The sequence below is a fragment of the Paroedura picta genome, chromosome 3, assembly GCF_049243985.1.
Source record: "Paroedura picta isolate Pp20150507F chromosome 3, Ppicta_v3.0, whole genome shotgun sequence".
Taxonomy (NCBI): Eukaryota; Metazoa; Chordata; class Lepidosauria; order Squamata; family Gekkonidae; genus Paroedura; species Paroedura picta.
This window is the reverse complement of record NC_135371.1, coordinates 169142094-169283636: the sequence shown is the minus strand read 5'-3', so window position 1 is coordinate 169283636 and position 141543 is coordinate 169142094. Positions and strand designations below refer to the sequence as shown.

General features: G+C 50.4%; 4 protein-coding genes across 10 annotated transcripts in view; all 4 read right to left on the bottom strand.

The window, feature by feature from the left end:
* Positions 1-4044: 4044 nt before the first annotated feature.
* LOC143833507 (transforming protein RhoA-like) lies at positions 4045-16261 on the bottom strand. Of its 5 annotated transcripts, none has more exons than XM_077329403.1 (5): positions 16088-16261; positions 9202-9359; positions 6840-6960; positions 5992-6122; positions 4045-5428 (listed from the first exon to the last, which is right to left on the bottom strand). In XM_077329403.1, exons 2-5 carry the CDS (start codon positions 9355-9357, stop codon positions 5255-5257), a joined length of 582 nt encoding a protein of 193 aa, XP_077185518.1. In that variant the 5' UTR covers positions 9358-9359; positions 16088-16261; the 3' UTR covers positions 4045-5254. The 5 variants fall into 5 exon arrangements, with proteins under 5 accessions (XP_077185518.1, XP_077185519.1, XP_077185520.1 ...); XM_077329404.1 differs by having other exon boundaries at positions 9202-9362; positions 16088-16247; XM_077329405.1 differs by lacking the exon at positions 16088-16261 and adding an exon at positions 15966-15986.
* Positions 16262-22657: 6396 nt separating this feature from the next.
* On the bottom strand, positions 22658-77643 carry UBA1 (ubiquitin like modifier activating enzyme 1). 3 transcript variants are annotated; one of them, XM_077329396.1, is made up of 27 exons: positions 68346-68448; positions 65722-65860; positions 45937-46053; positions 43950-44008; positions 43588-43756; positions 43205-43339; positions 41956-42062; positions 40958-41048; positions 40568-40700; positions 38845-38942; positions 38093-38239; positions 36064-36240; positions 35389-35499; positions 34240-34320; positions 33995-34150; positions 32941-33106; positions 32466-32662; positions 31333-31397; positions 30854-31049; positions 28857-28931; positions 28431-28620; positions 28050-28138; positions 27485-27577; positions 26621-26812; positions 23703-23804; positions 23498-23598; positions 22658-23406 (listed from the first exon to the last, which is right to left on the bottom strand). In XM_077329396.1, the coding sequence occupies exons 2-27, from the start codon at positions 65770-65772 to the stop codon at positions 23271-23273; spliced, it is 3234 nt and encodes a 1077-aa protein (XP_077185511.1). In that variant the 5' UTR covers positions 65773-65860; positions 68346-68448; the 3' UTR covers positions 22658-23270. The 3 variants fall into 3 exon arrangements, with proteins under 3 accessions (XP_077185511.1, XP_077185510.1, XP_077185513.1); XM_077329395.1 differs by lacking the exons at positions 65722-65860; positions 68346-68448 and adding an exon at positions 77512-77643; XM_077329398.1 differs by lacking the exons at positions 65722-65860; positions 68346-68448 and adding an exon at positions 63267-63472.
* A 3162-nt stretch (positions 77644-80805) lies between these two features.
* LOC143833505 (caM kinase-like vesicle-associated protein) lies at positions 80806-122604 on the bottom strand. Its single transcript, XM_077329399.1, has 11 exons — positions 122414-122604; positions 98040-98135; positions 97432-97563; positions 95785-95859; positions 93480-93618; positions 91319-91439; positions 89042-89117; positions 87631-87767; positions 85463-85541; positions 84443-84530; positions 80806-82810 (listed from the first exon to the last, which is right to left on the bottom strand). The coding sequence occupies exons 2-11, from the start codon at positions 98132-98134 to the stop codon at positions 82607-82609; spliced, it is 1146 nt and encodes a 381-aa protein (XP_077185514.1). The 5' UTR covers position 98135; positions 122414-122604; the 3' UTR covers positions 80806-82606.
* A 13547-nt stretch (positions 122605-136151) lies between these two features.
* NDUFB11 (NADH:ubiquinone oxidoreductase subunit B11) overlaps positions 136152-141543 on the bottom strand; it is a 55960-nt gene continuing 50568 nt past the window's right edge. Inside the window, exon 3 of the mRNA XM_077329400.1 lies at positions 136152-136331. Coding sequence (XP_077185515.1) covers positions 136199-136331 — 133 coding nt within the window. The 3' untranslated portion in view covers positions 136152-136198. The remainder of the gene's footprint in view (positions 136332-141543) is intronic.

Here is a 141543-nt window from a genome sequence, read left to right as displayed (position 1 = left end):
TCTTCAAGCAGGTCTGTTCACATGGGTGGTGACGTCACTTCCGGTGACATGCCACTTCCGGGGGCGTGGTAGGGAGGTGTGTCCACCTGACATCACTTTCAGGACTCTTCAAAACCTGAACAAATATTTCAGGGGCTCCTCCATGGTCAAAAGATTGGGAAAGGCTGGGTTAGAGCGACAGACTTAGATGCTCTCTTTGCCCCAAAAGTTTGCTGGGTGACCTTGGACTGCTTAACGCACCTGTGGGCAAACTGTGGCCCTCCAGATATCCATGGATCACAATTCCCATGAGCCCCTGGCCAGCTGGACTTCTGGAGGGCCACAGTTTGCCCACCCCTGGCTTAACGCATGCTCAGCTTTAACCTAAAAGGTTGCCGTGGGGACAAAACGGGGAAGTGGGGAAAAACTGGAAACTGTTTTGGATCCCCTTCAGGGAGAAAAGCTGGCTTTGAATGTAATTACCCAAAAAGGAAGATATGTGAATGAGGAAGGTTGCGTGTCAGCACATAGCACAGCATTCTCGACTTAGGGAGAAGAGAGCATGGTGAACAGTAAGACACATAACAGCTGAGAACCAGGGCTGGTGCTTCACCCGCTCTTCCGATCCACCTGGCGTGGATGGAATGGCAGCTGCAGCGTCCTTGTTAGAAGCCCCAGAGTCGCCTTGTTAGAAGCCCCAGAGTCGCCGTAATGTCCACATGGGTCTCCGGTGCTCGGCTTTTGACCCCATCTACTGCTGGCTCTGCTAATGAGTCCTGCTTAATTAGGCGAGGGAATAAGCTGTCTGGATGAAAGCCTGGGTGTGGGGGGAGGATGGGGCAGCCAGAGGAGCCCGCAGGAGCTGGAAATGATAAAGCTCTCGGTCTGCGGGAAATGTCATTGATCTATGCGCAACGGCACATTTTTGTTTACAGCGCAGCTGCGGTCCCTGCATTTCCTGCATCCAAATAGCCTGACGGGGAATTTCTAAATATCAATGACCTAGAAAATAACAAGGAAAGGCTGTCGCCCTGGCGAGCCCACTTGTTCCGCTCGGGGAACGGAGCTTGTCCCTGCCGGCGTTAATAAGCTGCTGAAAATTGCAAGATGTTCTGTTTGGGGATGAATTATGACTCTGCCACTGGAACAGGGCAAGCCAGGAGCCTCTAAATAGCCAGAGCCGGGGGTTAATTGGGGGGGGGGGGTGATAGAAAAGTGGTGAAAAAAGGCAATGGAAGGGATTCAAAAGCAAAATGCTCTGTGTTTAAGGAAGCTTAACTTCGGCAAACTCTTTATGTAGTGCCGGAGTCCCCAACATGGCGCCCCCAACAACTTTTCCGACACCCAGAAAGTGTTTCTGGGAAGCGTGTGAGGCCAAGGTAGAGCTTTCACCATATAAGGCTTCTGATTGGCTGAGTAAATTTTTTAAAGGGATTTACACTGCATTATTGAAGTTGTTAAAAGAGTTAAGCTGCAGCCTTCTCATGATGTTTTATATGCCATTAAAGGTTTTTTGAATTTGAATCTGAACCTGCAGCCATCTCCTTGGGGCTTGCTCCGCCTCCTGTGGCCGCCATTTTGCTGCAGCACCACCATCGTGCTGTGGAGGAATTCCAAAGGTGCCAGCAGGCTCGAAAAGCTCAGGGACCCCTGATGCAGCGGCATCCATGTGAACGGATGTTGAGATGACAAGGCTGGTCCCTGCCATACGGAATGTACAGCCCAAAAGTTCCCATCGGACACGGGGTTAAGCCAGACAAGGAACGTAGTCCAAGAACAGAGTTCCAGTGAAGTCTGAAAGTCTGTGAGGGTGTCAAACTAGGATCTGGGAGACCCAGGTTCAAATTCCCTGAGCAGGAAGCAGCCCAATGAGTAGACCGGAAGTTGACTCCCTTTACTAAATTAGGGAGGAATCGCCCTTCTAAGATGCCCTTCCAGCGTGCAGTGTGAATGGGTAGTTTCAGCAGGGTGGGAGCTGTCAGTGCAATCCTAAGCAGGCCTACTTTGCATCCTATGGACATCTGCTCAATGCTCAGTGGGGCTCATGCCCAGGAAAAGTGCTTTATGGATTGCATGGGACGACTACCAATAACTGCACGTTCTGAGGAACACCGCAGGATGTCCAGATGGGAAAATACAGACAAGGTAGAATAGAAACAGGAAAGGGCCGAGCTGTGTTACAACCCATTACGACTCCTTCATCGACACGGTGTGGTTTTGCATACAAGACTCTTACAGGTCATTTAAAAAAAAAGGATGACAGTCCCTCATGGTAGAAAGACGTGTTTCACCCAGCCGTGCTGCAGGAAGAAAAGAAGTTACTGAACCACACCGAAGCTTCTTGTTTGGAGCAGCTCTCAGGAGCAGGGCAAAATAATGTCTGACCCCAGCAATGTTTGCAAACTTGCATGCGTTGGGTTGGATTCTGAGATCCATTAGCAGAAGGTCCGGCTGGTCGCAGGTGTCCGCTGGCCTGCCTCTTCCAGTAGCAGAGCTCTGCACAGCGAAGAGGAAGGGAATGATTTTGCCCTTCTCTGCTGCAGCCGCCAAACCTGTCGGTCAATTAAGAGAGGAGCTGGGATTTTTGTACCCTGTTTTTCACTGTCTGAAGAAGTCCCAAAGGCGGCTTGCAAATGTCTTTCCGTTCCGCTCCTCACAGCAGACGCCCTGTGAAGTAGGTGAGCCTGGGAGAGCTCTGAGAGAACTGAGTCTGGCCCAAGTTCCCCACCACCAGCTGCATGCAGAGGAGAAATGGGAACCCAAAACCGGTTCTCCAGATTAGATTCTGCTGCTTTTAACTGCTTCCCTGCGCTGGTTCTTAGACATCACTCGCCATACTGTTCTAGGAATAAACTTTCTCACAGTGAGACCATGGTAGAGAGGGTCAGGGAAATGGGGGAGGAGATCTGCCCCTAACTCTTTAGAGAATTATACCGGGGGGAGGGTGGGAGGAGATGATCACACAAAAGGCTGGTTGATGGAATCTGCACTGCCTTGATACAGACTACTTTACTGCAGAGTATACACAGACCTGCTGCCGCGGTGAGGAATAATCAGCATCAGGAATACTGTGGTTTATGCCCCCTTCTCAACAGGACAAGGATCTGGCTCTCCCTGAGCTGCTGACTGATTGCTACCGATAAGAATTGGTAGTGTCAGGATCCCAAGAACCTAGTCATTTGAAATGCCTGGCGTCTGTCCCTACAACTCAGTGACTTCCCCCCTACGCTCGTGTCTTGTCCTGTAATTTTCGGGATGGCCAACGGAACTTTCTCCTCTCTAACAGAACAAGGTTGAAGAAATGCCATCATTAGCCGTGCCAGATTCCAGAGTTTTTTGTCCCTCCACGGTTTGTCCTCGAAATCACCCCGTTAAGTAGGTTAGGGCCGAGATCTTGAGCGCTGGCCAAAGTTACTCAAGCGAGCTCGGCGCGGATTTGAATTGAACCCGATAGACTGCCAATCCAACCACGACAGGTCCTGACAGCTGAAGAATGCAGAGGGGGTCTCGTAACCGAGGGTTTTAAAGCAAGGTAAATAAACGGCCTGCCTCTTTGTTGGTCCATCATTTCCCCCCATCCCTCCTTGCCTTGTGCTTCGCAGGATCTTACGAAAGACAGCGCAATATCTACACAGCCTTCGGAAGGGGAGCATTTCCTGTTGGCAGAGGACAAGACTTGCAATAATTGGTTTAATTATGGGCAGAAAAACACCAGCTGGAGAGTAGGGATTTTTCCAGCTTTCTAGGGAGGTGGTGAGCTCCCCCTCACTCGCAATTCCTCAAGCAGCGGCTGGATGAACACTTTTCAGGGATGCTTAAGGCTGATCCTGCACCGAGTTAAGAGTGGGGCTAGATGGCCCTTCCTACTCTATGATTCTCTGAGATGAGGCAGTGGTTTCAAGGCACATGGGTCATTCCCTGGTTCAGCAGTTGGTTTTCTTGCAGAGTGTACCTGATACGCTAATCTCTACTCGCCTTTCCTCAGGGCTTGCAAAAGTAACAGGTTCCCTCTCAGCCCCAGATCCTTTTCCTCTCCCGAAAAGGCAAGAAGCAAATCCTGCCGTGTACTAAACATCGCTACAAATTTATTACAGATTTGTTTTTTCAAGTACACTTTGAAAAGTTAACAACCACTTTTGCTTCTTGTTTTTTTAAATGTGAATACAAATTAAACACACACAAAAAAACCCATACACCCCCCCAAGGTGGCAATGCGGTGAGTACAAAGGGTCTGGGGAAGGGGGAAGAAAAGCAGGAGTGATGGGGAAGCAGCAAGAAGAGAGGAAGAGAAGCGGAGTCGGTCCTTTGCACTTGGGAACTGTGGCAGTGGTTATTCCAGCCACAGGAGGTTCATAGAGATGTCCGACAGTGACAAACTGGCCCCGTAGCACCTCTGCTTACAAATATAGTTATTTTGCTTGAAAAGGGGCCAGGCTTTACGGCCCAGTCTCCTGGGCCAGTTTGATGGAAAGGTAGCTCCCGGCTCTGCTGTCAGGAGATAAATATTGAGGGGGAGAAAATTTGGCTTGGGAGGAGAGAACTTGATGCTGTTTCACTAACAGCCCCACCCCCCACCCCTCGGAGGAAAAGCTCATCTGAGCCAGCCTTCGGGCCGGGCTGCCTGCTCTAAAACGGCTCCCAGTGGTTCTGCTACCTCCCGGAGGTCAGGGAGCCGACCAGTAGAGAAAGCCAGCTAAGGGACTCAAGGTAAGAGACGTTTACTTGCCCACTGTGCTGGAGGACTAGATTTCCCTCCTGCCCTTAAGGAGTGATGTTTGTCAAAGAATTGGCAGCCCTTTCGGAGGGCAAGGGGATCGGATGCTCCAATCTGAGGCTCTCACCATTACGTGAAACAAAGGGTTTCCACGCTTTGGCAGGGTGAGCCTTTGACGAAAGACCGCGGAGGGCCACGAGCTGCCAGTGAGAGCGCTGAGACGGCCGCGAACGAACAAACAGGCAGAAGGCCTCGGAACATCCCCCTGACCCATCGGGGGCCAGCACCTTCTCACCTTTTGTGGGAGGGCCAAAGGGAAAATGCCACCCCCCTGCACAGTGATGGGAGAAGCCCAGGGCAGACTTGGGAACCCCACCCCCATAGTTAGTTGCCATGCTCCAGAAGACCCCCCCTCCCCAAGCCCAGTTCTAGCAGGCTTGCCCTCTGAGAGGCTGTGCCAGTCCTGCCCCCAGCAGTGTATTAGATAGGAGGCAAGCCCGAAAGCTGACCGCTCACGGGCTTGGCTGGCAGGCAGGCAGGGAAGGCAGGCTGGGGGAATGATTACAGCAGCTGGCACGAGGTCTTCTTACGCCCACGTTTGGCCTGCAAGGCAGCCCGGGTGGCCATCTCAAACACTTCCCGCACGCCGTCCTTCGTCTTGGCAGAGCATTCCAGGTATCCGAAAGCACTAATCCGGTTGGCCATGTCGCGGCCCTCCTCGGGCTTCACTGGCTCCTGAGAGGGAAAAGAGGCAGGGTGAGGTCGAGTGGCTTTCGCCTGGTTGGGGGAAAGTGTCCTGAAGACAAAAGCAGCAAGTTAAAAAACAGGTCTGCATCAGTCATACCAGATCCATGTTCTCTGTAAACCACCTTGAGCCGTAAAGGAGAGTGGCATAAAGATGTAATAAATAAATAAATAAACAAATAAACAAATAAACAAATAAAAATTGTGCATCAGCTGTTACTTGACAGCACTTTCCAGCAACATGGAAGCCCCCGCCTCATCAGAGACCCCCATCAACCACCCACCACCTACAAAAAAAAGAGGAGACCAGCTCCATTAAATTCACACCATTCTGAATGAATATAAACAGATTCCTCCCCAACTAACACATGATCTGCAGAGCTGCAAAGAATGGGCAGTATTAAAAATCCAGAATGAATGAATGAATGAATGAATGAATGAATGAATGAATGAATGGTCATGTTCTCCCTAGCAATGCTCACTATTAACCACCCTCCAAACAGTATTCCCCCCCCCCACAACCCTAGTATAGACTATAAAGCATCTAGCCTCACCTGCTTCATCTTAGCCAGCTCCCGGCGTGTGTGTTCGTCATTACGAAGATCTTTCTTGTTCCCCACCAGAATTATAGGCACGTTGGGACAGAAGTGCTTCACCTCCGGAGTCCACTTTTCCGGGATGTTCTCTGCAAGGGCATAAACACTAAGTCCCATAACTGTAAATGTATAAAGGTCCTCTTGCAAGAAGAAGAGGAAGGGTTGGTTCTTATATGCCACTTTTCTCTACCTGAAGGAGTCTCAAAGCGGCTTACAGTCACCTTCCCTTTCCTCTCCCCACAACAGACACCCTGTGAGGTGGGTGAGGCTGAGAGAGCCCTTATATTCCTGCTTGGTCAGAACAGATTTATCAGGGCCGTGGAGAGCCCAAGGTCACTCCTCTGGCTGCATGGGGGGAGCGCAGAATTGAACCCAGCTCGCCAGATTAGAAGTCCACACTCCTAACCACTACACCAAACTGGAATTCAACCATCAGTATCAGATGGCATGCTACATCCCTCTGAAGACAGTTGGGAAATATTCCCAGGGCTAGTTCAGCGACCTTCAGACACTTGCTGGAGGGGATTTTCGGAACCCAGCCTCAGTATCAAAGTGGTGGTCTCAGAACGCTGACCAAGGGAAGGTATAAGTGATAAAACAGTGGGTGTAAGCATGGAGGTGGTGAAGGGTAATACACTACAGCTCTCCCTTAGGAAGTCAGCTTGGGAATAGGTCAAAGAACTCTGCTGGGATATCATACTCCAGAAGACAGAGCCAAGAAAGGAAATTCATTCTATCTGGGCTTGTTGCTCAGGCCCTGGAGGCACAGCCCTCCCAGGCATCCAGGGAAGGGATTAAGGACTCACCTAAACTGTCGGGACTGTCAATGGAGAAGCACATGAGGATGACATCTGTGTCAGGGTAGGAGAGGGGTCTCAGGCGGTCATAATCCTCTTGGCCAGCAGTATCCCAGAGGGCAAGTTCTACCTGCGCAAACAGAAACACAGCAACTCAATCTGAAGGTGTCCTTGGAGCGTCACTGCCTCCGTTGGTTCAAGATCAATTGGATGCCAACGGTTTACCCCACAATATCCCGAGAATGTTTCAATGAAGGCGATTAGAGCAGTTGCTGCAGGAAGTTGGCAGAATTTGAATGCAGCCACAGAGGGGTGCTTCAAACCCCACTTCAGGCTTTCTCCACCAGGTTTCGTGAAGCGGTTGGGGTTTCCTGACTGCCCTGGAAGGGTTTCTCAAATGGGTGGGAATTATTTGTATATTTTTAAAAGTTGTTAAACGTTTATGGGGCGACCATGTATGGTCATATTGGCCCACCCACCCGTCCCAAAATGGCCAGTGAGAGACCTGGAGGAGGTGGGAAGGGGAGGGGCCCAAGTTGGGCGTGTCCACAGCTCTGCTTCCCAACCATATTCTGCATGATCGCTTTACTTCTGGAGATTCTCAAACTTGAAGAATGTTTCAGGAGGATCTCAAGGGTTAGAGAGTTGAGAAGGGCTGCTCTACTCCATGACGGGCACCAAAAGAAAGCAGTCCCAAAGGAACCTTTAGTTTCTCCACTACTGGTTCCTCCTTCACGCCCATGCAGATGGCTTTGATATTTGGAGATATGTGCAGTTTCATTGTATTTTTAATAACTATTTATTTTTATTTATTCCTTAGATATTTAGCCCACTACTCTCCTGGTGAGCAGCCTTGACTCACAGGGAGAGAGGTGGATTTAAAACTTAATTGAGACAAAAGATGGGAAGAAAACCATGCTCAGCATCAGTGAAGATTTGGGACAAGCAAAAACTTAAAACTGCAACTAGAATCATAGAGTTGGAAGGGACCTCCTGTGTCATCTAGTCCAAATCCCTGTGCAGGATGCTCACAACCCTATCGCTCCTCCACTGTCACCTGCCACCCCATTGAGCCTTCACAGAATCAGCCTCTCTGTCAGATGGCTCTCCAGCCTCTGTTTAAAAATCTCCAAATATGGAGAACCCACCACCTCCTGGGGAAGCCTGTTCCATTGGGAAACCGCTCTGACTGTCAGGAACTTCTTCCGGATGTTGAGGCGGAATTTCTTTAGAATTAATTTCATCCCCTTGGTTCTGGTCCATCTCTCCGGGGCAAGAGAGAACTACTCTGCTCCATCCTCTATATGGCAGCTTTATCTATCCCCACACAAATGCCAGTTATCCTCAATAGGCAAACTGGGCATTTCAGCAATTGGTTAAAGCATGGATTTGCTACAATTTATAAAAAAGCAAACAAATGTTGCATATGGCACTGGACAAGAGAAAATGCCACCAAATGATAATAATGCTGAAACAATCTATCCAAAAGAGTCTCAAAGAGGCTTACATTCGCCTTCCCTTCCTCTCCCCACAACAGACACGCTGTGAGGGAGGTGAGGCTGAGAGGGTCCTAAAGTTACTGAAGACGAAGAAGAAGAGTTGGTTCTCATATGCCGCTTTTCTCTGCCCAAAGGAGTCTCAAAGCAACTTACGTCATCTTCTCTTCCTCTCCCCACAACACTCACCCTGTGAAGGAGGTGAGGCTGAGAGAGCCCTGATATAATTGCTCAGTCAAAACAGCTTTATCAGTGCTGTGGCAAGCCCAAGGTCACCCAGCTGGATGCATGTAGAGGAGGAGCAGGGAATCGAACCCGGCTTTCCAGATTAGAAGTCGGCACTCCTAATCACTACACCAAGCTGGCTCTCTTGGAGAGGACGATGCCTAACAGCACAGACAGTCAAGATGGTCCAGGCAACTAGCCTGTGTCAAATAAAAGCCTGAAAGGTTGATAAGAAGATACTTAGATTTCTAATTAATACTCACAGCATCCCACCATGAGTCTGACAGAGCTGCACGGCAGGCTTTCTGTGAGTCTGAGGTGCTAACTTCCATCAAGAAGTCAGTTTGATTAATTTTATTATCAGTTATATCCTATTAAATACTCGCGATAGCTCTGTCAGCCGGGCAAGAAAAAATGTAGCAGGCTGAACCCGAGAGCCATTACGAAAAAGCAACAGGTTAAAGAAATGAATTTATCTGTCAGCACTGAGTGGTGCAAACATTATTTACATTTCAACAAGCAATAACAAGAACATTTTTCATGTTTCTCATGCAACAGAACAATTGTAAGAGGCTGCAGAGTCCTGCCATGCACAGGATCCCCCCCCCCCCGATTAGAAGCACTCAGCCGGCTTCAAAGTTCAGCATTACCTGTTTTCCATCCACCTCAATGTCAGCCACGTAGTTCTCGAAGACGGTGGGGACATACACCTCCGGGAACTGGTCCTTGCTGAAGACAATAAGGAGGCAGGTCTTCCCACATGCTCCATCTCCCACAATGACAAGTTTCTTGCGTATGGCAGCCATCTCTACTGAAAGAGAAAGAGCTTCCTTTACCGAGACGGACACAACATAGCGACTGGCTCCGCAGGAGGGTTACTTTGACATGTATAGCATCATAGAATTGGAAGGGACCTCATGGGTCAACTAGTCCAACCCCCTGCACTGTGCAGGACACTCATATCCCAATCCCTGGTGGACAAGGACTGTTCAAAGGTTATCTCCCCACCATGGAGTCCACAAGTTCCATTACCAGAGACTGCACTCCCCACATTTCCCTCCCTGATTCTAAGATGGCAACTGAGAGGCTCAGCTGGTACTCCTTCCAGAAGCTGCATTTGGCTCCTGGAGCTTCCAGTTGCTGATTCTTGCAGGATTCATCAGATTCAAGAAAATGTGTGAATTTTAAAAAGTAATAAAAGAACGGGGATGACCACAGAGCAGACTGAAGTTCGTAGTAGTACCAAAGATTAAAGTACCTTATAAAAACTGAACATAGATTGGGATGTGGCCAATACTTAGCCATGAACTAGACCACAAATTTCTACTGCTGCAGTAAAACACCTTCCCCGTAACAACACAATGAAGCACAGAATTAAAGCATAAGGTTAGGCTACTCTGAAAAGCAAGGATTGCCAAGACTATGCATCTCCTACCCTCAAAGAACAAGTGAGGCAACAATAACTGTTTATTGTGCCACAGGCACACCCCAAAAAAGTCCCTAACACAAAAAAGTCCCTAACAGTGCTGCTGAACTCTGTGTGCGTAGTGGCAGAGTTCTGTGTAACGGTCAGGCTGCTGAACTTGACATGTACCAGCTTGGTACAGAGGTTAAGAGAGCCGGGTTCTAATCTGGAGCTGGGTTTGATTCTCTGCTCTTCTATATGCAGCCGGCTGGGTGACCTAGGGCTAGTCACACTCCTGTTAGAGCTCTTCTCACAGAGTTGTGTCACTCAACCTCACCTTCTTCAGAGGGTGTCTGCTGTGGGGAGAGTAAGAGAAGGTGATTGTAAACCACTTTGAGATTCCTTTGGGTAATGAAAAGTGGGCTATAAAAGCCTTCTCCTAGTTTTATTACTCATTTGCTGCCTACCATTTAACTACGGTTTCCAAGATACTTTACTCTTTAAGAATTCAAAACTGCATTGGTGGAAAGACACTGCCCACTACACTGAAACTGCTGCTTGCTCAAGTATTCAGGTTACTTGTCCTCCTTGTCAGTATATCTCTGCAAAAGAAAGCACAAGGGCATCTGTGGGTACCCACAAAAGTCTTCTTTTGTGGCATTTATTGTAGCTTTGCTAGTTGTGGGAAAGAGACAATAATGTCCACAGAGCACCTGCATCTTACTGCTGAAATTCTTAAGAGGGGGGGGGGGAAATCAGATCCTCCAAAAGCTGAAATCAGTACTTGGTAGCACACGTCGCTGCCCTGCAGAACACCACAGCATGCTTCTGTGCATAAGTGGGCATGCTTCGCTTTTCACACTACCCCGCCTCCCTTTCATTTCCACAGAGAACCTCTACACAGAGCTGACTCTTATTAGCTAGGAGAATCCTTGACGACAACTCCTTGAAGGAACAGTGTCTGCTGGCCTCCCGCATCTGCACATATTTCTTCATTCACAAACCCTACCTATGAAGGAGAACACTCCTTGAGATAAACTATTCTGGAGGAAAAAAGATACACAGGCAAAACCAAGCTGCAGAGGAGGTTAGTTATTACTGAGCTTGATTCACAAATTACCAGGGTGGCGGTGGCTGCTTTGCGGTTGGACCCCATACCACCCAGGCGGCATTGGGTTGCCATAATCAGAAACAGGGAAACAATGTGGGGAGCAATCATGTCAGCACCACTGATCCCAAAGTGCACAACATGTCCTTGGAACTACCGAGCTTATAGGGTACATCGCTCATTGTGGCTAGCCCACACACTGTTATTGTGTAATTGTTGCCTTGTTTTCTACCACAAGGAGCAGGGCCCAGCCCCTCTTAGCAGAAGGATCAGGTAGCCAAAGCATCAAGGCAGACGGCGGGGGACAGGAGTTCTAGCAGCAGTTGTATCAGTATGCTTGTTCCTGTATTTTGTACTCTATCCCTATCCTTGACTTGGACCTCTTATGATGGGCAGCCAAACCTGTAGGTGAGGCCACTGACACTTCCTCCTGTGACAGACAGAAGTGCACAGCCAAAACTTTCCATCACACCTTCGTCTTAAGCAGCCACCCTACGTTTACAATTAGGATAAATCAGCACAGGAGAAGCAGTTCTTCCCAAAGCCGTCTTTTCATCCCAAAGTTTCCAGCATAGAAGGGGGATGCGTTTTTTACTTCCAGACACACAAATGAATATTTGTCCGTAACGTCATTCCTTTTCCAAGCAGAGAACAAAAATGAACTTTATTCATTCCGGGGATTTATACACCGCCGCTCGAGGCCTGCTGTGTGTGGGCTTAAAAGATGTGCATGATCCAAACATTAGATCTATCCATGTCAGTTTTTAAGAACAGTAAAGGTATGGCTCAGGCTGGAGATTTGAGATGTGTAACTCCTTTAAAAAAATGTAATGGTGACTGCACATGATCCTATTCAATACCAGGCCCTACAAGGAGCCACTGACTATAAGCCGTAACTTTCAGCCCACTGTATTGGCAAGTGCCACGCTGAGACAGCTTATGAAATGGGACCAAATGAACTCCAGTTGGCATCTCCTCCAGTCTGACTCACCAGATGCAGAACAGAAGTGTTTTTCTCTAGGAAAAAAAAAATTAACTGCTCAGTTCTGAAACTTGGTACTGGGGATTTGCAGCCAAGCCTAACTGAGCTGGAAGTCTGCATGAGGCCAAAAGGTTTTTAATGCCAAGTTTTGGAGTTAGGATGGGAGGAGCAGAACCGCCTGGTGACTAACTGCCTTGGATGTGCAGTGAAAAGATATTTAAAGCTAGGCAAAGTTACACCCATATCTGGCGCTCTAAACAACTGTCTCTCACCCTTCAAAAGCAAAGAAGTTTCAATCTGTTCAGGCCAAGATTTATATTGTCTGCTTTCTTTAGCAGGGTTTAAAGGCCAAGAATTAAGTTTCCAAATTAAACCTCAGATCAATTCTCTGCAGAGATTTCCCCCCTCATTGCTACGGAATCCTCTAGTACAGCTTCAGAGAGTCAAATCAAGAGACTTTTTACCTTCTGTAGCCAGGAGGACTTCCTATGGGGAAGGGCCACCAATTATAACATTAGGAACAGGTTCTATAATTCCAGAAATGTACCCAGCTTCAGGGTAATCTCCCCTAAGCTCATGTTTGTAATTTGCCACACAATTATGGAATGGAAAACATAACTATAAAACAAAAACACACATACACACACGAACAACCTTGCCAGACACTTAAAATGTATTAAATAAGTTATTTTAATCTAACAACATTCTCAAGTGAGTCAATAAACTAGGAAACAATCTTCCTGTTATTGAGGACAGAGGCAGATGTACAGCAAGAATCTAAATGAAATGTTATCTCCCTAGTAACAAAAGTAGTTAAAATTCTGGCACAGAAAACCCTTTCATGCTAGCCCAGAATTGGCTGCTGTGTGTGGACTTGGCTTAAAAGATGTGCGCAGCTCAAACCCATGTTAAATTTCAAGAACAGCAAAGATACTGCTCAGGCCTGAGATGCGTAGGCAGTCTTGTATTGTTCTCGAAAACAGTACCTTCCCCACCGCTAAAAAAAAATAAATGAGAACGCACTCTTTGTCGTGTTGTCTCTACTTATTGTGCTGTATGGATCATCTTTCCCTTTAGTTAAACGGAAGGGAGGAGGCCACCACTTCCCAAACACCCAAGAAAGTAAACTATCAGTTTTTTTTGTCTGCTGATAGACCGGATTTCCTGGTTACTTTTCCTCCATTGCTCTCTCTGGTGAGGAAAGCCAGAGTGACAGCTATGCAAAAGAGGCCATGAAGAAATCCAGAGCATTGCTGTCGCCTCCCAGCCAGCTACCAAAGACTAAAGTCATGCTCCTTCACACAAGGGTCAATTGCCTTGCAAACACTTCCTGAACTAAAGAACAAATCACTGAATATTGATATCCTCCTCACAGGAAACAGAACTTAGAGACGTTTCACAAAGAAAAAGCGTGAGGTAGTTAAGTGGTTTAAAGCTGCCTTGCCCCACAGGTTCCATAACACACTATCAGGGGAGATGTGAATCTTTTGACAGCCCTCTATCAGTAGCTTGATACTGAGGACTGGAAAAGGGCAGTTATGTTTGAGGTAAGAGCAGGGCTTTTTGTGATACCAGCCTTGTGTGTGTGTGTAAGGGGGGGGGGAGACGCTTTCCTAAATCTTGATCCTTATATGCTGGGCTGCCCCACTTTGCCTGAGTGAGCCGTCAGGAACAGCCCAGTGGGGATCTGCAGAGGAAGGAGGGGGGGAATGGTGGAAATTGGTGCAGCATTATATATGAGCATAGGCTCCTCTTGTAAACTGATGAACCACAGCTTACAGTAACACCTTAATTAAGACTGTAGGAACAGTCTACTATACAGTATTTATCAGCAAGATCAACTATCTGAATAAGTTCTCTACTGATCTCTCTCTCTTTCACGCACACACAAAATAGAACTGCACAGGACATAGAGGAGGTTCATATGAACTGATTTAGTCAACTGTATCTGGGAATCCCAGTGGCCTGTTCATGTCACAGAATGATGCCGAAATCAGGCAGGAGAGCAAAAGTCAGCCCACAGCAAGGTACCACACGATGCAGCAGAGGTTGACCTACTTTAAACTGCCACCCCAACACCTGCGTCCTAAGCCAGCACCCAACAATGCAGATGTGTTCTGCTTTCACAACTCCTAACAGTCTAAAACAAATCCGCAAATCCAATGGACAGGCACCCTTCTTTCCATCACCGTCACCAGAGACTCAAGGAAATGTTATACTGTTTATCTTCAGTTATGGATACCACTGTTAGTGTTGTTTTCCTGATGTTATGAATTGTACTGCATTATCCCTACGTTTTGTGCAAACTGCCCTGAGGTACAAGAGAGTGGCATAAAAATGTAGTTAATTAAGAAAGCTGCTATGCATAACCACTTCTGCTCTAACAAGACTGAAGCTCTTCTACAAGGAGAGGGGTCTTCAAGGCTAAACAGATGCTATCTAGCTTTCTATTTAATAAAGCGATTAAATGCACACAGCCTAAATCAAAGAATCCATCAACCTGTATCGTACTGAAGTACATATACACAATATCTGAGATTTTCTTCAGTTTTACTGATTCCAGTATGAAATAAATGGCTGCTTCCAAAGAATTATGTTTCAAGAATATTGTTAATTTTTTGTTGTTTCTGTAGGATGATCAATGTCAATGGAATAATAAACAAAACATTTTGAGCTATCCCCCTTAAAAGCTAAAGGATCCCCAAATTCGCCATGCATCAATGAACCAGAACTCTTTACTGAGATTGAAGCAGGATTTCAGCAAGTTTTAATACTAACAGAGTTCTCCCCGAACACCCTCTTTCCAATAGCCACATGCACAAATAGCCCATGCCTCAGATCTGGACTGAAACCCTCACTCAGCCAAGTCACTACTACCAATCAGGTCCTCACCTAGATGACGCTGGCTGGCTTGATTTCCTCATATCTCAGAAGCAAATCAGGGTCAGCCCTGGTTAGTACTTGGATGAGAGACCACCGAGGAAGGGTTGTTATGCATAAGCAGGTAATGGCAAACCAATTTTATTCAGCTCTTGCCGTGAAACCTGCATGTGGTTGCCATAAGTTGGTTGCAACTTGACATCACTTCCCACCACCATGAGGGAAGCAACCAACTTATACCAGACCCATGACTTCCACCTTGTGGGGATTTCCAGGCTGCAGATGAGCAGAGGGGATGTACCCCTGCCTTTCTTGCCAGTCTCCCATTCTACTATTGCTGCTGCATAGCTTTCAAACCGACGAGATCGGGCTTATTAGTTAGGGCTGCTACAGGCCAAGCACTGCCCTGTTGCTAGGAATTTGCCCCAGTCAAAAGAGGGTTCTTTAATATTATATTTTTACTGATGACAATGATTGTTGATTCATGATGCTACCCGCCCTGAGCTTTCAGGAAGGGCGGGATACGGAAAGGAGGCCTTATTTGTATTTATTTAACAGAGAGCCACCTGTTATCAAGGTAAGCGAATTCGGGATGTTGCATCTTCGCCAAACCTCCTCATTACCTCCTGCCTCTCCTCTCCCCCGCCCATAAAACAGCTCCCAGCCGTAGGCCGCTTCCCCTTACGCATCTGAAGGGCACTTCCTCTTCTTATGTGGCATCTGCCTGTTTTTCCTAGGGCTGCGCTCAAGGCTCGCCGCGCATGCGCAAGGCTGCGCCGGCTCCCCCACCCCATCCCATCCCATCCCTCACCCCCGAGTCGGAAGGTTCCATCCAATCAACGGCGCCTCAACGCTCCCCCCTCCCCCCCCGTTCCCCCTTTTATCTTCAGCCGCGAGGGTGCGCGCGACCCACCCTGGCGCCAACTGCCCCTCTCGCGCATGCGCTCCGCAACTGGCGTCGCGCGCTCTCCTTTCCCCTTCCCCCTCCCCACCGGCCAACTTTTCACTAACGGCCTTTTTTAAAAAAAAGCAAACCGACCCAACCCTTAACTGTCGCCTCCACAACAAGTTCGTTCGTCTCGGTCTCTCTCACGCTCAGGACTAAAGCGCCTGCTTCCGACCCAACGGAACACCCCGGCCCCACAAGCGCCTGCGCCTCACCGGGTTCAGTTGGCAGCCTCCCCTGCCGGCTCGCCCGCCGTCGCCGCTGTTGCTGCCGCCCGGACTCTCCACGGCTGCCCCCCTCGAAGCCCCACCCACCTCATGATTGGCAGGAGCCACCGCCCTATTGTATAATTGCATGCAAACGCCTCAGCGAGCCGCCGTCGTATAACAGGGGGACGTTCGCCAGTTTGAGACCGCCTCCCGTCAGACTGACGGCAAGCGGTAGCCAATGGGAAAGCGCCATTCGGCCCCGGATTTGAGACTGGGCGCGTCATCGGGCGCTGCCTGATTCCGGGAAGCTGGCCCAATCGCCAGCCGCTCGCCCCAGAGGCGGATAGCGCCGACCAATCACGCTCGCGTTCTGTGTACTTGTAGCCAATTGCAGACGGAAGGCGGGAATCCGCTTTTATTGGAGTTGCCTGGGATTGGCAGCCGGCGGTACCCAATAGATTATAAGACCGCCCCCTGGTTTAACTCTTTCTGCTACATCACAACAGCTGAGTCTTCCAGACCTTTGGCGCCTGTTAAGTTTCAATGGCAAACTTGACTTGTCAGTCTTGGCTGACTGTTGCCATCCTCCAGGTGGAGCCTGGAGATCTCCCGGAATTGCAGCTTCTCTCCAGACTAGAGGCAGCCTGAAATGCTTGGAAATATTGAAAACCACCCTTAACCACAACCGGCAGTGGAAGCAGAAAGGCCGCTCTCCTTTTCTGTCCACCTGGATGAGTGGATAGAAAGACAGTGCCAATGCAGTGCAGCCACTAAGACTTGGGCTAGGATCTGGAAGACCTGGGTTCAGAGCCCCACTGGACAGTCACAGCCTTTCAGAGAATCTACCTTGCATGGTTGCTGTGAGGATAAAATAGAATGATGTAAGCAGCTTTGGGGCCCCACTGGGGACAAAGGCAAGCTGCAAGTGAAATGAAAACATATATGACTGTTGCTGTAACCCAGCCCTGGTAAATCATTGTCCCTACTCATCCCCACTGAAGACTGAGAGTCATGATTTACAGCTGACTTAGAGACTCAAAGCCAGGGTGCAATTGGGCATAACTAGGCTGCTCTCCAGGTATGCCCGAAATACTGAAGTGTTTCTCATTCCCCGGTACCAATTTCACACACCGCACAGAGGAAGTTCATCTATGAACTGTTTCTTGCTGGCAGAGCTGCTGCATACAGAAGGTCACCAGGCCAATCCCAGCTTGTTCCCCATCAGGTAGAAAACTGGGAGGAAAAGGAAATAAATATCTTACACACTGCTAAATTGGCGAAAATACCAGCTGTCTGTGACAAATAGAATAGCAGCAAGAATCGAAAAGTTGTAAAACCGTAGCACAGCACAGAACTATGGGTGACGATTTTACATTCGGGGTATTAGTAAAAGCGCACTGGGACCTCAGTCACAGGCATCATAATAGTAAAAAAATTACAGGAAACCACACTGCAGTTTCCGTTTGTTCTATGGAGAATAGGGGCACATAGGTTGCAAAATAGATAATCTTAGTAGCAATAAGATTCCAGCATAGCCAAGAGCGGTGGCTTCTAATCTGGCAAGCTGGGTTTGATTCCCTGCTCCTCCACATGCAGCCAGCTGGGTGACCTTGGGCTAGTCACAGCCCTGATGCGTTCTGGCTGAGCAGACCTGTCAGCGCTCTTAGCCCCACGAATATCACAGGATGTCTGTTGCAGGGAGAGGAACGGAAGGTGATGGCAAGCAGCTTTGAGACTCCTTCAGACAGTGAAAAGTGGGGATAGAGAATAATACTATAAGGATGTCATCCTTACCACTTTTAGCCAATAGCCTCTGTTGACCTTGCACACGCACCCAGAGTACCCTGAGGGCACAGCAAACATTCTCAAGCAGAATCAAGCTGGCAAGATGCAAAAGCCTGAAGCCACTCATAAAGGATATCGGTCTGCTTAAGAGTTTAAAGCTTGCCTTAAACTGCCGCACATTCCCATCAACCACTCCTGAAGTGTCTGAATCACTTATTTCCCTTTAGTAATAAAAAGCGAAGGGAAAGGTCACCACAAACCTCAGTTTCCCCCAACTGTGCGAGAACTCTGACACCCTAGCCTCACCACCAAGAAACAAAGAACTGCAGAAAAGCAGTATCTTATAAAAATACTATAAGACTCCTTCAAGTAGAGAAAAGCAGCATATAAGAACCAATTCTTATTCAGCAATCTCAGGGCTCTCTCAGCCTCCCCTCCCTCACAGGGTGTCTGTTGTGGGGAGAGGAAAGGGAAGGCAAATGTAAGCTGCTTTGTGACTCCTTCATGGAGAGAAAAGCAGCATATAAGAACCAACTCTTCTTTTTATGGATTCATCCCACCCCAAAACACTGTACACTTCAAACACAGGGATTGCAAGAGGCGACTACATGTGTAAATGCAACATACCCTTTTCTTTTTTTTTCTGCAATTGTTTTGATTATATCTAGCTGCCTTACACCCAATGAGACCATCAGGGTCAATGTTCTACTCAGACTGGCTGTAGTTCTCAAAGAGACGGATGTCTTTCCTGCCACCTGTTGCTCGGTCCATTTCCCTGGCGATGCTGGGGGATTGAACCTGGGGCTTTCTGCATGCAAACCAGAGGCTCTTCTGATGAGCCATTGCTGCTCCCCCAACAAAGCCCAGGTATGCGTAAACCGCCTACATACGCAAACTGCAATTTCTCAAAAGGCAACCTTCAAAACAAAAGGATGCCAGCAGCTCAGACCTAAATCCACCCAGCGTCTTTGGAGATGGGATGTGGATTTCATTATAGTTGGCTGATCTAGCCCTGCTTCTGACCCATTGCCAAGAACTGCAGCCTCAAAGGAATGTGATAGACCTGCACTGTGAAAGCGCTTCCCTCCTATAAAACTCTGAAAGCCATGCGAAAATAAAAAGAAATGTAGTAGCCATGCTGGCGGAGGGAATGGGCTGTTATTCCTCCAGGGGCTCATTCATGGGAATTGTATTCCTACTGAACTATCATAGAGTTGGAAGGGGCCATACAGGCCATCTAGTCCAACCCCCTGCTCAACGCAGGATCAGCCCAGAGAATCCTAAAGCATCCAAGAAAAGTGTGTATCCAACCTTTGCTTGAAGACTGCCAGTGAGGGGGAGCTCACCACCTCCTTAGGCAGCCTATTCCACTGCTGAACTACTCTGTGAAATGTTTTTTCCTGGTATCTAGCCTATATTGTTGTACTTGTAGTTTAAACCAGTGGTCCCCAACCTTTCCGAGGCTGGGGACCGGCAGCGCCCATGCCGCGCCCGCGGATCGGGCCGCACCCGAGCCGCGCCCACAGATCGGGCCGCGCCCACGGATCGGGCCGAGCGGGCGTGGCCCGCACAGGCGCGGCCCGGCCCTGATTCCCTCTCCCCGCCTCCCGCAGTAAGAAGCTTCCCGGGCCGCAAGCTTGCGGCCTGGGAAGTTTTTTACTGCGGGGGCGGGGCGGGGAGAGGGAGCTGCGGCCCGGTGCCATGGCCTTTGCGGCCCGGCACCGGGCCGCGGCCCGCAGGTTGGGGACCACCGGTTTAAACCCATTACTGCGTGTCCTCTCCTCTGCAGCCAACGGGAACAGCATCCTGCCCTCCTCCAAGTGACAACCTTTCAAACACTTAAAGAGGGCTATCATGTCCCCTCTCAGCCTCCTTTTCTCCAGGCTGAACATTCCCAAGTCCCTCAACCTATCTTCATAGGGCTTGGTCCCTTGGCCCCAGATCATCTTCGTCGCTCTCCTCTGTACCCTTTCAATTTTATCGACGTCCTTCTTGAAGTGAGGCCTCCAGAACTGCACACAGTACTCCAGGTTTGGTCTGACCAGTGCCGTATACAATGGGACTATGACATCTTGTGATTTTGATGTGATGCCCCTGTTGATACAGCCCAAAAAGCCATTCGCCTTTTTTACCGCTGCATCACACTGCCTGCTCATGTTTAGTTTACAATCCACAAGTACTCCAAGGTACTTTGCTCAAGTGAGACACGTACCTGACACTGTCAATGGTTCTAAGCAACTTCCGAACTGGGCCCTCCTGCCTCAAGGGTACAAGAGTTGCTAGAGAAATCAGCGCTCTCACCAAGCGCGTCCGGTAATTGAGACCGCGTGATTTCCCCTGCCGGGAGAAAGGATCGCATCGCCTGGCCCCTGTGGAGTATCTTTGAGAACAGACGCTGCCGTCTTCCGTGTTGTTATTCTAGACATCAGAGACGCTCCGGGCAGTAGAAGCAAGCAGATACAGCTCTTTAACAGATTTGGAAGGGGGAGGGAAAGTGTGTTAGGACAAAAAATAATAATCTTTAATTCTGTGAATTTAGGCATATTGTAATTAGGTGGACAGAAAGGATTCTGTCGGTGCTTGGACCTTTCTTGCATGTCTAGGAAAATGCCGATTGCCACTTTGGGGTCGGGAAGCGCATTTCCTCCAGGCCAGAGGTTCTGGCTTCACATGGGAAGCAACTTCCAAGCATGGAATTTGGATCACTGTTGTGGGCAGGTAGTTGGGAATTTCCTACATTCCGCAGGGGGTTGGGACCAGAGGACCCTGGGGTACCCCTTCCAACTGTATGTTTCTATGACAACGGCACTACACTCAAACCAGGCTAGGAGAGTTGGAGAGGCAGTGTGGTGTAGTGGTTAAGAGCCATGGTCTCTAATCTGGAAAACCGGGTTTAGAATCCCTACTCCTCCAGATAACAGCTGGCTGGGTGACCCAAAGCCAAGCACAGCTCTCTTAGAATTCTCTCAACCTACCCCCGCCCCCTTTGAGGTGCCTGTTGTGGGGGGGGGGGAATGAAGGTGATTGTAAGCCCCTTTGAGACTCCTTAAGGTGGTGGAAAACAGGGTGTAAAAACCAACACTACCACCTCTAGTATCAGGCTACAGGCAGGTCAGGACAGTGAAGGCCAAAGATGGAGGGAAAAAAAGATGAGTGGATGAAGTTCTTAAAGCTCCCACCAGTTTTGGTAGGGAGAGATGAGGAGGTAAGGAAATGCACACTGCACCAGGGGGCAAGCTGGGTTTAGGCACCACCAGGGAAGGGCTTGTGTCCAGGCCTCACTCAAGCTGCAGTGCCAGAACCTTGACTGCTGCGGCTGTGCCGGTGATCTCCGGGGTCAATCGGTACAATCTCACAACATCCTGTCTCCTTGCACTGAACTGGGAAACAGAGATACCCCACCTGCCAGAGTAGAAAAATGACTCTGCCTGCATCCAGGTCTGGGATTTGCATACCCACCTCTCTGAATATGTCCATCGGAGAGCTCTCTGCTCAGCAAAACTCATTTTTTTGGTGTATTCATTATTAATTCGCAATCTCAATAGATATGCTTCGAATAAAATTTCCTCCTAAATATCTCTTGTACAATATTTTTTCCATAAACATCCAAGAAATATCAAATGCCTTCTCAGCATCACCAAATATTATTGCTGCTTCTGTGTCCGGGTTTTTATCATAATATTCTTGTTTAACGCATATCTAGTATTAATTCTTAAGTTGTCGATCAGGTATAAAACCTGTCTTGGTTTCCATGAATTAGCTCCTTAAGGGCATTCTTAAGTCTATTTGCAAGTAGGGTAGCAAATATTTTATAATCGCAATTCAAAATTGAGAGAGAGGTCTATAATTCCCTATTTCCATTGGATCTTTATCTGGTTTGGGGATAAGGACTGTATTTGACCCTTTCCATGAATCTGGAATCCTTCCCAGGTCGTTCATTGTTTTTAACAGTATATCCTCTAGTCCAGGGGTAGTCAACCTGTGGTCCTCCAGATGTCCATGGACTACAATTCCCATGAGCCCCTGCTGGCAAGGGCTGATGGGAATTGTAGTCCATGTACATCTGGAGGACCACAGGTTGACTACCCCTGCTCTAGTCTTCTTTAAAAGTTAAATAATATATCACAGAAAACCCACTGGGCCCTGGTGCCTTCTTGGTCTTTACTCGTTTAAAAACTGCTTGGCAAACTCCAACCTGCCGGCAGTCTCCATCCCCAGAGATCTGCACTTGGCCTCAACCATATGCTGGGCCCTTTCAACCTGCCTCCATCCTCATGGAATGAGCTGCCGCCTGCAATGCAAGCCCTCACGGAGCTCCCAACCTTCCAGAAGGCTAGCAAGATGGCGCTTTTCCATTTGGTTGAGGCACAGGACCAACACTACCATCAGGCTGTCCCATCCCCCTTGGACTCCCACCACCCTGCACCTGGACAACAACCTGTAACCCTCGAGCTTCCAGGCACAACTTCCTGGAGCAATGACCAGTTGGGGCAGGATGTTAATGTAATTATGAATTTTTAACTCCATGGGTTTCCGACCAATTGTCGTGAGCCGCCCAGAGACCGTTTGGAGAGGGGCGGCCTCTGAATCAGAAAAAAAATAAATGAACGAGGAGGAGCTTTTCCCAGTGGCGGCCCACGAACCACTGGAGCACCTTTCTCATCGAAGCGGTCCTTGATCGCAGCCTGGGAAGTGGCAGCCTTTGGACGCCAGCAAATGTTCTGGGTTCGGTCCCTGCCGGCTCTTCCCCGTGCCGCCGGGTCCCTGGGCTGAACAAGAAAGGAACTCGGGCTTTTGCAAACGTTTATTGACTCATTTTACTTCTCTTACCAGTTCCGACCTACGCTCTGCACCCACTCGCGTCTCTCCTCACCCCCCCCCACCCAAAAGCTTGACAAGGCAAGGCCTCTGGGTGCGTTGCAGGGGAGTTTCTGGTGACAACTCACCTTCCCCAGCGCTGGGTGAGGCAGCAAACAGCCTCTCCCTGCCAAGGAGGAAAGGAAGGGAGAGAGGGGGGGGAGGGAGGTGGTGGGACAGGAGCCAAAAACACAACACGACTAACATTAACGGGGGAAGGACAGAGCGGGAGAAAGGTGTGTGTGTGTGTGTGTGTGTCTGGGAAGGGGGGGTTAAGGCGCCTCAATAACATGACATAACTGCAAGGGCGGCGGGCGAGTGGGAGGGGCCGTGGGAGGGGCGGGCTTCCCGAGGCCCCGATGAGACGAAAACCAGAACAGAACCAAATAAAATAATAAAATCCTAGAAGGGTACAAAAGTTATTTCATGTTTTGAGTCACTTTAACCGTGAAGAAGGGTGGGGGAGGGAGGCGGGCCCTCCCCCGCACTAACAGTCCGTGGCAGGCGGGCGGGTGGCGCTCAGCGGAGGAGGGGGGGGAGCGCCCCGCTAGCGGATGGTGTAGCGCACGTAGGGCACCTCCGTGTCGTCCCCGCTGTCGTCGTTGCAGCACAGCTCGAAGACCAAGGCCTTCACGTGGCGACCGATCTTCTTCTTCGAGACTCTGGTGACAATCTCGGTCATCCTGGAGGGAGGGAGGGAGGAGGGGGAGTCAGGACAAGGCCGGCCAAGAGGCCGCGCCGCCTCCTTCCCATGCGCCCCGAAGGAATACGTACGGCTGGTCGTGGCGCTCCTTCAGCTTTGCCGGCTGCATGAAGAACGAGTACAGCATGGAGACACCCTGGGACAACATCGTGATCTCCAACTTGTGCTCCTTCTGCAACAGGAGAGAAGGCAGGGTACTCAGACGTGCTGTTGCTGCCCCTCCTTCCCCCCACCCCACCCATCGGATCCCCCGCGGGTGACCTTCCCAGCCTTTACCTTGAAGTAGGCCAGGAACTCGCGCAGCGTCATCTCCTGCCCGTCGGCCTGGATGCCCTGCACTTCGAAGCGGTCCCACAGAGTCCATTCAGTGGTGTAATACTGTAAGGGGGGGGGGGAGAGATGTTCAGCGTCGAGTTCAGGGTGCAGGTTCCCTAGGGATCTGGCTTCTGCCACTAAATTCCAACTTACAGCCGTATCACCAGGACCCTCTTTGTGCATGCAGGGAGAGGAGAACAAGCAAACAGGAGGGCCTGATCCAGATTTCTGCACCCCCCTCTTCACTCATGAAACACCAACAGGTTGGTGGTCCCCAGCCCGCCTCAACCAGGGCCAGGACCTTCTCGGTCCTACCTGGCGGAATGAGCTACCAGAAGAGCTAAGGGCCATGGCGGAACACTCTCAGTTCCGCAGGGCCTCTTCCGCTGGGCGATCGGGCAAGGCCGGGATGCGGTTACCATTCAATGGCCCCTCCTCTATATAACAGCAACTCCCCATTACAAAGAACCTTATATGATGCTAGAAGCCTGTGTCATATATTTATTAGCATAAGCAACTGATGCCATATTGGTTACTGTAATGGATGTTTTACTGGAATGGTTTTTATTGATTGTCCTGGTTTTTACAGCTGTGAGCTGTGCAGGAAGTGACGGGATAAAAGTCTAATAAATAAGTAAATAAATAAACCCTTCCTCTAAGACTCCAGAGAAAATTACAGTCTTGTTCTGCCCTCCATTGTATGATGTTAAGCAGTGGTCCCCAACCTTTCCGAGGCTGGGGACCGGCAGGGCATCGGGCCACGCCCGCACGGACCGGCCGCGCCCGCGATGCGCGGCCCGGCCCTCCTTCCCTCTCCCCGCCCTCCCGCAGTAAGAAGCTTCCCGGGCCGCAAGCTTGCGGCCTGGGAAGTTTTTTACTGCGGGGGGGGGGGGGGGGCGGGGAGAGGGAGCTGCGGCCCGGCGCCATGGACGCCGCGGCCCGGCACGGGGCCGAGGCCCGCAGGTTGGGGACCACTGATGTTAAGGACAGGATTGTGATTTGTCTTCTGAACGGAACAGAGAAAAAGGTGAATGCCATGCCGTATTTTCTCCGGAAGCAAGGACTTCCACTGTCGAGTACAACTTCCCTGTCTTTTGCCGCAGCCTAATGTTGCTGTCCCACTCCAGCCCAAAAAATCTCGTTGCTGGGAGTCCTGGGACAGAATTGGGGGGGGGGGGCATTTAGGGCTATTTTGGAAAGGGGCAAGCCACCACAGCCTTGTTATGCCCAGCAGAAGGCCTTGCTTCTGTGGAACTGCTGTGTTGGATGCAGCCCAGGGAAGTTTGAAATGAAAATCAAGACGAGAACCGAAAAAAGAGACCAGGTGCCGGAGATAAACCTAGGAGGTTCCTGTCCTTTAAAAAAAATCCTTGCAGTCACTGCCCTTCGTTTCCCCCCTCCCACCACTTGGTGGAATGAGATCTCGGAAGAGATCCGAGCCCTGCTGGAACTAGGACAACGGAGCTGGTCAAATGGAACTCTTCCGCTAAGCTTTCAGATAGGGCCAGTCAGCTGATAACTTCCACCGGGCCCTCCAGAACCCCCTTCCGTCAGCAATGCCCACCGGGTACATCATGAGGCAATGTTCGTTAAGTTATAGCTAAATGTTTAAGTGGTTCGAATCATAGAATCATAGAGTTGGAACGGGCTATACAGGCCATCTAGTCCAACCCCCTGCTCAACGCAGGATCAGCCCTAAGCATCCTAAAGCATCCAAGAAAAGTGTGCATCCAACCTTTGCTTGAAGACTGCCAGTGAGGGGGAGCTCACCACCTCCTTAGGCAGCCTATTCCACTGCTGAACTACTCTGACTGTGAAAATTTTTTTCCTGATATCTAGCCTATATCGTTGTACTTGAAGTTTAAACCCATTACTGCGTGTCCTCTCCTCTGCAGCCAACAGAAAGAGCATCCTGCCTTCCTCCAAGTGACAACCTTTCAAATACTTAAAGAGGGCTATCATGTCCCCTCTCAACCTCCTTTTCTCCAGGCTGAATATTCCCAAGTCCCTCAACCTATCTCCATAGGGCTTGGTCCCTTGGCCCCAGATCATCTTCGTCGCTCTCCTCTATACCCTTTAATTTTATCTATGTCCTTCTTGAAGTGAGGCCTCCAGAACTGCACACAGTACTCCAGGTGTGGTCTGACCAGTGCCGTATACAATGGGACTATGACATCTTGTGATTTTGATGTGATGCCTCTGTTGATACAGCCCAAAATGGCATTTGCCTTTTTTACCGCTGCATCACACTGCCTGCTCATGTTTAGTTTACAATCCACAAGTACCCCAAGGTCTCGTTCACACACAGTGTTACCTAGAAGCGTATCCCCCATCCAGTAGGCATGTTTTTCATTTTTCTGACCCAGATGCAGAACTTTACATTTATCTTTATTAAATGTTCAATAATATTGATGTAATTTACTGTGACTAATTTTGGGGGCGTATTGCGTTTTGTGTTGTAATCCGAACACGTATACCGGACTGTGTTGTGAACTGCCCTGAGCTGCAAGGGAGGGCGGCATCAACATGTAGCAGATAAATAAATCAATGCTAGCCACCCAGGTTGTTGCCGGGGGGTGCGTGACGTCGGCTGACCCCCAACGCATCTACCACAGCAAAAGAAGAAAACCATTTCAAGTCCTCCGTAACAATAAAGAATTATCGCTTGGGCAGAGAACTGTGGAGATTCAAAGGACTCAGAGGGGGCATTATCCCTTGCCCTGGGGATGTCCCGTCCATTCGCTATGTGTCCTGCATAATGCAGGGGGTTGGGCTAGATGACCCATGAGGTCCCTTTCCAACTCTATGGTTCTATGCTTGCCTCACGATCCTAAGGCAAACAGGAAGCAAGCATGGAGAGCCCCCCCCCCCAAACTCACCTTGTTCTTGGGGCAAGAAACGGGCTCGGAGAAACCAAAGAAGGGCAGCGCCAAGTTGAGGAAGCCGTTCTTGAAGGAATCCAGTCGCTGATGGCCCTGAATCACCTTGTAGAGTTCCAGGCACACCAAGCCTACTACAGCTGCTGTCGTCGTGGCGATGGCGGGGATTATCTTCCCGGCAATCAACTTGCTCTGAAGAGGCAAAGCACAGGAATCTCAGCGTATAGGTTTCTGTTTGTTCCGATGTAGAGCAGAGCTCTTTCAGTGGATATTAGCCACAAGGTATAGAGCCAGCCTTTCTTGTTACCGTCGAGAAACCCCTAACACATCCTTCAGGCTTCGAGAAACCCCAGAAGTGGCACGATCGTGCAGAATAGGGTTGGGATGCCCAGCTGTGGACACGCCCACTTAGGGCCCCTTCCCTTCATGCCCCCTCCAGGCCTATCAGTGGCCATTTTGGAAGGGGAGGCTGGATCAAAATGGTCATAACACTGAAAAACATTTAAAAAAATACATTAAGATTAACCATTTGGGAAACCCTTCCAGGGCCATAAGAAACCCCGGTGTTTCATGTAACCCTGGTTGAAAAAGCTTGGTGTAGATCAGGGGTAGTCAAACTGCGGCCCTCCAGATGTCCATGGACTACAATTCCCAGAAGCCCCTGCCAGCATTCGCTGTGAGGGAGGTGAGGCCGAAAGAGCTCACAGGACTGGCCCAAGGTCCCCCAGCTGGCTGCACATGGAGGAGCGGCAAACCAAACCCGGATCGCTAGATTAGAAGCCACTGCACCAATGAGCCACTACACCCTGCTGCTCTCTGAAGGCTTGTAAGCAGTGATGGGAGGAGGATCCAGGACGGGCCTACCTTATGCCGGTCAGCAGGAGGAATATCGTAGTTCTCCGCCCGCAGGTTGGACGCGGCCACAATGAAATCCATGTGGAAGTTCGTGTCATCATCCTGAAATGGAAGAGGAGTGAAATAATGATTGGGTCTCGTGCTAATGCCACAGCTGCCTCTTTTCTCCCCAGGGAACCGCTTACGGAGCACAGAGGTCTCTGAAGTGGCACAGAAGAGTGTAGAAGAGGTTGTCAACAAAGGCACAACAGGAATTTGGCTACCTGGCTAGAGGCGAGACTGAGCTCCCCAAGAATACTTGAGAGCCGATTGGGTTAAACCAGAGATCTGCACCATGGAGTCAACAAGTGTTTTAGAAAGTCACCATGGCCAGCTGGGGCTTTCACCCAGCTAAGGTTCTTATAGGCCACTGGAAATTGGACCTGCCTTGCCCGATTTGGCGGCACCGGGGCTTAGCCGTGTGTCGGCCGAGGCAGCCATTTTGTGGCGGCCCCCGGTACGCTATGCGAGAACTACAAAGGCGACGTCAGACTCCAACAGGTTTGGCATCCCCCTGGACCGCTCCCGTCCTTACCTTTTCAAAATCAACTGGGAACATTCTGAACTCTTGCAGTTGCTGGGGACTTGGGAGTGAAGATTTCAGCTCCTCCAGCCGGCTGTCATCTGGGGAAGGAGAGCAGATGAACCACGGAAAGGTCACGTGAGGCCCTAAGGGCTCTCAGCTAGTCAATGCAGCTCATTCCAGATCTGTTATCTGCAAAGAGCTGCATTGAGCAGTCAGCAATTTTGGCAGGATCTGTCCAGTCCCCCTTTCAGTGGGGAAACCTGCCTCTGCACAAAACGAAGCCACAAGGAGACACCCCCGGTAGAGACACGCAACGCTCCCTGCGGCCCTAGGAAAGCAGAGGAGCTCTTGCCCCTGCAGCCGCCGTCCTGTTCCCGTAGGTCTTCTTACCGACTGAAGCGTTCGCGTTCTGCAGCTCTTGGTCGGAGATGTGGATGCGCACTCCTGACTTGGGAGTGAATTCGGGGACCTGGACTTGGCGCACTAGTTCCGCGATGGCTGACGTGTCTCGGGTGCCTGTGATGCCGTAGGTTTGTGCAAACAGGTTCGCGGCTGCTACCACGTAATCCATGTGCAAGGGCTGTGGGAGACAGGAGAGTAAGGATGGCCGGCGGGTTTTCTCCCCTTCGTACGGTTTGGCGCAAGGACGCATGGGCTAAGAGCTCCGCTACCTCGAAGGACCACCCTGCTGTTTAAAGCACCCCGCAGGCGTTTTGTTGGACCCGCGCTTGTATTTTCAGTGCGGTCCTAACGCTGCTAGCTTTGCCAGCCCCTGAGCCCCTTTCGTTTTCTGCCAGCCTGCTGCAAAGTCCTTACATTGTTGGTATCGAAGGTGAGGGGGTGAGGGCATCGCTTGGGTCCCGACCAGAAGAGGGTTCCCGAGTTGGTTTTCTGGAAAAGAACCGGGGGAGAGGTCTCAATGACAACTGCAACAAGCGCCAGGACTGTGGCCTCTACAAGCACACAGCTGCCTATCGCTGTTCATATGGCCCACATCAGGAAGTTCTGGTGATCTTTAACATGTGTTCATAGAGTTGGAAGGAACATCCTGGATCTTTTGGTCCAACCCCCTGCACTATATGCAGGACACTCACAACCCTATCGCTCTTCCACTGTAACTTGCCACCCCCTTGAACCTTCACAGAATCAGCCTCTCCAGCAGATAGCTATCCAGCCTCTGGTTAAGAAATTTCCAAAGATGGAGAACCCACCACCTCCCGAGGAAGCCTGGTCCACTGAGAAACCGCTCTGACTGTCAGGAACTTTTTCCACATGTTTAGATGGAATTTCTTTTGAATTAATTCCATCCCATCGGTTCTGGTCTGTCCCTCCAGGGCAAGAGAGAACAACTCTGCTCCATCCTCTACATGGCAGCCTTTTAAATACTTGAAGATGGCTATTGGATCCCCTCTCAGTCGTCTCCTCTCCAGGCTACACAGACTGAGCTCCCCCAACCTCATATGTTTTCTTCTCCGAACCCCTCACTATCTTTGTTGCCCTCCTCTGGCCTTGCTCCAGTTTGTCTACATCCTTCTTCAACTGGAGTGCCAAAAATCCTGAACACAGGATTGCCAAGTGAGGCCGAACCAGAGCGGTGGTACCATCACCTCCCGTGATCTGGACACGATACTCAGTTTGATACAGCCCCAAATCCCATTTGCCTTTTTAGCCACCGAATCTCATGTTCAGTGTATGGTCTACCAAAACTCCTAGATCCTTGTCTCACATACTACTGCTTTCATTCTGTTTTCTGTTTTCATTTTCTGGGTTTCTGAGGCCCTGTCTGTGGTAAAAGGTTCTGTTTTCATTTTCAGAAGGATCCTCCATTCCAGTCTTTTCCAGCTGACTCATGTTCAATGTGTGGCCTACTTCAAATGCTCATTTCCCCCCCCCCCCGCTGTTTTAGATCTCTGTAGTCCAGATCACCTCTTGTGGCGCAAAGTGGTAAGGCAGCGACATGCTGTCTGAAGCTCTGCCCATGAGGCTGGGAGTTCAATCCCAGCAGCCGGATCAAGGTTGACTCAGCCTTCCATCCTTCCGAGGTCGGTAAAATGAGTACCCAGCTTGCTGGGGGGTAAACGGTGATGACTGGGGAAGGCACTGGCAAACCACCCCATATTGAGTCTGCCATGAAAACGCTAGAGGGCATCACCCCAAGGGTCAGACATGACCCAGTGCTTGCACAGGGGATACCTTTACCTTTAGTCCAAATCCTACTGCCCAGGGGGTTCCCAACCTTTCTGAGCCTATAGACACCTTTGGAATTGTGACACCGTCTGGCAGGGGCAGCCCCAAAGTGGTTAGCCCAGGAGGCACAGCTGGTCCCAAAATGCTTGCCTCAGTCACACAGGATCCTTATGCTGCAAGACGACCCGCCCAGCCAATCAGATCTCCAGAGACCAATTAGAGGAATGGGAAGGCGACTGTAAGCCGCTTTGAGCCTCCTTCGGGTAGGGAAAAGCGGCATATAAGAACCAACTATTCTTCTTCTTCTTCAATTAGAAGCTTTGCTGGGCAAAACCCTCACCTGGCCCTGCCCACAAGCATGGGAAAGGGGTTGGCACCCAAGGACACCATGTTGAGGAACCCTGGCATAGCGGAAACCAAAGTGTGACTCTCTGGAAGTCCAGGAACTGCCATTCCAACAAATTCCCTTCCAGTATATGGACATCCCCATCGCTACAGTTGGGCCACCCCTGCACAGTGCAATCCACTTCTGAGTCTCAGAGAGGAAGGTGGACTATAAACAAACTCATTAATTAAAGAGCTGGGTCTACAGTCACCTGGGGGCACTGCAGTCCTCGCTGACTCACCTGGTTTTGGGGGAAATTGTGCAGCAGCTGACGAATGTTGTTGCAGTACTGGGTGTGCCAATGGTTGCACGCCCAGGCTATGCAGTCCGCCCACGTCTTAGGCCGGTCAGTGACCAAGCTCTTGTAAACGGCTTCTAACACCTCCAAGGGTTGGGTGCCAGGCAGCTTCTGGGTCCGTTCCATGAACTTGGCATCTCTGGATGAAAAGAGGAGCCGAATCAGCAATTCCCCCACTTTTCTGACCTTCTGGATGATTTGGGAACTGGCAGAAACGTCAGAGTCTCGCCCTAGCTGCTGCCTCGCCAAGCAGCCCATAGCTTAATTGGCGCTCCAGCAGGCCAGCATTAGATACCCTTGGGCTGGCCATTTAATCTTCTCCCGATGTCCAGAACTCGGCTTTGGCTTCCAAAATGGAGTCCGACTGGGAAGCCAAGGCAGCCAGGCCCGAGACCAAATACGCAACAGGAGATCTTACTCACGTGATGTACTGGTTGACGTTTTCCGCCGGCTGCTTGAAAAGACCTTCGAACTCATCGCGGGCCCACTGTCCAAAATAAAACGAAACGTTTAACTGATCAGCAATAAAGAGTTCTATACACAACACCAACAAAGCTGGTAGACAGGCCAGAGTTTTTATACTGCACACTAGCAGATAGGCCAGTCTGTGCCATACACCGTTGAAGGGGCCCCTAATGATTTTTGACCCTGGAGTCAATTTGGAATTGGCGAGTGCGGCCACGACGGGGCTGCTGCAGCTTGCCTTCGGTCACACAACGAAGCTCCTTGTGCTGTGGGTGACACAACTGCATCCAATGGAACGTTTTTTTTCTTCAAAAAACTGCACGGCCATTCCAATCTCCTCTGGCCAATCAAGAGCCTTGCTGCGCAAAATTCCGAGTAGCCCTGCCCACTTTCTAAAAATACTTGGTGGGTATAATGTTGGGGATCCCTGCACTGGGGCGTAATGTTTATGTTAAGTATTCTCCCACCTTTCCTCAATAGGGGGTTTAAGGCAGCTGGTCCTCAACCTTCCTAATACCAGTAGTTCTCACCCTTCCTATTGGCACGACCCTTTAATACAGTTCCTCACATTGTGGTGACCCCCAACCATAGAATTAGGCAAGTGTTCTTTCACAGAAATTAACCCGAAACAGACGCATAGTGTGAAGATCCATTGTTCAGGATTGGATATAAATTGTTTTTTTTCCCAGGATTTCTGTTCAGCTCTGCATCTTGTACCACCATGCTGATCTCACTCTTTTCCGCTGCTCCAGACAGATGAATGTTCTATCGTGATCTACCCCCCAAGGCTGTTGTGTGGCTGGTGCCCCCCCCCCAGCCAAGCTGCTTGCCCTGCCGCGACCCCCGTGAAAGGGTCATTTGATCCCCTGAGCTACAGAGACTCATCCCACCCCCAAAGGCAGAGAAGGGTTTTGCCTCATGTTCAAGAGGCAGGAAGCTGTAATTGGGAGATGTGCAGGTTTTTTTTTTAATCCCAACTTCCTCCTGCTGTTGACAGGAAGTCCATTTAACCAGGAACGTAAAAGAATGCCTGCTCTGCCAGCCACGACCCGTCTGACCTTGAAACTGGAGAAGTAGCCTGAATACTGACCTGCAGGGTGTGCTCAATGGCATTGGGAAAGTTCTTCAGGGTGCAGATGGGGATGGACTTCTCAGGCGGGTCCTGGCTGGAGCTGTAGGACTCTGTGAGGAAGGGGATCACCACCTGGATGTTCCCTTTGGTCCCCAGCGTCCCTGATTCCAGCAGGGGCTTTCGGTAGTAGACACAGCGACGGTCCATGTACATCCCTGGAGGGCGGGACAGCAAAGAGGGGGTCACACAGCTTGCCAGACAGGGCAAGGTGGGAAATGAACATTTTCCACAGGGAATCTGTTTGGGGCAGATGCTGTTCCTGAGATCTCAACTCTTCCCTCTAGTAAATATAGGGAAGCCACCCTCCAGGTGAGACCAGGGAATGCCCTAGAATTACAACTGATGACTACAGAGATCAGGCAATGCCAAGAGAAAGACATCCAGAGCCCAGAACAGGAAAATAAGTCCAGGGAGGGGGGGGGTTGTTACGCACGAGCATCTACATTGTCCAACGCATTTGCCACTCCATCAAGGTTCTCGAAGAAGTCGTCATCGTAAACCCGTTCTGTGTCGGGGCCCACGCGGTCTTGATGGCTAACTATGTTGATGTTTGGGTTCATTTCTTTCACGGAGGCAGCCGCCGTATCGGATTTCATTTTCTGCGGGGACGGAGAGGGAAAAGTCACTCTCGACAAGGGTTAAAAGAAAACAAGGGTGCCATGGAACAAATCAAGACCAATCCATGCCCTTTCTTGTACCTGCTGAAAGGGCAACCTGAACTTTGTCTGAAATTTGTTTGGTCCCTTGAACTGGGGCAGGTGGGAGTTTGTGGCTCTGCCAAAGCAACCTTCTCTTCATTAGAGACTCATCTATCTAGTACACCTCGCCCCCTCCCCCCCAGCTTCCTGCTCAACAATATTCAGACCTAGACTAGAGCCGTTTCTCAGTCGAACCGGCTTCCTCTTGGGAAGTTTTCCAGCAGAGGCTAGATAGCCATCGGAGAGCAATGCTGATCCTGGGAACTTGGGTGGCTTGTGAGTGGGTAGGCAGGAAGGGATTGTGTCGGTGCTTGGCTCTTGTGGCCCTTTCTTGCATGACCAGGGAAATGCTGACTGCCACTTGGGGGTAGGGAGCCAAATTTCCCCCAGGCCAGACCAGTCAGAGATTCTGGTTTCAGGAGGGGGAGCATCATCTGGACATGGAATTTGGGTCACTGTGGGTGGGCAAGTAGTTGGGAGTTCCCTGCAGTCTGCAGGGGGGTTGGACCAGATGACCCTGGAGGTCACCTCCCAACTCTATGTCTTTCCTTGTTTTTATTTCTGCTTCGGTGTTAACCTCTGCCATCTTGATCCAAATAAAAGGAAGAAAAAAACCAACATCCTTGTTCTCAATTATAGGTCACTACTTCAATATATCCAGAGCTCCCCTTCTTGTTGCCAAAAAATGCTGTATTTTTAGGCATCAGTAATTAAGGGTGCTCATCACGGGTCCTTTCACACTTTGCTCCTCCCTCCCCAAGAAATAAAGTCACAGCCAATGGAGCTGACCGTCACATCCCAAGGCCGGAACAGAAACTGCCGGTTCAGGTTGGATTTCTCAATGGTGTCCATGTCAGTCACAACTATTTCTCCGCCTTGACCGCAGCCCAGGCCAATCATGGCAAAGTTCTTTAGCAGCTCGCAGCCAATGGCGCCGGCCCCAACCTACGTGACATGGGAAGAGCCAGAACATTAGCAGGATGCTGGATCGGAGGCGCTACGATCAGAGGAGGAGACTTGCTGCCAGGACTTACCAGGAAGTACTTCTGCTGACCCAGCTTTGCCTGCAAGTCACTGCCGAAGACGGCGATCTGCCCGTCGTACCGGCAGTTTTTCTGTCAAAACAGAATACGGACATCTTGTACCCAAGGAGCGGACTTCTCCGTTCTCCCAGACCTGCTGCTATTCCCAAATATAACAATGAAAAAAAGAATCTGTCCAGTGGCTTAATCAAAATTTAAGAGTCCCTGTTATCTCTTTATTATTATAATTTCCAACAGGACTCCGCCAAAACGGTCTCTCGATTATTTCTCCGCTTTCAATCCTTTCATCAGTGGTATTAATAAATCCAATATATTCACTCAATGTGCTCTTGACTATCCAGGCCACGAGAGCATCTTTTGCCTAATTATATTTTAAGTAGATTAACGATACGACAGAGCACATTTATTTATTAATACCGCTGATGAATTGATTGAAAACGGAAAAATAATCTAGAGACCGTTTTGGCGGAGTCCAGGTGGACATTATAATAATAAAGAGATAACAGGGACTATTAAATTTTGATTAAGCCACTGGACAGATTCTTTTTTCCCTTTGTTGTGGTTTTGGGATCGTCCACCTTCTTCTTGCAGCACCTGCCATTCCCAAATACAGCTCCTAATCCCTGTGGGCCTTGTAAATCTGATGAAACCTCTTCTGTAAATCCGAATTCCACTCCTACTCTTAACAGCTGTCTCAAGCTCCTGCGCCAGGCTTTTTTATAACCTTTTGTCTGTGGAGGAACCCCTGAAATACATGTTTAGGCTTCCAGGACCCCCAGACATGATGCCAGCTGGTCACGTGACCCTGACACACCCCACTGCAATTGGCACGTCACCAGAAGTTACATCACCACCCCCCCCTTAGCCCTCCATTCCCTCCCACCCCCTGCCTTTACTACTACGGCGGCGGCTCCGCCTCATGTAGGCTGGAAGGAGCCGAAACGAGAACCCGGATGCCCCCATTCCGCAGCACAACCAACTCCCTCACTTTCCACCAAGCCTTCTGGGCAGAGGCAGCCATTTCCTTCGCCAAGTCAATGAAGATAGCGGGAAAGGATGCGGACCACCTCCAACCAGGACCACCTCCAGAGCTCCCACGGACCCCTGGATGGGAATCCCTGCCCTACGCCAGTGACTTACAGGGCTGCAGTTCTCCTCCGTCAGCAGGGCATCTTTGTTCTCCTCTGGCAGGCACTCCAGGGCATCGAAGTAGAGCCACTGAATGATGGGCATGAATTTGCCTGAACAGGCCTGAAGCAGTAGAAAGGAGGAAGAAAGAGTCACAACGTGGGCACTCCATGATTCAGCTTCGACACCAAATCAGCCTTCCATTAAATCAGCTAGAGTGGGTGAAATAGGCAAAGCTCGCTTGTACCAGCCTTTGCTCCCCCCTAGCCCACCAGCTACCAAATCCAAGGCCCCTGTGCGAGGGGATGGAGAAGAGAGAAGACAAGCCAGTTGTTTTATGCCCCACTTCTCTCTACCCAGAGGGGTCTCAAAGCAGCTTCCAATCACCTTCTCTTTCTCTCCCCGCGACAGACCCCCTGTGAGGGAGGTGGGGCTGAGAGAGCTCTGATAGAACTGCTCAGTGAGGAAAGTCTTTTGAGAACTGTGACAAACCCAAGGGCTACATGTGGAGGAGCGGGGAATCAATCCCAGCTCTCCAGATTAACCATGACATCAATCTGGCTCCGCTTCACCAAACCTAGAGAGTTTGCCCAAGCTGGGGAAGGGCTAGGAGCCGAACTCAGGGGGCTACCCTGGGCCCCATGTCCACCCAGCTTTCTAAGGGTATCCTTGGGGTTCCGGTGTCACCTTCATGACTTCCTGTGCAGCCAGCCCCCCGATAAAGGCATTGATGGGGGCCAGATCCCCAGCCGCCTGGAAGGCCAGTTCTTTGAGGACGTCCTCATTCAGCTGCTCTTGCTTCAGGGGAGGGGCCGCTTGCTCGTTCAGTTCCTTGGTCAACGCCAGCACTTCAGCAGCGTCTGCCTACGGAGGATAGAAAGGAAGTCAGGGCAAAGCCTGTGGGGCGGAGGGAAGTCAGGGAAGTCCCCCATGGGGACCAGCACAAGCAGATATTACTAAAACACGCCTAGTTGTCCCTCCCTCAGCTTGTAGGCCATCTCCCACCAATCCATCAAGGTCAGTATTGTCTATTCCAGGGGTGGCCAAACTGCGGCTATCCAGATGCTCATGAGCTACCCATTCCCATAAGCCCCTGCCAGGGGCATTTCCTTCCATCCCTGGCATGAGGCTTGTGGTTCACCTGGTGACAGCTGTTTCACAGTGGAAACTGCATGCCAATAGCAGGCCCCACAGGGAAGAAGAAGAGTTGGTTCTTATATGCCTCTTTTCTCTACCTGAAGGAGTCTCAAAGCGGTTTCCAATCTCCTTCCCTTTCCTCTCCCCACAACAGACACCCTGTGAGGTGGGTGAGGCTGAGAGAGCCCTGATATTACTGCTCGGTCAGAACAGTTTTATCAGTGCCGTGGCGAGCCCAAGGTCACCCAGCTGGCTGCATGTGGGGGAGCGCAGAATCGAACCTGGCAAGCCAGATTAGAAGTCCGCACTCCTAACCACTACACCAAATTGGAAGAGGTCTCGCTCGCTTCCTCGGAACAGGTGGCAGGTGCCACTTGGTCAAACAGTGCTCAGAAGAGCCACAGGTGGCAGGTCAAGGAATTGCAGTGGTTCCTGGGCCAATGGATATCACTGTTACTGGCAAAATAAAATTATGTCAAGTAATTTAAAAAATATAGAATTATGCAAAAACATTAAAATTATAGGATCTGTTCAGTTGGCTTAATTATACATGGTTGCGGGATTTTGCTCTGCTGGGTCCAGAATCTGGATTGCCTGGATGTAGAACTCTGAAGTTTAGAATCATAAGGGGCCATGCAGGCCATCTAGTCCAACCCCCTGCTCAACCCAGGATCAGCCCTAAGCATCCTAAAGCATCCAAGAAAAGTGTGTATCCAACCTTTGCTTGAAGACTACCAGTGAGGGGGAGCTCACCACCTCCTTAGGCAGCCTATTCCACTGCTGAACTACTCTGACTGTGAAAATTGTTTTTCCTGATATCTAGCCTATATCGTTGTACTTGAAGTTTAAACCCATTACTGCGTGTCCTCTCCTCTGCAGCCAACGGAAACAGCATCCTGCCCTCCTCCAAGTGACACCCTTTCAAATACTTAAAGAGGGCTATCATGTCCCCTCTCAACCTCCTTTTCTCCAGGCTGAACATTCCCAAGTCCCTCAGCCTATCTTCATAGGGCTTGGTCCCTTGGCCCCAGATCATCGTCGCTCTCCTCTGTACCCTTTCTGTAACAAGGGTCAGCTCTGGTGCTGCTTTCCCATACGTGACTACTAGCGCCAGTCATTCATCTCTCTCTGTTTCTCCTGTTCTTGCACCACAGCAGATAAAAGGCAGCTGTGCCAAAATGGAGGGATCAGTTTCAAAGCAAAACAGCAATCTTATTATTTATTTATTACTTGAATTTTTTGCCTGCCGCTCCCAAATGGCTCGTGGCAGGCTGCAAGCAAGACTGGCGTGATTACATAAAAGATACGAGCATTATTTCCAGAGTGTGTTTGACTTGTTCTAGAAGCCTGGTTCCGAGTCAGCTTCAGAACACCTCAAGGAAAACGAACAGAACAGAACAGAACAGAACAACATACCAAGCTATCACCAGAAGAGAGACTGTCACTCCTGAACAAATCTCACTACCCAAAGCCCTTCCCAAATAAACTACCCCTTCAGAACAAAACCCAATGCCTAGGTAAGCCGTACCTGCAGGTATTTTAAAGTAACAGAACAGGAGACTTGGAAAGCTTCTCCTACCTGGCTCCGGGGCTTGGGGAAATGGCCATGTTTCTTGTGGAATTCATGCAACGCCTGGAAAGCCAAGTGCAGCTGGGCTGGCCGATCGAGCTTGCCAAAGTCGGTGAATATGAATTCTGGCTCTTGCAGGGAACGGCGCAGAGATTTCTAGAAGGGAGGGAAATAGGTTAGTGTGCTCCTCTTCCAGGTCTCCTACATAGGAAATGCTTCCCTCTAACACAAGAAGTATTTGTCATTGACACCGATTCTGTAGCTCAAAAAAACTGCTGTGTACGTCCCAGAAACCTCCAAAGAAATATCATAAGAAGAAAAGCTGGTTTCCGGTACTGTGCTTTTTACTATCCGAAGGAGTCTTCAAAGTGGCTTACAAATGCCTACACTTCCTCTCCCCACAAAAGACACCCTGTAAGGTAGGTGGGACTGAAAGAGCTCAGAGAGAACTAGGACTGGCCCAAGGTTACCCAGCTGGCTGCGTGTGACGGAGTGGGGAATCAAACCCATTTCTCCACATTAGAGGTTACTGCTCTTAACCACAACACCTAGCTGCCTCTCAAACACGAAACAATCGTAAACGTTCCTCTCCATGGAAATTTTTTGAGAAAGGTGAAAGATTTGTGAGCGGAGGAGAAACCAGAGTTGACCGGGAGGTCAAGAGGTCCAGGAAGTTCCAAGGCAAGGGCAATAGTCAACCATGAGAATCTGCCCTGTATCAAGGCAGTGAGAGTGTACAGCCTATTGAGAAAGTCACTTACAAAGCTAATCTTCTTTGGCATCTTTACTTGGGTGACGATGCCACCACGTACGTAGTCTGAAAAGCTGGAGGTATCGCCAATGCTGAAGGTGTAGGGGCCTGGAAAAGAGAAAGTGCACATACGCATTTGTTTAATCTACAAAACAGGACTGGAAGTTTGGGCAAAGAAACATGAACAAAGCCTGAGTCCAGGGGCACCTTTAAGACCAACCAAGTTTCAATCTGAAGGTAAGCTTCTTCTGTGCATGCACATTTCTACGGATTCATTGAAACACACTTTCCCACACTGTACATTTGAGTAAAGGAAGGGCGAGTTGCCAGGAAGAGCTAGTTAAGAGTCAAGATGTACAAGGAGCTGAGCGGTCAGTAAAATCTGGGAATAGCAGCAAATTAGCACACATCCAAGAGTTCACAAACAGGAGAACTAAGTTGGAGTCCAGTGGCACCATTTAGAACTAAAAAAAGTTTAATTCTGGGTATGTGAATGAGCAGGGCTCATGGGAATTGTAGTCCACAGACATCTGGAGAGCTACAGTCTGGCAACCCCTCCTCCAAACCAACAGCCCCCCCTTTTGTCTAAGGTTTTAGACATGCATGAATTCACTGTAATTCACACAGACGCTCTGGATCTGGGTAACGCAAGTAAGAAACACAAACAGCATACAGGCCAATCCAGGCAGATTCTCCCAAACATTCTGTTAAACCAGTGGCTCTCAACCTTCCTAATGCTGCGACCCCCACTGTGACGGTGGCCTTGGCGACCCCTGGGAAAAGGGTCAATCGGCCCCCATAGGGGTCACGACCCCCAGGTTGAGAACCATTGGGTTAAAGCATGCCTGTCAACTTGGGCAGTTTTGTCAGGCACAAGGAAAAATGATAAATTCAGAGGGGTAGGACCCAGTGAAGGATTAAATACTAATCAAGTATAGAGGCACCGGGATACCAAGGTGGCAAGCACAATATCGACTTCTGTAGAGTCTTGAATCTTCTATTATTTCTTTATTTTTTGTTGTACAAAGCAGTCCCAATGCGTTACGCCCACTGGCTTTGTCAAGGAACATTAAATTTGTAGTTTTCAGACAAACGATACCGGAACACCATAAGCTAGGAATAGCTGCTGTTGTAATGACATACTCTGTTTAAGAGACATATATTTACTTTTCTGACGTTTGTCTGAAAACTGTAAATTTAATGTCCCTTGACAAAGCCAGTGGGCGAAACGTATTGGGAGTGCTTTGAAGAAGAGTTGGTTCTTATATGCCGCTTTTCCCTACCTGAAGGAGTAGTGGCTTACAGTTGCCTTCCCTTTCCTCTCCCCACACAAGACACCCTGTGAGGGAGGTGAGGCTGAGAAAGCCCTGAGATTAATGAAGAAGCGTTTCTCTACCCGAAGGTGTCTCAAAGCGGCTTACCGTTGCCTTCCCTTTCTTCTCCCGACAACAGACACCCTGTGACGTGGGTGAGGCTGAGAGTGCCCTGATAATCCTGCTCGGTCAGAACAGTTTTATCAGTGCTGTGGTGAGCCCAAGGTCACCAAGCTGGCTGCATGTGGGGGAGCGCAGAATCGAACCCGGCATGCGAGATTAGAAATCCGCACTCCTAACCACTACCCCAAACTGGCTTTGTGCACTAAAGAAGAAAGAAATAATAGAAGGCACAAGGAAAGGCATCCCAGACAGGTTCTGGCAGAAACGAAGCCTCGTCCTCCTCAGCAGAGCTCTCACCTAGCACTTTGATTTCCATGGGTTCAGCACTGTTAAGTTCCGTCATGCCTTCCACTTCCGTGAAGGAAACAAAGTCCCCGCTCTCAAAGCCATGCCGAGCTTCGTCCAGGCAGGTCACCTCTCCGGGGCATCCCTGTACGGAAAGAAGGGGGATTTAGTGGGACTCAGGGGAAAAGGCCAGACATTATCTTGTAGAACAGGGGTTGTCAAACTGCGGCCCTCCAGATGTCCATGGACTACAATTCCCAGGAGCCCCTTGCCAGCGAATGCTGGCAGGGGGCTCCTGGGAATTGTAGTCCATGGACATCTGGAGGGCCGCAGTTTGACTACCCCTGTTGTAGAAGAAACAAGGGGTCCTCATGGGGACGTCTGTCTTCTGGAAGGGATTACCTTGGTGATCATGGAGACCATAGCACTGAGAGGCTGCTCCCCGTTGGTGTCCGTCACAACCATCTCTTCGCCGAAGTCACAAAACAACTGGCTGCAGGGGAAAGAGGGAGGTAAGAGGCCTGACCTCTGGTCAGGGATAGATGTCACCTCCTCCCTGACAGTACTCAGAGGGGGGGACACACACACACACACATCTGGGCATGGAATTGGGGTCACTGTGGGTTTGCAGGTAGTTGAAAAGTTTAATGAATTGTGCAGCAGGTTGGGCTAGATGACCCTGGAGGTCCTTTCCAACTCCATGTTTCTATGATTCTGACCACAACCACAGGCCCGGCAAAAGAGCTCTGCCTTGCAAGCCCTACAGAACTGTCCAAGAGTTCCACTAAGCTGGGTTAAGGGCCAAAAAGGCCCTGGCTCTGGGTAAGGTCAGTTTAATTGGGGTGCACACAAGGGTAGTCACTGGCAGTCTTCAAGCAAAGGTTGGAGACACACTTTTCTTGGATGCCTTAGGATGCTTTGGGCTGATCCTGCATTGAGCAGGGGGTTGGACTAGATGGCCTGCATGGCCCCTTCCAACTCTATGATTCTATGCTTTAGAATGCTTAGGGCTGAGCCTGCGTTGAGCAGGGGGTTGGACGAGATGGCCTGTCTGGCCCCTTCCAACTCTATGATTCTATGCTTTAGAATGCTTAGGGCTGAGCCTGCGTTGAGCAGGGGGTTGGACTAGATGGCCTGTCTGGCCCCTTCCAACTCTATGATTCTATGCTTTAGAATGCTTAGGGCTGAGCCTGCGTTGAGCAGGGGGTTGGACTAGATGGCCTGTCTGGCCCCTTCCAACTCTATGATTCTATGCTTTAGAATGCTTAGGGCTGAGCCTGCGTTGAGCAGGGGGTTGGACTAGATGGCCTGCGTGGCCCCTTCCAACATTATGGTTCTATGAAAGAAGCCCCTAGCTAGCACAACACGGATTAGGAAAGGAGGACGGGGTTACACCTTACCCAAACAGCCCCTTGGTATCCGCCACTACCAGCTTAATGTCTTCGCTGTGACAGAAGTCGCTAATGCGCAGCTGCTCTTCCAGGGGGCAATTGGTGAGCACAACCACCTGTTGAAGGGGAGCAAGACAAGACTTCTAAGCTCCGTGCTCCGACATCCCGTCTCTGAGGAGCTGCTCACTCAACACGTTGCCATCTCTTATGAGGTTGGCTACAAGCCACGGTGATAGCATGGCCTTGGCAGGGATCCTTCCACTCACACGCCCAATCCATTGCAAAAGCTGCGATAGCAAAGTGGAACGTAGAGAGGCAAGGCAGACTGGGATACACTAGATCAGTGGTTCTCAACCTGGGGGTCGGGACCCCTTTGGGGGGGGTCGAATGACCCTTTCACAGGGGTTGTGGCAGGGCATGCCGCTTGGCCGGGGGGGGGGGTGCCATCCACATAACAGCCTTGCAGGGTAGATCGCGATAGAGCGTTCGTCTGTCTGGAGCAGCGGGAAAGAGCGAGATCGGCAGGGTGGGACAAGAGGCAGAACTGAACTGAGAAACCCCGAGGGGGGGGGAGAGAGACGGGACAGTTTATATACAATCATGAACCATGGATCTTCATGCCATTGGTCTGTTTCGGTTTAATTTCCGTGAAAGAAGACTGGCACAGTTTTATGGCTGGGGGTCACCACAGCATGAGGAACTGCATTAAAGGGTCGCGGCATTAGGAAGGTTGAGAACCACTGACCTAGATCAAGCTGCTGCCAATACAGCTCTTCTTTACACCTCCAGAAGGCTCTGGCTGGCCGGCTGCAGGGAGATAAGACTAGGAGGCTCCTCTAAACATCAAGATTTTTCTTTCCCTACATCAGGCTTTCTCAAGCAGGGTTTCATGAAACCCTGGAGGTTTCTTAACAGCCCCGGAAGGGTTTCCGGCAGGAATGGGAGTTAATTGATTTTAAAATATTTTTAAAAATCTGTTAAAACATTTATCAGGTGATGTGACCATGTATAGCCTTGTCAACCCATGCACCCCCTCCCAAAATGACCAATGATGGGCTGGGGAGGAGGGGCCCTCGGTGGGGGTGTCCACAGCTGTGCTTCCCAACCCTATTCTGCACGATTGAGCCACTTCTGGGGTTTCTCGAAGCCTGAATAACATTTTCAGGGGTTTCCCAATGGTAAAATAGCTGAGAAAGACTGCCTTCCCCTCATGACGGGACCCAGATCTCAATCGGTTGTCCACCCACTGCAGCAATACCTGGAAGGTGCCCAGGAAGTCCTCGCTCAGGGGTCCAGTGTAAGCCGTAACAGGTACATATGAGTTGAGTTCCGCCAGTCGGGGCTGGGATACTTCAGCCCGGTTTTTCCCGAGGTCTCCCTCATGCAAATAGAACTGAAAAAGGAGAAAGAGGTGGGGGCTGGTCAGGAGCCTTGGACATACAGCTAGCAGAAGGGTCAGATACCTTTTAGGGCAGGGGTAGTCAAACTGCGGCCCTTCAGATGTCCATGGACTACAATTCCCACGAGCCTCTGCCAATACTGGCAGGGGCTCATGGGAATAGTAGTCCATGGGCATCTGGAGGGCCGCAGTTTGACTACCCCTGTTTTAGGGCATTGAGTGAAAATGGAAAAGGGCCTCACCTGGGAGGAAAGGTCTGACCACTCAGCCACCCCCTGGTCGTGGACCGTGACGGATTTCACCCCGCCCAAGATGATGTTCTTGGCGATCTCCACGCCCAGACCTCGCAGCCCCGAGACCAGAATGTTGGCATTCTGCATCCGTTTCATGGCCTCGTGGCCCAGCACGTACCTATCCGGGATAGGTGGGTGAGGAGAAGAAGAAAAGGAACCAAGATTAACCTCGGATACAGGCCTGCCCAGCTGGAATTCGGGATATCGCATCTCAGAGGCAACAGGGTCTTAGTGCTTGACAAATAGCTGGCCCTCTATTCATCTCTCCTCCCGCCCCCCAGACTGGGAATGGACGCCCTTCAGGTACTTACAGCTGCCTCGAGTACAGACCCTCATCAATGTCCGTTTCGCTTCCATTCTTGGCCATACCCTAAGAACAAGGGAAGGAGAAAGGGCATTACTGGCAGAGCCAACAACTCGGGTGAGTGCATGCGCGGTTTCTTAGGGCTACAGCTATGCCGCAGAAAAATAAAATAAGAGATGCAGCAGTGGCCTATTTTTGCAAGTCACCACTTTCATTTCTGAAGCATATGGAAGAGCGTGTCAAAAATAACCGCCAGACACTATGGGGAGGGGGGGGGAGAGATGTCACAAGTCAAGGCGGGCCACTTCTAAAGAAACTTCTCTTGTTTCCTCGTTGTGCTGGCCCTCACCCCCCCCCCCAGATGCCTCCGCTGCAAGTGCTGCTTCCAAACACCCAATGAATCCCTCTGTTCAGCAGATGAGGTCATGCTCTATTTGCATCCCAAAGGAAATAGGTCTGTGGATTCAAACTGCGTTCCAAACACAACACTAACTCCCTTTGCGGGCTGTACAATTTGAAGCTTGTCCATCTTGAAATCCCAGCGACTCCTGGCCCTATCTTTGAGATCAGGAACACAGAATGAGACCCCAAGTAAGAAACAAAAGGCGCCTACTGGTCAGGCATAGAGCACTTTTAATCTCTGCCTCAGGCTTTCTCAACCAGGGGGGGGTTGTGACACTTGGGGTTTCTTCCCAAATAAGTGGGAGTTAATTAACTCCCTGTTTGAAAGTCTACCCCTAGACAAACCCTCCAGGGCAGGGATGGCCAAACGGTGGCTGGCAGGGGCTCATGGGAATTGCAGTCCATAGACCTCCGGAGAGCCACAGTTTAGCCACTCCCAACCAACTACAGCTGCAGTTATTTAAGAGAGAACAAAATATTGTATTGATTCCAAGAACATAACATTGTATTGATTGGATGGCAGCTATTATTACAAGCATTTGTTTGCAGCTAGCCAGGGTTCTTTGTAGGAAAGTAAAAGGGGCTGCAACTAATGAGCCTGTTAAGGGATTGCAGAAAAAAGTCTGAAGGAAGGCCAACTCCAAATGCACCCCTTTGCTCTCTCCCACATGCGCAAATGGCTGCCAACCACGCTTGTGGGGGGGAAAGCACTGCGCTTGGGTACAGCCCAAATGCTGCCGAAAAGGTGGTCAGGGGTTGCAGAGCACGTTCCAACTTTTCATTTGGCATTCTTCCCGATAAAAATGCCAAACTATCATCCCTTCCAAAGTACAAAAGGCCATTTGCAGTTGAGTATCCCTCAATCCCGGGCTGAAGTATCCCTTGAACACCTCGCCCTCAACCGTATTGTTAAGAAATCACCATTTTAGAATTATTTCACACTCTCTAATAGATTCTCCAGAGGTTGCACTAGCCGGAATGATGCGAGAGATCATAATCTTTTGGACTGCCCTGAATTTTCAGATTTTCAGAGCCAAACTGATTATTCCTTTGCTTAAGCAGGACTCGAGCTCTCTATAAACTAAGCCCTCTTGGTGACCGAGAGACGAAGACAAACAAGTAACTTTGCGAGTGACCCTATCAAAATTTTGGCAGCCGCTGTAAAATCATGCTGTAACTCGGGCGGTAATTCCGAGGCTTCCCTTTGAGTGTGCGATGGCTCCCTGTTTACGACTGATGTCCGGAACACGGTAATTAAGAAAGAAAACAGGAGGGCGCACTGCTCAAGCACACAGGGTGCTCGCTGCATGCGGGACCGCACTTCAAAACACCACCGCTGAGAGATACCTAGCGAGGACACTGATGGGTAGTGATCAATAATCGGGATGTTGCTATGACTTAAATGCTGCTGAATTGTTCATTTGTGTTGACTATGTGGGTTTTAATTCTCTGTTAATCCTTAACCACATCATGTACACTGCCCCGAGGCATTCTGGGAGGGTGGTATAGAAATGTCATAGCAATAGCAATAGCAATAGCAATAGAGATCTGCACTCTGCCACCCCACCCCCTGATCAACCCAACCGGCTTACGTTGGCAGGCGCTTCGCGTAGGTCAGTCTGTACCGATTTGCCAGAGGAGCAGTTTGAACCCGTCTTCGTCTCAGATTCAGACAAGCGACGCTTCTTGGACAACGGCGAGCTGGACATCTGAATGCAAGTGGCAGAAAGAGATGGCGGTAAGAACAACAAGGCTTGGGTCCACAGCTGAAGAGGCACGCCCGACATGGGCTCGCTGTGTATACGGTGATTCCGAGGCAAGCTCAATATACAGGCTGTTGTTCTAGACCGCAAACAGGGAGTGGGGTAGGAGACAGACAGTGCTAGAGATGGGACAAAGAAAGCGGTGGCTTGGATCCTAAGGACAGGGAGCAGAATCACGTTAGAGGGAGGGAACTTCCTGGCTCTGCCCCCCTTCCGGGAGACTTCTGTGGCCCTAAAGGTGAACGAGACCTCAGGAACAGTGATGGGAGCCAAACTGGGCATCTGCAGCAGAGGGGAAGAATGGCAAAGATCTCACTCCCCTCCTCAGGTGTCAACGCTGCTCTACCCAAGGAGCTGCTGGTTTACCCAAGGAGTGGAGTAACAGCCCCTCAGGATCGATGCCAACTGGACAGCTGCCCATAGGCCTCTCTTGGACCACAGGACCCAGAGCACCCGCGGCTGAAGGAAACGGGGATGCCACCGGTTGTCAGTGGCAGGCAGGCTGGCAGGCGGGGCTACTCCAAGTGTGCCGTGACCCAACAAAACGTTACACGCCAGGCAACAATCCGTCTGATGTAACAGCAGCAGGAACGCAACGGCGTCGGACGGCCTCCTGCAAACCCACCGTTTCTCCCAGGTTTGTTTAGAAGGCACAGTTAAAACATCAGGCTAGAAACGTCAGGTCAGTTTAGAGCGGTTGCTAGAGAGCCGGTTTAACCTTAAGACTTTTAATTCCAATTTTAATGCTAAAGTTAATAAATTACGTATTGATTTATTTTCACCATGTTTGTGAGCCGCCTCGAGCCCATGTTGGGAGAGAAACGGTCTAGAAATGTAATAAATAAGAGGAAGAAGTTGTTTTTTCAATGGTCAGTTATTCCCCCAGAAAGAAATCCAGGTAGTCAAACTGCTTTCGCTTTCTATGGCAGGGGTGGCCAAACAGAGGTCCATGGACTACAATTACCATGAGCCCCTGTCAGGATTCAGGCAGGGGCTCATGGGAATTGTAGTCCATGAACCCCCGGAGAGCCACCGTTTAGCCACCCCTGGACCCTCCGCTTCACACCATGTTAACCTGCTCTGTAAAGTTGCCATGTCCTCCATGTTCCCAAGAGGTCACTGGAGCTGGCCAGTCCCCCCTAGACGTGCTGGAACCAGATGACCACATTTAAGGCTGTTCCCTCCTGGCAGAGTCCTCTCTGCAAAGAAGTGAAAGCTTTATAGACACAGCTGGCTTGGGAGGGGCTGGAAATGAGTCAGCGGGGAATGATCAGTCTATGGTTGGCAAAGTTTAGCTGGGGAGCTTCCCAGCAGTGGCTATTAGGCTGACGTAATCGGATCTCCTCTTAGGAGCCCAAGGAATTCCCCTAACAGCTCTCAAGGTGGAGACTCAAATGAGTAGCTGTGTTGGTCTGAAATAGCACAATAAAATCAGAGTCCAGTTGCATCTTTAAGACCAACAAAGATTTATTCAAGGCGTGAGCTTTCGAGTGCAAGCACCCGAAAGCTCACGCCTTGAATAAATCTTTGTTGGTCTTAAAGGCGCTACTGGACTCTGATTTTAAGGTGGAGACTGTACAGGAAACCCTGAAGAAGGGCATCTGCCACTCACAAAGGACAAAGAAACTGAAGGGGAGAGCTGAGGCTGGGGGAGAGCCAGCTTGGCGCAGTGGTTAAGAGCAGCAGCTTCTAATCTGGCAAGCCAGGTTTGACTCCCCGCTACTTCTCAAGCAGACAGCCAGGTGACCTTCGGCTCATCACAGCCCTGATAAGTGCTGTTCTCACAGAGTAGTCCTGTCAGAGCTCTCTCAGCCTCACCTACCTCCCAGGGTGCCTGTTGTGGGGAGAGGAAAGGGAAGGCGACTGTAAGCCACTTTGAGACTCCTTCAGATAGAGAAAAGCAGCATATAAGAACCAACTCTTCTTCTTCTTCTTCTTCTTCTTCTTCTTCTTCCTAGTTTGTACAGCTGCTGCCTGTAAAGCAGCACAGGATGTGTTTTGGCTAAGCAGGCCTGTCAGCACTCTCTTAGCCCCACCAACCTCACAGCGTGTCTGTTGAGGGGAGAGAAAGGGAAGGCGACTGTAAGCCGCTTGGAGGCTCCTTCGGGCTGTGAAAAGCAGGGCATAAAAGCCAACTTTTCTTCTTCACTGTGTATTTTTACTCCAATCAGCTATTGTGCCACCCGAGAACTGCAACGTGACAATGTTTCTACCCAGAAGTCCATCCTAGCAAACCCAGCAAGACTCAATTCCTTAGGCAGGTTTTACAGCGACTGGTTAACTCCGGCTTTCTCAGCCAGCATTTCGGGAAAGGTTTTAAAATGTGTTAAACATTTATCGAGTGCTAGGAACATATATAAGAGCCTCTTGTGGCGCAGAGTGGTAAGGCAGCAGACATGCTGCCTGAAGCGCTGCCCATGAGGCTGGGAGTTCGATCCCAGCAGCCGGCTCAAGGTCTACTCAGCCTTCCATCCTTCCGAGGTTGGTAAAATGAGTACCCAGCTTGCTGGGGGGTAAACGGTAATGACTGGGGAAGGCACTGGCAAACCACCCCGTATTGAGTCTGCCATGAAAACGCTGGAGGGCGTCACCCCAAGGGTCAGACATGACTCGGTGCTTGCACAGGGGATACCTTTACCTTTAGGAACATATACATGGTCGTGCTGACCACTCACCTTTCCCAAAATGGCCAGGGATGGGCTTGGAGGGAGTGGGAAGGGGAGGGGCCCCAGGTAAGTGTGTCCACAGCTCTGCTTCCCAACCTTATTCTACATGATCCTGCCACTTCTGGGGTTCCTGGAAGCCTGAAGATTGCTTCAGGGGATTCTCAACGGTCAAAAAAGCCCAGAATGGCTGGGCTAAGTCATTAAAGTCCTACAGAATTATATACTAGCAAACTTGAAAGGACTGAACAGAGAAAACCGTGTGAAATTGTGAACGCAACCAAGACGGGCAGATTTCACTGAGGTTACATCAGGCCATGGTGGGCTGATTTCAACCTTAAGTGTTCTGCTTAAAAACAAGACACACGCCTCACAAACCAGAATGCCTCCGGTACTCTAATGCACTTAAAATTCACAACACCACTGCGCATACTTCAAGTCCCTTAATGGCGAAAGCATAATCCGTGCTAAGCTGTTCTGAGCGGGCACTCTTGCTCAAGAATGTAAGAAGTTTCTGCCCCAAACGGACCAGCTCCAGCCAGCCTGACGTTCCTCCCTAACCCCCCCAAGCAGGGGCTGAATGGTCCATGGGAAACTACCGGGGTTTCCCCCCCAACTTCGGGGCGATTTGGAGCATGAAAGCAGGTTCTTAATACGCAGACCACCCTTTTAAAAAGACAAAAATAGCCATCTAGGTAGATACAGATGACTGAGCAGGCATCTATCAACGACCTTAACAGCTGCCAGCAACAGGGAGGAATTGCTGTGTTGGGGGTAGTGGGCATAAGCTGAAGAAGCAGACTCCTAATTGGGGTCTTTTGGCTTGGGTCTCAGGCCAGCTAATTTTACTTTTGTTATTTGTTTGATTTATAGACCGCCCCTATCTAGTAGCAGCCGGGGGGGGGGGGGGGGGGTTAACAGCATGTAAAAATCAGTTTGCGTGTTGTTAAACTCTCATAATTCCGCAGGGCGTACAAAAAAGAGCTCCTCCACCAGGCTTTTGATTGAGGCCGACCAGCCCCAAAACACCCACTGCCCCCCCCCCAGACTCCCCCTCCCGAAGAATCTGACCAACCTAAAGCTGTTCAAATGTCCCTGTTCCTGCTTAAATATTGTTCTGGTTGACATGTTATTATTGCTATATTTGTTATATATTGTTATATAAATATTTGTTGCAATGTTCTAGGGAATTGTTATATGTCATATGATGTTATATGTAAACCGCCCAGAGCCGTAGGGAAGAGCGGTATAAAAATCCGAAATAAAAAATAAATAAAACCTAATCATTTAAAAGCTGGTTCCAGCTTTAAGATGTATATTGAATAAGATCCTCCGACAAGGGGGCTTAAAACAATCTGTTCATATATTATGCACCCTTGATTTTGACGGCAGGGAAGCGGAGGGGAGCCCGTTCTGATGATACAGGGCGCTTTATATGCCTGGAAAGACAGCGGGGTTTTATGAGCCCTTCGGAACTGTGATAGCTCCGACAGGGCCCAGATCTCAACTGGCGAAGCCCCTTCCACCAGGCTGCGACGAGGGCCGAAAACTTCGAACTCCCCACATAACGACAACCAGACTGCAAGGCCTATTTTAACACACTCCTCCTCTGCCCTCATTCAACCATAAAAAGAAAATCCTTCCTCAGTACTGCTTTTTACGCTTCTGGATAGTGTGTGTGTGTGTGTGTGTGTGTGTGTTAAAATCTCCAAGAGGCCAACCCCCATGGCGGCTCTAGGCATGAAGGCCCCACCTCCACCCAAAAGCCAAGTTAAAAATTACCCACGGGCTTCCGAGATCCGTCCGGGTGTTTATTCTTGGGGCCTGAGACAGCTGGGAGAACAGCCTGGCTTCCTGCCCCCACCCACAGCGGCGAGCCTGGCCTTCTCCTTTAACCCCCCCCCCGCCAGAACTGGCAAAGGCCTGTTTCCCTGCAGTGCCACCGCATCCCCTTCCCTCTCCGGTGCATCAATTCCCTTCCAACAGCGCCGGGTGCCGTATGCCAAGCTCCGAGTTAGCTATGTCTCTGTCCCCAGCGCACGGTGACACAGCAAGTAGGTGATGAGTGACTGCGCTTCCTCGGCTTGAAGGAAAGCAGAAAACGAAAGAGGTGCCCGCAAGACACAAGCTAGTGGCCCAGGCGCCGGCGGTCTTTTATTATTATTATTATTATTTATTTGATTTGTATGACCGCCGCTCTCGGAAACCGGCTCGCGGCGGTTCACAACATTTTAATACAGATACAATATATTAACCATTAAAATTCCCCATTAAAACCCCATTAAAACAATGACTAAGTCACAATGATGGCGATTAAAACTATTCCCGTACAGGCCCACTGGATGAGCAGAAGGGAACGGAGGATAATTGGGCATAGGATGGAACACTCTGGGGAACCAGGTCAGTTTAGTACTGGCCTCCCCCCTCCGGGGAGAGGGGTCCGATCTTAGCCCCGGGCCATCACCCGGCCTTAGACAAACGCCTGGCGGAAGAGCTCCGTTTTGCAGGCTCTGCGGAACTCAGAGAGCTCCGACAGGGCCCGCAGCTCTTCAGGGAGCTCATTCCACCAGGTAGGGGCCAGGACCGAAAAGGCCCTGGCCCTTGTCGAGGCCAGGCGTGCCTCCCGGGGTCCTGGGATCATCAGCAGATTCTTACCCGCAGAGCCAAGTGCCCTGCGGGGGGCATAAGGAGATAGGCGGTCCCTCAAGTATGCAGGACCCAAGCCGCGTATAGTCTTAAAGGTTAATACCAAAACCTTGAACCTGATCCGGAAACAAACTGGCAACCAGTGCAGCTGCTTCAGCAGAGGCTGAACATGGGACCTCCAAGATGATTTAGTGAGGACCCGTGCAGCTGCATTCTGTACCAGCTGTAACTTCCGGGTTAGAGACAAGGGTAGGCCCGCGTAGAGCGAGTTACAGAAGTCTAATCTAGAAGTAACCGTTGCATGGATCACAGTGGCCAGGTGTTCCGGGGGCAGGTAGGGCGCTAGTAGCCGAGCTTGGCGTAGATGGAGAAACGCCGTCCGGGCAAGCAAGCAAAGCCGTCTGATAAAGTGCGACAGGAAAGGGAGGGAGGAAAGAGGGTTCGTCATCTGAAGGGTCGCCAGAAAGGATGGGGAAATGGAGAACGGGGGGGGGGGGGGAAACTGGGTATCCCTCTCAATATAGGGAAGGTGAGAGAAAATCAGGCAGATTAAGAGAGGCCTTGGCATGACCCAAATTAAGAGCTTTGCACCCTGCCGGGACCAGAAGGAAATCATGAGAATGTGGCTTAGTGACCTGTATGCTAGGCTATACAGAGTACAGTCAAACTAATTATGTGGCTTAATCAAGCCACTGCACTCTCACCTGGAGCCTCTGCACCTGTATTACAGGTATAACGCGGACTACCTGAAAGAACTTCCCCAAGCAGTACTAAAATAGCTTTTTGAGGAGCTCGGGCTGCATTAAATAAGTGCTAAGAATTGCTACCGTTAGAGGGCCACTTCCTACTGTTTTCCAATCCCGTTTTCCTGTCTTTCCAGGACTAAACAATCAGGTTTGATTTGTTTAGACCAGGGGTGGTCACCCTGTGGCTCTCCGGATGTCACCCTGTGGCTCTCCGGTGCTGGCAGGGGCTCCTGGGAATTGTAGTCCATGGACATCCGGGACTGCCAGTTTGGCCACACCTTCTCGTCATTGCCTCTACAAATCCGCTGTCATCCTTCATAGCTCCCCTTCCTTGCTTCCATTGCCCACATTCGAGTTGCTTTAGGGCAAGAGAAGGCACAAGAGGCAGGTGGACACCTTGCCTGCTCACTCAGAGATGTGGTCTTGGACATTTTAAGTGTCTGAACCAGGCTAGACCAGTCTCATCAGAGCTAGGAAGCTAAACTGGATCAGCCCTGCTTAACAGCTGAATGGGGGACCATCAAGGAAGTCCAGGGTTGCTACAAAGAAGACAAGGCAAACCCACTTCTGTTAGTCCCTTTGCCCCGAAATCCATACAGGGTTTCAATAAGCCGGCTGTGCCTTAACAGCACGTTATGGACGCAACCATCACTGGGAAAGGGCCACGAGAGATTACAAAAGATGAACTTGGAGATGCTGCCCCACTATGTATTTCCAATTAATGTTTTTGGTGTTTGTGTGTGTGTGTGTTTTAAAGAAAGTAGCAAGACATACCATGTACTTTTACATTGAGGAATTTGAAGCCTTAGGACAGGGGTAGTCCAACTGCGGCCCTCCAGATGTCCATGGACTACAATTCCCATGAGCCCCTGCCAGCAAATGCAGGCAGGGGCTCATGGAAATTGTAGTCCATGGACATCTGGAGGGCCGCAGTTGGACTACCACTGCCTTAGGAAGTCAACAACCAAACTTTCCTTATTTTTTTCTTTTTTTCTAATAGTTATTCCCAGGCTTCTTGCCCATCCCCCTCCAGAAGCTACCCCATAATATTATCATTACTATTTGAATTTATTTCCTGTTACTCTTGGCGGAGCTGGCTCGTGGCGGGTTACAAGATAAAAATAAAATACGAAGCCCCCTAAAAACCCCGCTAAAATTAGAACAGTTAACAGAAATACGGAGTCCAATAACAAGCGTGGCGGAAAACCAACCCCCCACCTACCCCGACTGGGGACCAGGGGAGAACTGCTGGCCACCACTGTTAAAATGTGGTGGAATACCTTCCTTTGGGGAGGGGGCCCACAGATCTTCTCTTCGCACATATTAGTGGGCACCAAGATCAGAAAGGTGCCATAAAAAAAAAATAGATGTGCCTTATCATGAGGTTGTGTAGGGAGACAGAACCCACCAAAGAACCTCTGGTTGTGAATGCTTAAGGCAGGTCACCTCTGGGATTGCGCCACAATTAATGCTAGGAGATCAGAACAATCTCAGCCACATAAAGGCGGATTGGAGGAATACTCAGCTTTAAAGAGAGTACACAGCACTCCGAAAAACCATTCTGCACAAGCGGAAACCCTATTCAATTAAGCTTTCCTGGATTGAATGATGGACACAGTAGTATACATGTTTAAAATAAGGCTTATTAATTATTCCAAAAGACAAATGCGTGTTTATTGCCGCCATGTCTCCCCACCCCACCCCGACAGGGAGCTGCAACCAAAATCCATGCCTATCACCAATTACGCAATCGCTCCCCGCATGTTACAGCTTTGCGGGTACGCTGCATGTTCTTTGTGTGCCCCTAGCAGAAGAGAACCCTGGGCACACGCTTCGGAGACAATGGAAAGGTTCCTTCCTCATTCAAAGAACAGCATGAAGGCAGCAGCGACCGTATGTTCAAGCAAATGTTCCCGTCTGTTTTGCCCACCACTCTGCTTCTCTGCTAAGTGCAGCTGCCTGCTGGCTTTGCAACAGAATGCCTTAATCATCGGGCAAGGAAATGGAGAGTCAGTTAAGGACAGCTTGCATCAGGCTGCGAGGGCCTCTCTTTGCTTTCCCGACCAAGGAGCTATAAGCCTTTTGCCTGGTGAGGGGAAGCCGCCCCCCCAAGCAGAGGGCCTGGCGGCAGAAACCCAACACTTTTACTCCAGGCTCCAGATCAGAGGACCGAGGAGACGACAAGGGGATTGCAAGAAGCCGCGTTTTCCATGTCCCTTTGCGCATAAAACGCCAGGCTTTCGAACAAGGAGTCTGCATCATGCACGGGGCTATGAAGCCTGTCTCTTCTTTAGAAAAACAAAATGCTATTGGGCAGGCTGATGAAGACACGGTTCTCTTCTGCCCCCTGAAACCGAGGAGGCGGCAGAGACCCGGAATTGGACGTCTGAAGCGATGGGGCTCGATGTGGATAAATCCACTTGACAAATTAGTGCTTGTTGCTTTGACACCCAAGTGGGAATAGCTGTAGATCCTTCTAAAATGAGCGGGATTCCCTCCCCACTGGGAGAGCCTATTTGCAGGTTAGGATGATCAAGGACACTACCTTGCTGCTTTTAAACACACACACCGCAAGAGACTGACAGCAGAGATTGCCATGGATGCCTTAACCTGGCTGGTTCCCCAGTTGTTACCATTCTTGGAAATGGTAGAGCTGGTTGCAGCTCAGATGACTTGGTCACTTGACTGCACAAGACTGCAAGGTGGATTTGGGAACTTCATCAGTGGGTGTCAAAAAGAGAGCCAGCTTGGTGTAGTGGTTAGGAGTGCAGACTTCTAATCTGGCGAGCTGGGTTTGAGTTTGCACTCCCCCACATGCAACCTTGGGCTCACCATGGCACTGATAAAGCTGTTCTGAGCAGTAATATTAGGGCTCTCTCAGCCTCACCCACCTCACAGGGTGCCTGTTGTGGGGAGTTTTGAGCCGTTTTGAGCTTTCTTCGGGTAGAGAAAAGCGGCATATAAGAACAAACTCTTCTTCAATCCGAAGATTTTGATAGGGACTTGCTGTGGGGATCACATTGACCCAGTTCTTCAGTTTGTCTCTGAGCCACAATTCTTCATGCTGCACTAGAGGGCCTGTTGGCCCACATTAACTTGTCTGTAGCTAGGATCTGCTGATGCTGTCCTTTTCTGTGTGCCTGCTTTAAGGAATGGTGCTTGGAAGTGATATTTTTCAGCCATGGCTTGTAGACTTTGGAGCTCCCAGATTCAAGAGGCAGTCCTCTCACTATTACCAAAATTGGTAAAAATCATTTTTTCCCCCTTTGAGACTGAACTCGGGATTGAACCTGACTTTCTTAGAGAGCCAGTTTGGTGTAGTAGTAGCCTGGTTAAGAGGGGTGGCTTCTAATCTGGTGAGCCGGGTTTAATTTCCCGCTCTGCCCCCACCCACAGCAGCGAGCCTGGGTGACCTGGGACTCGTCACAGTCCTGTTAAGAGTTCTTCTCACAGAGCAGTCCTGTCAGAGCTCTCTTAGCCCCACCTACCTCACAGGCTGTCCATTGTGGGAAGAAGAAGGGACGGTGACTATAAACCGCTTTGAAACTCCTTTGGGCAGTGAAAAGCACGGTATAAAAAACAATTACTCCTTTGTTCACATTTAACTACTGCCATTTTGGGGGAAGTAGTAATTCCCCTTCGTTCATACATGTCTTTTTATTACAGTCTGAATTTTGGGGTACGTTGCATGTTTAAATGTGGCATTTTAAAATGTGTAGGTTAGCATTCTAAGCTTTTGGCCTGCCCCAAGCATTTAATAGAAAGGTGACGTACAAAAGGAAGAGGAGCCCCTTCAAGGAAAAGAACTTTGATGCCAGTACAAGGAAAAACCAAAAGCAGTATCTGATGTTGCAGAGAGACGGCCTAACTGGACAAAGCCAAGCCTGACCTACTGACCAGTTTAGCAGTCATATGGTCAGATTAAGTCAAACAATTACTTTCCTGCTTCAATTATGAGCTTTCAACAGTACACTGCCATATAAAGGGAGGGGGAAGGAACAGGTTTGTTGACATAAAGACAGGAACCTCAGCTTTCACACATTTGAGACGTATATAGCTACAGCAGAGAGACGGCTATGCTATGTAGATGCTGCGTCTGCACGCAGACTCCCAAGATTTCACAGAAGGCTCCTTGTGTTCCTCCCCTGAAGATTACAGTAACATATGGGGAAAGAACAGGTCCCGTTTTACGCTCTTGAACTACAAGCCTTGAAAATGCACAGAAGGGAATTAGGCCCACGCAGAATTAACAGCACCCCGAATCCTTATGCGCCACCAAAACCAACCAGATGGGTGCAATAAATAGCTCTCACTACCAAAAAGAAACCCCTCAATGGGCTTGTTCTTGAAACACAATACTACCTTCCCCTTTATACTTGGTAAGAGGTGCTGTACAACAGGGGTAGTCAACCTGTGGTCCTCCAGATGTTTATGGACTACAATCCCCATGAGCCCCTGACAGCAAATGCTGGCAGGGGTTCATGTGAATTGTAGTCCATTAACATCTGGAAGACCACAGGTTGACTACCCCTGCTGTACAACACTTCTTTGATGCAAGAAATTCTCTCTGCCCAGGTTCCCAACCCTTGACTTAGGATGACAAAAGAGTCTGCCGCAAGAACAGAGGCCATTTCCGTTAACTCTTTGAGAGCTAATCCATCCTTTGTGTATGTGGGGGTGGGTGGGGGGTGGCAGCTGAGGAAAAGTACAGCTGTCAGCTTTCTGGCTAATAAAAGCAGGTAAGCGGTGCGGCTCAGCGATTTTTAGCACAGCCATTGTTTAAGAAAGCACACTTCCAACGAGAAAGGCAATGCTAGCTTGACAGGCTGCGTGCAATTGAATTAAAAGGCTACTAAACAACGTGATCCTTTGGCGGGAAGCCCAAAAAGGAGTGCCTGCTTTATTGGTCGCCTTCTCTGAAGCCTGTGGACCTTATCCGGTGCAGCACTAAGAAGCTGGCAGAAGCCACCTGAAAGGAACAACGAACTACACAAATGGGACTGTACCTTCAAGGTCATACGCGGTCAGGGCCCAGTGTACCTGAGGGACTGCCTCTCTTCCTACACTCCTCAAAGAGCTATGTGCTCTGCCACCTTCAACTGGCTAGTGATCCCTGGCCCAAGGGACCTCAACCAGGGCTAGAGCCTTCGCTGTCCTGACCCCTACCTGGTGGAATGAGCTCCCAGAGGAGATCAGGGCCCTAACGGAATGAAAACTGTTCCACAGGACCTGCAAAATAGAGTTCTTCCGCCAGACATTTGATTGAGGCTGACCAGAACCAGGAAAACCCTCTGGGCCCCTGAACCTCCCTCCAAGGAATTCATGTACCTGAACTGAATTCATGGACCTGTTTGATTGTTATCCTGTTAAATTGTTATTCTCTGTTGTTGTTATTATTATTACCATTGCTGCATGTCTATTTGACACGAAACTTGAGTTCGATGTATTGTTCTTTTACGTTCCACGTGAATGGCCCTGAGCCTCAGGGGATGGTGATATACAAATATAAATAAGAATAAAATAAACAAGGGTTCCGAACACTCCAGTCTAATCCAGTCCTTTTCAACTTCTTGTCAAGGAAAGTGCCCCTGAAATAATTTGAGGAGCCCCAGAAGTGATGTCAGCTGGACACGCCTCCTGACCACACCCCCAGAAGTGACATCACCACCCATGTTGACAGGCAGGCTCGAGGAGAACCGAATGGGGGAGAGAGAGGAGGCAGTTTAAGGCAGAGGAGGCATGCAGGCACATAAACCACAAGAAAACTAACTCTTTGGAGGGGAAGCAATGAAAGTAGCCAGTTCCCTAGCTTGTGGCCGAATCCATTAAGGCAGGGGTAGTCAACCTGTGGTCCTCCAGATGTCCATGGACTACAATTCCCATGAGCCCCTGTCAGGGGCTCATGAGAATTGTAGTCCATGGACATCTGGAGGACCACAGGTTGACTATCCCTGCATTAAGGCAGAGGGGGAAAGGTCACGGACTCCCTCCAGAGTTCCCACAGTCCCCTGGTTGGGAATGCCTCGTCTTATCCACTGCTGATTTTTCAAACTGCGATCCTGAAAACTCTGGAGGTCTTTGGAAGCTACTTAGGATTTCGGTGATGGAAGCTTCAGCAGCAGTGGATAAACATCCCTGTCCGAAGCGCCTTCCCACTATTACCGTTTTCCCCCTGCCTTAACAGTCACATATGCACTTCTGCCACATTCTAGGACCACAATGACATCAGGACCTCTACTCTGGCAGTTCTAATTAGTCCCTAACGGCTAGAGAAAGGACCGTAGAACTCCCACTGGCTTCCTATCACAGGTATGCTCGCGGGATGAGTGCAATTCTGACATTGCTTGGTAATGCTCTGCCAATGACTCATAATCCTGCTCAACAGAAACAAACAGTACACAAGGCAGTATCAGGTCAACACTAGTTTGTCGGTCCTCGCACTTCTGGAAACGGGATGCAATTCTCACCTTGCTGTGCAATTAAGTCCCAAACTGCACGGTTAACACCATGCTACTTTACCCCTCCCCCGTATAAGATACAGGAATCTCATATTGGTTAACCCTGTACACGTTTATATTCTATTTTTCTGGTTTAGTCTTGGTAAATACATAGCATTACTGAGCAAAAGGCCAACTTGGAGGAGCCCCAGAAGTGATGTCAGCTGGCCACGCCTCCTGACCACACACCCCAGAAGTGACATCACCCTGTGTTAACAGGTAGGCTCAAGGAGAACGGAACGGGGGAGAGATGAAGGCAGTTTAAGGCAGAGAAGATACAGCTTTCTCAGCCAGGGTTTCTGGATGCCCATGGAAGGGTTGACCTGCACCCCCACTCCCAAAACGATGGGCCTAGAGGGAATGAGGAAACAGGCCCCTGGTGGGCATGTCCACAGCTATGCTCCCCAACCCTATTCTGCACAATCGTGCCACTTCTGGGGTTTCTTGCGGCCTGAAGACTGTTTCAGGGGCTTCTCGATGGTAAAAATGTTGAGAAGGGCTGGAACAGATTGCGGAAATAATAGACAAGAACCCAGACTACGTTTAAGAGACACAGGCCATAGAGATCTACGGTGGAGATCATTTTATCAAATGAGCCCACCTTGCAAAAAACGCACGGCAGTTATGTAGTATGTGGTCTGCCACGCCAACCCTCAATTTGCCTGGAATGGAAAGAATGGTTTCCTCAAATCCTGCTTTGGGAAGAGAGGTCAGGCACACCAGGCAGAGTCTGCTTAGGAAGGCTACAAAGAGAATTTCCCATGTCGTCATCGATTCACACCTTGGCAAGCGCTTCCGAATGACAGCCAGTCAAGCACTCCACCTTGCAGGTATCCCTACACTGCACTGTCAGACATTCCCTTCTCCAGAGGCCCACCGTGCTGAACATTTCTGTGAATCAAATCAGGGCCCTGCAAGTTGAGGCGCATTGCACGGTGCCACACAGAGACCGATCAGAATGACTAAGTCCGCCACCCAGCGAGAGAGGAAGAGCTGGAAGCTAGGGCTGGTAGTCAAGGCGAAAAATACAGAGGGAAGTCTACTGGAGATACGGTCACGCCTGAAAACATTACAATTCTAGGATCAAGGCGCAGTCAGGATTATTGTCTCTTTACAAAATGGAGAATCCAAGATTCAACTCTTGTTGCAAGGATTGAGCTATAATCCAGGTACCTGGGACTGGGGCCTAATAGTGATGATGTGGGTTTCCCAGGAAGATTTGAACTGGACAATTTTCTGATTCAAGTTTAAATCGTTTAAATCTTGTAAATTGTTAGCACAATTTGAATTGTGACAGCAAAAGCTGGCATGCGCACCGTGTACAAGACTGGATCATGTACCAACACCCAGGTTCGTTCATGCTTCATATCCCATCCCATTTTGACCACATAAGATTGATTTGCAGCACAACCACCCTGATAGTGACAGATAAGCAGGCCCCATTTTAAATATGCAGGGTGGAAACTTTTCCATGGAAAAATACAGCAATGGAACATTTTTTTTATCTCATCTGTTTTGGAATATTTTCCACCCCACAATGCTGGTTCCTAACAACTTCAGCAGCACAAAAAAGGGCACTTACACAAAGAACAAAATAACACAGATATTTTAAGATGCTCTGACTATATTTTCCCAAGAAGTCCAATAATGCAAAACAGAGGCGTCATTCAAACCACTGTGTTATTGCACTGGAGCAAGAGAGAGAGAAACAGCAATATTGTACGCAAGATACCCAATATATACTTGATACTAAGACTAGTTTGTCTAGTTGAGATGCAATATTAAGTGGCTCAACATCAAAAAGGGGCACTGGCATAGCGCAAGGAATTACTCTGCCTGAGAAGGGACCATTTCTGCAGTTCTACTGCTCACCTTTGACAATAACCACCAGCATCGCTCCTGGGGACAATTCAGGGTAGTCAACCTGTGGTCCTCCAGATGTCCATGGACTACAATTCCCATGAGCCCCTGCCAGCAAACGGTGCCAGGGGCTCATGGGAATTGTAGTCCATGGACATCTGGAGGACCACAGGTTGACTACCCCTGCGTCAGACAACAGGACCAAAGTTATGAGAACTGTTAATATATATGTCTGTACCAACATTTTCATTAATCCTAAGGAACTTTACAAAGAGGGATATGAATGCAGGGAAGCCCAGTGTGGGATTTCATATAAAAGTCAACCTGGGATTCAAAAGTCCTGTCTATTTTCACTCTTCCAACGCCTAGTAAGACCAGAAGTCTTAGTTCCTATCCCATGTAACAATCAGAGTCCTGATCACCAAGATGAATGGATGAGAATCCATCTCCAACCTCCAGAGACTTGGGGCAACCCTGGGTTGTAACTTGTAAGCAGAGATATAATTCAACCAGCTTTCCTAATCTAAAGCTATGGCCTTTGGCTTCTGAGCCTCTCCCTACACAAAGTGGCAATCTTAAAGAGTTTAAAACCATGTTACAGCATCAGATCAGTTAATACCCAGACTCAGTTCTGAAGGAATACAGTACTGCAACTTCCTTGACAATCTCTAAATACAGGGCCCAATAATCATGTTCAACCAGCAGTTATCATCCTGCATACATTACAATAAGAGGCTAACAAAAACGCTTATGCTAAGTAGGCCAGTCTTTCTACCAGCTTCTTGCCTGTGGCAAATCACAATTCCTTCTAGGCAGCAGACTGCCCGATCCACATGCAGGCTCCTCCGAGATTCACAGATATCTGCAGCTAGGTAAGCTTGTTCTTGTATCTAAGTGTTTATGGCTCAATGCACCTCAAGTAAAATCCGGTAAAAGATGAGCAGAATGCCGATTGGGACATTTCCAGAGATTCAGCACAGTTATTCTGATTTTTATCCAAAACTCTCCTGATATTTCCTTGAGGATGAACACCCCCTCCCCCCCCCAAAATTAACTCCTAACTTCATTTGAGGATATATTCTAAATGCATCTCATAGTGATTGAAGCCTGTTATTTTAAAAGTTAGACCATATCTAATCTATCTTCTTGAAGGACCGAAAGCTGGATTCTCCTTGCCTCACTGTTTCAAAGCACAGACACGTCACAGGGAACACAAGTTTATGAAGCTTAACTATATGACCAGCCACAGACTGGGTAAGAATTTCTGATCTGAAGGAAAACAAACAAACAAACAGTTACACCGGTCTTGGTTTCTGTAGGATTGGGACACCAAAGCAAAAGAAGCTGCTCATCAGGTTTTGGGAAACCTGAATGTTCTGCATACAGGAAACACTTAGGCAAGAGCCAGAACCTCACAGCTAAGGGTCCAATGAGCCTGCAAAATGAATCCGAGATGCACAGAAGAACTGGAGCAGTCAGCTAGAGTGGTCTCCAGGTGGGGGCAAAAACAGACTCAAACAGTTGTGACTCCAGACCCGCACCCCAAAAATCACACTTCTTTGAAACACAAAGCTACTATGGACCTGCTGATATTCTAGAGTGGGGGGGGGCCTCACAAATTATGCTTTATAGCTCCACAACAGGAATTAGCATTTTTTTAAAAAGGGTCAGCTGCATGATCTACATGGGGGGTGGTGAGCCCTTCATTTGGAGGCCAGAGCAGGAAGACACCCTTCCCCCCCCAAGAAGCCCACCCCCACGGGAATGATTGCCCCTCCTTCCCCCTGTACTACCTGCCATGACTGGGAGGGGGGGACAGGAGGACCACTCCCAGTTCACCTACATCCTCTCCCCTGGGAACTGGCAATGAGGGGGCAAAGCTTTTGATTCCAGTTTCTCTCTGAAACCCCTCTCATCCCAAGGACAGGGGCATTAATAAAAAACAGGGGGAGGGGACAGGAGAAAATGGTTTTTAATCCCAATTTCTCTCTGAAACCCCTCTTTACTCCAGGTCAGAAATAAGGATGGAAGGAGGACAAGGGCATTCATAAAAACCAGGCGGAGGGGGAAAGCGTTTTTTAACCCCAATTTCTTTCTGGAACCCCTCTTTACTCCAGATCAGAAATAAGGATGGAAGGAGGACAGGGGCATTAATAAAAACCAGGGGGTGGGAGAAATTGATTTTTAATCCCAATCTCTCTCTGGAACCCCTCTTTACTCCAGGTCAGAAATAAGGATGGAAAAAAAGGGGGGGGGCAAGATAGTATCCATTTGCCCTAGAAAAATGACTGGGGGCGAGGGGAAAGGGACCTCAAGAAGCCTTGAAAGGTGGAGGAAGACCAGCCCCAGTCCTGGAGGACGTTCATGCAGCAGCTGCTGCAAGAAAAGAAAGGAAAAGAGAAAGTAAAGGGAGGAGGGGGGAAGGAGGGAAGAGATGCAGACGGGGCTGGGTCAGACCAAACACTAAACCAAGTGGGGGGGGAGGAAGAGTCCTTACGGGGGGGGGGCAGAGGGCTCTTCCAACCAACGACCCCCCCAACCGCCCCCCCCCCACAGCCGGACAAAGACGACGGAGGGGGGCCGGCGGAGTCACCCCCCCCCCAAGGAGCCCAACAGCCTAGGCCGGGGGGGCACCAAAAAGGAGGGGGGGTCCGACTGGTTCCTATGGCGACCGGCATCTCCGACCAGGCCCTCCCGTTCCCATGGAGACGGCAGAAGGCCGTTAACGACCCCCTCGGAACCGTTACCAATGAGGCTGTGTCAGGCCCCGCCGCGGCCGCTGCTGCTGCCGAGTCACCGCTCCGCTCGCCTGCCGCCGCTTCCTCCTCCGTCCCGCACTGACACAAGATGGCGGCGGCCGGGCCCGGAACAAAAACCTCGCTCGACGCCGCGCCGCTCCCCCTCTGGGCCGCCTCGGGCCCCGCCCCGCCGCCGGCCGCCTGACGACCCCGTTGGACGCGAAGGACGTCCGTCAAAGAGCCGCTGGCCCGGATAGGCTGCGGCGGTTAACAAGAGGGGGGAGCGTACAAACGGGCAACGCCCACTGACCCGAGGACCTTCCCTCCTTTATGAGGAAGGCCCGAGGCGAGGAAGCCACGCCCCCGGCACACGTTAGGCCAGAGGGCGGGGCCTCCTAGTCTCGAGGCCCCGCCCCCGAGCAAGAGTGTTTCTTGAAGAGGAAATAAGCATTTCCCACCCGCTTTCTAGACCGCACATGTATCGCTATTGCAGGGCTGAGTTTTAATTTTGGCATTTGCACACGAAAAAGAGACATTATACCCTACTAATTCTGGTTAACTGCTCTTATCTCAATCTCAATTGAACACAATCTCAAATAAACTCAATTTGCTGGGTATTTTCCTCTTTAGCTCTGGAATCGGTTCACCGTTTTCATGAATTACTCTTGCACTTTGCCTATAAGTAGGAACTGAATTCTTCCATTCCATGGCATTGTATCTGAGGAAGTGTGCGTGCACACGAAAGCTCACACCTTGAATAAAACTTAGTTGGTCTTCAAGGTGCCCCTGGACGCTAAATTTGTTCTGTGGCTTCAGACCAACATGGCTACCCGCTTGAACCTGATCTTATCTTATATATTATTCAGAAATGTAATGTTGCATGGTAGCAATTGTTTTGAGGGTTTCATGAAACTCTGTTGCAATTCGTCATGACAACCCTGCAAGGTAGATCCTCGCATCCTCCTTTTCGAAGATGGGGGCAGGCTGTTAGGCAAAGTCAGGGGCGGCAGCAAACATTCAAATTGGGGGATACTGCAATACCGAGTTCAAGTCTTTTGCTTCATTCTGCTACATGAGATCCCAAGGGGCCTTTCTTACTTCCTTATTCGCTCTTTAACGTGCCCCACCCAGTTACCACTCTAGGGAGTTCTGTCTTTGTGATATAGGCCCTAGCTTCCAGCAGCTCTTGCAAAAAAAATGTGTGTTACCAGATTCTGCAAGGCTTTGGCCACCACAGAAGAATGTGGCTAATAGTCCGGAAGGCACAGGAGCTGGGATGGGATGGGATGGCTGGGGGAGGTCAGCAAACGCTGGCAGGGGCTCATGGGAATTGTAGTCCATGAACATCTGGAGGGCCACAGGTTGACTACCCTTGCTCTACACCGCTTGTAACAGCACAGCACAGAATTAACATTTTGCACGTTCTGATCCAGTTTAAACAGAATTAGGTCTAAGTGTCATCATCAACAGGGAATAAAGTCCCAAACTTGGTTGATCGGTGATATTATTCTAAAGTTTGGAAGGACTCAGGGCCAGGCTATACAAGGGATCACTTCTCCCCATATTCCTCAACCCATTTGCTCAAGTTCTCTTCTCATGACCTGTTCTTGGTGCCTCTGACCGCAGGTGAAACAGATGGGGGCCAAAACCAGGGTCTTTTCAGTGGTGACACCGATTATATGGGTTTCCTCGGGAAATTTGCATCAGAAAATGTTCTGACGCAAGTTTAAGTGAATTATTTGAATAATTTTTGCAAAATTTAACTAATGTTGGCAAAGGCAGGTAAATACACTGTGTACAAGCATGGACCATGTTACCAGCAACTCCCACCTGGTAAGCACAGGAAGAACTTTGTAAAGCCCTGCCTCCCTGATGGATAGGTGGAAATCACCCAGAGGATGTCCTTGCCCCCTAGAGGAAGAAGAACCTTCTGGATCAGACCAGTGGTCCATCTAGTCCAGCATCCTATCTCCAACAGTAGCCAATCAGTTCCTTTGGGGGATCCACAGCAGGGCATAGAGGCCGAGGCCTTTATAAGAGCATAAGAAGAGCCCTGCTGGATCAGACAGTGGCCAACCAGTTCCTCTGGATGGCCAACAACAGAGCATAGAGGCCGAGGCCTTCCCTGATGTCGCCTCCTGGCACTGTCATTCAAGGGCTGAGTGCCTCTGAATCTGCAGGTCCCTTCAGCCACCATGGCTGGTAGACCTGTCCTCCAACCATCCTCCGATCAATAAACCGGCAGTGATACTCAAAACATGGGAAAAGAGAAGGGGAGGTGACTGCACCAAAAATACCTTTAGTCTCTCTGCATACCGGACAGCGCGGCATTTAAAGTCACCATCAATCCAAACATTTTGCCTTTTCTCCCTGGCATGCAGCCTGCCCCCAAGAGAAGCTGTTCTCTGGCACTTACTACTTCACGGTGGGATTCACCTACCAACAATAAACCAGCCAAACTTGCCTGCTTTCCTGAAACATGGCGGGGTGGTGGTGCAGCACTCAGAAGAACCATCCGCAGGTGGCATGTCGAAAAGCCAGAGGGGATGCCTGAGCCACTGCCTGTCACTGCTTCAGGGGCAAGCAGGTAAGCTTTCACAATTCTGTAACAAGTTTGGCATACAAACAGCCCGAGGTTAGCAGAATCCAAACCCAAGAGCGACCCAACAGCAGTAAACAGAACTTCTGTGGAATTTGCCGCTGTGGGATGTAGCAAAGACATCCAAGTGCAAAACAAAGGGAAGAAATTTCCAGGAACCTTTTTGTTTACAGCAAATGTAACTTCATGCAGAGTATTCTCTAACCCTTGATAGCTGGAGTCCGCTGGCACCTTTAAGACCAACACAGGTTAATTCTGGGTGTAAGCTTTCATGTGCATACATACTTCTGCAGTGCAGATCTAAAGAAATGTGTGTGCACACAAAAGCTCATATCCGGAATTAAACTTTGTTGGTCTTAAAGGTGTCACTGGACCGGAATGGGGAGCCCTCCTAACTTGTCATAACTTGGCTGCAACTTAATGGGAGGAAGGAAGGAAGGAAGGAAGGAAGGAAGGAAGGAAGGAAGGAAGGAAGGGAGGGAGGGAGGGAGGGAGGGAGGGAGGGAGGGAAGGAGGGAGGGAGGAAGGAAGTGCACTGGGAAGGAAGGAAGGAAGGAAGGAAGGAAGGAGGGAGGGAGGGAGGAAGGAAGGAAGGAGGGAGGGAGTGCACTGGGAAGGAAGGAAACTGATAGATGAGAGAAAGACAGAGATGGATGATGATAAATAGATATTTACTACACTTAGTCCCCATTCTGACACATCTCCCTTTGATCATTCAAGGGACTGATTGCATCTCCGCCCACCTAAGTGAATCACAGATGAAATATCGGGCACACACCCATGCTATTCATCGAGTCCAGTCACCAGCAGTTCATACCGAGAACTTTCCCCATCCAGAGCAGCCGTATCTGGCTACGATCAGATAAAACGTATTTGTCTGGATACGCCGTTTGGTGTTGCACAATGCAGCCACCACCGTGTCTCCTGAAGGCCCAAACAGTGTAATTCCAATATTTCATAACAGACGCAGAACTCCAAACTTCCGAGGTTCATCTCTACCCCAAGTGCAAGATATCAAATCGCGCCCTAGAAAAAGGGAAATGTGACGCACAAGGACGGCGCACTGCTCCCTAGGACCACAACAGCCAGGCCTGTGGGCAACACCGCTCTAAGAGCCAAACTCCATATCACAATTGGCCACCCTACGCTGAATGATTGTGCCCGCTCCTACCACGTGACTTTGACTCTGTGCCCATCAGGGCCAAAGGCACCTTGCTTGATACAATCCCGGAAACCCATGCAGAATTCTGGAAGAAATCCAACCTATACCTGTGCTTGGAAGTGCCATGCTCCAGGTGCTCAACTTGTGTGCATCTCACCTCATCAAGGTTTCAGGATGCCGCAATTAAAGGAGAGGATCATCGAATCCTCGAGTTGGAAGGGACCTTTGTTACATTTAAAGAAACTAGGGGTTTGTGGACTGCCACAACAGTGATCCTAGGCCACCATTCCCATCTCCCCTGTTGTGTTACGTTTTTTCCACGCTGAGCACTATTCCCCTCACAAGAGAAGACTGAGAAACAGGAGTTAAGCTGTTCAACCCTCTCTTTATCATCTGTTATAATTTCACTTTCTTGTCCTCGCAGTGGTCCTACCATGACCCTAGTCTTTTTCTTACTTGAAATATAACCAAAGAAGCTATGTTTAACACTTCTCGCTAGCCTAAGCTCATATTGAGCTTTAGCTTTTCTAACACAGTCCTTACGATTATTGGTTATTTGTTTATACTCATCCTTGGTAACAGTGCAGGGGGTTGGACTAGATGACCCATGAGGTCACTTCCAACTCTATCATTCTATGATTCTATGACCTTCAGAGTTATCAACCCCCATGCAGAACGCAGGAAATTCACAACTGCCTACATACCACAGTGACCCTAGTTCCATGCCCAAATGCTCTCCACCCCCAACCCAAAATCCCTGGCTAGTCTGGCCTGGAAGAAATTCACCTCCCAACCCCAAAGTGGCGATCGGCATGTCCCTGGGCATGCAAGAAAGGGCCACAAGAGCCAAGCACTGACACTGTCCCTTCTGCCCACCCACCCAATCTGCCTAATTACCCAGAACAAGCATTTTTTTCAGATGGTTATCCAGCCTCTGCTTTAAAACTTCCAAAGGAGAACCCACCACCTCTCGAGGAAGCCTGTTCCACTGAGGAACTGCTCTAGCTGGTCAAGAACCACTGTGCTCCTCCCCCCCCCCGGGGCCAATTATTCATTCTGCCCGCCCACCCACCCCTGGCGTAACCCAAGCAGTGCATCAAATCACACAACTTGTTGTTAGCATGAGTAAGCCAACAACAATGATCTCTAATAATAATAACATAATTTACTTAATAATTTACTTCTCATCCATATGATTCCTCATATTTATTTTGCTTCCTTTCTCCCAAGGTGTTCAGGGCAGTGAATATGGCCTCCCGCCTTATCCTCACAACAACCTAGCGAGGTGGGTTAAACCAAACCGAGCTTGGCTCAAAGTTACACTTACCCTCCCCTCCAGTAAAGGGTGTACTGAAATTATAGTGACATATGTTCCTGAGGTGACCCGACCCCTCGGAATTCTGTACCTTCAGTCCCCCCTTGTCTTTCAGCAGTTCTGCCCCAGTCCTTTGTGACAAAGCGGAACAGAATTCTAAACCCCACCAAGATCTGAATGCAGAAGTCTTAATTCCCCCCCCCCCCCACAAGCACACTCAACAAATCCATGCCTGTACATTCGGCAACTGCGTTAGGCAAGTGTGATATTTCACATTAGGTTTGGAAGACAGTATCCTATTTACTAGAACCTTTCTGGAAATGCCGTTGTTTTTTAACACATGTTGTTCAGAAAAAGACAGGGCCACCTTAAATTAACAGGCATGCACTGCAACGCATGTTGCCTGTGTGTTTTAAAGACACTATCTTGCATTCCTGGCTATCTTTTGCGTAAATATAAAGCCAAGACACCGCCTCTGTCCCCATATCCACCCTGACAAAACAAGAATTGGACCAGGCAATCTCAGGTTGATTCACTTGTTCATCTTCCAGAGTTACATTTGTCACCCTTCTACGTTCGACTTCAGTCTCGACACGAATGAATTAATGGATGCAAATCTGATATTAAAAACCACAACACGGAAAAATGGATGTAAATCCAATATTTAAAAACGCAACCCTCAAAAATCCGTGGGAGAAAGTTTTAACCTTACAGGTCATTCCGTTGCTGGCCTCAAAGTAGCAGTCCTCAAACAAAAAAGCTTCAAAGGGAGATGACAACGGGAGATAGTTGAACTTGAATTCATTCATAAGTTCAGAACAATGCCCCACCCCTGATGAACAGGGACATAGGATTCAAATCTGTATCTGTACCATAAATAAAATGGGAAAGGGATTGTGGGAGGAGTTGGGATTCATCGCCTACCTGATTGGCAGTCTATCCAACGAATGGCCAATCAGGTAGACTGTCCCATCCCTGGCTCCACTGCCAGCCTGTTCCACTCAACTGACTGCAAGAGGTAAGGCAGCCAGCAAGAACAATTTGGGAGGAGGGGGGAGGGCCTGTGACCGCAGCTGGGTACTGGGGCGAGCCTTGGCCTCGCTGGTGCATAGGGTGGTGCGGGGAAAGCTGTGACCCCTGCCAGTGCTCCCCCTTCCCCCCAAAAAGGCCCATTGCAGCCTCTCTGGGTTACAGCGGAAGAGTAGACTATTCGCGTACATTCGTTTTATTTATTTAACACCCTCGTCAGCCCCCTTTCCAGACAATGAATAGTTCCCAAACGCAACAAACAGCAGGAAAATTAAAAAACAAGACTCTGGGACAGACACGATCATCCATTTGATATAGCACAGCACCCCCTAGTGCCAAATTGTGATATTGGTTTCAGTATCCTTAATTGTTATTAGAAGAATCTTGAGCGTTCCTATATATTCTCGTATATGAAGGAGTAAACAACCTTGCAAATCAACCAAAAGGACAACAACAACAAAACACAACTCCCCAATTCTTAAACCACATAAGAGCTGGACAGACACTGGAAGGAAGAATGTGTTGAGAGAAGGGGGAGGATGAGAAACCATTCTTGGCTTAGTTCATTCCGGGAGGGAAATTTGAGGAATTGTAGGGATTTCCAAACTCTTGCCCTCTCGATCCCTAGATTCTAGTTTCTATTCTAGACCTGTTCTCTAGCAGCTGCTCTGGTTGTCGATCAAGTTCCAGATCAAGTTTAAGGTGTCAGTTTTAAGCTTTAAGGCAGGGGTAGTCAAACTGCGGCCCTCCAGATGTCCATGGACTACAATTCCCAGAAGCCCCTGCCAGCAAATGCTGGCAGGGGCTCCTGGGAATTGTAGTCCATGGACATCTGGAGGGCCGCAGTTTGACTACCCCTGCTTTAAGGACTTAGAGGGGACCTGCATACAGGACGGACTGCCTCTCTGTACACGCCCTCTCCAAAGAGCTCTTTGCTCTGCTAATTCCAACTTACTGGTGGTTCTTGGCCCCAAAGAGGTGTGCTTGGCTTTTTCGGCCCTGGATTCAACCAGGTAATTTGAGCTGCCAACGGAGACACGGGTCCCAACAGAACTTCCAAAGGGCCTGCAAAACCGTGTTTTCCCACCCGGCATTCAGTTGAGGCCAAGGGCTGCACCTTTACCCATCTAAATTGGAACAAAAGTACCCACTCAATGAGGTCAAGGAACAGATCAACAAAGCCAGAAGGAGACCCAGAGAAAACCTGTTGGAAGACAGGCCCAGAAGAGACATCAGCAGAACACCACTAGTGGTTACATACAGCTCTCAACTTAAAACAGTTCAGCGCATCATCAGTGACTTACAACCTCTACAGGAAAACGACAGTTCTCTACACAGGACAAACGGGTCAAACCATCATGCCAAAGAATTAATGGACACAAGACTGATATAAAAAATCACAGGACTGAAAAACCTGCCAGGAAACACTTCAACCTTCCAGGACATTCGATGAGGGACCTTAAAGTAGCTGTTTTATTGCAAAGAAACTTCAAGAACAGACTGGAAAGGGAGACTGCGGACAGCCAGCTTGTTATTGTGGTTAAGAGCGCCAAATTGTAATCTGGCGAGCCGGGTTTGATTCCCCGCTCCCTCACATAACAGCCAGCTGGGTGACCTTGGGCTCGCCATAGCACTGATAAAGCTGTTCTCAACGAGCAGTGTTATCAGGGCTCTCTCAGCCTCACATACCTCATAGGGGTGTCTGTAGTGGGGAGAGGAAAGGATCCTTTGGGCAGGGAAAAGCACCATATAAAAACCAACTCTTCTTCATGCAAGTTATTACAGCATTCAAAACCATGGGAATCCCCAGGACTCAACAGGGATATTGGCTTCTTATCTCACTACATATGCTAACTCTTATATCTATATTCCTTACAATCCCCTCTTCATTTCATTTGGGACAACGGCACTGTAATGTGATATAAGTATGTATGTCATGTAATTTAGAATCTGACTCTCTGGTCTTCGGCCTGGAGCACAATCACAGCAGGGTTGTTACTTGTGGGGATGCCAATCTTTGTCATCATGCTGCATATATGTTTTGACGCTGTTTACTAATTCACTACTAATTTACTCTCTCCTTATATCTGTTCTCTTGTGTTTCTTTTTCCATAGTCTGAGGAAGTATGCGTGAACTTGAAAGCTCACACCTTGAATAAAACTTTGTTGGTCTTAAAGGTGCCTTTGGACTCACATTTGGTCCCAGCAACAGGGACTTTTCTTTGGTGGTGCCAGTCCCTGGATCCTCTTCCTCGGCCATGTTCTTTAAGAGCTTATCCTGTTTCCTTTCAGGGGCAAATTAGCCAGAAAAAAAGTGACTACTTGTTACGGTTATTTATATGCTATAGATTGTTTCAAGTATTGTTTATATGTTTTATGTAAACTGCCCTGAGCCTCCGGGGAGGGTGATATAAATATAATTAATTAATTAATTAATTAGGCAAGCAAGCCCTACTTGGCAGCTAGTTTTCCTAGGGGGCCAGCCGGAGAAGTGAACAATGGGACGGTAATCCACTGCTACAGGCTTCCAGCCCCTAAAATGGCTTGCCAGTAAGTTCTGCCGTGCCATCTTCTCCTTTCTTTTGTGTCTAAGATGACAACTCAGGGGGCAAGCTTCACTCCCCCCAGGAAGCCAAATTTAGCATGCAAGCCTTTGGCAACCGCAGCCCTTAAGGCCTCCGACAGGCACACAACCATTTTCCCTGACCGCAATGAAAGAACAGGTGGTTATTTTGAAGCATTACAACATATTTTGGCAGCTCCGTGACAGGCTGCCGTGAGGAATCCAGCTCTGTTCACAGGGTGTCTTTCGCTTTTGTCGGCAGAGGACAAGCTCGTGGAGCACAAACGGGGTCAGAGAGACACAAAAGAGCCAGCGGAAGACGGTTCCAGATTCATGAACATCTCCTCCAGCCAGTCACAAAGCAAAGCAAAACTTTCTCAAATTTAGAAGAGAAGAAGAAGAAGAGTTGGTACTTATATGCCGCTTTTCCCTACCCGAAGGAGTCTCAAAGCGGCTTCCAGTCGCCTTCCCTTTCGTCTCCCCACAACAGACACCCTGTGGGGTGGGTGAGGCTGAGAGAGCCCTGATATCACTGCTCTGTCAGAACAGCTTTATCAGTTCTGTGGCGAGCCCAAGGTCACCCAGCTGGCTGCATGTGGGGGAGCGCAGAATCGAACCCGGCATGCCAGATTAGAAGTCCGCACTCCTAACCACTACACCAAACTGGCTCTTTAGTGTGGCCACACCGTCTACACCAGTGGTTCTCAACCTTCCTAATGCCACGACCCTTGAATCCAGTTCCTCATGTGGTGCTGACCCCTCAACCCTAAAATTATGCAAGTGTTCTTTGACAAATTAAACTGACCCATGGCATGAAGATCCATTGTTCATGATTGTATATACATTGGTTTTCCCCCGGGGTTTCTGCCACTTGTCCCACCATGCTGATCTCACTCTTATTCGCTGCTCCAGACAGACAAATGCTCTATCTCGATCTACCCCGCAAGGCTGTTGTGTGGATGGCGCCTCCCCCGGCCAAGCTGCTTGCCCTGCTGCTACCCCTGTGAAAGGATCGTTCAACCCCCAAAGGGGTCCTGACCCCCAGGTTGAGAACCACTGGTCTACACTTTCCTGATTCGTAGGTCAATCCCAGCACAACCCCTTGGCCAGCAGAGAGTTTCCGCAGAAACTTGACCTTTGTAACAAGAACAACTTCCTCCCCCATCCCATTTTGAGATCATTCGATTTCGCAGGAGAAATCGATGAACCACAGTTCTGGCTACTAAATTGATATGGGAAAGGAGCAGGTGGACGGACAGGCTTGTTCTCCTGGAGCCGTTTTGATCTCGCCTGGTTTCAATTTCGTGTCTGCTGCACACCCACGAAATGGGCAAGCCCATGCATCTCTCTGCCTTGGGTTCCCCCTCCCTGCCTCACATCTCCACAATTTTGAGAGTAATCCTGGCTTACTCGGCAGAGTCCTTCGGAGGATTACGGAGAGAACACTTGAGCCCACGGCAAGTGTTCGATAAATACTGTAATTACTGTTGGAGGATGTTTAAAAAGAAGACATTAAGGATGGGCTTACACCTGAACAGTGAGCGACATCGCAGGTCACCAGCTTCCAGGTGGTCACAGGGGCCACACTGTATAGCATCGGTGAAAAATATGAAAAACCACAAGAGTCACAGTGGCTTAAAATACTTAATTCTTTGCTTTCCAGAAAAATAAGCAGCAGTCAAAAATAGCGATCCAACGCTGAACTGGCATTCCTGTTCCAGAATGTAAATTAAAAGAATTGAAGCATTCATTCTCAAAAGTGAATCATAGAATAATAAAGTTGGAAGGGACCTCCTGGGTCATCTAGTCCAGCCCCCTGCACTATGCAGGCACTCACAACCCTATCACTCACCCACTGACACCTGCCACCCCCTTGGACTGCAAGGCGAACAAACCGGTCAGTCCTAGAGGAGATCAGCCCTGACTGCTCCTTAGAAGGCCAGATCCTGAAGATGAAACTCAAATACTTTGGCCACCTCATGAGAAGGAAGGACTCCCTGGAGAAGAGCCTAATGCTGGGAGCAATTGAGGGCAAAAGAAAAAGGGGACGACAGAGAATGAGGTGGCTGGATGGAGTCACTGAAGCAGTAGGTGCAAGCTTAAATGGACTCCGGGGAATGGTAGAGGACAGGAAGGCCTGGAGGATCATTGTCCATGGGGTCGCGATGAGTCGGACACGACTTCGCACCTAACAACAACAAAAGGGATTGGTGTGAACAGACCTCTGCCTGAGACCCTGGACAGCCCCTGCCAATCAGAGCCAGTGATACTAACCTTGATGGACCTGTTAACCGATTTAGTACAAGGCAGCTTTATGTGTTGTTTGTTCACCGTTGCTTTTTTTGAAAAATGGAGTCGAAGAGTATGTCCCTTGATGGGGTGGGAAACCAAAATGATGCGGTGGTGGAGGAAGTGGGCAAGACTCTCGGCTTGACTCACTGCCTATTGGGCCTGTGTCACTTCTCCAGGCATGCTGTAGATCAGCTGTTCTCCGCTTTCTTACCCTAGAGCAGGGGTAGTCAACTGTGGTCCTCCAGATGTTCATGGACTACAATTCCCATAAGCCCCAGACAGCATTTGCTGGCAGGGGCTCATGGGAATTGTAGTCCATAAACATCTGGAGGACCACAGGTTGACTACCCCTACCCTAGAGAACCCCCTGACGCATCCTTCAGGCACTGAGAAACCCCAGAAGTGGCACGATCATGCAGAATATGTGACCAGCCTTATGCAGAATATGTGACCATTTTTATGTGACCCGCCTCGAGCCTCCGGGGGGAGGCGGGATATAAATTTAATAATAATAATAATAATAATAATAATAATAATAATAATAATAATAATAATAATAATAATAGGGTTGGGAAGCAGAGCTGTGGGCAAGCCCACCTGGAGCCCCTCCCCTTCGCACCCCCTCCAGGCCCATCGGCCATTTTGGGAGAGGCGGTCAGGTCAACATGACCATAAATGATCCTCTGAAATTTTTAAAACAGATTTTAAATATGTCTATGTAAAATTAACCCCCACCCATTTGGGAAACCCTTCCAGGGCCTTCAAAAAACCCTGGTTGGGAAAGGCTGTGTAGATTTTTGCCACAAGGTGCCGTTTGTGGCCTGTAGGCCACAATACGCCTATATAAAATAAAATATGTCTATATAAAATTAACTCGCACCGGTTTGGGAAACCCAGGGCCTTCACAAAACCCTGGTTGAGAAGGCCTGCATCGATTCTGCCACAATGTGCCGTTTGTGGCCTTTAGGCCCTAAACTGGATACCCGCATTTTGGTATTAAGCATTCTTTTCTCTCTCAGGCATGAAGGTTTGGGAGAGCAATGGGGCTTGAGCAGGTTCCGTGAACGAAATCAATGCAGTGGGAGGGAGTCTCCCTTTCTTGGGTCGCCATTTCTTTGGCTTGTACCCTGGGAGAAGGTGAAAGACCTAATCTCAAGGGACAAGCGAGGCCTTTACTAAAGATGGACCGCAGTGATACGGTATCTGTTAGCAGGCACATGCTGACGAAAGCTCTGTCCATATTTGGTAACCGGCGCCGTTTCTTCCTTGGGTTACAACGCCATGGCTAAAATTTGGGTCTGTGGAAATTTTCCAGTTCCTTTTTGCCACTGATAAACTGGGGCTTGGAAGAACAAAAGATCCTTCTTGGCTCTCCTATTTTGAATCTTTTCCTTTGTTTTATTTATTTCAAACAGAGATTGAAGGCCTTGTGGAGCCTGTGGGGACTTTTGAAATGCTAAGAACAGGTACAGGATGCCACAACAAAATGGCTGCCGTGGGAACTGGATCCAGTCACAAAACTGGGGTTTTCAGGCAGGGCTGATCTCCTCTAGGACTGACCGGTTTGTTCGCCTTGCAGTCCAAGGGACTCGCAAGAGTCTTCTCCAGCACCAGAGTTCAAAAGCCTCAATTCTCAAATCGACATGGTGGGGCAAGAAGAGGCAGAGCTGAACTGAGAAACCCCAGGAAAAACCCAATTTATATACACTTATGAACAATGGATCTTCATGCCATTGGTCAATCTCAGTTTGATTTCTGTGAAAGAACACTTGCATAATTTTATGGTTGGGGGTCCCCACGACATGAGGAAATGTATTAAAGGGTCACGGCATTAGGAAGCTTGAGAACCACTGTTTTAACTCAAGACACTGGGCATTCAACATGGGGCCAAAGAAATACTCTGCCACTGAATCACAGCTTCCTCCTGCATTCTCAAGTGCACTCTGCACATGCTCTAATGCCTACACTGTTATTATGGCATGTTTCTGATATATATCTAACCAACCAACTGTGGCCTGGATTGAGCCCTGGATCAACCCCAGGGCTGCTCACCTCCTGATCCTTTGGTGCCATTCTCCGCAGAGAACCAACCATGCTTGGTGGCTGAGGACAGTATGTTTAATGTCATGAGGAAGTCCACCAGCGGGACCAGAAGTCCAGAACCACCGTGGCCCTCCCGAGCACCAAGAAGACAGCGCATCACTGCCTCGGGCACAGTGCTCCATCTATACCTTGTGGCTAACAGCCCCTGATGGGATATTCACTCAGTACCTTTATCCAGTCCCCTCTTGAAGCTGCCCATGCTTGTAGCTGCCACTGGTTCTTGTGGCCGTGAATCCCACGTGTTAATTATGCTTTGGGTGAAAACACACTCCCTCTTCTCTATTCTAAGCCTTCTTTTGTAGAGCACCCACGAGTTCTTGCACTGCAAGAAAGGAAGAAAAGTACTTCTTTCCCTACCTGTCCGATCCCATGCGTAATTCGGCACACTCTCTCATGTCACCCCTCCCTTGTCGTTTCCCCAAACTTTACGAGCCCTGCCTTCTCCCACTTTTCTTCATAGGGGAAAGTGTTCCATCCCCTTAATCCTTTAAGTCGTCACAGGCTAGGACTGGCGCAAATGCACATAACACCGCACGGTTCCAGCGGCGGCACACATGTTCTGTTTTGCTGGCGGCATGTTGCGCACCCACGGGGCCACATACGCGATTGCATGGCTATTTTGGCTCCAGGAACGCATGAGCACGAGCTAGACTGGGCAACGCCGAGCCAGATGGCGGCTTCCTATGTGCGCAAGCAGCATGGTCTCACACATGTGGCCTGTAAGGTTCAAATCCCACACGGCATGGATTTCACCCCACTGATGCATGGCAGAGAGGGGATGAGAGGCGGGGAAGGCAGCGCCCCCTGAATAGGTTAGGGCCTTATTTTGACCCCCACCCCTGAAAATCTACCGAGCTTTTAACAACACCTGTGACATTGGGGGAAGGGGAGGGTCCTTGATCCCCCCTCCTCCCTTTATGCACGTCCAGCAAATATATTTCAGCAATCAATGGGCAGCGCGTGAACTTTCCTTGCCATCAATTCCAAACTGACCCCCCGACCCCATTTTGCAAGGTGCATTTGCACCCCCGCCCCTCCCATTTTTATTAGACCCCTCCCATCAGCCCCTGCTAATCATCATTATTCGCCCTCCCCCCCCCTCGATTGCAATACAATAAAATAAAATCAGGGGAGGGGGTCTGTTCGCCCCCTACCCCCGTCCCTGGAGGCCGCCCCCGATCCGGATCTCACCCCCCCACTGTGCACCGCCTGAGTTACGACTCCGGCTCCTGCTCCCGCCGCTCCTGATGCCTGCGGGCCCCAGCCGCCGCCTGCTGCGAGGAGAGGGTCGGGCGGGACCATGCAGCAAGGCGGGGGAGCCCGGGCCTGAGGCCTCCCTCACCCAAAGGAAGCAGCTGCACCGCCGAGAGCGGAAACATTTCCCATGCTATTTCTTCATTGCCAGGAATCCCTATACGACCTGGGGGTTTTAAGGAAACGGGTCTCGGACACGGATTTGAGGGAAATCAGGTGGCAACGCCCCCCCCCGCCGGTGGTCAGAATGGTTCGGCTCAAGCGGGGCGCGGCGCCTTCTGGGAAATGTAGTTCCGAATCGGCTGGATGGGTAAGGGAGCACGTGGCTTCGGGGAGAAGGGGAAGAAAGGCAGAAGGGGGTGGGGGCCGGGGAGAGGGGGGCCCGAGGGATTCGCGGGGAGGCCAGCGCATGCGTGGAGAGGAAGGGGGCTCGAGGAGGGGGGGAAGACGCAGATCAGCTGGGAGACAATTGAAAAGGCGGCTCGGTTGGGGAAACGGGGGGAGGCGGGGAGAGGCAAGGCCAGCAAGTTAGATCGAGCGCGTGAAGGAGCAAACTGCAGGGCAGGACATTGGGGGCGTGGGAGGAGTGCCTCTGAGCATGGGCAGAGTGCGGCCGCGTTCGAAGCAAGATTGGAAGAAAAAAGAGGGGGGGCGGGTGCAGCTGGAGGTCCATTCGAAAGCATTGGGAAGCTAAAATAGTGCTCATCCTGCCATCCTCTCTTGACACATTCACGTTTCAGGTAGGGACTTGTGGCGACCAAGGAGAAGGCTGGGCTCAGTCCCATCCAGGATTTGACTGTCACCCATTTTAAGTGGCAGATGTCCTCCCTGAAATTTGCACTGGGGAAGAGAGCGACTTTTAGTATACAAAGAGTGCTGCCAACCTCCAGGTGGTCACTGGAGGTCTCCTGGCTGCTTTCGAAGATAGACTGAAGAAGAAAAGTTGTGTTTTATACCCCGCTTTCCCTACCCAAAGGGGTTTATAAACCCCTTTCTGCTCCTTTCCTCTCAGCGGATACCCTGTGAGGTAGGTGGGGCTGAGAGAGCTCTAGGAGAACTGTGACTGGCCCAAGGCGACCCAGCTGGCCGCATGTGGAGGAGGAGTGGGAAATCCAGCCAGGTTTCCAGATTAGAGGCCGCTGCTCTTTAACCACCACACCACGCTTGCTTTCCATTTTACTGGGGTGGCAGGAAATTCTTGGTGTAGTGGATAAGAGCGGCAGTTTCTAATCTGGAGTGAGTGCCGCCAGCTGGGTGACCTTGGGCTAGTCACAGTCCTGTTACAGCTGCTCTCACAGAGCAATTCTGTCAGAGCTCTCTAAGCCCCACTTACCTCACAGGGTGACGGTTGTGGGAAGAGGAAGAGAAAGTGCTTGTAAGCCACTTTGAGATTCCTCCAGGTAGTGAAAAGTGGAGTATAAATGCTAACTCTGCTGCTGCCGCCACCACTGAGTCTCATCCATCTTATGGTGACCCAGCAGTTTTCATGGCAAAGAGTCAAACAAGTGGTTCAGCATAGCCAAAACTGGACTAGCCCAAGCCTTCCAGGTTAGGGGTCATTCTGTTGTCCACATTCTCAATCCTCTGGACTTCTGCAGCTTGCTCTACGCAAGCCTACCCTTAGCCTTGATCCAGAAACGACAGCTGGTCCAGAATGCAGCGGCCAGGGTCCTCACAACACCACCATGGAGGACCCACATTCGGCCTATTCTCCAACAATTGCACAGGCTCCCAATCGAATTCCGGATCAGACGTAAAGCTTTGGTAATCACCTTTAAGGCCATACACGGTCTGGGCCCAGTGTACCCGAGGGTCCGCCTCTCTGCCTATACCCCTCAAAGAGCGTTCCTCTCCGCCAACTCCAACTAGCTGGTGATCAGTGACCCCAAGGAAGCTCATCGGACCTCAACCAGGTCAGACCTTTCTCTGTCCTGGCCCCCACCTGGTGGAACGAGCTCCCAGAGGAGATCAGGGCCTGGCAGAAGCAAGATCAATTTCGCAGAGCCTGCATAAGGGAGCTCTTCCGCCAGGCATTTGGTTGAGGTCGACCAAAACTGTCAACATCTATGGGCCCCCAGAACCCCTCCCCATGAAGCAAACACCCAGAACTGGCCAACCGTGGGACCGTCAAAATGCTGATGTTCACACTGTTACAATGCTGATGTTGTTCGACCCTGTTCTCTTGTTATCACTGTCACTACCGAATGACACTGTATTGTTCTCGTTGTTCCATGTGAACCGCCCTGAGCCACAGGAGAGGCCAGTTTATAAATATAAGAAATAAAATAAATACTAAAATAAACTGAAGTGGGGTTCGTGTCACCTGCTTCAGGATACTCCTTTGTCCATTGCAAAGAAATATCTCCCCAGGGTAAAACCAATTGCCTCCATAGTTTCATTGCCAGATTCAGGTATGTTGCTAATTTACTTCATTTCTCCTCCTAAGGCAGGGGTAGTCAACCTGTGGTCCTCCAGATGTGCGTGGACTACATTTCCCATGAGCCCCTGCCAGCATTTGCTGGCAGGGGCTCATGGGAATTGTAGTCCATCAACATCTGGAGGACCACAGGTTGACTACCCCTGTCCTAAGGGACCCAGAGCCCTTTGCTCTCCTCCATTTCATCTTTATGCCCATGAAGACATTTAGGCTGAGGGGATGTGACTGGCCACTCAGCAAATTTCCATGGCACAGCAGGGACTCAACCCTAGATTCCCGTCCAACGCATTAATCCAGAGAGCCTCAGCCTGGCGCTCCCAACAGCATTTCTGCTGCCTGCCATTTGTGCTTAGGATGTGGGTGTGACCAGGTAGGGCTTTTGCCCAGCAAGACTTCTGATTGGCTATTGGACATTTGATTGGCTGTGCCAATTTCAAAATGTTGCTTTGGCAGCAGCTGCCAGAATGACAAAAGGATCTGCGCGGTGCTCCCGAACTGAAACTGTGGCCGTCATTCGGTGGCTGGCGCCGCCTTTCTCACGACTGTGCCCACCTTGTCGTAGAAGCATTCAAAATAGGCCGGCAGGCTCAGACAGGCTGGGGCCCTCTGCTCTGATCCTTCCACCGTGCTGGACTTCTGCGTGCTGCTTCCAAACAGATATTGAGGCTCTTGAAACATTCTGTTTCTCGGTTTTCGTGCAGGACTGGGCTGTGATACGTGGGCGGCGAGGCCCTTGTACGAAGAACTGGATCACCACTGACACACACAGACACACAAGGAGATAGGCAGTCCCCAGAGAAACGCTCTGTTTATTTTATTTCCCGAAGCTGCCCCGAGGGAGAGGGCAGACAGCACCGGGGGAAGGGGCAGCTGGGAGGTTTCTGTATTAAAATAGCATCTTCATAAAACATGCAGCTAGCTGGCTTGAGCATGCATCCCCCCGTGACCCCCACCCCTCCCTCCATAGTCCGGCTGGGGTTCGGAATCAAACCAGCGAGGCAGTAAAATCCAGGACAAGGCAGTAAAATCCAGGACGCGCTTTCCAAACGGCTCCTGCCATCAGTACGAAACAAAATGGGCGGCATGTGGGGAGAGGGAAAGGCTGGGGAGTGGATCTTTTGCCACCGGAATGGACTTCGACTTTTGCTACGTTGCCTTGGCATTGCTCCTCTACTTTCTTTCTCCCTGAAAGGTCCCCGGGAGCTCTAAGAATGCCAGTGGGCCTGTGCCAAGAGGAACAGAAATGGTTCCCTTACTTTGAGAATGTCCTAGCCTGTTTACGAGCAAAGGGGTGTGTGGTGGGCCAACCCCCTGCCCTCTTTAGCATCCCTGCCAATTCACAGAAGGAGGGACAGAGATGCCTGGGCCATTGGTCAAGTTAACTTGAGAAGCGGTTGCAGGTGTGGTTGCCAACCTCCAGAGGAGCTCTGGAAATCTGCTATTGTAGCTGATTTCTGGACAACAGAGGCCATTTCCCGTGTAGGACATGGCAGCTTTGGAGAGTGACCTCTGTGGCCTTGTGCCTGCCCAAATTTTCAGGAATTTCCCAACACAGAGTTGGCAACCCTCGTTAGAATCCTAGAGTTGGAAGGGACCTCCAGGGGTGTCTCGTCTAACCCCCTGCAAATGCAAGAGATTTGCAGTGACCTGCCCACCTGCAGTGACCTCAATTCCATGCCGAGACAATGCCCTCCCCTCCAGAACCAGAATCCCTGGCCAGTCTGGTTGTGATTAAATCAGCGACTTCCAGGTGCGGGGCTGGAGTTCTGGAATTAAAGGTAAAGGTATCCCCTGTGTAGCAGATCATGTCTGACCCTTGGGGTGACGCCCTCTAGTGTTTTCTTGGCAGACTCAATATGGGGTGGTTTGCCAGTGCCTTCCCCAGTCATTACCGTTTACCCCCCAGCAAGCTGGGTACTCATTTTACCCACCTCGGAAGGATGGAAGGCTGAGTCAACCTTGAGCCGGCTGCTGGGATCGAACTCCCAGCCTCATGGGCAAAGCTTTCAGACGGCTGCCTTACCACTCTGCGCCACAAGAGGCTCTTCTCTGGAATTACAGCTGAGAAATTGGCTGCTTGGGAGGACGTCTCCCAAGTTCCAGGTGTTTCCCCGCCCAGAATGAGCATGGGCAACTGTGACTCAGGGAGGCATGTTTTGCCTGCTTGGGGACGGAGCTGCTGAATGGCGAGGTCGTGCGGCTTATGCTGCCCCCCTTCCCCCCCCCGGGAAAAGGCTAGGAAGGGGCCCCCCACTCCTGGCAAGGAGCCAGAGGCCTAAATTTGGGGAGCTGTCCTTTGCTGTCCCCACAATTCTTTACCGCTCAAGTCCTGTATGCCATAATTATCGCCGGGTGGTTGATCAGGCCCTTCTGTCGGTCGCGTGACCGTCCAAACGAAAGCACTTGACCAATGACCGAGGCCTGGGGGGAGGGGGATGACACTGCTCGGGGGACCCCCTCCCCGATCCCCTTGCCTCAGTCCTGCTTCCCCACAGAGCCCCCTCCCCCCTCCAAGGGCGGAAGGGAGGCTTGTGGGTGGGTGTCGATTCAGCAAAGAAGTCTCCCGGAATAGGGGGCGGGGAAAGGGGTCCGCCGTTATTCCCTCTTCACCGTAGCTCCCTCTGTCTTGTTCTTTGGCTCCTCCGGCGGGCACGGGGCCTCCAGGTGTTCCCCCAGCCTGGGCGCCTCAATAGTGACCTCGTGGGCAACACTCATGGAGGACCGGGGCGTGACGGGGAGGCGGCCGCTGGCATCCGAAGCCCGGAGGCGTTGCATGAAAGTCGTCACCCGGATGGCTTTCTGCAAAGAGATGGACAAGCATCAAGAACGGCGGCCCGCACCTCCCAGTTCCACCGTGACCCTCTGGGGAGGAGCCGTATGATTTGTTTCCGGGCCCCAGTGCAAAGCGGAAGGGCTACGCTAGGTAAAGATCTTTGCAGTTTGCGCAGCTATATGCAGAGTTAACCTTCCAAGTTGCCTATTGGAGGGAAACAAAGATGGGTTATTTTAAAATAAATAGTTTTAAAAAGCACATGGGTCGCCGAGTTGGTCTGCAGCAGCAGAACGAAGTCTGAGTCCAAGAGCACATTGAAGACCAAAAAAGTCGACCTTCCTTGGCCTCCAGGGTGATCTTGGACTCAGACTTGTTTCTACCTGTTTTGAAAATGTTTGGTGTCGTGGTTAGGAGTGCGGAGTTCTAATCTGGCTTGGCGGGTTCGATTCTGCACTTTCCCACATGCAACCAGCTGGGTGACTTTGGGCTAGTCACAGCACTGATAAAGCTGTTCTGACTGAGCAGGGATATCAGGGCTCTCTCAGCCTCACCCACCTCACAGGGAGTCTGTTGTGGGGAGAGGAAGGGAAGGTGATTGTAAGCCTCTTTGAGCCTCCTTCGGGTAGAGAAAAGCGGCATATAAGAACCAACTCTTCTTCTATCTGAAGAGGCGGGAGGCTGGCATGGGGAGGGGGCCGGCGTGGGGAGGGGGCTTTCCCTGATCCATTGGGCTTCCCCTTCCAGAAACTAGCCCGGGCTGACCCTGCTTAGCTTCCGAGATCTGACAAGATTGGGTTAGCCTGGGCTGTCCACAGTTAGGGCATCACAACACTAGGTATTGAACTTGAGACAAGGGACTGCAACGCAGTGTCGGCGGGGGGGTGTGTGTGCAGTGCTTGCCGACCCCTTTCCCGACACCCACCAAGTGTTTTGAGAAAGTGGGTATGGCCAGGGCTGGCTTTAGCCCAGCACAGCTTCTGATTGGCCGCGGGAGATTTGATCGGCCATGTGGATTTTTAAAAACGCTCCGTTGGCTTTTGTTGCTGCCACAGCACAGGGGTCTTCATGGTGTGACTGCTTGGAAACTGTCTCCCATGGCAGCTATTTTGTGCCTGGGCCACCATGCTGTGACCTAATTCTAGAGGTGCTGACAAGCTCCGAAAGGTTGGGGATCCCTACGTGATAGCGCTTAATGAACCAGTTCGTGCATGGATCTTTGAAAGAGCCAGCCTCCGGTTCTGTCTCTGCGACCCAACTGTGAATTTAATAGGAACTTGTAAACCTCGGGAACAGATGCTGGAGCAGCACATGGAGCCTTGAAGATCCTGAAAAACAGATCTGAACTCCTCCAGTGAGAAAAGTATTATTGGCTCAGGAGTTCCCTGAGAATTACCCAGGGTTTGTAGTCTTCCGGGGCCCATTCCGCACACATTGGATAATGCACTTTCAATGCACTTTCAAAGTAGATTATCCTGTTCTGCACTGGAAAATCCCACTGCAAAAGGAAATTGACAGTGCATTATCCAGTGTGTTCAGACTTCATCCAGGAGTTGGGTTGGCGATCTCATGGAATTAACAGCTGGTCTCCAGAGATCCATTCCCCTGAGCCACAGCCCCTCACATGCCCCTTCCCTGCACCGTAGGGCAGCAGGACTCACCCTCCACTTGGCCTTGGCAAAGTTCTTTTCGATCTGCGCGCAGACCCCTTCCTTGAGGTTTTTCTCGGAGGCAATATTCCCAGATATCCTGCCAGGAGATAGAAGGGAAGAAAGAAGGTTGAGTTTTATACTCCACTTTCACAACCTGCGGGAGTCCCAAAGAGGCTTACGATCGCCTCCACGTCCTCGCCCCACAACAGATATCCTTGTGAGGTAGGTGGGGCTGAGAGAGCTCTGAGAGAACTGTGACTGGCCCAAGATCACCCAGCTGGCTGCATGAGGGAATGGGGAACTGAACCTGCTTCTGCAGATTAGAGGTCGCCGCTCTTAACCATTACATTGCAGTGGCTCTCTAAGATCGAGAAGAGAATTGCAGATGCAGAGGTCAGGATGTATGAAGGGGAAGAGGGAAAATAACACAGATCTGGAGAGGAAGAGATAAACAAATTTTCACGTTTGCTGGATGGGCAAGTGAGGGGCTTGCCTAAAGAACTCAGGGACTGCTTGGAATACCTTTGTGGACCCTCAGGGAGTCATCTGGAGAATTCCTACCTGAATATCACATTGGCTGCAGAAAGAGGAAGGGGCTTCCGGCAATGTCATGGGGCAGGGGGGGGGAGACAAGCTGAGAACGGATGCTGCAGCTAGGGCCGTGCTTCCAAATGAAATTACTGATGTAATTTGGTCTCATCCATGTCTGATATGATGTCGAAGAAGAAGAGTTGGTTTTTATACCCTGCTTTTCACCACTCAAAGGCGTCTCAAAGCAGCCTACAATCAACTTCCCTTACTTTCCCCACAACAGACACCCTGCAAGGTAGGTGGGGCTGAGAAAGCTCTGCCATTATTGCTCTGTAAAAACAGTACGATCAGGACTGTGACTAGCCCAAGATCACCCAGCTGACTGCATGTGGAGAAGGAGCGGGAAGTCGAACCTGGCTTGCTGCCAGTCTTAACCCCTACAGAGCATAATAGGCCAACTATACACATTTGCCCCACCCACCCAGAACCCCTACTCACCAAATATGCCCCAGTGCCTCCTGGGCTGTGATTCGCTGGTCCTGGTCAATTTCCATGAGCCGGGATACTAGTTTTTTGGCTGCCAGGAGAAAACAATTAGGCATCAGAAACGTTAAGGGAATCAAATGACTGCTCTGTGGCCCAAACTTTAGCCCAGGGTACATGTACAGTAAAACAGGCATCCCTAATTTTTTTAGCCTGTTGGCAGCTTTGGAATCCTGACCTGGCTTGGTGGACACAACCCCAAGATGGCTGCCAGAGGAGGCGGAGCCAGCCACAAAAAATGGCTGCCACTACAGAATGGTTACATAGATAATCTATGGGTCAATGGAAAAACTTATTTGAGGCAAAACTTTCAATAGGAAGTGGAGTCCAATATTAGACTCTATTGATTGATACAATGAGATGGAAAGAAAGAGGAGACCCCCCCCAGAATAAATCAGATCTGAGAGCTCAAATATCAGCAGTTAGGCCAGGGGTAGTCAAACTGCGGCCCTCCAGATGTCCATGGACTACAATTCCCACGAGCCCCTGCCAGCGAATGCTGGCAGGGGCTCGTGGGAATTGTAGTCCATGGACATGTGGAGGGCCGCAGTTTGATTACCCCTGAATTAGGCTGTGCTAAACTGGGAATTCTGGTTATCTTACAGTTTAAATAATATTGTTTTATTATTTTATGATGTATTTATCAAGTTGCCATAGAATATTTATCACGTAAACTGCCCCGAGCCAGCAGTTGGGAGGACGGCTGTATAAATCCAAATATAAAATAAATAAATAAAATAATTGTTCCATATGAGGAAATGGAAATATGAATTTAGGGGTGGGGGATAAAATAGGTACACTGGAAAAATATATAAGACATATGGTGGCATATCAGCTTAATAGCCCTGGTTCTGTGAATGAAACATGCAGTGTCTTTCCTATATTCTGTATTCTCTTTTGAGTAAAAGGTTTAGCACACAAAAATGGCTGCCATTGCTTATCTCTTCTGCTGTGGTGGCAGTTACTGCCCAACGGTTGTTTTTAAACAACCAGTCAAATTTCCAGTAGCCAATTAGAACCTTTGCAGGGGAAAAGCCTCATCCGGTCCTGTACAGTTTCTTAAAACATTTCGTGGGCACCGGGAAATGCCTCAGCAGACAAATCCAGCAGAGGATAGGACCTTCCATAATGGCTTTAAACTATGTGTAGAACAGTATCACGGGGGGGGGGGGGGATACAGCAGTAAGATTGACTGCCTAAGTAGGTGGTGAGTTCCCTCTTACGGGAGGTCTTCAAGCAGTGGCTGGACAGATACTTAGGCTGATCCTTCATTGAGCAGGGGGTGGGACTAGATGGCCTGTCTGGCCCCTTCCAATTCTAGGATTCTATGATTCTAAACAGTGGTTGGACAGAGACTTGTTTAGGATGACCCTGCATTGAGCAGGGGGTTGGGCTAGTTGGCCTGTATGGCCTCTTCCAACTCTATGATTCTCTGGTTCTAAGCAGCAGCTGGACAGAGACTTCTCCTGGATGCTTTCGGCTGATCCTGCATTGAGCAGGGGCTGGGACTAGATGGCCTGTATGGCCCCTTCCAACTCTATGGTTCTATGATTCTAAGCAGCGGCTGGACAGATCCTTCTCCCGGATGCTTTAGGCTGATCCTGCATTGAGCAGGGGGTGGGACTAGATGGTCTGTCTGGCCCAACTCTATGGTTCTATGATTCTAAGCAGCGGCTGGACAGAGACTTCTCCTGGATGTTTGAGGCTGATCCTGCATTGATCAGGGGGTGGGACTAGATGGCCTGTCTGGCCCCTTCCAACTCTATGATTCTAAACAGCAGCTGGACAGATACTTATCATGGCCACTTTAGGTTGATCCTGCATTGAGCAGGGGATTGGACCTTCCAACTCTATGATTCTATGTTGCGGAACCCTGCAGTAGAACGAAGTGGGGAGAAGGTGGTGGAATACCTGTACCACTGTAAATTGCAGATGAGGGAATCAATTCTGAAATATTCGTCTACATTAAAACAAAAATCTGGCCTGTAAGTGGAAGGGAACAGGGGCAGGCTGCTGCCACAGAGAGAATGTGCAGTGCCCTGTCTCTCAGATCACAGCAGGATCCTTCAAAACACCCACGTATAACATCCATGCTGGAGGACATGTCGCATGTGCTCACTTACCAGCGGTAGAGATGTCGTCCCAGTACGGGGAGTCAAAGTCATATTCCCCAGCCAGAATCTTGCGGAATATCCGCCGGTTGTGGCTGTCATTGTTCTCGTCGTCTGTGTCGTCATAGAAGGGGGGGTTGCCAGATAGGCTGTTGGGGACAGGGACAGTAGGACAGTGGTTACGGGGAGGGAGGGGCAGCACAAGGCTCTTCTGAGCGGGACAGACTTGACTGTACCCTCCGCCAACCTCGCTACGAGTCCATCGAGGTTTTCTGTCCTGAACCTGCCATTCACGCTTTATGCACACTGCACAATCAGCTATTTCCCCTTGCAAAGCCGGCCCGTTGGGGTTCACAGTCAAAGGTGCCATGGGAACTACAAGCTCATCCTGATGTGGACAAAGCCTGTTGGTGAAAAGTGTAGTGAATTTTTGGAAATTTAATTGAGTTATAAGATACGTTTTGTCTGAATTGTACCATTGGCCTTGGCACAATTTTTTTCATCTCCCGGGACGGCTGCAGCTCTTTATTTTCTTAACTTTTTGGCCCACATAGAAGAAGAAGAAGAAGAAGAAGAAGAAGAAGAAGAAGAAGAAGAAGAAGAAGAAGAAGAAGAAGAAGAAGAAGAAGAAGAAGAAGAAGAAGAAGAAGAAGAAGAAGAAGAAGAAGAAGAAGAAGAAGAGAGGAGGAGGAGGAGGAGGAGGAGGAGGAGGAGGAGGAGGAGGAGGAGGAGGAGGAGGAGGAGGAGGAGGAGGAGGAGGAGGAGGAGGAGGAGGAGGAGGAGGAAGAAGAAGAAGAGTTGGTTCTTATATGCCACTTTCCTTTGGGTAGAGGAAAGCAGTTTATATGCGCCTTCCCTTTCCTCTCCCCACAACAGACACCCTGTGAGGGGGGTGAGGCTGAGAGAGCCCTGATATTCCTGCTCGGTCAGAACAGTTTTATCAGTGCCCTGGCGAGCCCAAGGTCACCCAGCTGGCTGCATGTGGGGGAGCACAGAATCGAACCCGGCATGCCAGATTAGAAGTCTGCACTCCTAACCACTACACCAAACTGGGAGACAGACTCAAATCCACACTGTAGAGACTGCTGCCACCAAATAAATATCAAATGGCCAATCGGAAGCCCTGCTGGGCGGGAACGCCACCTGGCCCCACCCACTTCCTAAAGACACGTGGCAGGTGCCACAGCACTCCCGGGCACCACATTGGGGGGGGCTCTACTGTAGAATCTCTGATGTCCCTTGAATGTTCATAGCAAGGGCTGAGGTGACACCAAACAGGATTCTGACTAATGCAAAGAAACAGTGACAGTGAGAATTCCTGTCAGTTCATTCTATTCCTTTCCGCTCCAGCCTCGGCCAATTCCAAATTTAGTTCCTGCCTCTCCCACTGAGCCACATACAGTCAGACCGTGGTGGAACTTACAGAATGAACATAATAACCCCCACAGCCCAGCAGTCCACGGGACGTCCATAACGTTGGCGGGCAACCACCTCGGGCGCTGTGTGGGGAAAGAGACGGGGGTCAAAAGGAAGTTAGAGAGAAGTTATAGGCAAAACACAACCCACGGAGCTGGGAGGCAGCGCTGATTTCTCCACCCCCCCCCTGCCAAATCATTGTGCTTTTCGTAGGAAGATATTCAACAGGTGCTTTCCCCTGTCATAAGAGCCTCTTGTGGCGCAGAGTGGTAAGGCAGCCGACTGAAAGCTCTGCCCATGAGGTTGGGAGTTCAATCCCAGCAGCCAGCTCAAGGTTGACTCAGCCTTCCATCCTTCCGAGGTGGGTAAAATGAGGACCCAGCTTGCTGGGGGGGTAAACGGTCATGACTGGGGAAGGCACTGGCAAACCACCCCGTATTGAGTCTGCCAAGAAAACGCTAGAGGGCGTCACCCCAAGGGTCAGACATGACTCAGTGCTTGCACAGGGGATACCCACCTTCCCCTGTCATATCCGGGAGCTGTCAGCTTTCCACAGGGCCTGCAAGACTGAGCACTTCCGCCAGGTCTATGGTTGAGGCCGGTGTAGGAGGAAGATCTGGCTGCCCCCCCCCCCCCAATCGTGAAGTATGTCACCCTTTTACCATCTTGGGTGATGTTTGTTGACATAGCCCTCTGCTGCCCGGTGTCAGGAGTTCCGTTCTGGGGAAGGACTGTTTTTCCGCCATGTGGGTTTTTTGTACTGTTGCTTTGTTTTAATGGGGTTTTATTGTTGTGGGACTCTTTACGCTGTAACCCGCCACGAGCTTGCACACCAAGAGTGGCGGGTAAGAAATATAATAAATAATATAATATAAATAATAAATAATCCCCATGACAGGAGAAAAGTTGCACCTGTTGAACTGCCCCCCGCCCCTGGCCAGGCAATTCTTAAAGACCTAGGGGATGTCAGGGTCAAAAATATCAAGGAAACCAGATGCCACGGGGACACCTGTATGGTAACACAAGATCACGGAATCCAGCCTAGCAAGGATATATGCAAGGAGTCATCAGTCCTCAACGTTCAATTTCTTTAATAAGAAGTATTCTTTAATTATTCCCAACGCGTTTCGCTAAGGAACACTTTATCAAGGGATTCCAAAATCTGATCTGTAGTAGTCTACAACCTAGACTAGGGCCAGGGATGTTCTGGTCCAGGCCCCACCTGGTGGAAAGAGCTCCAGATGATATCAGGGCCCTTCCGGATCAAAAACAATTCCACAGGGCCTGCAAAATGGAGATCTTCCACCCGGCATCGGTCAAGACAAATAAACCAACTGTCAACCAGGGCCCAGAGGCCCCTCCCACCATCAACTGCACTCACAGAAGAAGAACAGAAGAACTCCAGTGCAGTAGATTGTTGAATGTTAAATTGAAAACTTTTATTTGACACAAGTGCCTGTTGTTAAAAAATGGTATATATTCATTTCAAGATGTTATTAGATGGTACTGATTTTTAAAAAGTTTCCAATGTAAATTGCCCTGAGCCGCAAGGGAGGGCAGTATATAAATATAATTAGGTAAATAAATGAAAGAAATAGACTATTTCATTAGCCAAACAAAGGTTTATACGAACAGTTCTAAAAGCAGCTACACAAACCTTCCAGGCATTCCTTCCTTCCTTCCTTCCTTCCTTCCTTCCTTCCTTCCTTCCTTCCTTCCTTCCTTCCTTCCTTCCTTCCTTCCTTCCTTCCTTCCTTCCTTCCTTCCTTCCTTCTATCCATTCCTCCATCCTTTTCCTTCCTTCCTTCCTTCCTTCCTTCCTCCCTCCCTCCCTCCCTCCCTCCCTCCCTCCCTCCCTTCCTTCCTTCCTTCCTTTACTTATTTACTTATTTACTTATTTATATTTTTATATTGCCCTTGCCTACGGCTCTGGGCATACATAAAACATTTTAGAACATTTACATAGAACAATATCAATATATTGTTGATACCAACTAGATATCAACATACCAACTACAACTAGAACAACATTTCGACAACAGTAACTTTGACACTCCTCGGTAGGTTCGTCCTCTCAGACTAACACCTGCTACCATCTGTGTCCCAATGTCCACTGGTTTGCTTACTATTCTGTATAGTCCACTGGGTCCCACCCTTTCCCCCCTGTAATTTCCTAAGGATCAAAAATTTGACAATTCTACAAAGCTCCTAGCTTCTACGGACATGGTGTGAAGTTGATAAAGGGATGGGGGGAACCCGTGGAAAGCAAAAGAACATCACATACCCAAGTATTCGGGAGTCCCGCATGGTTCTGTGATGGCCCCATTCTCAAAGCGCGAGAGATAAAAATCCCGCAATACCACCTTGGAGCGATTGTTCTGGTTGTAGTACATGAGGTTCTCCAGCTGGCAGTAGTTGAGACGTGGCAAGAGTGGGTGAAAGAAAACCCAGAGTCAGTCACGTTTGATTGCTGTAATCTTTGACATCGCCTTCAAACATCACAAAACCTGTTAGCTCTCTCGTGTCCTAAAGACTAACAACTTTAATTTCCATACAGAGCGCCCGGGAGTCACAGCCTCACAGCCTGCTTCATAAGATTTCCTGACGCTATCTCTCTGACAAAGTGAGAAGTGACTCATTAAAGCGGATATGGAAATAAATATTGTTAGTCTTTCAGGCAACGCTAGACTCCCCCCCCCTTTTTGATGTTGCTATGACAAACTAAGACAATGGCCCATTAGGATGCTTCTGAGATTTCTGACAGCCCTGCTCTGTGAGAACAGCACTAGCAGGGCTGTGATGAACCCAAGATCGCCCAGCTGGCTGCATGTATAGGAACGGGGAATCAAACCCGGCTTGCCAGATTAGAAACTGCCTCTCTTAACCACTACACCATGCTGCTGTTGGTGCAAAGACATTTAATTTTGCCAGGCACATGCCATTAATACAATGCGTTTTATTAGAATTACATTTCTCAGTCTTCCCCCCATTTCCTCTTGTGTTTGCGTGCAAAGTACCATGAAGTCTCAGCTGACTTACAGCAAACCCGACAAGGGGCTGAGGCAAGTGGGGCGCAGACCTGGTATGCCACGGCCTTCCTCTGCAGAGTCTTCCTCGATGGCTTCCCTCCCAAATTGCAGCCCTGCTCAGCTTCTGAGATCTGACAAGATCAGGGTGTGCCATGCCACCTTCCCCCACTCAGGTTCTTTCATACCTCAACCGTAAAAAGTCTAATTTCCCCTCAGAACATCCTTGGCGGGTTGTTAAATTTACTCTCGGTAAGATCCTCGGCTGAGTTACTTCGGTGTAAAGCAACTGATCTCAACGAGCTTTGCGTGGAGGAGCTCTGCAAAGGTTGGGCTATGTTCGGGTTTACTCTTTCGAGGACGCAAGTCCTGTGGACGTCAGTGGCGCTTACTCCTGAGGTAACATGCATCGTGGTGGGCTGCATGAATCTCTCTAACTGTGCCTCCAGCACAATACAATCAGAGTCCAGTAGCACCTTTAAGATCAACAAAGATTTATTCAAGGTGTGAGTTTTCGAGTGCAAGCACTCAGACTAAGTCTGAGGAAGAGTGCTTACATTCGAAAGCTCACACCTTGAATAAATCTTTGTTGGTCTTAAAGGTGCTACTGATTTTATTGTGCTACTTCAGACCAACATGGCTACCCATTTGAATCTGTGCCTTCAGCAGATGTTCTCAATCAAGGTTTCATGAAACCCTGGGATTTCTTGACAGTTCCGGAAGGGTTTCCCGAATGAGTGGGAGTCAATTAATGTTTAATGTATATATTTTAAGTTGTTGAACGTTTATCAGGTGATATGACCATATGTGGTCATATTGACCCACCCACCCCTCCCAAAATGGCCAATGATGGGCCTGGAGGGGGAGGGAAGGGTGGGCATGTACACAGCCATGCTTCCCAAGCATATTTGGCATGATTGCGCCACTTCTGGGGTTTCTCGAAGCCTGAAGAATGTTTCAGGGGTTTCTCAATGATAACAGAGTTAAGTAAAGCTGCTCTATGGGGGTAAACAGAGCCTCTTGTGGCGCAGAGTGGTAAGGCAGCAGACATGTAGTCTGAAAGCTCTGCCCATGAGGCTGGGAGTTCGATCCCAGCAGCCGGCTCACAGTCGACTCAGCCTTCCATCCTTCTGAGGTGGGTAAAATGAGTACCCAGCTTGCTGGGGGGTAAACGGTAATGACTGGGGAAGGCACTGGCAAACCACCCCGTATTGAGTCTGCCATGAAAACGCTGGAGGGCATCACCCCAAGGGTCAGACATGACCCGGTGCTTGCACAGGGGATACCTTTACCTTTACCTTTTATGGGGTAAACATAAGAATCAAAGCTCCCTACATTGCATGCCCTTTTCTCCTGAGGTGAGCCATCTTGCCCAAGACCACTAGATAAGAGAGTTTCCCTCTCTGGCTTTCTCCTTACCTTAAGGTTGCGATGGACAATGTGGAGGTTGTGTAAGTAAGCGAGTGCCTCCAGCACTTGCCGGATAACGTTGCTAGCGTCCTTCTCTGTGTAGTAGCCCTGGTCTAGGATCCAGTCAAAGACGTCCCCGCCAGTAGCACTGTGAAGAACCCGGATAACAGAGTTAAGACAGAGAATCCTTCGAGAAAACACCGTTTATGGGGTCCATGATGGAAGATATAGAAGAGAGTCTGGATCCTACCGGGGACCCTATCTATCTGCCTTTCTTTATCCAAAATGACAAAATCCACTGTGTAAAGACAAATTCAAATGAGTAGCCGTGATGATCTGAAGTAGCACAATACAATCAGAGTCCAGGAGCACCTTTAACACCAACAAAGGTTTATTCAAGGCGTGAGCTTTCGAGTGCAAGCACTCTTCCTCAGACAGGAAGAGTGCTTGCACTCGAAAGCTCATGCCTTGAATAAATCTTTGTTGTTCTTAAAGGTGCTCCTGGACTCAGATTGTATTGTATAAAGACAATTCAGTTGTACCTTCCTTACAGTCTTTTATCGTTTTAGGAGTTGTCACTCTGCAATTAAACTATTCATTAGGATGTGAATATTTTTTGTTGCAGTCCACTAAGGAAGCATTCACAGGCGATAGAGATTTACCAGTTCCCCGTTTGGATTTGGAATTTTGAGTGGCATTCCTACAGCTTGTTAATATCTTTGCAGTTTTTCCAAAAATTGTTTCAGCTTTTTAAGCATTTGATAAAGCTTTTCTTCACTGTGTACCAACTCTTGTTGTGTTGTCTTTACATGGTGGATTTTGTTCTTTTGTATAATTGTTATAAATTTTGTTCTTTTGGCTTTAACCTTTCTTTATCAGCATGCACTCCCTCTCTTCGTGTCTTAATTGAATATTGTTTAGAACCCAGTTTTGTTTTCTCTCCCAGTGGGGAGCCAAAGCAGCTCACAATGTTGTTCTCTTCCCCTGTGTTTCATCCTCACGACAATCACCTGAGATAGATTAGGCAGAGAGGTGTGACTGGCTCCAGATTGCTCAGTGAGCTCCCAAAGTACAGCAAGGATTCACACCTGGGTCTCCCTGATTCCAGACCGGCATTCTAACCATTGGCATTCTAACCATTGCCCCTCGCTGTCTGTTTTTAAGTTCTTTGAGGTTTACTTAATTCTAATGATCTTGCTGTTCTGTATTGGTGTGGAGAGAGAGGGAGAGAAGGGCAGGGGGTGCGGATGGACATGTCACTTTCAGGGGGTGTGGCAGGGAGGTGTGGCCATCTTATATCAGTTCCAGGGGTCCTTGAAGCCTGAAAATCCATTTCAGGGACTCCTCCACACTCAAAAGGCTGACAAAAGCTGCACTAAGCTATTCAGAAACCGGACCTCTATGTACTGTGGCTTCTTATTGGTCGCCACCAAGCAAATGAATAAGTTTCCCAAGGTTGTAATACCAGATTCAGCCACTGGAGGAGAACAAATAAGCAGATTTCCTTATGGTTCCATTCCCCCTTCCGGCTTCCTTTCTTGGTATTTCCCTGTCTTTCTCTTTCTCCCTTTCTCCCTTTGATTCTTTTATTCCCCTTCTTTTGCAAACCAAGTTATTGAGTTGGGCTTTCCCTCCCTCTCCTCCACTTTGGGCTGGCAGGTGGGGCCTGGAGTATCTCCTGGTATTACAATTGATCTCCAGACGTCAGCGATCAGTTCCCCTGGAGAAAAGGGATGCTTTGGGACAGGGGTAGTCAACCTGTGGTCCTCCAGATGTTCATGGACTACAATTCCCATGAGCCGCTGCCAGCAAACACTGGCAGGGGCTCATGGGAATTGTAGTCCATGAACATCTGTAGGCCCACAGGTTGACTACCCCTGCTTTGGAAGGTAGACTGTATATTATTACACTGAGGTCCTGCCTCTTCCCAAACTACACCTTCCCCCGCACTCCACCCCCTAAAATCTCCAGGTAGTTTCCAACTCAGAGTTGGCAACCCTGTATACGTATAAAATGCCATCTATTCTATGCCAGCTTATAGCAACCTCGGCGATTGGGAAGCAGAGGTGGTTCGCCATTTTCCTGCCTCTGGAGAACCTTTCTTGGTGGTCTCCCTTCCTAAAATTAATCCTGCTCAGATTTTGAGATCTGGTGAGATGGGACCACCTCATGCCGCCTTCCCCCCCTGGAAGCCCTACCCACCCCACTTTCAAAATTCCAAAGGGGCTGGCAGGCTACAGAAAGTTGGAGACCACAGAAACCGGTGTTTTGTGAAGCATGAGATGGTTTCTCTGCACCTTGCGGGGAAACTTACAGTTCTTGGATGATGTAGAATTCTTTCCGCGTCTCGAACGTGTCAATCAGCTGCAGGATATTGGGGTGACTCACCCTAGAAGCAGAGCGCAGGTATTCATTAGCGTCCTGTTTCCTCGCTCTCTTCATGCTCGCATCCCTCCCTCCTTCTACCAGGCCATTAAAAATCTCTTTCTCCCCCACGTCAATCTGTGTGGTCCCTCAATACACCACCTTCCCCCCATTTGCGGAGGGCTTTCTGTGTTGCCCGTTCCCTGCTGGCTTGGCGCTTTTGTTTGCCCCTGACAAAGACAAAAGTCAGCAGAAATCTCAGCTCGCCCCTGAGGTCTTATCAATAATTCACACCTGGCCTTTAGCTTCTTTTAAAGAAGCTAAAAATGGCTCTTCTGATGTAGGGCAGCAGGAGGGGGGGTCAGGTACACGGCTTTGATGGCTAACCAGTGCCAGTTGCAATTTAAGAAGAGGCTTGCCCTCCTCTTTTTATCTTCTGTTGGCTCCTGAGAGCAGCCTGACTCACAGAAATGCCGTCTTGCTTTCAAGCCAGCCAATGATTCCTTTGTAAACGTGGAACCGATGGCCAGGTGGGCTTTAGCATCAGAATGACAGCACCAATTTGATGGAGATCAGTTTGCCTAGAGTAAGGGATAGCCAAATCGTGGCTCTTCCAATGTCCGTGGACTACAAAACCCATGAGGCCCTGGCAGCGCTGGCAGGGGCTCATGGGAATTGTAGTCCTTGGACATGTGTTTGGCTACCCCTGGTGTGATGGAGAGGGGCTAGCTGCCATGCTATGCAAGATTTCCTGCTTACCTCACTGCACCACGGTTTCCAACAACAAGAATATAAGTCAGTTTGGTGCCAGCTTGGTGTGGTGGTTAGGAGCACCATCTTTTAATCTGGCAAGCCGGGTTTGATTCTGTGCTCCCCCACATGCAACCAGCTGGGTGACCTTGGGCTCCCCACAGCTATGATAAAGCTGGTCTGACCGAGCAGTGATATCAGGGCTCTCTCAGCCTCACCTCCCTCACAGGGTGTCTATGGTGGGGAGGGGAAAGGGAAGGTGACTGTAAGCCACTCTGAGATTCTTTTGGGTAGAGAAAAGCGGCATATAAGAACCAACTCCTCCTCCTCCTCCTCCTTCTTCTTCTTCTTCTGTGAGGTGGGTGAGGCTGAGAGAGCCCTGATATTACTGAAGGAGAAGAGTCGGTTCTTATATGCCACTTTTCTCTACCCGAAGGAGTCTCAAAGCGGCTTCCAATCTCCTTCCCTTTCCTCTCCCCACAACAGACACCCTGTGAGGGAGGTGAGGCTGTCCTGCATGCCTTCCATGTTCCTCCAACAGTTAAAAATCCTTGAGTTCTCTCGAACTTTCCAGCCCCTCGTCTGACTTCTCCTGCTGAACGTTGACCCAGGAGCTAAACTGTAGCTCAGGGACCATTAGCCCATCAAACATCTTATCGGCTTGGTAGCCTGCTCCAAACAAGCTCCAGAGAGAGTCCTTATTTATGGCCACAGGACTGCCAGGCTCCTCCACGCATCAGAGGCAAGTTTTTCTAAATTGATCAGGGCCCCTGTTGGCATGATGCCCGCCCCCTGAGTGAGAGCAGACCAACACACGCTTGTACGCACACCTCCAGCGGTCACCTACATCTTCAGGATAAGGATTTCGTTCTTAGCCGCCCTTCGCACTTTACGCCCGTCCTTCTTAAGGAACTTCTTGCAGATATACAGCCGGTCCGTCTGGCGTTCGCGAGCCACACAGATCTCACAGAACTCCTTCCTGTCAGACAGCGGGAGATAAAAAAAACACAAATGTATGAACCCTGGCTGGATCAGGCCAAAGCGCCATCTAAGCCCGTACACTGGGGAGCTGGATGTTTTTAGGAAGACCAGAGAATTGCTTAAGATTTGGCACACAGGTAGACTGCCTTTAAACATGGGTGTTCAGCGAAGCGTGTTGTGTCCGTGGACCTGTTGAGGACCGGAACTTGAGGTCTGAGGCAGGATTGTAATCCTGATATTGCTATTGGCCAATGCGCAGCTGGATCCCAACTGCTGGATCCAATTAGTTTGAACAAAAACTGACCAATAGCAAGCAGCCATTTTCTCCAGGGGAGCTGATCTCTGTAGTCTGGACGGGGTTGCCAGCTCTGGGTGGGGGAATACCTGGAGACTTTGGGGGTGGAGCCAGGAGTGGGTGGGATTTGGGGCAGGGAGGGACCCCAGGAGCGAGTCGAAAGCGTGTCGCCTACTTACGCCCGCAGCAGCTGCCCGATCTCGTATTTCTCGGTGATGTCAGACAAGCTATTATAGTTCTTTTCATCTCGCAGTCCGATGCAGCCAAACGGCATCCTGGGAAACAAGCAAAGTAAGACTGAAATGGTTCTGAACCAGATCAAGTTCATTCATGCCATAATAATCCCCCGTCGCTATGTACAGGTGCAAAGTTTGGACAGTGAAGAAAGCCGACAGGAAGAAAAATGATTCCAGCCAGCGTGGTTAAGAGAACCAGGTTCGAATCCCCGCTCCTCCACATGCTGCCAGCTGGGTGACCTTGGGACAGTCGCAGTTCTCTTAAAGCTGTTCTCACAGAGCAGTTCTCTTAGAGCTCTCTCAGCCCCAACCACCTCACAGGGCGTCTGTTGTGGGGAGAGGAAGGGAAAGGTCTTTGTAAACTGCTTTGGAACTTCTTTGGGGTATATAAGAAACCAGCTCCTCTTCATCTTTGAACTGGGGTGTTTGAGGGGAGTTTTGTGAATACTGTAGACCACCAGAAAGACTAGTCAGTGGGTTCTAGACCAAATCAAGGCTGACCTCTCTCTCCTGAAATTTTAGGAGAGACTAAAGTGAGGCTATTGTACTCTGGTCACATTATGAGAAAATGAAGAAAAAACAATTTAAGTGTGTGGATGGGAATATAACCCAAAATAATCTGTAAGTAAATTCCCCTTGATGGAGCCACATGTGAAAACCTTTGGGGTTGTTCAGTTCTTACTAATTTGAAGGTTGTTCAATTACTGAATCTTTTCCTTTCGCATCAGTTGTGAATTTCCTGTGTACTCGTGAATTTCCTGCATTCTGCAGGGGGTTATACTAGATTAGCGATCCCCAACCTGTGGGCTGCGGACCACATGTGGTCCTTCGACTAATTGGAGGTGGGCCCCGAAGGACGCCTTCTCCCCCCCCCCAGGCCCTTTACAACACACTTCGGGTGTCATTGTCTCCCATCACTCCCAGATGGGACTATCTCGTTGCAGAGAAACAAGCTCAGGGTTCCCATTGATTTGTCATTGTCATGAGTTAAAAATTTCCATGAAAATAAAATGTTCCTTATGTTCCTTGTTGTGGCGTGTCTGTATCTTATTTTGAAGGGATGTTTAAACATTACCATAGCGCTCAGAGAGCGTTAGGGCAGTGGCTGAGAGTAGAGGAGTAAACTACACCCCCCACCGGGCCTCAGTAAAATTGTCAAGCGTTGAGTGGTCCCCAGTGATAAAAAGGTTGGGGACCACTGGTCTAGATGACCGCAGAGGTCCCTTCCAATTCTATGATTCTATGATTCTTCTTCATTTTGCCTTGGTGCAGCTCCCCTTTGCGCTTCACATTATGAGAAGACAAGGCTCACTGGAAAAGCTGAAAACAGCAGGAAAATGAGACAGATGTACTCTATCCCGGAAGGTAGATCCCTCAGTCTGGAAGACTGAGTGAGGTTGTTAATTGTAGGCTGTTTTGGAGGTCATGAATTCCTAAGATCCCCATAAGGCGGAAGGGACTGGATGGCTCTTACACACCCACACAACTTTCCTGAAATCCTTGTCTCCGCTTACGGGGGTTATGAGTCAGGGATGTTTTATGTTCTGCATGGAACCACTTAATGTGTCCCAAAATCAAAGCTTGGTTCATGTGGGAAGCCATGTTGGTCCGAAGCTGGCAGGGGCTCATGGGGATTGTAGTCCATGGACATCTGGAGAGCCACAGTTTGGCCACCCTTGGAATAAAGTTTGAATCCAGTGGCACCTTTAAAACCAAAAAAGTTTCATTCTAGATCATAGAATCATAGAATAATAGAGTTGGAATGGGCCATACAGGCCATCTAGTCCAACCCCCTGCTCAACGCAGGATCAGCCCTAAGCATCCTAGATATAAGCTTTCTCATGGAAACCCAGAATTAAAGTTTGTTGGACTCAAAACGGAATTCAAAATCCCCATCCTAATTCTAATTTAATTTAAATTTAACAGCTATATGCCCCCTGGTCATCCCACTTAATGGTCAGCAGCAGGGCTGGAAGTATCCGGGGTCAGTTTTTCAAGTGAGCTGTCATCTGCTGTTTCTGTTGTTGAAGTTTTTGGGCTTTATATGGGGATTGTATTGTATTGTATTGATATTTTGTGAATGGCCACGAGACAACGTGTCGTCAGTGGCAGTATATACATTGTAAAATAAAATAAAATAAATGAATAAATAAAAACTAACCCTGTGTGCTTTACAATTAATTTTATAATTTGTTCTATGTCAGCTTAAGAGTTGCTCTGACCTTCTGTCTGGTAGTTAAGATCACATCTCTCTGGCAGCTGCCAAATCCATCTTTGCTGGGCTGAAGATTTGAGTTTCTGCTATTAATTCAGTGCCTGGTTAACCCAACAGTGTTCCTTTGGCTATTTTACCTTTCATTTGAATTCAATATGTATTCAATATTTACTTCTCATGTGCTGAATGCTCCTTTTTTTCTTGTGCGCTTCAATCATTGTTCTGTTATTTTGCCTAAGTGCCCTGTAGGCTTCTAATAAATAAACAATTGATTTTTTGAGCGGCCTTACGGCTGTGCATGTTTACGTGTGGGTAGTAAGTGAAAGCGAGCAATGTCGCACAAATTGCCATACTCAGCAGACTTTGCCAAGGGTTTCCTGATGGCAGAATTCAGAGAAATGTCCTTACGGCGACCTTTCTCAGGCTGCCAATCCATTAGTTGGGGCCTGGGAGGCCCTCCTGAGTGACAACTTGGTGTAGTGGTTAGGAGTGTGGACTTCTTATCTGGCCAGCTGGGTTTGATTCCCCGCTCCCCCACATGCAGCCAGCTGGGAGACCTTGGGCTCACCACAGGACTGATAAAGCTGTTCTGACCGAGCAGGAATATCGGGGCTCTCTCAGCCTCACCCACCTGACAAGGTGTCTGTTGTGGGGAGAGGAAAGGGAAGGCGACTGTAAGCCGCTTTGAGACTCTTTCGGGGAGAGAAAAGTGGCATATAAGAACCAGGTCTTCTTCTTCTTCAGTAATATCAGGGCTCTCTCAGCCTCACCCACCTCACAGGGTGTCTGTTGTGGGGGAGAGGAAAGGGAAGGCGAATGTAAGCTGCTTTGAGATTCCTCTGAGTAGAGAAAAGTGGCATATAAGAACCAACTCTTCTTCCTATCTCCAGGCTGCAGAGATCAGTTCCTGTGAAGAAAATGACCACTTTGATGAGTGGATTCTACGGACATCATATTCTACTGCTTGAGGTCATGGTCAAGACTGGCAGCTGCTGGAGAAGTGAGTTCGATTCCCCATTTTCCCTCCACAAGCAGCCAGCTGCGTGACCTTGGCCCGGGCACAGTTCACTCAAAGCTCTCTCCACCGCACCTGCCTCACAGGGTGAGAAGACGGGATGACGATTGTAAGCCGCTTTGAGACTCCCTCAGGTAGTAAAAAGCAGGGTCCAAAAAAACCCCAATTCTTCTTCTGCTGAGGCGGCTACCGCCCTGAAAAATCTAGGGTCGCCACTCTCCGGTTAGTGATTGAAAGTCTCCAGGGATTACAACAGATCCACCAGCAACAGAAATCAATTCACCTGGATAAAATGGCCCCTTTGAAAAGTGAACTATATAACATGGAAATCGTTCACCTCCCCAAATCCCTCAGGCTCCACCCACAAAACCTTATTTCCAAACCCTACTCCAATCCCAAATGGAATTTTCCAACTTGGAGCTGACATCCCTAATTTTGAGCGTACTTCTAATGAAACAGCCCTCATTTCCCTTCTTTCCCAGCTGTGCGGAACCCGAACCAGCTGGTAGGTTCGTCCCCCTGGCATTCTTACCCCCGGACCCCAGTTCCCGCCTTTTCTGTTTGGGGGGCATCAAATGCCCCTCCTTGAGTCCCCAGACTAAGCAGAACTGACACCCTTCAGAAGGGCGAAAAGGGACCGCCGTGAAGGGAATGCATGGGATGCGTGACCCTCTCCGATGTCAGAATTCCCTTCATGCCTCATTAGCGCGGCCTTCACACTTCAGAGGCAGAAAGTAACTCGAGCAGAAGAACAAGCAAGTTCCTTTGGGGGCCAGGGAGGGAGGGAACCCTCGAGGTCTGCCTCCCCCCTCCCCACATGTTCTCCTCTGACCCACTAAGCCCCACAGCTCCCCAGAGGCGGCTGAAGACAGCCGAGCATCCGGGGGTTTCCTCTGATCCACTAAGCCCCACAGCTCCCCAGAGGCGGCTGAAGACAGCCGAGCATCCGGGGGTTTCCTCTGACCCACTAAGCCCCACAGCTCCCCAGAGGCGGCTGAAGACAGCCGAGCATCTGGGGGTTTCCTCTGACCCGCTAAGCCCCACAGCTCCCCAGAGGCGGCTGAAGACAGCCGAGCATCCGGGGGTTTCCTCTGACCCACTAAGCCCCACAGCAAGACAGCTGAGCATCCGGGGGTTACCTCTCTGGATAAGCGTACGTTGGGACACCAGGATGATCCTGGTAGGTCCTCAGGCGGCACAAGACAGCTGTGGGGAAACACACATGCCACCATTGTAGGTTGTTTCGTCTACCTTTCACTCCCCCCCCATCTGCATTTTGTTACACCATTTCTTTTTCTCCACCGTAAAGGGAGGACAGCAAAAATAGAGTCCAATAGCACCTTTATGACCAACACAGATTTATTCAAGGCGTGAGCTTTCGAGTGCAAGCCCTCTTCCTCAGACTAGCACTCGAAAGCTCACACATTCAATCAATCGGTGTTGGTCTTAAATAGTCTTAAATAGAGCCACTGGGCTCTATTTTTGTTGTGCTACTTCAGACCAACATGGCTACCCACTTGAATCTATCCTCTGACTCAAGAAACAGGTCATCTTCCACATGCAGCCAGGTGGGTGACCTTGGGCTCTCCACAGCACTGATAAAGCTTGTTCTGACCGAGCAGGAATATCAGGGCTCTGTCAGCGTCACCCATCTCACAGGGTTCCTGTTGTGTGGAGAGGAAAGGGAAGGTGTCTGTAAGCAGCTTTGAGCCTCCTTCGGGTAGGGAAAAGCGGCATATAAGAACCAACTCTTCTTCTTCTTCAGTAATATCAGGGCTCTCTCAGCCTCACCCACCTCACAGGGTGTCTGTTGTGGGGAGAGGAAAGGGAAGGCGACTGTAAGCAGCTTTGAGCCTCCTTCGGGTAGGGAAAAGCGGCATATAAGAACCAACTCTTCTTCTTCTTCTTCAGTAATATCAGGGCTCTCTCAGCCTCACCCACCTCCCAGGGTGTCTGTTGTGGGGAGAGGAAAGGGAAGGAGATTGTAAGCTGCTTTGAGACTCCTTTGAGTAGAAGAAGAAGAAGAAGAAGGAAGAAGGAAGAAGGAAGAAGGAAGAAGGAAGAAGAAGAAGAAGAAGAAGAAGAAGAAGAAGAAGAAGAAGAAGAAGAAGAAGAAGAAGAAGAAGAAGAAGAGTTGGTTCTTATAGGCCACTTTTATAGGCCACAAACCTTTGTTGATATTATGAATAGAAGGCACTGAGCATGCTGAGCACTGTTCTGGTTCTGCTGGGCTTCCACAGTCCCCGCAGGGACCATGATTTTGTGCTTGACATCACCTGGCATTGCCACAGTGGCACTGGGTTTTCTGGGCTTCCAACCTCCTCCCCGTGCTTGGACTGTGATTCTGTGCTTGACATCAGCTGGCGATGCTACCATGGCACTGCGCTTCCTGAGCACTCTGCATTGCACCCGTTCTGTTTCAGCCAGAATCCACAGATGTCCAGTCAGCTCCGGCTCGGTCCGGCTGTTCCCACTGGGCATTTCTGGTGGGAGTTTTGGGGCTTCTCGAGGGCCCGACAGACATTATCAAACCCCCTGCCAAACACGCGCTCTCACCTGACAGTCACCGAGGGTCCCGTAGAAACAATCAACGAGGTCGGCAAGGAGCGGTCTGCAGTACACAAATGGACTGAAGCACTTTGAACACATACCACTGCTTAACTATGAAGCCAGGCTTGGCTCAGCGGCTCTGCGTTGAAAGCACAGCCCCAAAGCACCGCATTAAATCCACATTTGGCTCCGTAGCGTGACAGCCGTCCCAGATAATTCGGCCTGTTCCGAACCGCTTTTCCCGTAAGTCTCAGGAGAGCCCAAGAGGCAGCATCTCGATTCTGACGGACTCAGAGCCTTGCGCAAGACGGGTATTACAGCATGCTCACGCCGAGGCCGGCCTGCGGAATGCCGAAGGTGCCAGCAGACCCCCAAAGAGCGGGGAGACCCCGGTTTATAGCATTAAGGCAGTGGTTCGGTTTGCTCCCGGCTGCTTGTGACTCCCTAGGGCAGCAGCCGACCAGTTAAAAGCCCACCCACCCCCCCAGTTCTGTTCACATGGGCATTTAGCATTCGGGGGTGGACAAACTGTAGCCCTCAAGATGCCCAATGGACTACAATTCCCATGAGCCCCTGCCAGCATACTGGCAGGGGCTCATGGGGATTGTAGTCCATGAACTTCTGGAGAGCCACAGATTGGCCGCCCCTGAGGACTCTCAGCAACAAGGTAGGGAGGTCAACAGGTGGCGAGGTCAAGAGAGAAAGATATTCTCTCTCTCTGTCTCCTCCTCCCCCTTTCCCTCCTTGCTCGGAGTCACATAGAAATCTGGAACTGCGTTAGCATTGCCAGCTCTGGGTGAGTCATCCCAACTCTCAGGAACAGATCCATGTCATTTCAGCTCCGAGTGCCCATTCAGCGTCCCGAAGGAGGCAGATGCATGTTTACCCGCCAGTTAAAACTTCTCCGCCTTTATCCATCTCGCATATTCTGTGCTCCCAGTACACCGAGCGACCTGTGCCTTGGGCTTGTTCTCCAGACCGGCTGCCGGCTCTTTTCGGCCTCTCTCTTCTTCAGAGCTCCTGGGCTAAACATCAGGCGAGAGCCGGGAGGGGGGGTCACGGGTGCAGCCCCCGAAATGTTTGTGGTGCTTAAGCCGGAGAGGCTTTCTAGGAATCAGGTAAGATATTGGTTTCCCAGCCTCCCCCACAGAATCCCCGTGAGTAATGAAGAAGAAGGAGGAGGAGGAGGAGGAGGAGGAGAGGAAGAGGAAGAGGAAGAGGAAGAGGAAGAGGAAGAGGAAGAGGAAGAGGAAGAGGAAGAGGAAGAAGAAGAAGAAGAAGAAGAAGAAGAAGAAGAAGAAGAAGAAGAAGAAGAAGAAGAAGAAGAAGAAAAGTTGGGTCTTATGTGCCGCTTTCCTCTACCTGAAGGAGTCTCAAACTGGCTTATATTAGCCTTCCCTTTCCTTTCCCCACAACAGACACCCTGGAGGGAGGTGTGGCTGTGAGAGCTCTGACGGAACAGCCCTGTGAGAACAGTACTATCAGGCCTGTGACTGGCCCAAGGTCAGCCAGCTGGCTGCATATGGAGGAGTGGGGAGTCAAACCCGGTTCGCCAGCAACCATTCCTAACCACCACACCATACCGGCAGGACAGGTATGTTTTAATGGCCAGCGGCCGTATGCCAGGTGGGGCTTTTGTGAGGCCAGGTTTCTGACTGACCACATGAGACCTGAAGTGCTTACCTTGGGCAGAAGTGCCACAGCTATAACCCCCACCCCGACCCCGGATTATGGCCAGAGACTCACACTTGTCTATGTCTGGTGCTTGTCCATCTCTCCCTATGACCACATGGGGAGCGAAACATCTTATTTTTTTTGGAAACCAAAACCTAACCTAAGCTAGGGCTGCCAACACCAGCTCGAGAAATTGCTGGGGAGTTTGGGGTAGGGTGCCAGCTCTGGGTTGGGAAATAGAATCATAGAATCCTAGAGTTGGAAGGGGCCACACAGGCCATCTAGTCCAACCCCCTGCTCAACGCAGGATCAGCCCAAAGCATCCTAAATACCTGAAGACTTTGGGGGTGGAGACAGGAGTAGGTGGGATTTGGGGTGGGGAGGGACCTGATTGGAGTATTATGTTATGGAGTCCACCTCTAAAGCAGTCGTTTTCTCCAGGAGAACTGCTGTTCTCTGTCACCTGGAGATGAACTACAATTCCAGAGGATGCCCAGGTCCCCCCTGGTGACTGGTGTCCCTATTTCGGGGTCACTGGTTTTAGGAAGAAGTGGGACCTCAGCAGGGATATAAGGCCGTGGAGTCCACCCTCCTAACCTGCCACGCTCTCCACAGGAACTGATCTCTGTAGTCTGCAGATGAGCTGTAAGAAGATAAGAGAAGCCCTGTTGGATCAGGCCAATGGCCCATCCAGTCCAACACTCTGTGTCACACAGTGGCCCAAACCCAGGTGCCATCAGGAGGTCCTCCAGCAGCTTTAAGAACATAAGAGAAGCCCTGTTGGATCAGGCCAATGGCCCATCCAGTCCAACACTCTGTGTCACACAGTGGCCAAAACCCAGGGGCCATCAGGAGGCCCACCAATGGCATTAAGAACATAAGAGAAGCCATGTTGGATCAGGTCAGTGGCCCATCCAGTCCAACACTCTGTGTCTCACAGTGGCCAACACCCAGGGGCCACCAGGAGGTCCACCAGTGACTTTAGGAACATAAGAGAAGCTATGTTGGGTCACTCCAATGGCCCATCCAGTCCAACACTCTGTGTCACCCAGTGGCCAAAACCCAGGGGCCATCAGGAGGTCTACCAGTGAGGCGAGAACTTCAGAAGCCTTCTCACTAGAGTTGCCAGATCTACAAGCCTGAGCAGAGGTCCCCTGCTTTCTGGATATACCACCCCTTCCCCCCCAAACTCACCCTCAAACTCACTTATTATGAGGAAGTGGTTGGACCTTGTGTGAGGCAGGATACTGGACTAGATGGACCCTCACTGGTCTGATCCAGCAGGGCCCTTCTGATGTTCTTAGGAAAGCCTCAGCCTCTGTGCCCTGTTGTTGGCCCTCCAGAGGAACTGGTTGGCCACTGTGTGAGGCAGAATTCAGGGCTAGACGGACCACTGGTCTGATCCAGCCAGGTTCTTATGCTCTTAACCGTTCTAAGCCCACTGAAGTCAGGGGACTTCTAAAAAGTGTATCTCTGCATGTGATTGCGCTGCAGATGTCTTGCGTCACTCCTTGGGAAATGAATTCTGAAGCATGGCACATTTTTAATCCATGCAGAAAGACCGTTCCAGGAAGCAATGGCTGCTTGGAATACATTCTGCTGTAACTTTGGTGGGCGTAGAAGAGACTGTTTGCGCTTCTGTACCCTGCGTTGCAGAGAAGCTCCCGACGCACACAGTGGAAATCAAGAACAATTAGGAGAAACGGTTTCAAAGTATTTTTTGCTACAAATGCAATTAGGGACCCTTGGGGAAAACGCCACTCTGCCTCCTTTCTGCAAGAATCCAGCCTAGGTTGTCCTCCGTCGCGTTCTCGGGAGAGACATTACACAACATCCGTAATCACATGCGCCAAATATTTTCCCACACACCTCCTCAAAGAGGGGACCCCGAAGCAGAAATCCATCTCTCTGTTTCCATCGCTCTGCCAACACATAGATCATTACACAAGCTCTCCTCTGTATGAAGTTTAAAAGGGGGGGGGGGATTGGAATGTGTGTTGTTGAACCCTCCAGTCGCCACTAGGGGGTGCCAACGTACAGCCAAACAGCTGGCTAATCCCAGCTGTGAGTTTCGGGAGGGGTTGGGGGGGGGATATATGTGCAAGATCAAAGCATTGAAGTTTGGGACCGAGGGAGCTGGTGTGTGTCTGTGTACACGCCTGCGTCTAGGGCTGGGAACGCTGTCAGGTTATGAGTGGCAGGGAAGCGGGCAAGCAGGTGAAAAATTTATTGGTGTGCTTCAAAAACAGGGGGGAAAAAACACACGGAGGTGATGTTGCCAGGGGCAGATCTGCTGAAGAAGGGAGGAGAAAATTGGGGAGGGGGGATAGGAGGGGGGGGGAAGAAAGAACACAGCAAGAAGATCAGAGGGTTTTTTGATGTGGCGATCCCCCCTGGATAGCCGAAGCTTGCATAGGCTACTGAGAGCAGAGCTTGTGCTTTAGATGTACACAGAATTGTGCAACCACATCCCCCATAATCCAACTCCCTTTTGCTGCCATTCCTCAAAGCAAACCATCGTTCCGTCTCCGATGCAGGGCCCCGGTTGCTGAGAACCTGTTGCTGGCAGAGAGAACCTGTGGGAAGTTCCTATAGCCCTCTTATTGGTGCTGCGCCCATGCTCCCCCCCCCTCCCCAAGAAGCCAGGTGTTGCCATGGCAACGTGGCAACACATTAGCAAAGTTTAGAGCCAGGTAACTTAATTGGCAAGGATGGATGGGCAGCCCAGCGGAGGAGAGAAAGAGAGCGCGTGCGACACACGCTCACAAACACGTACACAGGCAGACGCACGGAGGGATGGTGCTGGCCGCGCACAGCACACTGCTCTGCATCTGTGAACAGAAAGGTAACCAAGTAGCAACGGCGAATCATGCAAATGCCAAGGTGCGGAGGCCCCCCCGAGCGCATAACCATGCGCAGCTGCGCAGCTGGTGTCCGTGTACACCGCGGGGCTCCACGTCTGCCCGAAATGGTTGGCGTTGCACATATAGACCGCTGAGACCACCCCCCCCCCAGCTGGGCACGCAGGATGGAGCGCTCATTTGCATGCGGACACAGCCCTCGACAAACATGCTCAGCTGCACAAACATGCTAAGCTGGGCGCTTCAAGGCTGCGCGCGCACGGAGGCATCTGAAATTGGGAACACAGTGTTCGCACGTCCACAAAACAGGCACTCCGATGGAGATGCCCCCCAGCCCTGACCTGAACCCGAGACTGAAGGGCTAACAGGCCGAACCGAAAAAAGCGTGCTAAAATAGGTCTTATCGTCTGTCAATGTACTGAGTGAGTGTTCTTCGGATGCGCTTCATTTATTTGAATGCAAGGAGAGGCGAATTGGCCTTGTACTGAATCCGCCCCTTGATCCATCAAGGTCCGGAATTGCCCACTCAGACTACCAGCGGCTCTCTGGGGGTCTGAAGCAGAAGTCTTTTGACCTCCTCTACTGCCTGGTGCTTTGGACTGGAAATGGCGGGAAGTGAACCTGCAAACTTCTACATGCCAAGCAGATGCTCTGCCACTGAGCCATGACCCTTCCTATGAATGGATCATAGAATCATAGAGTTGGAAGGGACCTCCTGGGTCATCTAGTCCAACCCCCTGCACTGTGCAGGACACTCACAGCCCAATCGCTCATCCACTGTCACCTGCCACCCCCTTAAATCTTCACAGAATCTGCCTCTCTGTCAGATGGCTCTCCAGCCTCCAGCCAAAGATGGAGAACCCACCACCTCCCAAGGAAGCCTGTTCCACTGAGGAACCGCTATGACTGTCACAAATTTCTTCTGGATGTTTTGATGGAATTTCTTTTGCATTAATTTCATCCCATTGGATCTGGTCTGTCCCTCTGGGGCAAGAGAGAACAACTCTTCTCCATCCTGTATATAACATCCTTTTAAATACTTGAAGATGGTTATCAGAGTCCTTCTCAGTTGCCTCCTCTCCAGGCTAAACAGACCAAGCTCCCCCAACCTTTCCTCCTACGTCTTCCGAACCCTTCACCATCTTTGTCACCCTCCTCTGGACACGCTCCAGTTTGTCTACATCCCTCTTGAATGCTCACACATAGCTGCCGTATCCTGAATCTGAACCTGGGCCAGCAAGGACGAGATTGTCTACTCAGAAGGACAGTGGCTCTCTGGGAGTCCCAGACAGAGGTCTTTGACATAACATCCTTTCTGGTCCTTTGAATTGGAGAGGCCGGGGATTGAACCCGGGACCTTGTGCATGCCAAGCAGAGGCTCTAACACCAAGCCACAGCTTATCCCATTTATACCTGATTTATTCTTCATGGCTCAGGGAGGCTTAGGATGCCCAATTAGAATCATAGAATCATAGAGTTGGAAGGGACCTCCTGGGTCATCCAGTCCACCCCCCTGCACTCTGCAGGACAATCACATCCCTGTCGCTCATCCACTGTCACCTGGCATCCCCTTGAGCCTTCACACAATCAGCCTCTCCGTCAGATGGCTCTCCAGCCTCTGTTTAAAAATCTCCAAAGATGGAGAACCCACCACCTCCCGAGGAAGCCTGTTCCACTGAGAAACCACTCTGACTGTCAGAAAACATTCTTCCAGATGTTTAGACGGAATTTGTTTTGCATTAATTTCATCCCATTGGTTCTGGTCCATCCCTCCGGGGCAAGAGAGAACAACTCTGCTCCATCCTCCACATGGCAGCCTTTTAAATACTTGAAGAGGGTGATCAGATCCCCTCTCAGTCGTCTCCTCTCCAGGCTAAATAGACCAAGGTCCCCCTACCTTTCTTCATATGTCTTGGTCTCCAAACCCCTCACCAATGATACATAATTAACGATACAATTAAAACGATACATAATCCAAGGAAAGCCCATGAGCCCCCTCACTACCAGGAAATACCTGTAGCTGAATCTACAGGTGACCCCAATGTCATGCCCCAGTAATCCCCCCCCCCAAAAAGGAAAATCACTCACCATCCCACAGTGGTGATCAACAATTCCCTGGGAATGCAAGGAAGATCCACAAGAGACAAACCCTGGCACATCCCTTCCTGCCCACCTGCACACAATCTGCTTAAAAGTTCATAAAATCATGGCATTCTGTTTGGATCTGCCTTTCTCAACATTGAGAAGCCCCTGAAACATTCTCCAGGCTTCGAGAAACCCCAGAAGTGGTGCGATCGTGCGGAATATATTTGGGAAGCCAAGCAGAATATATTTGGGACACGCCCACATAGGGCACCTCCCTTCCCCCACTCCAGGCCCATCATTGGCCATTACAGGAGGGGGGGGAAAGGTTGATGTGACCTTTATGGCCACATCACCCGATAAACCAGGGGTAGTCAAACTGCGGCCCTCCAGATGTCTGTGGACTACAATTCCCAGGAGCCCCCTGCCAGCGAATGCTGGCAGGGGCTCCTGGGAATTGTAGTCCACGGTTATCTGGAGGGCCGCAGTTTGACTACCCCTGCGATAAACGGTTAAAACATTTAAAGATATATAAGAAACCCCAGGATTTCACGTGACCCTGGCTGAAAAAAGCCTGGTTTAGATATGTGACAACGACAGCAAGAATTCTCTGTGTACAGAACTAGTAAAACACAATTTTCCCGAAAATGGAAGGTTGAATTGTCAAGTTGTTAGAACTGGCTGGAACAGCTAAGCTTACTGCTTTGGTTAGAGAAAAATCAACATCTCCTTTTGTGACTCCATGGAAACATTTTATTGACATTCTACAGGGAAGGGGGAAAAAAGCAGATGAACAATCTGTGGATTTGAAGATTAAAGAATGTAAATCTTTGACTGTGTACAATATAATGAAAAGGGAGTACTGATTAGGCCCGGCTTTCTCAACCAGGGGTTCAAGAAACCCTGGGGTTTCTTGAAGGCCCTTGAAGGGCCTTCAACCAGGGGTTGAAGAAACCCTGGGGTTCAAGGGGTTCAAGAAACCCTGGGGTTTCTTGAAGGCCCTCAAAGGGTTTCCCAAATGGTTGGGGGTTAATTCATTTTTTATACATATACTTTAAATTTGTTAGACGTTTATCGGGTGATATGTCTATATATGGTCACGTCGACCTACCAAATGGCCAATGATGGGCCTGGAGGGGGTGGGAAGGGGAGGAGTCTCGGGTGGGCGTGTCCACAGCTCTGCTTCCCAACCCTATTCTGCAGGATCGCACCACTTCAGGGGTTTCTCAAAGCCTGAAGAATATTTGGGGGGGGGGGTTCTCAATAGTCAAAAAAAGTTGAGAGAGGCTGCATTAGAGGGTGGGGGCTTAATTTGGTTCGAGGTAAAGCAAAATAATGATGTATCGATGTTGACTAATGTAATTCAATAGTGTAAGGTAAAAGCTTTAAGATATCTGTGTTCTTTTTCTTATCATATTTTTTCTAAGCTGTTCTATTCTATGTTAAAATTTGTAAAAAATATCAAAGGTGGCAGCTAGTGGTTACAGCTCGAAACACACGGGGGGGGGGGGAGGAGGAGGAGAAGAAGAAGAAGAAGAAGAAGAAGAAGAAGAATTGGTTCTTATATGCTGCTTTTCCCTAACCAAAGGAGGCTCAAAGCGGCTTCTAGTCGCCTTCCCATTCCTGGGAGGAGAGGGGGGGAATCCTTGAACCCCAAGTTCTTCTGGAAGACATTTCCCCCCTGTGCATAGCCCACGCATGCAGTGTATCAAATGCACACAGCAAATGCAACGTGCTTCAAAACCTAGGGTTCTGTGTTATCCTTCCCATGTGCACTATTGTACACGCATGGTTCCTGGGCAAACTCAGATAGGCCAATTCCATTCTTACCCCCTAACATTTGTAAAGATTTGTACCCCACCATTCCCCAGTGGGCTCAAGGTGACATCCCACCCTCCAAAAGACACCATATTCTCCATGGGAACGGATCCCTATTATATGGGTATAGCTTGCACTTCTCAAAGGTCTTGAGGCACCAGCTGGTGTGTGGCAGCCTTTGACGTCAACGTGTATCTTATCTTTATAATTGTGTGTCATCAGATCATCACGGTTGCATGGCCACATTAGGGCCATGGGCTTTTCAAGGAATTAGTTAAGCCATTTTGCCATTCCCTGCCCCTGCCAAGAAATGAACAGAGTGGTTCCTCTGCAAAGCAACCTTGGATTTCCTTGCTGGTCTCCCATCTAAGTACGAACCAAGCTGGACCCTGCTTAGTGTCATAAACCTGGATGCAGCCCCAGCGGAGGCAGAAACTAAGCAGAGGCATTTCTTTGAGAAAAGTGCAGAATTTGTTTTATTGAAGGGTCCTGATGCTAGGTGTCCTCGTGATAGGTAGGCATTGCTAAGAACAAGGTTCATATAGACCAGGCTTTCTCAACCAGGGCTGGTCCTGCATTGAGCAGGGGGTGGGACTGGGTGGCCTGTCTGGCCCCTTCCAACTCTATGTTCCTATGATTCTAAACAGCGGCTGGACAGAGACTTTTCCTGGATGCTTTAGGCTGATCCTGCATTGAGCAGGGGGTGGGACTAGATGTCCTCTATGGGCCCTTCCAGCTCTAGGATTCTATTAGTCTAAGTAGTGGCTGGATACTTTTCCTGGATGCTTGAGGCTGATCCTGCATTGAGCTTGCCACATGCCAAGCAGGAACAAAGTAGGGCACCTTAAAGACCAACCAAGTTTTATTCAAGGTACAACCATGCACACTTTGTTACATGAAAGCGTATACCTTGAATAAGACTATGTGTGTCTTAAACGGGCCACTGGACCCAAACTTAGTCCAGGAAAGAGAGAAAGAAGCGTCTGGGTGGACAGATCTGAGATAGGAAATACCTGGGATATTTAATTGGGGTGGGTCTGGGACATGTGGGGTATGGGTGCAGTGCCATAGGGCCCACTCTCCACCGCAGTCATTTTCTGCAGGGCAACTGATGTCTGAAGATCAGGGGTGATAATGGGGGATTTCCAGGCCCTTCCTGCAAATTGGCAACCATAGCTGAAATGGTCAGCGTGGAGGCTGTGGAATAGGCTGCCTAAGGAGGTGGCCTAAGGAGGTGGTGAGCTCCCCCCTTACTGGCAGTCTTCAAGCAAAGGTTGGATACCCACTTTTCTTGGATGCTTTAGGATGCGTTGGGCTGATCCTGCGTTGAGCAGGGGGTTGGACTAGATGGCCTGTATGGCCCCTTCCAACTCTATGATTCTATGATTCGATGATTCGATGATTCGATGATTCTATGATTCTATGATGCCTGAGATCCAGGAGAATCGGGTTTGAATCCTCGCTCTGCTGTGGGGGTTTGCTGGATGGCCTCAAGCGAGTCACCCTCTCTCAAACCCTATGAAGATAGGTTGAGGGACTTGGGAATGTTCAGCCTGGAGAAAAGGAGGTTGAGAGGGGACATGATAGCCCTCTTTAAGTATTTGAAAGGTTGTCATTTGGAGGAGGGCAGGATGCTGTTTCTGTTGGCTGCAGAGGAGAGGACACGCAGTAATGGGTTTAAACTTCAAGTACAACGATATAGGCTAGATATCAGGAAAAAAAATTCACAGTCAGAGTAGTTCAGCAGTGGAATAGGCTGCCTAAGGAGGTGGTGAGCTCCCCCTCACTGGCAGTCTTCAAGCAAAGGTTGGATGCACACTTTTCTTGGATGCTTTAGGATGCTTAGGGCTGATCCTGCGTAGAGCAGGGGGTTGGACTAGATGGCCTGTGTGGCCCCTTCCAACTCTATGATTCTAATCCGCCCCGCAGGGTTGTCGTGCGGTAAAAATAGAGGAGATGAGAGCAGTGCGGCCAGTCCCTTTGGAGGGGGAAAGTGTGAAAGGCTGACATAAATAAACCGAGAGGCACGCCGTCGTCTTCCAGCAGGCCTGACCCATTTCCGAGTGTGGCCTCAGAGACGTGAATGGAAAATCGCCAATGTTCCTCAGAAGTAACGGCTCTCTCTCGCCAAGTGCAGAAGTTTTCTTTATTTAGCAGCTATCAATTATCAGAATGAATTTCAGGAGACGAAATGACATGGATGCCAATCTCCAGGTGATACTGGAGTAGGAAGAAAGCTGACGGGGACGGCTGCAAGTTCAATCAATTCTTCTTTATTATATAACTACGAGAGCCAGAATGAGGTCCAGGTTGCCACTTGTTTTCAGGGTCACCGCTTGCCTCGGTAGCTCCCAAAACTATAACCTACGTGGAAGGTAATTTTTGTACAGGGGATATTTGATTGTACTTGGGTTAGCGCTCTATTTGCAGAATACCGGTTTGAACCTGATGATTTCTCTGTTTTCTGTGTTGTACAATGTATGGCTGCGAAAGTTGGACCATAAGGAAGGCCGAGCGTCAAAGAATTGAGGCTTTTGAACTCTGGTGCTGGAGAAGACTCTTGCGAGTCCCTTGGACTGCAAGGCGAACAAACCGGTCAGTCCTAGAGGAGATCAACCCTGACTGTTCTTTAGAAGACCAGATCCTGAAGATGAAACTCAAATACTTTGGCCACCTCATGAGAAGGAAGGACTCCCTGGAGAAGAGCCTAATGCTGGGAGCGATCGAGGGCAAAAGAAGAAGGGGACGACAGAGAATGAGGTGGCTGGATGGAGTCACTGAAGCAGTCGGTGCAAACTTAAATGGACTCCGGGGAATGGTAGAGGACAGGAAGGCCTGGAGGATCATTGTCCATGGGGTCGCAATGGGTCAGACATGGCTTCGCACCTAACAACAACAACAACAACACTATGGGGAAAAGACAATCTGTAAGGTGCAAATTTATCAATTAGGCACGAATCAGACCCTTTATACATAAGAATTTTCTGTTTTATTCCGTACGATGGAATGGATTTTACAATCTTTTGTACCTTTTTTGTACATGTTCCATCTGGTTTGGGGAGCTACCAAGGAAGGAGCTTGCCCTGAAATTGAGTGACAATCTGGACCCTCTTTCCTGCTCTTGTCATTTAATAAACAAGAATTTATTAAACTTGTAACCGTCCACGTCAGCTTTTCTTTCCTTTTCCGGCGTTTCTTGTGGCTGTCGGGTCTTCTGGGTTTAATCTCCCAGTGGTGGATGGAGACCCATCTCCAAGCAACAGAGATCAGTTGTCCTGCCATTTTACCCCACTGAAATCCCCCTCGCCAAACCCCGCCCTCCTTAGGCTCCACCCCCAAATCTCCACGTATTTCCTAACCCAGGCCTAGTACTACAGATGTTGTACTGACCAACACCACTGAGCAAAAGGTGCAGCTTCCCACCCTGGACCCAGTCTCTGTTCTTCCACTGGAAGAGCCATATAATTTGGATGAGATCTTTTCAGGCTGAAAGGATGTCCTTAAGCCGAAGACAGCCAGCATGCAAATATTTCCTGCTTCTGCCTTCATATCACGCCTTCCTTAATGCTTGTCAGGCTCGCAGTCATAATCAGTAAGGTGGGATTATTTCCCCTTCCACCCCCTCTCCAGACTGTTTTCTCATCACAGCTCGGGTTGCCAGCTGCCCTGGAGAAATATGTTCTCTCTAATAATACAAAAATCGCCGGGGTGTGATTTACCCATGATAATTCTTTTCCTTTCCCTTCTAGAAAGACCTCGATGGCTCAACAACTTGTCTGAAACCTCTGCCAAAAGGAAACATCGTTTTTTTTTCTCCAAGACAGTTGGCAACCCTTAAAGGTAAAGGTATCCCCTGTGCAAGCACTGAGTCAGGTCTGACCTTTGGGGTGACGTCCTCTAGTGTTTTCATGGCAGACTCAATATGGGGTGGTTTGCCAGTGCCTTCCCAGTCATTACCGTTTACCCCCCAGCAAGCTGGGTACTCATTTTACCAACCTCGGAAGGATGGAAGGCTGAGTCGACCTTGAGCCGGCTGTTGGATCGAACTCCCAGCTTCATGGGCAGAGCTTTCAGACGGCATGTCTGCTGCCTTACCACTCTGCGCCACAATAGGCTCTATTTGGCAACCCTTACCTGGGATCAAATAATAGCCCCTCTGAGAAGGGGCGTCTTCTCAGTCTTCCCACATTTTGTCCACCCCCTGGACCATACAGTATCCTTTCTTTGCTCTTATGGCTTACAGCCCTTGACAGGCCTAACCACATACCTAGATACCTTGCAGCAAGGAATTCCCCAAGCTAATCACGCAAAACACGGAGAAGGACTTCTTGGGGTAGTCCTGAACCGACTGGAGATGAATGTCATCGGCTTATCTAAGGACCAGTTGAACACACAAAGCTGCCTTGCAGAGAGCCAGCCAGCCCCTTGGTCAGTTGAGGTCCGTATTGTCTGCTCCGGACAGCGGCAACTTTGGAAGACCCCAGCAGGAGGTCTCCGCCCTCACCTGATTCCTGAACTTTTAAAGCATATGTGTCAGGGATCGAACCCGCAACCTTTGGCAGAGAAAGGAGAGACTCTGCCACAGAGCCATGGCTCCGTGGCATGAGATTTGGAACAGACCATTTGCACACCGTCCTGTCCTGGATGACCCCAGCTAGCCTGATCTCGTGATTTCCTGCTTTCTGCAGGGGGTCAGACTAGATGACCACGGAGGTACCTTCCAACTCTATGATCCTATGGTTCACAGGCAGGCAACAGCTAACTACCACTGCTCATCGCTTGCCTCAATGCTTGTCACCTGACAATGCTTTCTTCCACCACTATTCACACAGACGCATTAGTCCACCCTTGACCCTGCCGGTGTCAAAGAGAGCAGCATGGGCATGTTAATCAGCCACTTGCATTATGAGTTAGTGAAAGAGAGAGACAGAGACAAGACAGAAAGAGAGAGAGACAGAGAGAGACCGAGACAGAGAGACAGAGTCAGAGAGAGAGACAGAGACACAGACACAGAGAGAGACAGAGACAGAGAGAGAGACAGAGAGACAGAGACAGAGACAAAGACGCAGAGAGAGAGAGAGAAAGCGAGAGAGAGACAGAGAGACAGAGACAAAGACGCAGAGAGAGAGAGACAGAGAGAAAGCGAGAGAGAGACAGAGAGAGAGACACATACAAAGAGACACAGAGAGACACAGAGAGACAGAGAGACAGAGAGAGGAAGAATAAAATAAAAGAGCCGGAATAACAGTCTCCCTCCACACTATTCCACGTCTCTACAAACCGCTCTCCTCCTCCTGTCCTAAAAAGCCCCCAGTTGTCAAGCCATAAAGAAGATAATTCCACACTCTCTATCTGATGCATTACACGTAAAGGTCCTAGGTTCAATCCCCGGCATTTCCAATTAGATGGATCTGAAAGCCGCCAGCGCCGCGGAAACCCCCGTCCCCGTCTGACATCTGGGACGGCAGCTGCCAGCCCTAGCAGGCGATCGCCAGCCGGCTGGACCAGCGGTCTGATTCCCTTGGAGAGGTTCATTGGGCGCGGCGTGGCAAAGCCTCCTTTCACCTCCTGGCATCTTTGGATCCCGCCGCTCCACTCATCTTGCACTGAAGTGTTTACACGGTTGCCGTGGGGCGACGGATGTTTAATCTCGAGCTGTTCAAGACCGGAGTTGCTTCGTCACAGGGGGGAAGAGAAGGCAAGACGCGTTGGGGAGGAAGCTCAGAACGTGTGGGGGGGGGACGTAGTCAAGTTGCGGCCCATTTAGGGTCACCCAGAGGTTTTCAAGACAAGAGAGCAACAGAGGTGGTTTCCTATTGCCTGCCTCTGCGTAGCGACCCTGGACTTCCTTGGCATCTCTCAGCCCAGGGCTAACCAGGGCCCATTCTGCACACAATGGATAATGCACTTTCAATGCACTTTAGAAGTAGATTTTCCTGTTCCGCACTGGAAAATCCAGCTGTCAAAGCACATTGAAACTGCTTTATCATATGTGTGAAGACTAGGCCCAGGATGGGCCCTGCTTAGCTTCCAAGATCAAAGGATACTGGGCAAGACTGGGACATCCAGGACAGGACAGAGGCACTTTGCCATTGGCTACCTCTGCATAGCAACCCTGGAGTTCCTTGGTGGTCTCCCATGCAAAGGCTAACCAGGATGGACCCAGTTTAGCTTCTGAGATCTGATAAGACTGGGTATGATTGGGCCATCTAGGACAGGGCAGAGACAAGCAGAGGTGGTTTGCCATTGCCTGCCTCTGCGTAGCAACCCTGGACTTTCTTGGTGGTCTCCCATCCCAGGATGGGCCCTGCCTAGCTTCCAATATCAAATGAGACTGGGCTAGCCTGGGACATCCAGAACAAGGCAGAGGTGCTTTGCCATTGGCTGCCTCTGCGTAGCAACCCTGGACTTTCTTGGTGGTCTCCCATCCCAGGATGGGCCCTGCCTAGCTTCCAATATCAAATGAGACTGGGCTAGCCTGGGACATCCAGAACAAGGCAGAGGTGGTTTGACATTGGCTGCCTCTGCGTAGCAACCCTGGACTTTCTTGGTGGTCTCCCATCCCAGGATGGGCCCTGCCTAGCTTCCAATATCAAATGAGACTGGGCTAGCCTGGGACATCCAAAACAAGGCAGAGGTGCTTTGCCATTGGCTGCCTCTGCGTAGCAACCCTGGAATTTCGTGATGAGCTCTCATCCAAGTACCAACCAGAGCCGACCCTGCCTAGCTTCCAAGATCTGGTGAGATCTGGCTAACCTGGGCAGGGCAGAGTCAAAGGGAGATGATTTGCCATTACCTGCCTCTGCGTGACCAACCTGGATAGCTTGGCTGGCCGTCTATCCAGGACCACCTCTGCTTTTGGGATGGGGGCTGACCTGGGCCCTCCAGGACTAGGCAGAGCCAGACAAAAGTGGCCTGCCATTGCCTGCCTCTGCCTAGCAACCCCGGACTTCCTTAGAAGTTTCCCATGCAAATGCCAGCCCCGCTCCTCCTCTACCTGCAGCCAGTCACAGTTCTCTAGTGCTGTTCTCCCAGAGCCATTCTCTCAGAGCTCTTTTAGCCCCAACTCCCGCACAAGGTGTCTGTTGTGAGGAGAGGAAGGGAAAGATGCCCATAAGCTACTTTGGGGCTCATTCGGGTAGTGAAAAGCAGGGCATAAAAAAACGAACTCTCTTTCTATTCTGGCAAGCAAATGATTATTATTAGTGTATTAATCTTCCATTCTCTGGTACGAGACAGGGGGCGGTGATCTGCTCTTGAGAACACTCTTCAGACGGAGGAAGAAAACTCTGTCTTCATCACCCCAGATTCTGTTGCCGCCATCTAGAGCAGGGGTAGTCGAACTGCGGCCCTCCAGATGTCCATGGACTACAATTCCCATGAGTCCCTGCCAGCCAACGGTAGTCCATGGACATCTGGAGGGCCACAGTTTGACTACCTCTGATCTAGAGGTAGGGTCGGGTGGGGTAATAATCTGCCATGTTCTCATTTCTATTGTTATTTGCGTCTTGAATTTTATGTGTCCTCTTAATGGGGGTTTTAAAGGGTTTTTATTGGACATCTGTAACCCGACCCGAGCCAGCTTCGGGAATGGCGGGGAATAAATTTAATCATCATCATCATCAGAGGAAACAGTCGTCCTCCCCATATAATGGGGAGAGACAAAGCAATTTCCAGTCAAATAAGTCAAATGTTCATTGTACTCCAACAAGAAGGAAAATTATCATATCCTGTAGGGAATTACAGACGGGCTGTGTGTTCAGGGCGGGGGGGGGGGGGGTGCAGTCCCTGATCCCCCCCAGGTTCCAGATTACCCACGATCCACAATCCCAAGGGACCTGAATCCAAATTAGCTCTATTCGCCACACTGACAGCAGGTGCCCCCGGAAAGAATCCCAAAGGACATTTCCTTGAAGGATATAACATACAGATTCTATCGGAGCTCACATGAGGGAAAGGGGGTGTCTCAATCTGATTCTGCCTGGCTGGAGGAGAGCCTTTCCTAAATGCCTCCCGGCTAGACCTGGAAGCCTCCCACTGACTCACGCTAGGCCGCTTCAGAAAACGGTCCGGTGATCTCATCCTCTTTCGGAGGTTACAGCATGTGCACAGGCAACACTTAACACGTTGACGGGGCGTGGTTCAGAATCGCCCTTGCAGACTTTCCAGGTGGCAGTCACCCCTGTGGAGACTTTTTCCATATCGGGGCCAGCACAAGACCGATTAAAGTCAGAAGCGCAGAACCCAAGATTGTGGCCACCGACATCCCCCGTCCAGCCATTTTTGGAGAGCATGCTCCATGCGCACCGAGTGACAGTATGGCCCGGACGGTGCGTTGCTGGCAGAGTCGCCCTGCTCCGGACCCACGGCCTTCAAGGGGCTTAGATTGGAACAACTCCGCTTAGGATCGCATGGTCGGCTCACGGCGCAGCCAGCATTCTGAATCGGAAGAACCTGAACGCGAGGGAGAAGAATCCATCATGTGGTGTGCCCCCTCCCGAAGAACGGAGATGCAATTCCATCGGGGGAAATCAATCTGCAAAGCGTCTGTTCCGTGGAACAGAAACGGAAATCGTTTCTTGGGAGAGAAAGTCAGTCGGAGGAGACTGGAACAGGACCGAGGGGCAAAGATTCTTGCCTGCCACCTCTCCTCCATCCAAGAATATCCACCAGATCGTACAGTGTGATGCCACAGGGGATCACTAGTCCCTCTTAGCAGTCTAGGCGCAGGGGTAGTCAAACCTGTGGTCCTCCAGATGTTCATGGACTACAATTCCCACGAGCCCCTGCCAGCAAACGCTGGCAGGGGCTTGTGGGAATTGTAGTCCATGAACATCTGGAGGACCACAGGTTGACTCCCCCTGGTCTAGGGGATGACCTGAAGATCCTCTTGGGATCCAGGAGATCTCACTGCCTTTTGTGACCGTGACTCTGCAGTAAACTCTGGTCGCTCTTGATTCACTGATGTGCCATAAATGAATGTGTGATGTTGGAGCAGGGAAAGCACCCTGGGAGAGTGTAATATAGCCACAAGTATGTATCCTCACATCAGATGAACATATATATAAGCAAGCACTTATCTGTGCAGTCAGAGAGTTCGCACCAAGGCAGTGGAAAAAGCCCTACAAGTCACTGACGGGTGTGAACATGCCACTCAAACATGCGTGCTGACAGAGATTCACGTGTGCAAACCGGGCGGGCATGATCCCACAGGTGAAACACACAAACACCACTCTGACCATGTGCCGGCCGATCGATAACCAACTGCCCGAAGACAGGCAGAGGGAGACGTAGCCACAAACGACGAGGCGCACCAGAAGCAAAGATGCATGAATTAGCTCACATGAATGCATGAGCACACACCCGTTGGCGCAGAAATTTCACAACACACAGCGTCGAGGTTTGAGCAGATGGATATTATAAAACACGCACACACATGTTATATCCTCACTTGTAGCCCTGCAGACAAGCTGAGCTGTTCTATAGCTGACCCCGACCTTGTGGGTCTGAAAATTACACCCCCTCCACCGGCTTGCACATCCTGATTATTTTTAGTGCACTACATATTGTCACAAAATGAGAGAGGTGAAAAAAATCCTCCCCCCTATAGTATACAGGTGCCCAAGTGAATTTGGGTGCCCTGCTCTAACCCACGGCTCCGTCTGGCACAAGCCCGGAGTACCCCCCTTCGGTTTCCTCTCCCCGTGCCACCCTCCCCCTCTCCGCAACAGCCTCCCTCACACTTCTGCCCACTCTGCCAAAAAGCCACCCCAAACTTTCCAGTCCCCCCCCCCAAGAGCGCGACATCCTTGGAGCAACAGTCCAGCTGGCGAGAAGGTCCCTCCCCTCTCCAGGTAAGCACCGCAGCCCACCCATTCCTTTGCCCCAGCCAGCGGTCCATCCATTCCTGCATCCCAGCCTGTGGTCCATCCATCCATCCATCCATCCATCCTTGCCCGCTCGCGGTCCATCCATTCCTGCATCCCGTCCGCCAGGCTCCCTCCGCGGTCCTTCCCGCTCCCTCCGGCCACCGGACCCCGGGGCTCTCCCTGCACCGCGCCTGCCACCAGAAGACCCCCCCAACACCGCCGCCGCCTCCTACCTGGGGGGGAGCCGGGGGTCCTCACCCGCCTGGGGCTGAGGCTCCCCGTTACAGCGGGCGGCGGCGGCGGCGGGGCAGGGGGCGCTCAGCCGCTCGGGACGGCTCGGCCATGGCACGGCAAGCGCCCGCCCGCCTGCCTGCCCGCCCGCCTGCCTGCCTGTGCGCTCCCCGGCACAGCCTCTGAGCGAGCGCAGCCTGCGCGGCGCTGGCGGAGCGCCCGAGTGGCGGGCGGGCGGGGGGCGTCTCAGTGGCTGGCGGCGGGGGCGTCCTCGGCAGCGGTCCCCGGGGGGCTCCGGCTGCGCTGAATCAGGGCGTGGCTGCTGGGAGCGCTGGGGGTCTGTCCACGAGTGGGGTGGGGGCGCCGCCTGACCCTCCCGTTGGGCCCCCGCAGGCGAGTCCGGCCAACAACCCGGGAGGGTGCCTACCTGCCAAGCCGGGTTTCTCCACCAGCAGCCTGATGGGGGAACTTGGGCTAATCACTGTTCTCTCGGTGCTCTCTCAGTAACAGTTCTCACAGAGCTCTCTCAGCCCTTCCGCACCTCACAGGGTGTCTGTTGTTGAGGGGCAGGGGGAAGGAAGGAGATTGTAAGCTGCTCTGAGAGACATGAGGCCTGCTGGGGGGGGATCTTGGGGCTGTCACAGTTCTCCCAGAGCTCTCTCAGTCACAGTTATCTCAGGGCTCTCTGAGCTCCACCTACTTCACAGGGTGTCTGTTGTGGGGAGGGGAGGAAGGAAATAGGTTGAGGCACATGAGGCCTTCGGGGGGGGGGCTCGGAGCATTCACAGGTCTCTTAGAGCTCTCTCAGCCCCTCCTACCTCACAGGATGTCTGTTGTGGGGGGAGGAAAGGAAGGCAATTGTAAACTGCTTTGAGAGACATGAGGCCTGCTGGGAGAACTTGCGCTTGTCACAGTTCTATCAGAGCTCCCTGTTATAGTTCTTTCAGAGCTCTCTCAGCCCCACCTACCTCACATTGTGTCTGCTGCGGGGGAAGGCAAGGAACGATTTGAGGCACATGAGGTCTTGGTGGACCTTGGGCCAGTCACAATTCTCTCAGAGCTCTCTTACCCCACCTACGACACAGGGTGTTTGTTGTGGGGGGAGGAAGGGAATGGTGTTTGCAAGCTGCTTGGGGATTCCTTTGGGGAGTAAAAAGCAGGATATAAAAACCCAGCTCCTGTACTTTCTCTGTCCCTCGTCCATTTGGAGGGGCATCTGTACATGCTCAGAGGTTGCTCTCTATGTTTAGGATCCCAAAGCAATATTTCCCCTCTAGATCAGACCAGCTAATGGCTGTAGGGTTAGTTCCACTCCATTCCACCCCCCACCCCATCAGCAAGGATACACCTTGTTCCCTCCTGTCATTTGCGCCTGACACTCTTATGTCAACGTGACGACTGTCGTCGAGAGCTTTCACAGAATCCTAATGCTGGGGAGAAAAGAGGAAGCGCCTGTCTTCTGTCCCCTGCGGGGATAAAGGAGAGCGGGAAGGGAAGGCAGCCAGAGAGAGGACGCTGGGCTGAAGACAAGGGTGGGTCGGGCCGTAAACAGCAAGAGGAAAAGATGCTGGGAGTTGGGATGCAGGAATGGATGGACCGGGCTGTGGGGGGGGGGGGTGAGGTGAGCACTGGAGCTACAAAGGACAGAGCAGTCCTCTTGTGACCTTCCTCTAGGCCGCTCACGTGAAACTGCGCACAAGTGATTCTGGATCCTGGGGCAGGTGGTCAGGTTGGTCTCTCGGTAGAAAAGAGCCAGAAAAGAGCCAGAGTCCTGCAGGACCCGAGAGACGGACAACAATTTGTGGCAGGGGAGGAGTTTTCGTGAGTCACCGTTCGCTTCTGGAGGCATCGGAAGAAGTGAGCGGTGACTCACAAAAGATCCTCCCTGGCCACAAGTTTTCGACAGTCTTTTAGGAGCTCCTGGACTCTGGCTCTTTCCTATTGATCCTGAGAGGAAAGGCAGGAAGGAATGAGCACCCCCCACACACACTTTAAGAAGAGAGATTTTGTTTGTTCCCAGCTCTTAACTACTCAAAGGAGTCTCAAAGCGGCTTTACCAGCACCTACCCTTCCTCTTCCAGTGAGATAGCTGGGGCCGAGAGAGCTCTGGAAGAACTGTGACTAGCTCAAGGGGAAGGGATTTTCCTCCAGGCCAGATTGGCCCATGGATCCTGGAGCGTTTTGGTCTCCTCTGAGCGTACAGTGAGGGGTCGCTGAGGAAGGGGTGGGGAAGGCAGCTGTGAATTTCTTGCATTTTGTGGGGGGGGGCTGGACTAGATTACCCTCGAGGGTCCTTCTGGCTCTATGATGCTACATGTTGGCAACAGTGCATTCAAGGAGGCCCGTTGGAGCACCATTCTTTCTGCAATGCGCTGGGCCTTTGACAGCCTGTGATGTGTGAGAAGGAGACCACGATACTGTTTTTTCCCCCAAGCAGAATGCATCACCCTTGGAGGGTGACCAGCCCCCTCTGCTTCCCATGCGCACACACTTGCACTGGAAAACCATTCAGATCGAGCAGACCTTTCACCCCTGTCTGTCAGCTTTCTCCCCTGGGAAAGAGGTTTTCGCATCTGCCACACATTTCCTAAGGGGTGCGCAGACCTTTCTGCCGGAGTGCCATGTGCGGTCGGGCGCGAGGTGTCTCCGCGTGAGGCCACTGTATGATCTGCAAATGTCTTAGTGCAGAATGCTCCTCAGATGGGGTGAGATGAACCATGATGAATGGCGGCAGGGAGGACAGAGGCGAGCTCTTGGATTCTCAGGGCTGCAGGGAGGCCCTTTAGGAAGAATCTTTCCTAGAAGAATGCAGTGGGGAGGGGTGCGAAAGGGGATGTCGAAGGAGGAACACAGGGTGAGATCGGGAGCAGAGATGGGGAGCGCTGGGACCGAAATGCAAACCAGGAATACAGTTTTGGTATTCCTAATCCCTTGCAGATTAGTCTGACCACAGTGTTTACGGGTGTTTTTGCCCAGTCCCAGTTCGAATGAATCCCTGCCATCTACACTGAATTCGATTTCCATTTTGATTTTGGGCGCTTTACATTTCCCCTCTGCAACATGCATGATTGATACGGAGTGACCCTACCTTTCCCTCACAATATCCAGAAGTGGATATAACCCTCGATGTTTGAAAATCCACATCAGGAAGTGTGCAGATTTTTTTTTTAAATTAACTCCCTTCTCCCTGCTTTGTAGCCAAGCACTCTTCCCTGATTGGCCAGGACGACAGTTCAAAGACTCCCTGGTTCCTGGTTGCAAGGCTTCCCTTAAAGTGACTGCGCTCCAGAAGCCCTAACTTCTCTCAGCAGAGATTTGCCTCTTGTTATTTCCCTCTCCTCTGCTGTCTCCAATCCTCTCCCACCCCTCATTCAAGAAAAGAGACTCCTGCTGTGCTTGGCACCCCTCCCTGTCCTGAGCTTCCCCAATCAAGTGCAGAACACTTTCTGGTTCAATTGAGGGTGTGTGTGTGGTGGGGAGGAGGATACAGGAAGACCCAAGTTCAAATCGATCTGAATTCAGCAGGATCCGCAACAGAAAAAACAACATGCAGAGTGAACCCTGATGGGCAATCGTCCCTTGGTAAGTTCATGCCCTGGAAAGCTTGGACTGCCCGTTTCCACTCACTGAACATCCCTCAGCAGGACAGGGCATTGTTTCCTGCCAGCTGACCACCTTATTTTGTATCCCAAAGAGTCATGAACATGTGGGATTCCACTGCTGCAGGAAGTGGTGGCATCTACCAGCACAGCTTCCAGAGGAGATTGGGTAAACATCTGGAGCAGTGGCCCATCGGTGGCTGTTAGCCGCAAGGTATAGATGGAACAAAATGTCTGGGGCAGTGAGGCTCTGTATTCTGAGCTTGGTGGGGGGCACAGTGGGGGGCTTCTGGAGTTCTGGCCCCACTGAGGGACCTTCTACTTGGACCTGGGTTGGCCTGATCCAGCAGGGCTTCTCTTATGTTCTTAAGAGAGAGCCAGTTTGGTGTAGTGGTTAGGAGTGTGGACTTCTAATCTGGCATGCCGTGTTCGATTCTGCGCTCCCCCACATGCAGCCAGCTGGGTGACCTTGGGCTCGCCACGGCACTGATAAAACTGTTCTGACCGAGCAGTGATATCAGGGCTCTCTCAGCCTCACCCACCCCACAGGATGTCTGTTGTGGGGAGAGGAAAGGGAAGGCGACTGTAAGCTGCTTTGAGACTCCTTCGGGTAGAGAAAAGCGGCATATAAGAACCAACTCTTTTTCTTCTTCTTCTTCTTAAAGCCACCGACGGACCTCCTGATGGCACCTGGGTTTTGGTGTGTGACTGGCCTGAGGTCACCCAGCAGGCTTTCTATGGCAGAGTGAGATTTCGCTCTTGGGTCTCCCCAGACCTCTGACCCCTTTGCTTTGGTTTTATGGAAGCTGGAACAGGAGTGAGAGCTGGTTCTTCTGTCCCCCAAATCTGGCGCATTTGGTATTCTGCTGCTGGAGTCCCTGGGGCAGTGGTTGAACACTGCATTTACATAACATTTCGAGCACTGAATGCATGTTATACACATCGTCATCTTGTAAATGTTACGAGAGCTCAATAAGAGAAGTCATTATTAATACATGGATGCGATGGTGCGCAGAGAGAGAAAGAGAGACTGGATTGCCCACAGGACTCACTTCTTTTGAAGCTGGACCCAGATATGCCATATATGCTCTTAACAAGAGCCAGCGTGGTGTAGTGGTGAAAATATCAGACTAGCATTTGGAAAACCCAGGCTTGAATCTCTGCTCTGGCCCATAGGCTCGTTGGGTGACCTTGGGCCAGTCACTTTGGAAACAGGTTTTCTTTTATTTTCTTCCCATCTGCTTCCCGAAAGGTGAGAATCCCTGAGAAGTTTCACTACCCTATTTCTGCAAATCATGTTCACAGTTAAAGGCATGGGAACAGTCCAAGACATGGGATCGGGCCCCCATTCACTGGGAGTTGGGCTAACTTATACCCCACTTTTCAGTACCTGAAGGAGTCCCCAAGTGGCTTACAAACACCTTTCCCTTCCTCTCCCCACAACAAACACCCTGCGAGGTTGGTGAGTCGAGAGAGCTCTGAGAGAGCTGTGACTGGCCCAAGGTCACAGGCTAGTGGTCCCTGACACAAGAGAGGTTGGCTTGGCCTCAACCGGGGCCAGGGTCTTTTCGGTCCTGGCCCCCACCTGGCGGAATGAGCTCCCAGGAGAGATGCAGGCCCTGTTGGAGCCCATAGAGTCCCATCCGGCATCTGGTTGAGGCCTGGAAACAAGGAGCATCTAGGAGCCCTGGCCCCCCATAACACTCTAGACAAGATGAGGTTTTGACTGGCTTGGGAGTGAAAGGATACCAACTGCTGCTTGTTGATGGATTTTAAGGGACATCTACATAAATTATTGTTCTTCCTGTATTATTGGTTTTAAATTTTGGTATACCACCCCAATACAGCTATGCCGATAAGGGAGGTTCTCTAAATCTAATAAATCAAAATCAATTGCAGGAAGGCACCTTGGGTGAGAGAAGATATTCTTCATCTGGGGTCCCCTTCCCCAAGGGGTCCAAGGATAGATTTCAGGGGGGTCTGTGAATGTGGATGAGGACAAACATGCCTTCTTTATTTTCGCTAACCTCTGAATTTAGCATTTAGCATATCCTTCTGTTATGATTGCAAGCGTTTAACCATAGTAGACTTTGTGGGAGCTGTGACATCAACAGAAATCACGGATATTTTCATGCCCTGTTGCAGTGGCTGCCGATATCTTGAACTGTCATTTCCACACATCCCTACCTCGAAATGACAGCATTGATTAGAACCACCCGTCAACCGCGATGGGAAGGGGAAGGCGACTGTAAGCCGCTTTGAGACTCCTTTGGGTAGAGAAAAGTGGCATATAAGAACCAACTCTTCTTCTTCTTCTTCTTCTTCTTCTTCTTCAGTAATCTCAGGGCTCTCTCAGCCTCACCCACCTCACAGGGTGTCTGTTGTGGGGAGAGGAAAGGGAAGGCAACTGTAAGCTGCTTTGAGACTCCTACGTGTAACGTGTAGAACATTATCAGGTAGTAATCAAGGGGGAAAAACTCACAAAGAAGTTCAGCAGTTGAATCAGCTGCCTAAGAAGGCGCTCTACTCCCTCTACTCCCTGGTGGCATTTAAGCAACATCTGGACAGATATTGATCACGGATGCTTTAGGCTGGGGGCAAAACCTGGCAGGAGTCCCCAACATCTGGAAGGCCGCAGTTTGACTAACCCTGCTTTAGGCTGATCCTGCACTGAGCGGGGGGTTGTACTAGATGGCCTCTATGGACCCTTCCAGCCCTAGGATTCTACTTCCCCAGCATCTGTGTGGAGCTTTCTTTTCCCCTCCAGAACATGTAGGGATGCCAGCCTCCAGGTGGGACCTAGTGATCTCCGGGAATTACAGCTCATATCCAGAGTACAGAGGTCAGTTCCTCTGGAGAAAGCAGATCCTTTGTAGGGTGGGGTTATTATGGCCTCGTACTTGAGTTGCCCCCCTGGGTTGGAAATACCTGGAGATTTGGGGGTGGAGCCAGAAGTAGGCGGGTTTTTTGGGGGGCTTAAGTGGAGTGTAATGCTATGGGGTCCACGCCCCAAAGCAGCATTTTCTCCAGGGGAACTGATCTCTGGGGAAGATCATTTTCTCTAGGGGCACTGACTGGGAGCCTGCTCGGCGTTGTGGTTAAGCAGGGGCCTCAGATCTGGAGAACCGGGTTGGATTTCCCTCCCTCCTCCTTCACCTGCAGCCAGCTGGGTCACCTTGGGCCGGCTGCAGTTCTCTCAGAGCTCTCTCCGCCTCACCTCCCTTACAGGGTGTCCTGTTGTGGGGCGAGAAGGGGAGGTGATTGTAAGCCCCTTGGAGACTCTTTTGGGTGCTAAAAAGCAGGGTGCAAAGCAAACAAGAGCACGACAGGTCTTCATCTGGAGATGAGCTAGAATTCCAAGGCAAATCTGTACATCATACCCCACTTGAGGTCCCTGTCCTCCCTAGACTCCATCCCCAAATCTCCAGGGGTTGTCCATCTGGATCTGGCAACTCACCTCCCTCCTCCCTCCCCTGCCATAGCAATCCTACCTTCCCCCAGTCATTCACAACAGGGGATGCAAAAACCTACACCGTCACTCCCTGCCTTTGTTTGAGCCTTTCCCTCCCTCAATAAGCCCAAGCTTGCTGCCGCCCCTACCCCTCTTCTCTTCCCTCACACCTCTGAAAGCAGAGCCCAGGTTGCAGCCACCTCTGGGGTGGGCCCGAGAAGAGAGCAGGAAGAGAACAGGCTGTTGTTGTTGCTGCAGCTGCAGCAACGCCGTCTTCACAGCTCTGGCAGGGCTGTGAATGGAGATTAGCACCCTTGGCTGAATGGGAACAGCTGTGCCCGATTTAGAAGCCGCTATTCCCAGGGAGAGACGATGGCAGCAAAGACCAGACCGGCTCGGGAAAGGCCAAGGAGGATCAGAGCCAAGGCCACGAACTGGGGAAACTTGGCGGCAGGGAAGAGCTGGGAGGCCCGGGTTAAAAGTGGGTCCGGGAGGAAGTTGGGTGTCCCAGATTGCTGTGACAGAGACCCCCCACCCCCCAGCTGCCCGCCCGCATGCCTGGGCGGCGGTGTGCGCGCATGAGAGTGAGTCACATTTGCTCCTGGAGACTCCGGTTCTTTTCTCCCTCCCTCCAGCGGGAGAACGCCTTCTCATCACTGCTGCAAACCCTTTTGAGATGCGCGGCTCGGAGCAGGCTCCGGCCATGAGCACGGTGGGGTGAACAAAAGGAGGCAGAGAGAGACACAGAGAGAGACACAGAGAGAGAGAGAGAGACACACAGAGAGACACAGAGAGTGTGGAGAGAGAGAGAAAGAGAGGACGAGAAAACAGAGAGAGAAAAAGAGAGAGACAGAGAGACAGAGAGGACAAGAAAACAGACAGAGAGAGAAAGAAAAAGAGAGAGACAGAGAGAGACAGAGGACAAGAAAACAGACAGAGACAGAAAAAGAGAGAGACAGAAAGAGACAGAGAGAGACAGAGAGGACAAGAAAACAGACGGAAAGAGAGACAGAGAGAGACAGAGAGAGACAGAGAGGACAAGAAAGACAGAGACAGAAAAAGAGAGAGACAGAGAAAGAGACAGAGAGAGACAGAGAGGACAAGAAAACAGACTGAAAGAGAGACAGAGAGAGACAGAGAGGACAAGAAAACAGACGGAAAGAGAGAGACAGAGAGAGACAGAGAGGACAAGAAAACAGACGGAAAGAGAGAGACAGAGAGAGGGCAAGAAAACACCAGGATGACTGGAGGGAAAGCATGAGAAGGAGAGAATGTTCACACTTCCAGAACGGGGGGAAATGCAGAAACCTCTGGAAAGCCTGTGTGGATGGGAGTGTCAGAGCAACTGAGGCTTGCTCAAGAGTGTAGGGAGGGAGGCACGTTAATGCAGGGAAGAGAGTTCACGCAGGGCCTCTAAGGCCGGCTCCAGAAGGGGGCAGGGCAGGATAGATGTTGGGGGTGGGTGGGTTTCCAAGCTGGCAGAGGAGACCAGGGGAAGTTAAGCAAAATGTTGAGATGGGCACCTCTCGTAGGCTTCAGGGAGAATGGGGAGGGTGCCCCTTAGCTGTCTTTCAGAGAGCTGGAAGGATTTGCGAAAAAGCACCGGGCGTGTAGCTGGACTTGGGCCACCCCTCTCCCTGCTACAACTTCTCACTCATTCTACCCCCCCCCCCCCAATGACCTGAAGAACACCCAGCTTGCACTTTGGAGAGAGAAGGACCCCAACTAAGACACTATCAAATTATGGGATATTCAGAAGCAGCATCTCCAGGGTCCGTCCTTGTGCCCTCCCCCTGTGACACTCCCCTTGGTGGCCTGCGTCTTCAAATCAGGAGCCGCTGGCACCCACAGCGACGTTCAGCGCAAACAAGCAAGCTTAAAACAAGTTTTTAGATGTTCCCAAGAGTGCTTCCCCCCTCCCCTCACAGGGTGACTCCCCCCCCTGCCCAAAGTCACGCGATGTAGGAGGGGTTAGTACTATTAGTCTACACAAAGAGTGCTTGCACTCGAAAGCTGACGCATTGAATAAATCTTTGTTGGGCTTAAAGGTGCTTCTGGACTCTGATTTTATTACTCTCCCCTCAGTTCTCCTGTAACTGCTGCTCATCAAGCGGTCTTCTGTGCAGTTACACAACCCTCCCTCCTTTTTCACTGTAGGCTGCTGATGCTTACCTGCGGCAGGAAGGAGAACTGAGGGGAGAGTCCTAACCCCTCTCACATCATGTGACTTTGGGATGACTTCCTAGTTTTTGTTCTGTTGCGTCATAGCGGACCCCCCCCCCCTTTAAAGGCAAGAGTTGGGCAGAGGTGGTTTGCTCTGGCCTACCTTCGTGCTACGACCCTGAGGTTTCCTGGGTGGTCTCCCATCCAAGCACTGACCACGGCTGACCCTGCTTAGCTTCCGAGATCTGCTGAGATGTGGCTAGCCTGAGCAATCTGTCAGGGTTAGGAAGCACCGAGTGGGCACCGAAAAGCTACCCACCCCCCTTTGCGTTGTTCCTGTTCAAAGTGGTGGTTGTGTGGCCCTCCTTTCTTTCCAATCAAGGCACAGGGTGACAGTAACAGCTTATTTGTCAGCTAAAGTGGTATTATTTGCTGTGTTTATTGCCAGTTTACGCTAACTAACATTCTTGAAAATGGATACCCAGGTATCGAGCGTTTAGGATAATTTTATATCCCGCTTTTCACTGCCTGAAGGAGTCTCAAAGGGGCTTACAATTGCCCTCCCTTCCTCTCCCCACATCTTTTGCTAGGCATCTCTGGGGGGGGGGGAAGGCAGGAAGGTGACCCCCCCTACACACACCTTCCAGCAGCCATCTAACACCCAACCACTGCCGCTTCTCTTCAAAGCCTTTTGCTGCTGGGACTCATCCAGAAATCAAGACCAAACGGTGCGCTTCCGTCCCCGGGGATCCTCCGCACCTGTTTTCATAACCCTGCGGCACATGGAACTGAACCCTCTTCCCGTGCGGCGTCTCTCCCCGCGGCGGCTGCCATGCGGAGGCTGCAGCAGACAAAGCCCCGAGCTTCTCAAGGCCGCTGTTTTCCCCAGAATGATCGTGATTACCCCACAGCGTGAGGAGCAGACGGCTGCGGCTGCAGTGGCCAGGCAGAGAAGGCAGTCGACACGCTGTGTAAGAAAGGAGAGTTTTCCCTTGAGGCCCAGATGCAAGGAATGTAACTACCGGGAAGAGGGACTAAGGGCCCCGGCGGAACTTTCATGGTTTCGTAGGACTTGCAAAACAGCTCTTCTGCCAGGCATTTGGTTGGGGCCAGTGAACGACTGCATTTGAAAGAGAGAAGTGGCATACAAGAGCCAACTCTTCCTCTTTTGCAGTGATATCAGGGCTCTCTCAGCCTCACCCACCTCACAGGGTGTCTGTTGTGAGGAGCGGAAAGGGAAGGCGACTGTAAGCCCCTCTGAGACTCCTTCGGGTAGGGAAAAGCGGCATATAAGAACCAACTCTTCATCTTCTTCAGTAATATCAGGGCTCTCTCAGCCTCACCTCCCTCACAGGGTGTCTGTTGTGGGGAGAGGAAAGGGAAGGAGATTTTAAGCCACTCTGAGACTCCTTCAGGAGATAAAAATGGCATATAAGAACCAACTCTTCTTCTTCTTCTTCAGTAATCTCAGGGCTTTCTCAGCCTTACCTCCCTCACAGGGTGTCTGTTGTGGGGAGAGGAAAGGGAAGGCGAATATAAGCCACTCTGAGACTCCTTCAGGAGAGAAAAGTGGCATAAAAGAACCAACTCTTCTTCAGTAATCTCAGGGCTCTCTCAGCCTCACCCACCTCACAATGTGTCTGTTGTGGGGAGAGAAAAGGGAAGGCGACTGTAAGCCACTTTGAGACTGCTTCAGAAGAGAAAAGTGGCATATAAGAACCAACTCTTCTTCTTCTTCTTCAGTAATCTCAGGCCTCTCTCAGTCTCATCTCCCTCACAGGGTGTCTGTTGTGGGGAGAGGAAAGGGAAGACGAATATAAGCCACTCTGAGACTCCTTCAGGAGAGAAAAGTGGCATATAAGAACCAACTCTTCTTCTTCTTCAGTAATATCAGGGCCCTCTCAGCCTCACCTCCCTCACAGGGTGTCTGTTGTGGGGAGAGGAAAGGGAAGGCGACTGTAAGCCACTTTGAGACTGCTTCAGAAGAGAAAAGTGGCATATAAGAACCAACTCTTCTTCTTCTTCTTCTTCTTCTTCTTCTTCTTCTTCTTCTTCTTCTTCTTCTTCTTCTTCTTCTTCTTCTTCTTCTTCTTCTTCTTCTTCTTCTTCTTCTTCTTCTTCTTCTTCTTCTTCTTCTTCTTCTTCTTCAGTAATCTCAGGGCTCTCTCAGCCCCACTTCCCTCACAGGGTGTCTGTTGCGGGGAGAGGAAAGGGAAGGCGGCTGTAAGCCACTTTAAGACTCCATCGGGTAGAAAAAAGTGCCATATAAGAACCAGCTCTTCTTCTTCAATCAGTAGCTCCCCCCCCCCCTTTAAAACAGGCCGCGAGGACATCTTTTTATATATTTGTTGCCGATCGGCATTTCCCGATCGTCCGCTTGGAAGCCTTTTGCAAAAGCAGCTCTCCCCCCTGCCCCCTAAGAGACTGAGCTCCTGTGCTTTCTAAAAACCGCATGGCAGAAATGTAAGGAGGAAAGCTCTGGTTCCCCCGCACAAAGGATCAATGCTGGGAAAAATTTCATTTGGCGGATTTCACTGAGGCTGCTCAAAGATCCAAGAGCCCTGCTTGGAAACAATTCTTCGGGCCTATTGTTTGTCGCTTTCAGCTCCCCGAGGGGCGCATCGCTGCTTTCAAATGTGCGGATCTTCGAGAGAAAGGAAGCGGTGTGTACTTATTGCGCCCCCATGGACACGCACGGGGCGCATTCATGCTTTTACGGAAGAACTCAAGGAAGGGCCAAGCTCTGGCCCCAGAGAACCGATTCCCAGCCCCGGGGCCGAGGATACGACAATGGCAGCCAGGCAGGCGACCGATTTGATGCTCCTTGACCATGAAGGGGACGCAGGGCAGGGAGCGACACGGAGCTAAATATAGAGCTCCCCGGCACAGCGCTGTGGCAGGGCCATCTGCTCAGGGCGCGGTTTGGGCCAGCCCTGTGTGGCGGCGTTGCCGGTTTCAGGTAGCACGGGATCTTGTGGAAGGGAAGGGCTGGGGAGGAGAATCGGTACGCGGATCGGAGACCGGCGAAAACGGCTTGTGCGGAGGCAGCCGACGGCAAACCCCTCTGCTGTTCACGCGCCTTGAAAGCCCCTTGCAGGGGGGTCGCCGTGGGTCAGCTGCAACTTGACAGCGATGTAAGAGCGGAGGGGTGGGGAAGGGGAAGTGCCCAGGCCAGGGTCCCTGACCGTTCTGAGCCTGCAAGCACCTTGGCTGCTGTGAGAGAGAAGAAGGGGAAAGGCTGTTTTTTAGCATCCCCAATTTAACTCTCTGAGGGACTCTCACAGGGGCTTACGATTGCCTTCCCTTCCTTTCCCCGCCACAGATGGCCTGTGAGGAGGGGGAGGCTGAGAGAGCTCTGACAGAACAGGGACAAGGTCACCCAGCAGGCCTCATGTGTCTCAAAGTGGCCGCCAATCACCCTCTTTTCCTCTCCCCACAACACACTCTGAGGTAGGGGAGTCTGAGAGAGCTCTGAGAGAACTGTGACCGGTCCAAGGTCACCCAGCAGGCCTCAGGCGTCTCAAAGCAGCTTACAATCGACTTCCCTTTCCTCTCCCCACAACAGACACCCTGTGAGGGAGGGGAGGCGGAGAGAGCCCTGACAGAACTGCTCTGTGAGGACAGCTCTAACAGGTCTGTGTCACCCAGCTGGCTGCGTGGAGGCAATCAAACCCGGTTCTCCAGACTGGAGAACCACTATGCCAAGCTGAGCCTCAAAGAAGGCTGCTGTGGGAGGTGGAGCTGGCCACAAAATGGCCGCCACGTCTGACCGTTAGTCACACAATGAAGATCCTCGTGCCGTGAGGGACAGGGGCTGCCGAAGCAACCTTTTCAAAAAACCACGTAAATCTCCAATTGGAAGGTTTGCTGGGTGAAAGTCTAAGCTGGCCCCGCCCACTACCTGAAAACACAGAGGACCACCATTTGGGGAGTCCCGGCATAAAACAGGGGTGGGCAGGGGCTCATTTGTAGACCATTGACAGAAGTGTTTGGGGCAAGGGGTTCATGGGAACTGTAGTCCATGGAGAGAGGTGGCCAGGACCAGGGGCTCAAGGGAACTGTAGTCCACAGACAGAAGTGGCCAGGGGCAGTGGCTCATGGGAATTGTAGTCCACGGACAGAGGTGGCCAGGGGCAGTGCCTCATGGGAATTCTAGTCCACAGACAGAGGTGGCCAGGGGGACTGGCTCATGGGAATTGGTCCACGGATAGAGGTGGCCAGGGGCAGTGGCTCATGGGAATTGTAGTCCATGGACAGAGGTGGGCAGGAGCAGGGGCTTAAGGGAACTGTAGTCCACGGACAGAGGGGGGCCAGGGGCAGATGGGAATTGTAGTCGATGGACATAGGTGGACAGGGGCAATGGCTCATGGGAATTGTAGTCCATGGACATGTGGACAGCCACGGTTTGGCCACCCCTGGCCTAGAAGGTAGCATGATCCCCCCCCCCGCTGTTTAGAATTACACCCCTGTGCAGCCTTGTGTTTCTCTTCCTCCGAACAACCCCACAGAAAGAAGGCGGCAGCGATGGGCAGGAAATCCAGAGGGTTTATTCTCAGAGTACAGGGCAAACAGGCTCATTCGTCCTCCTCCTCCGGAGGCAGCACGATCTTGCTGGGATCATAGTAGTTGTCCTCGATGAGTGGCAGGCCGCGTGCCTCCCGATATTTGACCTGCCGTTCGGCTTCCCGCCGAGACCACTCCTCCAGCCTGCAGGGGGAGACAAGAGACAACCAAGTGAGCTGTTGGGAAAGGGCAGCTCTGGGAAAAGCGGGGAGAAGGAGGACACCGGCCCAGGTGGGACCCAGCTCCTACCCCAGCGCAGTCAGAAAGGGCGGGGGCCGTAGCAGGCCGAAGGACGGAAAAACGGACGAGGAGCCACACCTGGGCCCACCTTGGCCATTTTCACCGTTATTTCCGGCAGTGAGAAATCGAGGCCCGAGCACCAAACGGAAAGCCCAAGGAAAGCAACACTGCAAACGGTCCCGGGGCGGGTCTTCTTCCTGTCCTGAACCGGTGTGGCCATTGTGGAAACGTTACCGGAGAGAAAACGCTGCGCGGCCAGAGCCCTCCTTGGCGGAGGCCCTGTCGCCTTCCCGGCACGCCTCCCTCTAGCGTCGCAGGGGAGCTGCACCGACACGGAGCCTGCCTCCAGCTGCTCGCCTGCCACGGGCTTGACGCACCCTCCTCGGAGCGCGGACCTGATCAGAGCTGCGGCGTTAATTACAGAGTGCCGAGATGAAGCGCCGAGCCGCTTGCCTTAATTAGTGCTTCGTTAAGGAGGCCCCGGCCGCCGCCGGCAGGAGCGAGACGCACCCGACACCCCCCTGCTTCCACCCGGCGCCGTTCCGCTTCTAGTCCCCGGTGCGGTGGGGTGGGGGCTCTTGTCAGGGCGGCTTCCCACACCGGCAGCAGAAGAAGGGAGGCTGGCAGCGTGTTTCTGGGTCTGAGCTCTATCAAAGGGACAGGGTCGGACCCAGCCTGACTGTCACCCACAGCCTGCCACGCCTGGGCTCGGACACCCCTGGGGGTGCCGCTTGAGCTGATGTGGGCTTCGGTCTTAAGGGCTCTTGGCAAGGGAGGAGCTGTGGATGCAGAGCCAGGGAATGTGAGCCATGGCTCTCCAGATGCCCACGGACTACAGCTCCCATGAGCCCCTGCCAGCGCACGCTGGCAGGGGGCTCATGGGAGTTGTAGTCCATGGGCATCTGGGGAGCTACATTTGGGTCACCCGTGCCGTAGACAGTTTCCCCAGGCCTGTAAGATGGCACTTTTCTGCCGGGTTTATGGTTGAGGCTTAGAAAGAACGTCAAAATTAGGACCTCCCTACCGAAAGCGCCTAAAAATACAGATGAATGCCCATGACCGGTCATAAAGCATGCACTTTATGTGCCCCTCTTTCCCTAGAGGGGAGGTGACGGCCCGTCCGAAACAATGGGATTTCAATTTGAATTAGTAGTTTTAGAATTTTATGTGCCATTTTATTATTCCATGTTCCGTATTATAAATAGGGAGCTGCCCTGAGCCCCCTGGGGAAGGGTGGCATGCGAAGGGAAGAATGAATAAAGAAAAGAATGGAAATTTCCGGCAGAAGGAAGGAAAAGAGCGTCTCTTGGAGGAGGGCTGGGTGCAGTGGCTGTTGGCAGGACGCACAGCAACAGGCTTCAACTACGTTTAGAATGCTCCTGGCTAGACAGCAGGAAAAACATTTTCACGGTCTGGGTACTTTGGTGGAACTGGCCGCTGGAGCTGGTGATCTCCCCCGGACTGGAGGAGGACTTTAGCTACTTATCCTGGATGCTTTAGGCCAGGGGGACTCATGGGAATTGTAGTCCATAGACATATGGAGAGCTACAGTGTGGCCACCCCTGCTTTAGGCTGATCCTGCGTTGAACAGGGGGTTGGACTAGATTAGCCTGTATGGCCCCTTCCAACTCTAGGATTCTATGATTCTTCCTATCAGAGAATCACAGAGTTGGAAGGGACCTCCTGGGTCATCTAGTCCAACCCCCCACAATATGCAGGACACTCACAACCCTCTCGCTCATCCACTGTCACCTGCCACCCCCTTGAGCCTTCACAGAATCAGCCTCTCCGTCAGATGGCTCTCCAGCCTCCGTTTAAGAATTCCCAAAGTGGGAGAACCCACCACCTCCCGAGGAAGCCTGTTCCACTGAGAAACCGCTCTGACTGTTCTCACAGAGCTTGGGAAAGAGATGGCTGTCCCCTTTTCCCCTTTGCTGGCATAAGCTGTCTCCTAAGCCGGCATCCCCCCAGGATCTGAACTGGGGGTCTCCTTCTATGAATTCACTCCGGCAAGAAAGCCCCACGAGACCCCACTGCACTGCTGTAAGAGTGGCCTTACAGGTGCGTCATTCTAGACTGAACCCCATCTCCAACCTGGCTCTCTCTCTCTCTCAAAACTGTCTGGCCGAGAAGAAAGGCAGGAAGGGGACGAAACGGAATCCATGCTGACCGGAGTCTTCCGCGGCCTACCTGCCTCTCGGAAGGGCCCGTGGCTCAATCCGTCACGCTTTATTGCTGCGGCCAGAGACCGCCGCAAAACGTATTCCGACGGCTGGTAAGAAATACCGAGAAGGCCACACGCAAACAAATTAAAGCCATTAATAAAATGCCGAAATCACGGCTGTGAGTCACGTTAGGCAGAGCTGTCGCGCCGGCCCTGGTTAGTGCAGGAGCTTGTGAGGACGCAGCACTCAGACTGCGCTCTTGGGAGGGAAGACCCCCCCCCCCGGCTTTGCCTCCAGCTCTTCGCTGGAACTCTGTGGCTCCCTCCGGCTGCCTTGCGTCCTCCCCTGAGGAAGCGAGGGAGGGGGGGTGTTGGTGGTCCACACTGTCGTTTCAGAACCACTGATCTGAGCTCTTGCTTTGTGGCGGCCCAGTCTGAGCAGGTCGGGCTTTGGGAAGAGCAGGACGGCGGAGGCCTGTCCAGGAAGAACCGGCACACAAGCAATTTGGGGTTTGCCAGAATGCCAGGGTGTGGCTTGCACCTCAGCTGTGACCGCTGTTTTTCACAGTTGGGGAGGACAGCGGAGCATGAATGAGGTTGATATGTACACGTCCGCACTGCACTGGGGGAGTCGGATGCTTGAACTGACTCCACTGTGAGTGAGCAGTCCCTGGCACGCAGCGCGGTGGACTGGCGAGCCGAGGAGTATATCCTAAGAGAAGCCATGTGGGATTAGGCCGGCGCTTTGCACCACACAGGGGTCCAAACCCAGGTGCCATCAGGAGGTCTTCCAACAGGGCCAGGTCTCCAGAAGCTCTCCCACTCCTTCTTTAGCTTGCTGCTGGCATTTAGGTTTGAGAAGAGGGACTATGAGAAGAATTCACGGGAAGAGCAGAAAGCTCAGGAAGGGCGGTGAAGGTGCCGTAAAGGTGGAAGGAGGAGGGCAAGCAGGGCTTTAAACATCTGGCGTCAAGGACTGCGGTTTGGCCCATCCCACGATATAGAATAAAAGTGTCATAGTTTTGGAAGGGGCCTCCTGGGTCATCTAGTCCCACCCCCAGCACTATGCAGGACACTCACATCCCAATCGCTCATCCATTGCAACCTGCCACCCCCTTGAGCCTTCACAGAATCAGCCTCTCAGTGAGATGGCTCTCCAGCCTCTGCTTAAAAATTTCTTGTGCAGGAGCACTTGGCATTCAACTACTGCAAACCCTGAGCAATTTTGAGGTTTTGTCCCGCCGCTCTGAGGACGACAAACCTGTTCCTTCCTTTTTCCAAAGATTCCAGATCTCAGGACTTGCATGTGGATCCCTCACCCACGTAAGTGAATTTCACGTGCATGTTCTTCCTCCACCCCAAATGTTGTGCCTATTATAGCTCGTGAGGACAAAGACACAGTGGGGTTGAGGCCTTTGGCTCCCAACAGAGGATGCTGCGGGAAAATATCCCTTTGCTGTTCCCTGAAAGATATTCCCGTGTTGGTGCCTCAAAGAAGAATGCAGGATCAAGTGTATCAGGTATCTGTAATTTTATCATTGTTTCCCTCTTCCCTTCCTTTCCAGTACTGGGTCATCCTTAGTGGATAATCACAATCTCTCTCTCACACACACACACACACTCCCACACCATTTTCTCCTGCGTGGCTTCCCTTACATCCAAGACAGACACCCGCCCTGAAGGGAAGTATAGTTTCCTTCCCCCCCCTGTCCCCTCCCCTGCTGGCGTGCATCCGATCTGCCTCGGCCAGCTCATTAAGTGGAATATAAATGGGCGGGCAGGAGGTTTTCATGTAAAGCTCTCCGGTTGACAAATGGGGTTGCAGCAATTCCACTGGGGAGGGGGGAAGAATCAGGCTTAGAATAAGAGCCAAAGAAGAGACCCCCTTCCCCTGCCATGCGGGAGACAAACTGGCAGTCAGAGGAGAAAGAAATGGGGGGGGGATTGCAAATAGCCCTAGCCCTCTTGGTCCGGTTAAAGGACACGGTCAGATGGCAGCTCAATTAAAAGAAAATGTTCTCAGTCCAGTGTACCTTGGGGGGTGGAAATTCTTGCAGATGCTTGATCTCTGTACAGTCAAGAAATCCTAAATAATCCACTTTAAAATACACAAACGGGCACTGTTGCCGTTAAGACAGGGAAACAGGAGGTGTTGGGAAATTCAGAAATATGCAGAAGGAAAAGAGGATTAAGCCCCCTGGCCCAACAGCACCAAAGGACTGTCTAAGAGTCTACATATCCCAAAAGAAGAACAAAATCCAGCTTTGATTAGGACCTACCCAGTCAAACACAAAACATGCAATCTTGCACGCTCATCTATATAGGTTTAGGATGTTTTAGGATGCTTTGGGCTGATCCTGCGTAGAGCAGGGGGTTGGACTAGATGGCCTGTGTGGCCCCTTCCAACTCTATGATTCTATATCAAATGGAAAAGTCTGGGCCCATCTGCAGATATGTAAATCCATGGACTGGGGCTACACCGACACCAACAAGATTTTTCTGTAAACTTAGGGGACCTTCCGGGTTTGCAGAAACATGTGAAATGTTATTAAAAAATGTAAATTCCCCACATTAAAAAAAAAAAAAGAATTGGTTTTTATATGCCGCTTTTCTCTACCCGAAGGAGTCTCAAAGCGGCTTCCATCCGGCATTAAAACAGTGGGCATCTTTGTTCTAATGTGCATTCATTCCCCCACCCGCTCCCTTTGCCTGTTCCGGTACCCATTCATCCTGTCCTGTCCCCTTCCCCACTACCGAAATGCTGCCAGTCCGGTTCCCCAAGGGCCGCCCTCCCCTATCTCCGCACCTCCGGCAATCCCCAGCTTTTGTAGTGACAGCAGAGTTCATTAGCGGCTCCCCAAAGACTTCCTTAATGAGACCCCCCCCCCATCAATTAGAGAAGACTTATGTCTAGCGATCAGGCACCTCATCGCTGGTTTTCTGAGCAAGACG

Coding starts and splice junctions, on each gene's coding strand:
- LOC143833505 (XM_077329399.1), bottom strand. CDS start 98,134: ATGCCGTTTGGCTGCATCGGACTGCGAGATGAAAAGAACTATAATAGC. Junction 97,564..98,039: donor ATCGGGCAGCTGCTGCGGGC/GTAAGTAGGCGA, acceptor GCTGTCTGACAG/GAAGGAGTTCTGTGAGATCT. Junction 95,860..97,431: donor GAAATCCTTATCCTGAAGAT/GTAGGTGACCGC, acceptor CTCTGCTTCTAG/GGTGAGTCACCCCAATATCC.
- LOC143833507 (XM_077329401.1), bottom strand. Junction 6,961..9,201: donor TTGAGGTGGATGGAAAACAG/GTAATGCTGAAC, acceptor CTGTTTGCGCAG/GTAGAACTTGCCCTCTGGGA. Junction 5,429..5,991: donor AGCTGGCTAAGATGAAGCAG/GTGAGGCTAGAT, acceptor TTTCCCTCTCAG/GAGCCAGTGAAGCCCGAGGA.
- UBA1 (XM_077329395.1), bottom strand. CDS start 77,622: ATGGTCCCGCCCGACCCTCTCCTCGCAGCAGGCGGCGGCTGGGGCCCG. Junction 28,621..28,856: donor TCACCTTCGATACCAACAAT/GTAAGGACTTTG, acceptor TGTCTCCCACAG/CCCTTGCACATGGATTACGT. Junction 23,407..23,497: donor AAGGAGCGCCACGACCAGCC/GTACGTATTCCT, acceptor CCCTCCCTCCAG/GATGACCGAGATTGTCACCA.